This window comes from Arachis stenosperma, chromosome 7 (assembly GCF_014773155.1).
Source record: "Arachis stenosperma cultivar V10309 chromosome 7, arast.V10309.gnm1.PFL2, whole genome shotgun sequence".
Lineage (NCBI taxonomy): Eukaryota > Viridiplantae > Streptophyta > Magnoliopsida > Fabales > Fabaceae > Arachis > Arachis stenosperma.
This window is the reverse complement of record NC_080383.1, coordinates 5796235-5938968: the sequence shown is the minus strand read 5'-3', so window position 1 is coordinate 5938968 and position 142734 is coordinate 5796235. Positions and strand designations below refer to the sequence as shown.

General features: G+C 35.4%; 14 protein-coding genes and 2 pseudogenes across 24 annotated transcripts; 8 read left to right on the top strand and 8 right to left on the bottom strand.

Moving 5' to 3' along the window:
- The first annotated feature begins 277 nt into the window (after positions 1-277).
- LOC130941481 (probable complex I intermediate-associated protein 30) lies at positions 278-3232 on the top strand. The gene is made up of 6 exons (XM_057870006.1): positions 278-492; positions 648-761; positions 877-1022; positions 1315-1395; positions 1512-1610; positions 2850-3232. The coding sequence occupies exons 1-6, from the start codon at positions 441-443 to the stop codon at positions 3042-3044; spliced, it is 687 nt and encodes a 228-aa protein (XP_057725989.1). The 5' UTR covers positions 278-440; the 3' UTR covers positions 3045-3232.
- Positions 3233-3957: 725 nt separating this feature from the next.
- On the bottom strand, positions 3958-7032 carry LOC130941977 (uncharacterized). The gene is made up of 5 exons (XM_057870638.1): positions 6870-7032; positions 6509-6651; positions 5332-5429; positions 4611-4804; positions 3958-4346 (listed from the first exon to the last, which is right to left on the bottom strand). Exons 1-5 carry the CDS (start codon positions 7012-7014, stop codon positions 4057-4059), a joined length of 870 nt encoding a protein of 289 aa, XP_057726621.1. The 5' UTR covers positions 7015-7032; the 3' UTR covers positions 3958-4056.
- A 3163-nt stretch (positions 7033-10195) lies between these two features.
- LOC130942188 (elongation factor 1-beta-like) lies at positions 10196-12221 on the top strand. Its single transcript, XM_057870884.1, has 6 exons — positions 10196-10438; positions 10542-10658; positions 10782-10854; positions 11325-11442; positions 11651-11764; positions 11863-12221. The coding sequence occupies exons 1-6, from the start codon at positions 10353-10355 to the stop codon at positions 12024-12026; spliced, it is 672 nt and encodes a 223-aa protein (XP_057726867.1). The 5' UTR covers positions 10196-10352; the 3' UTR covers positions 12027-12221.
- A 4207-nt stretch (positions 12222-16428) lies between these two features.
- On the top strand, positions 16429-18868 carry LOC130941369 (probable E3 ubiquitin-protein ligase RHC1A). Its single transcript, XM_057869848.1, has 2 exons — positions 16429-16553; positions 17700-18868. The coding sequence occupies exon 2, from the start codon at positions 17748-17750 to the stop codon at positions 18651-18653; it is 906 nt and encodes a 301-aa protein (XP_057725831.1). The 5' UTR covers positions 16429-16553; positions 17700-17747; the 3' UTR covers positions 18654-18868.
- A 30853-nt stretch (positions 18869-49721) lies between these two features.
- On the bottom strand, positions 49722-55053 carry LOC130940903 (uncharacterized). The gene is made up of 14 exons (XM_057869185.1): positions 54222-55053; positions 53788-53828; positions 53404-53496; positions 53109-53183; positions 52756-52805; positions 52323-52412; positions 52120-52176; positions 51823-51892; positions 51480-51581; positions 51358-51410; positions 51011-51149; positions 50814-50898; positions 50324-50452; positions 49722-50108 (listed from the first exon to the last, which is right to left on the bottom strand). Exons 1-14 carry the CDS (start codon positions 54511-54513, stop codon positions 49924-49926), a joined length of 1461 nt encoding a protein of 486 aa, XP_057725168.1. The 5' UTR covers positions 54514-55053; the 3' UTR covers positions 49722-49923.
- A 387-nt stretch (positions 55054-55440) lies between these two features.
- LOC130940901 (uncharacterized) lies at positions 55441-58300 on the bottom strand. The gene is made up of 2 exons (XM_057869184.1): positions 58102-58300; positions 55441-57528 (listed from the first exon to the last, which is right to left on the bottom strand). The coding sequence occupies exon 2, from the start codon at positions 57505-57507 to the stop codon at positions 55564-55566; it is 1944 nt and encodes a 647-aa protein (XP_057725167.1). The 5' UTR covers positions 57508-57528; positions 58102-58300; the 3' UTR covers positions 55441-55563.
- Positions 58301-60572: 2272 nt separating this feature from the next.
- LOC130941470 (uncharacterized) lies at positions 60573-64113 on the bottom strand. The gene is made up of 2 exons (XM_057869992.1): positions 63946-64113; positions 60573-62778 (listed from the first exon to the last, which is right to left on the bottom strand). The coding sequence occupies exon 2, from the start codon at positions 62755-62757 to the stop codon at positions 60805-60807; it is 1953 nt and encodes a 650-aa protein (XP_057725975.1). The 5' UTR covers positions 62758-62778; positions 63946-64113; the 3' UTR covers positions 60573-60804.
- Positions 64114-76223: 12110 nt separating this feature from the next.
- On the top strand, positions 76224-78996 carry LOC130940650 (uncharacterized). Its single transcript, XM_057868854.1, has 6 exons — positions 76224-76491; positions 76785-76857; positions 76950-77043; positions 77613-77729; positions 77816-77873; positions 77992-78996. The coding sequence occupies exons 1-6, from the start codon at positions 76459-76461 to the stop codon at positions 78535-78537; spliced, it is 921 nt and encodes a 306-aa protein (XP_057724837.1). The 5' UTR covers positions 76224-76458; the 3' UTR covers positions 78538-78996.
- Positions 78997-84794: 5798 nt separating this feature from the next.
- LOC130940743 (inositol transporter 1-like) lies at positions 84795-88839 on the top strand. 11 transcript variants are annotated; one of them, XR_009070388.1, is made up of 10 exons: positions 84795-85021; positions 85202-85290; positions 85381-85450; positions 85591-85631; positions 85730-85813; positions 86053-86278; positions 86617-86709; positions 87665-87768; positions 88046-88153; positions 88246-88435. XR_009070388.1 is itself a non-coding variant. In XM_057868976.1 (7 exons), the coding sequence occupies exons 4-7, from the start codon at positions 87715-87717 to the stop codon at positions 88756-88758; spliced, it is 483 nt and encodes a 160-aa protein (XP_057724959.1). In that variant the 5' UTR covers positions 85634-85813; positions 86053-86278; positions 86617-86709; positions 87665-87714; the 3' UTR covers positions 88759-88839. The 11 variants fall into 11 exon arrangements, 2 of the variants coding, with proteins under 2 accessions (XP_057724959.1, XP_057724960.1); XR_009070385.1 differs by lacking the exon at positions 85381-85450; XR_009070389.1 differs by lacking the exon at positions 85381-85450 and having other exon boundaries at positions 86013-86278.
- A 1268-nt stretch (positions 88840-90107) lies between these two features.
- Positions 90108-90957, top strand: LOC130940840 (cysteine proteinase inhibitor-like). Its single transcript, XM_057869103.1, has 2 exons — positions 90108-90291; positions 90603-90957. The coding sequence occupies exons 1-2, from the start codon at positions 90190-90192 to the stop codon at positions 90834-90836; spliced, it is 336 nt and encodes a 111-aa protein (XP_057725086.1). The 5' UTR covers positions 90108-90189; the 3' UTR covers positions 90837-90957.
- Positions 90958-94986: 4029 nt separating this feature from the next.
- On the top strand, positions 94987-96310 carry LOC130939286 (uncharacterized). Its single transcript, XM_057867401.1, has 2 exons — positions 94987-95073; positions 95735-96310. Exons 1-2 carry the CDS (start codon positions 94987-94989, stop codon positions 96308-96310), a joined length of 663 nt encoding a protein of 220 aa, XP_057723384.1.
- Positions 96311-100407: 4097 nt separating this feature from the next.
- LOC130939284 (pentatricopeptide repeat-containing protein At1g77405-like) lies at positions 100408-101464 on the top strand (annotated as a pseudogene).
- Positions 101463-103162, bottom strand: LOC130939283 (pentatricopeptide repeat-containing protein At1g77405-like; annotated as a pseudogene).
- Positions 103163-107778: 4616 nt separating this feature from the next.
- Positions 107779-110067, bottom strand: LOC130939282 (uncharacterized). The gene has a single exon (XM_057867400.1). It carries the CDS (start codon positions 110065-110067, stop codon positions 107779-107781), a length of 2289 nt encoding a protein of 762 aa, XP_057723383.1.
- Positions 110068-117407: 7340 nt separating this feature from the next.
- On the bottom strand, positions 117408-118769 carry LOC130939281 (uncharacterized). Its single transcript, XM_057867399.1, has one exon. It carries the CDS (start codon positions 118767-118769, stop codon positions 117408-117410), a length of 1362 nt encoding a protein of 453 aa, XP_057723382.1.
- A 20118-nt stretch (positions 118770-138887) lies between these two features.
- On the bottom strand, positions 138888-141474 carry LOC130939280 (uncharacterized). Its single transcript, XM_057867398.1, has 3 exons — positions 140728-141474; positions 139027-140574; positions 138888-138926 (listed from the first exon to the last, which is right to left on the bottom strand). Exons 1-3 carry the CDS (start codon positions 141472-141474, stop codon positions 138888-138890), a joined length of 2334 nt encoding a protein of 777 aa, XP_057723381.1.
- Positions 141475-142734: the final 1260 nt, after the last annotated feature.

Below are 142734 nucleotides of genomic sequence, written 5' to 3'. Positions count from 1 at the left end.
CTTAAATTAATACTAGCACACTTTATATATATATATATATATATATATATATATATATACTAAACGTGTTAGTCTTTTAATTATTTTTAAGTGACTAATAAATTATTCTATACATAAAAAATAAAATTCGAATCCTGACACTGGTTAAATGAATAAGGAAGATTAACTTAAATTAGTTTTTTCAAGGGTCAGATTTTCTTTTTTCTATTAGACAGAACTAATGGAACATGGGCTTATAAGCCCAAATAAAGCCCTGTTGTAAAGTTATTATGGCAAAAAATACTTGACATACCAGAGTAGACCGAAGAACATTGAGGCCCATTAGGCCCAATTCACAGACGGTGGAGGCGCCGAGCGAGTGTAGACACTGTCAGCTCCTTCCGCAGCTCCGTGGAGAGAGAGAGAGAGAGAGAGAGAGAGAGAGAGAGAGAGAGAGAGAGATGGCGAGATTGCGAAGACTGTGGGAAGCTTCAGTCACTGCAACTAAGCGAGGTATTTTCTTCCATTTTCACCTTTTTCTCACTGTTCTGATCACTGCTAATTTACTTAGGGTTCAGATGAATATGATTATTTTGATGTTGATGTTGATTATTATTCATTTGCTCTGCTTGTGTTTGCAAAAATGATTTGGAACTAAACCTGAAAAGCGTTGTCTGGTAATTTGGATGAAATGATGCCTCCGCCGGAGAGATTCATCTTCAATTTCGGCTCCAAGAAGGAGTTATCCAAGTGGCATTTGTACTCTGATTCTGAATTCGGAGGTAACAACCGAAAATTTTGTTATTGCTGCTGATTCTGATATGGATGATACAAAGCTGGAGTTTTATTTTTGAATGTTTGATTGATTTGTTTGTTGCTGCTGCTGCTGCTGCATAGGGTTGTCATCTGCTTCTCTCGAGATAGCTGATTCTGAACATGGAGTAGCTACTGGGATCTTCTCTGGTAACCTTTCTTTGGATGTCACTGAGGGTGCTAAATGGAGCATTGCTCGTGGCGGTTTCTGTGGAATGCGCTCCAAAAAGGTTGCTTAATTGGACTTTTGGAATGAATAGTTTAGGAATAGGAATTATTGTTCTATGTAGCTATTGCTGTTCTAGGAATTATTGCTCTTTTATCTTTCATATTTTGTTGCTAATGGGATTTCCAAGTAGAGTGAGCTTTGGGATAACGATAGGGTTGCTGCCTTGTGAGTTGTGACCTGACCGGGAGGGTCATGGATTCAAATAATTGATTTAGTTACATGAACAGCTGCCTAAATATGTGTTTTTAAATGTTAAATAAATTATTTCTCCTTGATTCTTTGTAAATTTGCAGTTTGGTGGCTTCATTGATTTGGAATCATATGATACTATTGCAATGAAACTTAGAGGGGATGGCAGATGTTATATATCTACTGTGAGTGCCTTTTTGTTTTGTCAATTCTCAATGCTGAAACACTGTGGTGTCAATTCTGGAGGATTTAATTTCTGGGTGGTCTTGCAACTATCATAAATAGTTTGGTTTTGGTGCAGATTTACACGGAGAATTGGGTCAATTCACCTGCACAGATGGAAGATAACTCATGGCAAACTTTTGTTTATGTGCCCAAAGGCAATTGGTATGTTTTAAAGGTAAGTTCCATTTGCATCTGACCGCTATAAGTTACAACCTAATGTGCCATATGGTGGACTAGGGTGGGGTAACTACAATATGTAGTAAGTCTTCTCAAATAATTTGAGTGATCTGTGAGGCTCTGACTATTTTTCAGTCATAGGCATGTTTGTTATGCTTAATTAATTTGTAAAAATGACTTATCAGGTGTAGGTTTTAATCTGGGATAGTTTGCTTTTTTGCTTTTTTATACAAATGTAAAATGTCTGAAGCATAGAGTCTGCAAGTTGGAAAGACCCTGAGGCATTCTCGGAGCTAAATTCTTTGCGTAAAAAATTGATGTCAACTCATTTCTTCTGAATCTATCTATAGTCTTAAAACTTCTTTTGTAACTTTTATTTGGATATTCCTTCATGAATTCGGCACCTTTCATGAGTTGATGATTAGAGACCAGAGTGTCACTCATGTTAGCTAGTGAACCAGATCTGATCAATGTTGTTTACTATGGATTATAGAATGACTTGTTGCTAGGTTGGTCCTTGTTGCTTTTCTATGAATGTGAATGCAAAGTGCTGGTAATGTGACTTGTAGGACTGGAAGTGAGTCAAGCCAGCTCATGAGCTAACTCGAGCTCGACTCATCAATAGCTCGATAAGCTGAACTCGTGAGCTGAGTTTGAGCTTGAAATTGAGCTCATAAATTAAATGAGTCGAGCTTGAGCTTGGATAAACTCAACTCATTAGCTCGTGAGCTGACTCAATTATATATATATATATATATATATATATATATATATAATTTTACATATATATATTAATGTTCTTAATTATTTAAAATTTTATAATTATTTTTATATATAATTTTGATGTAGGATATAAATAAAATATTTATAATTGATAGATAAATAATATATAAAATTGATATTTTTTTAAATATTTTAATATATATAAGTTATAATTTATTGATATAAAATTATAGATTATGTTCCTATTATTTGAGCCAGCTTGTGAGTTCGAGCCAGCTCATGAGCTTTCGTTGAACCGAGCTTGAACTTACGAAATAGGCTCGATTGTTAATGAGTCGAGTCATGAGCCAAGCGTAATTTTCGTGAGTCAAGCTTGAGCTTGGTCTAGTTTGGCTCACTTCCAGCCCTAATGACTTGTAACAATATAAATACTTGCACATTTGGTTGTATTTGTTTTCTATTGTGAATTTCAACACCTCAGGTATATGCTTAGGAATTTCATTTGATTGCACAGATTCCTCTAGCTCGGTATTTACCGACTTGGAGAGGCAATGTTATAGATGCGGAAATTGAGATGAATCCGTCTCGTGTTCTTGGCATGTCTTTGTCTGTCAATGCTGAGGGTGGTGCTGGTATAGAAGGCACTATATCTGGACCAGGTGATTTCAGAGTTGAACTTGAATGGATCAAGGCCTTGAGAACACAATGAGGTATATGGGTTATCGTCTTCCAGATAAAGATAGAAAAATTCTGATCTATTAGGATGATGAATTCTGACCTTGTTTCATAATACCAGTGTATCTTTTATGTTTGATAAAGGAAAAAGTTTATTCCGCTGTCAATATTCTTCTAATATTACAGTTTGTCCAATAATGGTTTCATATTCACTTGAAAGCATCTTTAGGGAACAAAATTTGTTGTTTTTATCATATTCATCATATTCTCATTATTTTACCTTTGTTAAATATTATTTCATTATTCTGCCAAACCTGAGATTCTTGGTTCAGTTTCTAGTTGAGTTGCAGCTCAATATATCCCTTGCGAAAATCCTCGATATAAACAAACTAGTTAATTTAGAAAGTCAAACTAAAGAGAGGGGAAAAAAAGGAAGGTTTCATTATGTGGATTTCATGAAAAAAATAAAATAATGCAATACTTCTTATTCTTCGTGCACGAAGTATACCGTATGGAAGAGGGTTGATATGTAAAAGAGAAAAATGGTGTAAGAGAGTGGTTATTAAGGAGGCATATGGTGAGAATGTTTTAACGGGTACTTAGAAGATTGAAATTTTCAAAACCAAAGAGATTTTCTGTTGTCAATTGATTAGAAGGCTAGTTTTGGTGACTGTTTGAAAATTGAAATATAGAAATACTGAGAAACATAAATTTATTTGGAAATTAAGAGTATGCACAATGTATGTTTAGGGACAAAAATATATCCAATTTTATGTTCACCCAAAAACTAAGAACAATGTAGGCAGAAATGTAAGCATAATTTTTCTGTCTAATCTCTGTATAAAAATACAAATATTTAGTAAACAATCTAATTTTATGTTTACTAATTTAAGCAGCATTTCTATAACTGCATATCCTTTTTATGTTGAAATGAAACAATGGCCAGATTTAAATTACATCTTTTCATATCATTTGATATATAGTTTTGCTCCAAATCCACATGATACCGAGGATAGATTGTGACAATACCTGTGCTAAAGTGCTAATTACCAAAAATGGAAAACTTGTTCACATACTTGATATTCTTCAGCCCTTCCATGATAAAAGCTCTTAGCTCCACAATATGATAGGAACTCTGAACTCTCCTGATCCTCCATAGTACTTTTGCTACCACCAAGAGTGGATATCATTTTTAGGTCACCGGCTCTTCTCAATTTGCCTTTCAATGGCTTCTTGGTGATTATGCTAGCAAAGTGCAGTGGAGCACAACTTGTCTCTTCACTATCTTCTCCTCGGTTTGAGCACTCTGCTTCGTCAGGATTGATCTTTGGACGATCTTTTATATGAACCACAAATTAGATTGATACTAGTTGCAGGAATTCATATGCTTAGGAAGGTGAAAATGCAATAAAACAAAATCTTGGAAGAAAGTAGCAAGTGTGATGTTAACTATAGTTAAACAACTTAAATAGGGTTGACTCACTGTTAGGATTTTTTATTTACAAGACTTGAATCAAAACTTTACTTAAAAAGCGAACTCAGTGTTATTAAGAACTAGTATCACGATTCACGAAAGATATAGAACTATCCTAGTACTTACAAAATGGTTCATCTGGTGTACTTTCTGGTACGCTGTCTGGCATGCTGACTGGTATGCTATCATGGGTGTGATCTTGATTATTTTGATGGAGAGCAGGTCGTCCTCTTAAATGCATAATCCTATTGTGACGCCTTATTCTTGATATACCGCAAGAAAGTTTATTGAGGAAATAATCTCCATCATTTTTCATCTTCCTGTGATCCATGTGCATGTGGTAAATTAAGAGCTTGTAATTAGATAGTGGTAAGTTACACTAACCTCTACTATGGTTAGGCTATATTATGCATGAACTCCTCTATTTGTAAGAGCACTTCACTAATCTTCTCTAACAATTAAGTTAAATAATACCTGGTACCTAATATTTTATAAAATTTGACATTAACCTCCATTATAAACATGACACCAACCTTTCTAGAGATAAGATTAGTGTAGGCATCACCTAATCTGATTACACTTGCATGATTTCATCTGACCTACATTCTAAAGTCATTTTATGCTGCTACAGTATAAGAATGCAGCCAATTGTAAGAGTACAATTTAGTAGAAAGATATGCTTGAACATAATGGCACCTGAGTTAGAGGTTTCTAATATTTATTAGAGATGTTGCAACAATATTCAGATGAAATTGATTCAGAAGAAATATATCATTGTTGCACATGAATGTCTTGCCAGGAGAAGGAAGAGAATTCCGATTACAAATCAAATTTAATTTCATCTAACCTGTCTAATATCAACCATGTTGCGTTCATCTTCTTGGAAATTTTCAGAGCAACATCCCTAGGTGAAGTTCCTATAGCTACTTCTATGTTAAACTCAACCTGAAACATTATAAGGTGATGTGTAATAAGCAGTAGAAATTGTATTAAAAGTATGTGACATTACAGATTTATATTTTTCTTATCTACTTCTCTGATGAGATTATCTGTTGCTTTCTGCAATCACTAAATGATTTTCATCCTTCGTTGCTAGTCATGAAATGGTAATTATTGTGGTTGATGTATAATGTTGACGAGTTTATTATGCCTTAAATAGAAGCAACAGAGTGACCCAAATCCTCTGCTTCTTACTATTAAAGATTGTACCTTCTTTTGATTCGATCTGTAAGATTTTGCATGAGCACTCTATTTTTCTGCCGGCAAGCAGTACAAGTGTGCTGTCTAATTTCTATTAGTGCCCAGAACCACAAGTCATTACCATTAATTTGAGAACACTAATGAGTTTGTGCTAATGTCAGAGGTAGAGGAAATCTTTATTACTCCAATCTGTTTCGAAATAACTGTCAATTTGGACAAAAGTGGTACATTAGAAAACGAATGCATTTAGACAACAAAAGATTGTCTAGATACATCAATTGTTGGAATAGTAACATAAATTAGTTGCATAGTGCTAATATTATTTGCCATCTTCTGCTTTGAATTTGAATATTGTTCACAACACATGTTAGGAGGATGAACTTTACTACTGCAAAGAAATTTCTCTATCTCTTGGTTGTACACTCTAAGGAATTGAGCTTGCTAGAAATTGCAACTTCTGTTTTGTAAAGTTATGCCATAGAAAAACCAGAGGAACATGAAAATTGAGACTAAAGTTCTCAAAAATCACTTTCATTGATCATCTCTTTTAGACACTGTACGATATTAGTGGGTAATAATACCATTTGTCATACAAACACTTTGTTGATTCAAACAATTTGTTACTTATTTAGTTTAAGTAAGGTCTCAAGTTCATATTATGAGGATGACAAATAAACTTAGTGTTAGGAGAGTTCTAATGATTCCACCTGACTTGAGTCAAATTAGTTGCAATCTAGTTACTCCAAAATATAGGTGTTGGTGGTTTATACCAAAAGGGAAACCAATATATTTGGGTGGGGACTTTTGATAAGTATTGAAGTTACCTTTTTTGATTGATAAAGGTTGAAAATCTTAATAAGTCCCTCATCTTTTAAATACTTTTTCTTCTTGTTATTAACTTCTTCTTCAATCACCCTTTGATTTGCTCCAATCATATTATTACTGTCCACCCTGCTTTTGTAACCCACTGCCAAAAGAACAAGAAAAATTATGAAAATTCTAACACAATTAACATAACTGATTGATGAAATTAATATGCCGTAAACAAGGTTTACAGTGGTTATTATATACTTCATTTGTTTTCTTTATCTGTTTGAATACATTGATCTAAAGATGTGTAAAGCAGGTGAAATTGATAAAAGTGAATTTCTAAGAAGTTTCTACAATTCATGGAAGATCACTTACTTGGAGTGATAACTTCATGCAAGACTATAGCTAAGGTGAGCTTATCTCTTGCCCTGAGTAAGAAACTATTTAGAGCCCATTCAAAAATTCTCAAATTCACTTCTCTAGTTGAATCTTGGATAACTACTATACTCTGAGGTTCCATGGCAGAAAAAAACTTAGTATACCAAGGAGCACAAACATGAAAAAAAAAAAAGAACCCTACTAAGAATATATATGTCAATAATATGGCAATTATGTGAATCAAGTTTTTGTTTTCTAACATGTTCCAAAAAAGGACATTGACCCTAACGGGTATCCTATGTAGGGAACTTGGTATATCTTCTTCACGTTGCCACTTAATATTTATGATGGGTTTTTCAAGTGTCTTTGTTAAAAAACTCTTGTGTTGACAAATTCTAAGCACCTTTCCCTCTATATCATAGTCATGGTCCCTATTGATTGTCATACAAATTAGACAAGAAATTTTGGTTGAGCCATCGATGCAAACGAATCATTTCTTGGTTAACTAACAAAACTACTAAGCTTTCTTAGTATTTGATGTGTTGCTAAAAAGTTCAGCATCCAATAACGTTTGATTTGGTCCTAAGAAGACAGAAAGGACAAAGACACTGAAATAGTAAAAATGTCTCTCTAGCAATTTTATTAACTTCAACTCTTAGTAATTATTTTTATTTATTATTGTTATCCAACAGAAAAAGTGGTGGTTATAAGATTCTTATTAGCTCAATGAATGTTTGGAGTTGAAAACGCATAATGAATGTATGATTACGATAGGAAGCAGCTAAAGGAAGAATTTTCCTATGCCTTGTTGAGTGTTATCTAGAAACTAAAATGAAAGAAGAGACACTTGGTATATCATTAAAAATTTTTTGAAAGAGAAATCTGGCTACAGTGGAGACATATGTTTGAATGAAATTAATAAATTATACTATAATTAATTAAATAATTGTTTATAAAAGTATCGCTGCCTAAGGCTGAAATACAATTAGAAAAGAACAACTCGAAGTGATGTTTATCTTCTCGAAGAATTTCGCAGGAAATTGAAATGAGATGTAAATAAGTAGGGCTGGCAAAAGGAGGATAATTAGTCACAAAATTATTTTTATTAGTTCTGAATTTAAAATTATGAACAATTTTATTTTTGCTTGTAATTACACTTTGTGATTCAATTTCTTTTAAATGTCCAATATGAACTAGACGGGAACCGAGATATGTAATTTCGAAAACTAATGGAAATGTTTTTAAAAGTTTAAAACAAATTTGAATTATAATTTTAATGTCGAAATTAAACTTTCTTTTGTTTTTACTTTTTAGGTGAACCGAAATTAAAGCTTTTTTTTTTGGGTATTAAACCAAAATTAAAGCTTTACTAGATCAATATTCAATATACTTATTTTCTTTTTTTTTATCAACAAAGTCCATTTTTGAATCCACAAGAAAGTATGCGGGTACTGTGTACCATCTTTGGTTACAAACTTACAACAATGGCCCATTGTATAAGCTAGCATATCAAAGTCAAAGATGATCCAAATCTAGAGTGAAATTCAAACTTTAGAGGATCTAAATCTAAATTAAATTGGGTTGGTCTAGTGGTTAGTTTACTAGTCTGTATAAGCAAGTGTCGGGGTTTAAATTCTGCTTTGGGCATACACCAATTCATTGGCCAACGACAAATCCTTAAATGAAGTTCAGTACTACGACGGATTAGTTTTTGGCTTGTCGGATTGAGGGATAGGGTAGAAACACAAAAAAATATCAAAGGTGTCCAAGCTGGAAAACTGAGTTTAAGGCTCATATGGAGCCCATCTCTCTCCATCGGCCTATTGAGTAATGGCCAAAGTAAAAGATTCATATTGGGCCATTATACTCTCTCAACGGCCCAAAAGGGCATTGACCTTAGGGACGGTATTGGAAAGTTATAAGAATGGGTCGCTCTAAGAACGAGTATTCCCTTATCAAAACGGGTCTACAAAATAGAAGTATCACACCGTTTTAATTAGGCCCAACATTTTTGTTGACACATCAATCCAGATACAAAATCTAAAAAACTTTCATATTCACTCATCAAAATGCATCTATAAAAAAAAAAATATCCATATTCTTGTAAAACATGTTTTATTTCCTCTTTTTATTTGATGTAAAAGTAAGAATATTCCCTTATCAAAATGCGCGTCCACAAAATAGAAGTATCTACATCGTCTTAGTTAGGCCCAACATTTTTGTTGGCACATCGATCTAGATACGAAATCTCAAAAATTCCCATATCACTAGTCAAATGCATCCACAAAAAAAAATCTATATTCTTGTAAAACATGTTTAATTTCCTTCTTTAATTGATGCGAAACTTCATATGTCCTTAATTGAACTTATTCAAATATTGTTCATAACACTATATATTAAAATTAGATGCATGTGTTATAGGATATATCTATTGTTGTATTTGTTATGAAGTATTATTATTTTACATTCTAAAATAAATATAAAATTAAGCAATTAATTAGTGGTTAAAGTAAAATTCTTTGAAAATTTTTCCTTTAGTAATATTAATTATAAATTATAAATGTAAATAAATTTTGAAATTAAAAATTTTTATTTTTATTTTTATTTTTATTTCTATTTCCTTTGAAGTGAGCACTAGTATAGGGATGTTCGCAGTGCGGTTTGGTTCGATTTTAAGAGAAAAAATCATCTGATCCGAATACTTAATTTATGTGCGGTGCGGTTTGGATTGGATGAATTTTTTTTTGGAAATTCAATTACAAGCGGTTTGGATCGGTTTGGATTTGCGGTTTTTTAAATAAAAAATTAAATACATATAACCAATCTCATCATCAAATTTTAAATAACCAACAATGACATAACAAGTCTTAACAATATCTTTTTTTGTTGACAGAAAGTCTTAACAATATCTTAAAAAGCCAACAATAACATAATAATAGAAATAAAATTATAGGTTAGTTAAAATAAAAAAATAAATAATATTTTGAACATAAAATATTTATTAAATAATAATAATACATGAATAATAGAAAAATGTATAACAAATTAAACATGTTATAAGTATAATTGTAAATATAATAATAAAATAATATTATAGCATATTGTGCGGTTTGGATTGAATTGGATCGGTTATGAAAAATAAATTCGAAATCCGATCCGATCCAGCGGTTTGCAAAAAATATAATCTAATCAAATCCAAAATAGTACGGTTTTAATCTGATTTGAATTGAATTGGATTAACGGTTTAGTTTAAATCGGTTTGGATTTGAACATCTAGTATGTAATTTTGAGAGCATAATAGCATATTGAAAGCATATATTTTGAGAAATTGAGCTCACAAGTGGGGACTGATTTAGGGTTTTCTGCGTTCATAATATAAATATCAGCCATTGAATTGAACTACGCCTCTTTTACTCTCACACACCAAGTGATACTCTTGCACTCTTTGCACTTCAATTCGAAGCCTCCCAAATCTTACCAATGGCTGTTACCTTCTCAGATCTGCACACAGAGTCTGGTCTCAAAACCCTAGAGGAGTTCCTCTCTGGGAAGACCTATGTTTCTGGGTACCAATTAATACTTCCTTCAATTACTTAAAAAAGTAATCTTTTTTCATCGATTTTGAAAATTGGGTGATTCAATTTTATTTGGGCCTTTCTCTATTTGCAGGGATCAATTGACAAAAGATGATATCAAAGTGTATGGTTTTGTTTCGGAGAAGCCAGGTAGCTCTTTTCCCAGTGCTGCCAAGTGGTACGATGTTGTCTCTTCCCATCTTGCTGCAAGGTTTGTTCCCTGTTCCCAATTTTTTTTTGTTGCTTCAAATTTGGATTTGTTTATTGTTGTTTATGCTAATTTAGAATTTCTAGATAAGTAATATGAAAAGTTGATTCCCTTTTTAATGAACAGCTTTCCTGGCAAAGCTCAAGGTGTGAAATTTGCTGGCCAAGGTGCTCCAGCTGAAGCTGCACCTGCCAAAGCGGTATGCATGATGCATCTAACTTAATCCCTGTTTTTTTTTTTATTGTTCTATATATGCAATTTTCTATTATACCTACTTGGTTGATGCCTTTTACTTGTTTGAACGTTTGATGCATTCTTCTTGATGTATAATGTAGTGTTCTAGTGATGTCTTCTGAGTTTGAAATCAAATGATTTGTTTTATGTTATGCCCATTTGAGTAAGTTTGGAAATTTTAGAAAGAATGAAGCCTAATTTTGTAGCTATATTCGTATGTTTAGTTCTTTACTTACATAGTTTCCCTGAGTGGGATTGTTAGTTGAGCTATTCGAGTTATGCTTCCTGCAAATCTGCAATGAGTTGTTGGTTTGTACTTTGTATAGATGCTCAACCTTATGTGAACTGTAAACTACAGTTACCATAATTCTACAGAAGCCAATAGGTGAACTAATTAAGCTGATTGGGTCTTTGTGGTTCATTTGGTTTTTGTAGGCGGTGGCTGCTGATGATGATGACGACGATCTTGATCTCTTCGGTGATGAGACAGAGGAGGATAAGAAGGCAGCTGAGGAAAGGGAGGCTGCAAAGAAGACCACAAAGAAGAAAGAAAGTAAGCTTTTTTCTACTATTGATCGAATTGTGCATTTAAATCATTGTGTGTTAATCGTTCATATAAATCTAAGATCAATGAATATACTTATTCAATACACTTCCCTTTCTAGTTGTTGTAATTAGGAATGTGTTTGTTTATATGGTAGAATTATAGGTTGAAAATTTCTCGATGGTCTTTTCGTCATGTTAATTTGACATTTTTGTAGGTGGAAAATCATCCGTTTTGCTTGATGTTAAGCCTTGGGATGACGAAACAGACATGAAAAAGCTGGAAGAGGCTGTTCGTAGCATTCAGATGGAGGGTCTACTCTGGGGAGCATGTATGTGAATATTTTCATCAACTCATTCTTGTCCACAGTTGCTGAATTTATAGTCTATATATTGTTATATTGACAAAATTTTGTTGATATTATTGCAGCCAAACTGGTTCCCGTTGGATACGGCATCAAGAAGCTACAGATCATGATGACGATTGTTGATGACCTTGTGTCTGTCGACTCCCTCATCGAGGAGCATCTCACTGTCGAGCCATGCAACGAGTATATCCAGAGCTGCGACATTGTTGCATTCAACAAAATTTAAGTCATCTTGCCATTTTCAAGCGGCCGATTAGTTTGTTTTTCGTTGATACCCCTTCCCCCCTCACTTTTTCATCTTTTAGTATGTTTGATCTATTTCAGTGATGGTTTTGTTACTAGAATTGTTGGAATTGAAAGAGAGATATATATTTAAGTATCTGTTATTTGGTGCAACTTCTAATTATTAGGTTTCAAACTTTGTGGGAATGAGCATTGAAAAAATTGGTGACAATCATCATGAAAGGAACTTTGGTCCAAGTTTTTGTCTGTTCATGAATAATTGAATAGAGTGCTATATATGTTTGGATTTTCATTTGCAAAATACTAAATTATGGTTTGAATTAAAGTTGGCCTGTAATTTTTGTTTAAACCATGATTTCAGAGTTGATGAAAATTCATACAATGCATTTTGGAAAGTAAAGGAAAGAGTTTTGTATTTTTTAATTTATTTATTTTTTAAATGATCTACTATATTTGGGTATATAATAAAAAAGATTATAGTGGAGAATTAATAATTTTAAGGTGAAAATAACTTGGTGGATATTGTATTATTGTCAAACATACCATTAAAATTAGAAAAATATTATATCTTTAAAGTTACTAGTGTATGTATCCATGTATAATGTACAGGAAATGTTTATTTTTCCGTAATTATGTCTAAAATATGTTTTTAAAATAAGTTATCCATAATATGTTTACTTTATATTAAATAACTTCATATATTTTTTTGTTATTTATACTAATACCAAACAATCTATAAAATAAAGAAATTCATAAAGTATTTATATTTAATAAAAAAAAGGTGTAGCATGCAATAAACAAATAACTCAATGTTTATAAGAAAAAATGAACTAAAATATTTTAAAGCAGATTCATATGTATTTATTAAATGTTATCAAATTAATAATAATAATAATAATAATAATAATAATAATAATAATAATAATAATAATAATAATAATAATAATAAAAACAACTTGAGTAGTAGAAAATATTAATTTAAGTAGTCGAAAATAATAATATATCAATAAAAAATATTAACAATTAGTTCCTAAATATTTAGATAAATTTAATAGACAGAAATAAAAAATATACTATATATTCAAAACATTGTAAAGAAAAAAAATTAAAAGTGATTTAAAAGATATATATAATATTTATAGAGATATAAAAAAAATAAGATAATTATTAAAAAGATATGATATAGAATATTATAATTATTGACAAATTTCATTATAATTAATCAACAAATATTAACAAATTTAATTATCCAATACATAATATTTTTTAAAAATAGAATCAACATGTAGACCAGCACTAAAACGTACTATGTTCAGCATATTTGGCTCTAAAAATTAAGTTCATAAATGATAAAATAAAATAGTATAATAACATTCACAAAATATAAGAGAATCGTGATAAACTTTAGAAGAATATAAGATAAAAATAAAATAAAATTATTGATCCACGAAAATATAAAAAAGAATAATGATAATTATTAAAAAGATATGAAATAGAATATTAAAATTGTTAACGAATCTCAACATGATTAAATATTAAATATTAATTTGTGTACTATTAATTACATAATACTTTCTTAAAAGATGATTGAGAAAAAAAATATATACAAATTGTCACCATAATGTATTATGTCAGCATGTTTGGCGCCATAATACAATCCATTATAGAATAATATAATGATAATTGACAAATTTTATCATAATTTGTTGTAGAATAATATAATATAATAATAATTGATAAATCTCACCATAATTAATCTTTTTTGGTGTCTCTCATTATCATTAATCATTAATCATTAATAAATTTAATTATTTAATACATAATATTTTTTAAAAATAGCATCAATAAGTAGATTGGGATTAGAGTACACCACATGAGCATACTTGACTCTAAAATTTATGTTCATGAATCATAAAACGAAATACTATATAACACCTACAAAAATATAAAAAATAATTGTGATAATTTTTAATAGGATATAGAATAATTTTAGAATTATTAATTCACAAAAATATAAAAAAAATCATAATAATTATTAAAAAAATATGAAATAAAATATTATAAATACTAATAAATATCAACCTAATTAATTATTAAATATTAATATTGTATGACTGATTACATAATAATTGACCAATGAATTTGGATTTAACAGTTTCTATAAATTGGGGTTGGGTCAAGAGAATCACCAAAATTTGCTTTTAATTGTTCGTGCTCTCAATATCCAAAAAAAAAAAAATTGTTTATGCTCTTCACACCAACAAATAAAATAGTTCATGCTCTCAATTATTGCATCATTGCATGCCAAGTATCAAAGTTGATCATTTAATTCCTTTAATCAAGCTTGATTTCATCGCTAATTTTGTTGGCCTTTTTAACCTTTATATCCCCTTCAGAAAAATAAAATAAAAAATTTCGAAATATAAATTTTAATAATAATTTTCCCTAACTTTCGTATTTCTCATGTAAAGTCCATCTTTTCGTTTGAAACTTTATTATTTTAAAATATTTTGTTGAAATTTTGATATTTGAAAGGGCAAGAGAAATGACGCTGACTCTAAAACTCTACTATTTAACAAAAATCAAGAGCTTCACTTTTATAAAATTACCCATTTTTTAAAACTAAACCATTACTCTGATTCGTTTAGTAAAAGAAGCAAAACCTAAATTATTGACCCACCAAAAAAAAAAGAAAAAAGAAAGTGATGTTTCTTTCATGCAATTCAAATCTTACGATAATTATAAAAATTATATAAATGCTATTTAAATTAAAATGATATTTTTTATATTTTAATAATATTTTTTAAATAATATTCTTTTAAAAATATTATTAAATAATAAAAAATATTATTTTTATTTTAATAATATATTTTAAAATATCATAATCATCATAATTATTATAATATGGTCAAACTAAAATGACTCACATACATATATAATATAATCACATATATATAGCTAGTTTAAACACATTGACACATATATAATTTATTTAACTCTTAAATCTTGAATAAGTCCGTTTCATATTTAATTTTAATATATAATGCAAACCTAGTAGCATAGGTTACATGCTAGTGTATAATTTTAATTTAAAAAGAGAATAGGTGGCATAATAATAAAATACAATAATGTTACTTACAACTTAGGAGGCATAAACTCATTTGTGAATTGTGAAAGATAGGACAAACGATTCAATTACAGGACATCATCATTCATCAAACTTCTCGTTGCTTTTTACGGTTTTCCCTTTTCAATTTCGGTACAAGTTGGCTTCATACCTCAATGTTCCACCCCCTATGTTGGGGTAGATTCATTCATACAATTTCTGATAAATTCATGAATTAAAAGGACCACAATTTTTGTAAACTAAATAATTATTGTTAAGTATTTCTTTTTAGTTCAATGTAAGTTTTCTTTTTAAAATTAACTAATTATTGTTAAATATAATATTTATCAATACATACAAATTTAGAAATATTTACGCTTGAGAAATATTAAATTTATTTTATTTATTTAAAAAAATCTAAATTTTTGTTATTAATGTTTAGGATAAAATATACCGTTTATTTCTGAAGTTTAGAAAAAAATTTAAAAATACCATTAAATTTTAATTTATTTTAATTTTATTTCAGAAGTTTTTAATTTATATCAAATATACTCTTTTAATTTCTTAAAAAATTTAGAACCAATTCAACAATAATTTTATAAGAATAACCTTTAACAGAAACAAATCAAACATAATTATTATATATTATTGTTAAATTGATCTTAAATTTTTTAAAAATGAATCTTTTAAAAATATATTTAATACAAATAAAAAATTTTTAGAACAAAATTAAAACAAAATAAAATTTAAAATTATTTTTAAAATTTTTACCAAATTTCAATAACAAAAAATATACTTTCCCTTATTTTTTATTCTTGTTACCATTTTTCAGTTAACTAGGATGCTACTTTATTGTCTTACATAAAATGTTCATACAATATTTAAGATTAAAAAGTTGTTAGATGTTTTTTTCCACCTTAATGTAATAATCACAACAAAATTTACATTAAATTTATTAGAAAATTCATTTTCGTTTTCATTTCATTGCAAGCAACCATATGTTTAGGTACATGTCAAAAAAAGAATAAATATATACAAATATAAATAGAAAAAGTTAGGTAGATTATAATTTCTATTGCATTTGGGAAGTAGTTACTAGGAAAATCCCATCATCAATTTATTTTTTATTTGTTCTTATTTATTATGTACTTAAATAGTATTTTATTGTACGAAAGAATCAAAGTTCTTCTTCAAGCGGTGAAAAAAAAAGTTCAGATTACTAATAAATAAATAAATAAATAAATGAATAAATAAATAAAAGTAAAAAATGAAGACTTTTTCCTTCTCAGTGGATGACCCCAGAAACCATAAAAAAGGGTCTTCTTCTTCGTCTTCTTATTTTCTCTCTCTACTTTCTCTCTCCGAAGCTCAGAAATTTGGCCTTCTAAGCTTCAATTTCCTTTGGTAAGTTATCTCTGACGAATCCTGAAGCTTTGATTCTGCCTTATCTTCCAAAAGTTTCGTACTTTTTGCTTTTTGGGAACCCTTTTTTTCCCCCTTCAGTCAGTGATTTGGTTCCGTGGAATTGAAGTGTATTGATTACTTGGAAACCCAATTGAATTAAAAATTAGTGCTTTGATTATGACAACAGTTTGATTTGAGCTGGGATTTTCTCCTTACTCTTCAATTTTCAGTTTTGGATTTTGGGTCTCTGTATGTGTGTGATGCTTTCTCTCTACTGTTACTGAATTTGATGTTATTATTGAATCGTAATTGCTGTTTATGTGAGAGTAAACTCTGATTTGTGCAAGAATTTTGTTACTCCCTTGTTTATCTTTGGTGATGGATTTAAAAAAAATAATTTTATTAGAAATGACCTATTTTTCAATATGCAGATATTTTTACTTTTTTTTTTTGCCCCTTTTGTGTGACTTGCGTACCTGATTCCCGAACTGAATTTTGTTGTGATGATGGATTGAAGCAAGTTTTTGTCTTACTGCACATGAAATTTTTTATTGGAATTGTTGAATTGGACAATTGTTTGAGGGATACATTCAATATCACAGAGTGGTTTGCATTTAGTTACTTGCATTTTTTTTTTTCAACTTGCTCTTGTGCCTCAGAAATCATGATATGATCCAAAAGAGATACTCAAGTGATTTCTGCACTAGCAGCTCTCTGTTCTTAGTCCTGAGTTACCCTTTACTGGGAATTAGTGTTCTTATGTGCTTTTATATGCTGAATAAAGCCTTAATTGTCTTCTATAACAACAAAAACAACAACAAACTGTATTTGATTTGTATTTTCATTTTCAATCCTAGGTTTATTTTTGCAACAGAATTATGCTGCTGTTATCTGCGTGCAACTCAATCATGCATTTTTTAGAATTATTTTTTAAAGGGAAAATGCTACATTTTCATTTATTTCTTGCATAGTTTTCTGTTTTCTTTTCAATCCCATTGCTGTCTGAAGAAAGCTTCCATTGATGAGGATGTACATATCAACACTATAATAAGCCAATTGAATCCTCAAGGTTGTATTGCTTATTGATTCATTTCGATTTTATAATTAGTTTTGATCTATTAGTTGTTTCTGTATTTTGTACAGAAGGGAAGTGAAATCCGGTGCAGAATTGGAGGCTTTAGTCAAAGAGAAAGAATGTCAAGTGGAGCAACGCACTGGTGTTACGAATGCAGGCAGCCAATCGTGCTCGGAGGGAGAGATGTTGTTTGTCCCTACTGTGATGGAGGGTTCGTTCAAGAACTTAATGAATTGCAAGGATTTGCGCCTCAACATGCCTTTCCATCATCACAGATGGGGGAGTTCCATCAGATGCCTGATTTTTTCGATGCTTTGCATGCTTTTATGGGGCGGAGGGGTCCTGATCCAAGGTTTGGTTTTATAGATGCTGTGGATAATTTCATGAGGCAGAGAATGGCTGGAAGGCACCCCAATTTTGATGTTAGAGGGAGGTCTGGTCCTGCCCCGGGTCCTGAACAGAGTTGGGGTGTTGTTAGTTCTGGTCCTTATTTGATATTTCACGGTCAAGTTCCTGGATTCACCTTGGCTAATGGCGGCAGTCCAAGAGGTGGTCCGAGGGGTGTTGATTTCGGTGACTACTTTATGGGCCCTGGACTTGAAGAACTTATTGAGCAACTCACCATGAATGAACGGCGAGGTCCACCCCCAGCTGCACGTTCTTCAATTGACGCAATGCCTACTATTAAGATCACGAGTGCGCATCTTCGCCAAGATTCACACTGTCCCGTGTGTAAAGAGAAATTTGAACTGGGATCTGAAGCCAGAGAGATGCCATGTAACCATATTTACCACACTGATTGTATTGTTCCTTGGTTGGTTCAGCATAACTCGTGTCCTGTTTGCCGTGTTGAACTTCCACCTCAAGGACATGTTAGTTCTCGTGGTAGTCGGAGTGGGGGTGGAAGGAACGCCAACAGTAGTGGTGACAGCGACAGCAGCTCCAGGAGCAGGGAGAGCAGCCATCAGAGCCAAGGAAGGAGAAATCCTCTATCATTTCTGTGGCCGTTCCGTTCTTCCAGTTAAAACAATAATCATGGAAGTTTCTTCTAGTTCAAATGATAATCATGGATAATAGACTGTCCAATAATGCTTGTATCTTAAAATTCGGGGAGAAAGAGCTTTTTTAAAAATGTTGCATTTTAAACTTTATCTCATGTATGGAAGATGGTAGATAGAAGCTTGTTACAATCTTTGTACATGCAATTTGCTTGCTTAGTTGAATCTCTTTGAAGCTTTTACCTGTCATTGTACAATTTTTATTTTCTCATGCTGCTTAGTTCCTGAGATAGCTGCATTATCAGAGTATTTGGTTGATTGTGTCTGGTTCATTGAAAATATGAAAGCTTCTTGATTATACTTTATATATTTTGAACCTAGTTTTATTCCATGTTTTGAAGCATAAACCTTTAAAGGGGGAAAAAAAGATACTAATGATAGTGCTGAAAATTTATCACTCATCTTGTCCATATAATTGTGATAAGGTTTCATGTGTCTAATTTGATAAGTATGTGTCTTGTCTTGTATCTTGTATTGGTTAAGTGTATAATTAGAGAAGTAAAATATAATCCTTTTTCTAGACTCATCTTCTAAATATTGTGGTAAGAACCTGACTTACATAGTTTCATCTAAAATAAAATGGTAATTATTATCTATAGCAGGAAGATTGAGTCAAAGTAGCTTAGTTCTCTGTACAGTACTTTATGCCTGTTTTTGCATGAATAATCTTAGGATAAGTGCCAATGAAAAAGACAAATCATAATAAAGAAATGGGAAAGTGTCATGTAGTGGGGGCCAACTTTTGATGATAGACAAGCCTTTGTAATTTTGTCATGTCCAAAAAGCAAGAAGAGATGGACCCTTTTGCATTAATTATCATGACAATGTGTCACTCACAAGCAGCATCATTCTCTAGCACTTGTGGTTGTATCACTTGAATGAGATGTGCTATATGCATGTATATGCTTTCAAACATGTTTTAGTACTTTTCTTATTAAAGATTTAAAGTAAGGTTAACATCTTATTTTCATATCTCATTCAATGATAAATAGATTGCAAGTTAACATGAGTGAGTATTGCTAAATCCTACTGCATTTATTGTGTAGACATTGAATTGTGTTAGAATGTTCAAAGGAATATCCTAATCAAGATGAGATTCAGCCACTTAAAAAAACTTTGCTATCAAAGGCAATAAAAAAGCAGTTTAAATATAACTCTATCACTCTTTCTAATAAGTCATTATTTACTCTATCTCTATACCTTCTTCATTTGGTTAGGTGGCTGGCCATTTATATATAGCTACCTGCCATGTTTAAATAACAATGAGATTCAATAATATGACTATTACTCAATTAGATTCTTATATTAAATGTTCAACTAACCAGTTGTGAATTTTTTATTTTTAATATTAGAGTGGTAGTGGTGTTTTTCTTAAATGTGGATTGTTGGGATGTTATACTTAAAGTGGGATCGTTTAATTAGAGAAGCAGAAATCGGACCGTCCGATTTGTTAGAGGTATACAAATCGGACCGTCCGATTTCTAGAGGTACAGAAATCGGACCGTCCGATTTCTGAGAGGTACACAAATCGGATTCAAGAATTTCTGAGAGATACACAAATCGGTCGCAGGGATTTGTGTTAAAAAAATTAAAAAATTTTAAATACAGAAAAAAATTATCATGTTAAAGTATATCACCATTTTTACTTCCATAACAAAAAAAATTAGCCTCCAATTGTTTGCATACTAAAATTAAGTTTATAATAAGATACCTACCACTCATCGGAAATGGTGACAGTAATGGCGATGGTATATTGAAACCTGTATGTTGGGACTGTCTGAAAATCCACACTATTTGCGACATAACATTCATAATTCAGTTAATAATTTAACATAATAAAAAGATTAATGTTTATAATAAGGCACTTACCAATCATGATCGGGAATGGTGTCCAAGAAAAAATATAAATATTGATGGATTGTAATGATTTTATGAATTTCTTGCGAAGTTAATGCACTTTTCTTGTTGCTTGGATTAAGATGATTGGTCCATCTTATGCGACAACTCTTGTCATTGCGATTAAGTTCTGAAATCTTCGGAATCCTATTTTAATTTTTGCCTCCATGATTCTTTATGGATTCTGTAATAATCTCGTCTTTTTCTGTTGTCTTTTATTGCGTTTAAAAGAGAGATAAAGATTAAAAGATGTAAAGATTGAAATAAATTCTAATAGAAAAAGTATGAAGAGCTAATGTAATTAGTGTACAATGAAAATATTTTTTAAATTAATATTAAATAATAATTAAATTAATTAATTATAAAATTATTTTCAATTTTAAATACAAAACAAATAAAGATTTCAAATAGTTAGGAACACTGGTCTCCTTCACTCTCTCTCTCTCCCTCTCCATTCTCTCTCATTGTCAAACCGATGCACGGTCGCTACTCAACATCTACCGCCGTGGCGCCGCGTGACCTAAAGCCTTCATCAACGCCGATCAGAACTGCAGCACCGAACCTCCTTCGCTGGCCTGTCTCCGCGCAGTAACCTGCACGTTGTGTGCATCTGCCTGGCTCTGCCTCCTTCATCAGCCAATTGAAGACGGGATCATTGGACGGCCCCCTCACATCTACCGTCGTCGTCTTCTCCTCATCTGTTCAACCTTTTTTTTTTTCATTTTATAGTTACATCAAATTATAAGATTCACGTGACAAATTATACATTACTTTTCTTTTTTTTTTAATAAAAATTAAATTGTTGGATGATCATAGTTGCTTCTTCTATTTATTCATCTCATTTTTCTTCTATTTTAATGGTCAATTTAGGATGGTCATTTTAATAGGTATGCGGATGGTTATTTTAATTTTTACGCAGATTATTGTTTTGACTGGATTGAGTTTAGTTATATATAATTAAAATATGTTGGATGTTCAATTCATTAGGTAAACGGATGATTATTTTTATTCTTATGTGGATGATTATTTTTACTACGGGTGAGTGGCACACTGGCGTGTGGCAAGTCAAGTAGCGAAGGTGAAGTGGGATGATTATTGATGAAGGTGGGGTGGTCGCCGGTTGAAAAAGAAGAGGATATTGGAGTGAAATGGTTTGGTAAATTAGAATTTTGAATGGTTATTTTTTTGAAATAATTAATTGAATTTTTTTAAAAATTTAAAATTTAAAATTGGGGAATTTGAAATTTGAAATTTGATGTAAAATAATTGAATAAAAGTTTTTGAATTTAGGATAATCTGTGGAGGAATTTTTATTATTTATTCCTATTGAGTTAAATAATTAGTCCATTATACACATTGTCAAGATTTCTCATTGTCTCCCTACCGAGATTCTAATACATAATGTTTATAGATAAATTTCATGTATGATATAAAAGAAGAAAAAAATATTACATGATCAATAAAATTTTATTTTTGTTTCACATTTCAATCAACTCCTTTTTTCGTTTACATAAAAAAATGTTAGTTCTTTAGCATATTTTATGAGTGTGCAAGTTGGTTCAAGTCGGTATTATAACTATTTTATTATCAGAATATCATGCTTAAGTTATAATATTGCTAATAATAAAAGTACTACGTGTATTCACTGTATTACTTATTTACATATTATAAGAGCCTTTATAAATGGGAATGAATCATCTCAATTTTTTTTAATTGAAAAAGTAAAATATAATTTTTTATTTTTTAATATTTTTTTCTTATATTTTCTCTTGGTCTCACATATAAAATATATAATGAGAGATCATATTTTATCCTCTCAAATAATAAAAAAAAATTGAGAAGATTCAATCTCTTTAAAAACAAAGCTTAAAATAAAAAGCTTTATATATATATATATATATATATATATATATATATATATATATATATTCTAATTATAACAAGATAATCAACAATTATTACAACTCAAACAATTACATTCATTCACTGTCATGAATTTAAATATATCTTATATACTTTTATATACTTATTCATATACATACAATATAAAATACATTTTTTCGCCACTCTTAAAAGAATGAATTCTAAAATAACAGTGAGAGAAAAAATAATTAAATTCAAATTGACTCTTAAAAATAAAATAATACACGTTCAATGCTCAGTAAACTTTTTAAGAAGTTTTTATCTGTTTCCTAAAAAATATTAAAATATAGAAAATGAAAATCAAACCACACGATCTTAGGAGAGAGTTTTAAAATTGTCATAAAAAAATATAAAATAAAAATTGTCTTACAGTAATTAATTAATGCTTGTCTTATGAATTTTTATCTTCCAAACTTTTAGAATTTAACTACTATTCTCTCAACTCATATCCCTCAATACTCTTTTCTTATCTAAATTATCCTTTTTTCATAATTAACTAATTTAACTTTACTATTGTTTATTTTTTTATGTCCAATAATGGAAAATATTACTCAATTTTTATCTCTTTTTAAATTTCCCTTTTTTTAAAATCTACTATCACTTCATTAGGATTTCAAACCAACAATTTCAATCACAAACAAGTAAATAATTACATATATTTCAATTATACAAGTATAGATAAACAAACAATTTCAAGCAATATACAAACAAATACAGTATAATGCATGCATGTTCTACTAGTTGTGAGTTCAAGTGTCGGTTACACTGTCAGATCCGACATATCCGATAACTAACCCGGATGTAGTCTTTCTGTCGTGCATTCCCAAAAGAAACATCTCGTACATATCATAAACTGGTCTTGTAGGGAGAGTATCCTGTCACCTTCTCCTGGAGGCTAGTTAATCCGAAAATTGCGTGTCCGGCCACTCTTACAATTAGAAAAAATGTGAACAGGACAAAATTACCATCCGCACATCTCCACCGCAACACTGAGTAAGCAGGACAAAACTATCATTCTTGTCAGGTGCAGGTGTCTCATTAGTGACGCAAGCGGGACAAAACTCATGTCCTTACCAATCAATAATCATATCTCAATTATAATTATACAAGCGAAACAAAATCTCCGTCTTTGCCAATTCAATTTGATGGTTTCAGTGGCTAAGAGAAGGGGGGTTGAATCTTAGCCCCCTTTTTGCTTGCTGACACTTGCTGGACTTAGAGGAAGCTTTTCTGTTTTTAGCTCATCCCTAGTCACGAGACATTTTTATTTTGTCTCGTCACTTGACACGAGACATTTTTTATTTTTCATATGAACAGTAAAAACAGAATTGAAGTAGGAAGAGAGAGAAGATAACACCCAGATATATCCTGGTTCAGCTGCTAAGTGCAGTGCAGCCTACATCCAGTCTCCATCACAACAGTGATGGAATTTCACTATAATCATCCAGATTACAACTTGTAAAGTGCTAACCCAACTTACAAGGGGATTCCCACAAAATCATGAAACACAACACAGATGTACAAAGGAACTCTAAGACATCTATGGCTTTTTCTTTTAATTTTGCACTCTCTGCCTTTTTCCGCTCTATGGCTTTTTCATACAAACATCACTGTTTGCCTTTTTCCATGAGATTCAAGACATGACAAAATTAAACAGAAAAATACTAAACAGAAAACATTGAAGGAGAAGAGAATTGCTAGCTTAGGTAGCTCTGAGAACTCTGTGCCTTGCACTCTCAAATCTTACTCCTTGAATCAAACCATGACTGTTCACCTCTTTTATAGAGAAGTGAAGCCTTCACAGTTGAAACACAAACCCGAGCTCAGCTTCTTTTCCTTCACAACAAAACCGGTTCGGCCACACAGAGAGAAGAGGTAACTCATGCAAAACCCTCTAGTCCTTCCTTGGTCATCACTCTTCATCAATCCGAGCGCTCCATCCTTGGCTTCCTCTCCAAGATGGATTTCTGGCCCTTGATGCTTCATGATGATGATGACTTCATCTGCTTCAATCTCTGCCTCAACCATCACTTCGCCACTCTAGCTACTTCCTGTGGTGGTTGAGCAGAATCAAAGACAAGCCATGCCTCCAAAGATCTTCCTTGCTGGCCGAATCTTCATCCTTCTTTTTGAGTATGAAGGATCCGAGATTACCTCACTAAATCTTACCAGATTAGGTGATAATCTCAGCCACAGCATACTTTTCTTTTTCTTTTTCGTGCCATCAACTTGATGGTCTTTAGACTTGCTTTCCTTTCCTTTTGGTAGCTCCAAGTAGCTTCCATGGCTTCCTGTGTAATAACCGAAGAAGAGAAGCAAAGATAAGAGAGAGGAGAGAGAAGTTTGAACACAAGCTAATGGGTAATAATAAAGTGAAATTAAAGTCCAACTTCCCTAGCTTAGAGTGGCGTGTAGCATTATGATCACCATCATGTCAATCACACTTTCTCTCTCATGTTCCCCATGCTAGTGAATTAAATTTCAAATCCTTCAAAAAAATGAAATGGAATCCGTTGGAAGCATTTAGGCTTTTCATTTGCTTCATGGATTCGGATAAAGCATGGAAGCATTCACCAATATTGGGCTTGGTAGCAATAGATTTCATTTTGACCCAATATCATTTTCCTTTCGGACCATAGCATGCATAAAACACATTGGGCTATTGAATTTGGCCCACTAAAAGCATTTGCTTTCCTGGTAAGTTTGGTTTCGGATCAAGCACAGGAAGCTTTCATCAAAAATAAATATGGGCTCAGTTGCAATTTTATTTTCCGGCCCAATTAAAAAAACTACATCACAAAATTATCAATTAACATATGATTAATGAAGATTGAACTAATAATTTTGTAATTAAATATTTTAATAATGTTTGTTCATCACAAATATTAATTTGGAGTTTTCCAAACTCATCAATCTCCCCCTTGATGACAAACATTATTAAAATTGAAATGGAAAGAAATTTAAAGATTGAGTACGAGTACTCCCTTTGAGGATTGAATTTCTCCCCCTTTCAAATTATCACATGGCTCCCCCTTGATGTATGCTATTTTACCAAGGGAGGCACTAAACCTGTGATATTTAAATCAAGCTACAAGTAACAATGTTATTCAACATATTAATTTTGAAATGTTGAATGCTTGATTTATGAGCAGTTTTAAATTGATAATCAAAACTCTTTTGATATCATAAACTGATTTTCTGCTCAATAACAAAATATCCAAACATTTTCCTGTTTAATGTATTAGAGCAAAACAACATGATGGAAAATATTTGCAGAACAAAATAAGGCAGTTTTTGATACTATATACAATTTGAAGGAACTGCCAAAAATAAATTTTCAATCCAACAAGTTTGTCAATGATGAATCAACAGCCAAGCATCAAAATAAATTAAATATCATTATAGACCAAATGCCAAATAAGCTGATCATGATGAATGAATCAGAAGCCAAATGCAGTTCAATCAGCGATGATCATAGTAAAACAAATGCAATAACAACATGCATTTTTGAACAAGGGTTATCATGAATTTTCAATTTGAAAATTTCAACCCTGTTCTCATCCCCTGTTTTTATTTGTTCCAATTTCAATTTTGGAACCTAAATTTCCTCCCCCTTTTTTCATCCAAGGGGCACCTGCACAAAACATGATTAACAGAGCAAAATATTCATAACAGAGTAACAAGAGTGTATCAAAGTATCACAGAGCAGTGAGTATCAAGTCATGCTTATACAAAAAATAGATTGAGCCTAATGAAGCCAATATCAAATAAAAGTAAACAGCAGCCATCAATCATCAGAAAGATTGAATTCTGAACCAGAATCAGCTTCAAAATTCCCTGTTCCCATTTCATCATCAAAGCTCTTTATCATGAAGCCAACTCTATCATGACATTTCTTCCAAGCCCTTTCCTGTTCATATTCCAATTTTCTGGTAGTCTTGTGGGATTTGAACATCAACTTGGACATGTTGCGCATCTCATTGAGAACCTCCCGGATTGATGCAGTAACATTTGAGGGTTCAGGATGGCTCTCCAGATCACTGAGAGATGGTTCAGAGGGAACATATTTCTTGCCTTTCTTGCCCGAAATTCCTCCTCCTTTAATCATTGAAATCTTGTTCTCAACAGTTTCATTAGTCAAATCAACCTTAAAATACTCAAATATACATGTGAGAAACATGCCATATGGAAGGTTAGCCTTTTTTGTACTTTTCACTGCTTCCCACATATGGCGTATCATAACATAAGCAAATGAAATTTGGGAAGAAGTAAGAAGAGCAAATAAAATGATAGAATCAGAAACTGTTACTCTGTGGTGAGAACCGCCTTGTGGAGTGAGAATGTGAGTGATGATACGGTGCAACAGAGAGTTCTCAGGGCCGAGTGCTCGATGAGTTGGGATTAGTCCATCCAAACCAGAGAGATTTGCACAGATGTGTTGCAAGACTGTTTGTTGTGCAATGCCAACTTGATCATCCCACTTATCAACCATGTAAACTTTTGGCCCTTCTTCTTCATATCCAAGAGCAGCGCCTATGGTTTGAGGATTGAGGGTCATGTAAACACGTTTGACGTAAGAGTGAATTGAGCCATTGATGAGCGGATAATTTATACGCTTTTTGGCATTGTTTTTAGGTAGTTTTTAGTAAGTTCAAGCTACTTTTAGGGATGTTTTCATTAGTTTTTATGTTAAATTCACATTTCTGGACTTTACTATGAGTTTGTGTGTTTTTTTGTAATTTCAGGTAAATTCTGACTGAAATTGAGGAATTTGAGCAAAACTCTGAAAAAGGCTGACAAAAGGACTGTTGATGCTGTTGGAATCTGACCTCCCTGCACTCGAAATGGATTTTCTGGAGCTACAGAACTCCAATTGGCGCGCTCTCAACGGCGTTGGAAAGTAGACATCCAGAGCTTTCCAGCAATATATAATAGTCCATACTTTATTCGGAAATTGACGACGTAACTTGGCGTTGAACGCCAAGTACATGCTGCTGTCTGGAGTTAAACGCCAGAAAAACGTCATGATCCGGAGTTGAACGCCCAAAACACGTCATAACTCAGAGTTCAACTCCAAGAGAAGCCTCAACTCGTGGATTGATCAAGCTCAGCCCAAGCATACACCAAGTGGGCCCCGGAAGTGGATTTATGCATCAATTACTTACTCATGTAAACCCTAGGAGCTAGTTTATTATAAATAGAACATTTAACTATTGTATTAGATGTCTTTTGACCACGTTACATCTTTGGTCTCAGCTTTGTTTTATTCTTCATCCTAAGAGGCTATTGATCATGTTTTAAGGGGCTGGCCATTCGGCCATGCCTGAACCTTCTATTCATGTATTTTCAACGGTGGAGTTTCTGCACACCATAGATTAAGGGTGTGGAGCTCTGCTGTACCTCAAGTATTAATGCAATTCTATTTTCTTTCATTCAATTCTCTCTTATTCTTATTCCAAGATATTCATTCGCACCCAAGAACATGATGAAGGTGATGATTATGTGACGCTCATCATCATTCTCACCAATGAATGCGTGTGATTGACAACCACTTCCGTTCTACATGCAACAGAGCTTGAATGTGTATCTCTTAGATTCCCCAACAGAATCTTCGTGGTATAAGCTAGATAGATGGCGGCATTCATGAGGATCCGGAAAGTCTCACCTTGTCTGTGGTATTCCGAGTAGGATCCTGGGAGTCCGGAAAGTCTAACCTTGTCTGTGGTATTCCGAGTAGGATTCCGGTAATGAATGACTGTGACGTGCTTCAAACTTGCAAGTGCTGGGCGTGATGACAAACGCAAAAGAATCAAGGGATTCTATTCCAGTAGGCACGGGAACCAACCAGTGATTAGCCGTGCTGTGACAGAGCGCATGAGCGTAGTTTTCACTGCGAGGATGGGATGTAGCTTTCGGCCAGGTGATGCCTCCAGACGATTAGCCATGCGAGTGACAGCCGCAGAGGACCATTTTCCCGAGAGGATTAAAAGTAGCCATCGTCGAACGGTGAACCCCTATACACAGCTTGCCATGGAAGGGAATAAGAAGGATTGAGTTGAAGCAGTAGGAGAGCAGGCGTCCTTGAGCCATACAGTATCTCCATATGCTTATCTGAAATTCCCACCAATGAATCTGCATAAGTATTCTATCCCTTTTAATTCTTCTATTTTCTTATTTCTATTTTCGAAACCATAAACCAATTTAATCTGCCTAACTGAGATTTACAAGGTGACCATAGCTTGCTTCATACCAACAATCTCTGTGGGATCGACCCTTACTCGCGTAAGGTTTATTACTTGGACGACCCAGTACACTTGCTGGTTAGTTAAACGGAGTTGTGAAAACAACCGATGCCATAATAATGATTTCATACAAATACAAAGAACATGGATCACAATTTCGTCCACCAAGTTTTTGGCGCCGTTGCCGGGGATTGTTCGAGTATGGACAACTGACGGTTCATCTTGTTGCTCAGATTAGGTAATTTTCTTTTCAAAAATCTTTTTCAAAATTTTTCTTTTACTTTTCGTCTTTCTAAACTTTATTTTCGAAAAAATTAATAAAAATTAAAAAAAAAAAGAAAATCATAAAATAAAAAAAATTTATTTTGTGTTTCTTGTTTGAGTCTTGAGTCAATTTTTAAGTTTGGTGTCAATTGCATGCTTTAAAAATTTTTCTTGCATTTTTCGAAAATCCCATGCATTCATAGTGTTCTTCATGATCTTCAAGTTGTTCTTGATAAGTCCTCTTGTTTGATCTTGATGTTTTCTTATTTTGTGTTGGTTGTTGTTTTTCATATGCATTTTTTGTTTGTTAGAGTCCATGCATTAAAGATTTCTAAGTTTGGTGTCTTGCATATTTTCTTTGCATCAAAAATTTTTCAAAAATATGTTCTTGATGTTCATCATGATCTTCAAAGTGTTCTTGGTGTTCATCTTGACATTCATAGCATTCTTGCATGCATTCATTGTTTTGATTTAAAAATTTCATGCATTGAGTATTTTTGTTGTTTTTCTCTCTCATAATTAAAAATTCAAAAATAAAAAAAATATCTTTTCCTTATTTTCCTCCAAATTTTTGAAATTTTGGGTTGACTTGGTCAAAAATTTTCAAAATTAGTTGTTTCTTACAAGTCAAGTCAAAATTTCAATTTTAAAAATCTTATCTTTTCAAAATCTTTTTCAAAAATCATATCTTTTTCATTTTTTTATTTTTCGAAAAAAATTTCAAAAATATTTTTTTCAAATTATTTTCAAAATCTTTTTCTTATCTTTACATCTAATTTTCGAAAATTCACTAATAATTAATGTGATTGGTTCAAAAATTTGAAGTTTATTACTTTCTTGTTAAGAAAGGTTCAATCTTTAAGTTCTAGAATCTTATCTTGTAGTTTCTTGTTAGTGAAGTAAATAATTTTTAAAATTTTTGAATTAAATCTTTTTATCTTTTATTTTATCTTTTTCAAAAATTTTATCTTTTTCAAAATTTGATTTCAAAAAAATCTTATCTAACTTATTATCTTTTATCTTTTTCAATTTTTATTTCAAATCTTTTTCAATCAACTAACTAACTTTTTGTTTGTTTCTTATCTTTTTCAAAACCACCTAACTACTTTTCCCTCTCTAATTTTCGAAAATATCTCACCCCTTTTTCAAAAGTTCTTTTTAATTAATTAATTGTTTCATGTTTTAAATTTTAATTACATTTTATCTCTAATTTTCGGAAATTACTAATCCCTTTTTCAAAATTTTTTTTCGAAATCTCCCTCCTCTTTTCTTCTTCTATTTAATTATTTAATTACTAACACTTCTCCTCACCTCTCTTCATCCAAAAATCCGAATCTCCTTCTTCATTCTTCTACACTTTTCTTCTTCTACTAACATAAAGGAATCTCTATACTGTGACATAGAGGATTCCTCTTCTTTTCTTGTTTTCTTCTCTTTCATATGAGCAGGAACAAGGATAAAGGCACTCTTGTTGAAATTGATCCAGAACCTGAAAGGACTCTTAAGAGAAAATTAAGAGAAGCTAAATTAAATTATTCTAAAGGTAACCTTTCAGAAACATTAGAACAAGAGAAGGAGATGGCAGCCGAAAATAATAAAAATGCAAGGAGAATGCTTGGTGACTTCACAAAGCCAACGTCCAAGTTTGATGGAAGAACCATCTCCATTCCTGCCATTGGAACCAACAACTTTGAGCTGAAACCTCAGCTAGTTGCCTTAATGCAACAAAACTGCAAGTTTTATGGACTTCCATCTGAAGATCCCTATCAGTTCTTAACTGAGTTCTTGCAGATCTGTGAGACTGTAAAGACGAATGGAGTTGATCCTGAAGTCTACAGACTCATGCTTTTCCCTTTTGCTGTAAGAGACAGAGCTAGAATATGGTTGGATTCACAACCCAAGGATAGCCTGGACTCCTGGGATAAGCTGGTCACTGCCTTCTTGGATAAATTCTTTCCTCCTCAAAAGCTGAGCAAGCTGAGAGTGGATGTTCAAACCTTCAAACAAAAAGATGGTGAATCCCTCTATGAAGCTTGGGAAAGATACAAGCAGCTGACCAAAAGATGTCCATCTGACATGTTTTCAGAATGGACCATATTAGATATATTCTATTATGGTCTATCTGAATTTTTGAAAATGTCATTGGATCATTCTGCAGGTGGATCTATTCACCTGAAGAAAACGCCTGAAGAGGCTCAAGAACTCATTGACATGGTTGCAAATAACCAATTCATGTACACTTCTGAGAGGAATTCCGTGAATAATGGGATACCTCCGAAGAAAGGAGTTCTTGAAATTGATGCTCTGAATGCTATATTGGCTCAGAACAAAGTGTTGACTCAACAGGTCAACATGATCTCTCAAAATCTGAATGGATGGCAACATGCATCCAACAGTACTAGAGAGGCAGCTTCTGAAGAAGCTTATGATCCTGAGAACCCTGCCATGGCAGAGGTTAATTACATGGGTGAACCTTATGGAAACACCTATAACTCATCATGGAGAAATCATCCAAATTTCTCATGGAAGGATCAACAAAAGCCTCAACAAGGCTTTAACAATGGTGGATGCAACAGGCTGGGCAATAGCAAGCCATATCCATCATCTTCTCAGCAACAGACAGAGAATTCTGAACAAAACACCTCTAATTTAGCCAATATAGTCTCTGATCTGTCAAAGGCCACTTTCAGTTTCATGAGTGAAACAAGATCCTCCATCAGAAATCTGGAGGCACAAGTGGGCCAGCTGAGTAAGAAAGTCATTGAAACTCCTCCCAGTATTCTCCCAAGCAATACAGAAGAGAATCCAAAAGGAGAGTGCAAAGCCATTGACATAGTCAATATGGCCGAATGCACAAGGGAGGAGGAGGACGAAAATCCTAGTGAGAAAGACCTCCTGGGACGTCCCTCAAGCAAGAAGGAGTTTCCTATTGAGGATCCAAAGGAATCTGAGGCTCATATAGAGACCATAGAGATTCCATTAAATCTCCTTCTGCCATTCATGAGCTCTGAAGACTATTCTTCCTCTGAAGAGGATGAAGATGTGACTGGAGAGCAAGTTGCTCAATACTTAAGAGCTATCATGAAGCTGAATGCCAAGTTATTTGGTAATGAGACTTGGAAAAGTGAACCTCCCTTGCTCATTAATGAACTGAATACTTGGATTCAGAAAATTCTACCTCAAAAGAAACAAGATCCTGGCAAGTTCTTAATACCCTGTACCATAGGCACCATGATCTTTGAAAAGGCTCTGTGTGATCTGGGGTCAGGGATAAATCTAATGCCACTCTCTGTAATGGAGAAGCTGGGGATCATTGAGGTACAACCTGCCTTGTTCTCATTACAACTGGCAGACAAGTCATTGAGACAAGCCTATGGAATAGTAGAGGACGTGTTAGTAAAGGTTGAAGGCCTTTACATCCCTACTGATTTCATAATCTTAGACACTAGGAAGGAAGAGGATGATTGCATCATCCTTGGAAGACCTTTCCTAGCCACAGCAGGAGTTGTAATAGATGTCAACAGAGGTGAATTAGTCCTTCAATTGAATGGGGACTACCTTGTGTTTAAGGCACATGGCCATCCCTCTGTGACAAAAGAGAGTAAGCATGAAGAGCTTCTCTCAGTTCAGAGTCAAGAAGAGCCCACACAGTCAAACTCTAAGTTTGGTGTTGTGAGGCCACAACCAAACTCTAAGTTTGGTGTTAAGACCCCATATCCAAACTCTAAGTTTGGTGTGGACAACTATACAACATTGACCTGATCACCTTGTGGCTCCATGAGAGCCACTGTCAAGCTATTGACATTAAAGAAGCGCTTGTTGGGAGGCAACCCAATTTTATTTATCTAATTTTTATTTTATTGCTATTTTGTGTTTTATTAGGTACATGATCATGAGGAGTCACGAAAAAATCATAAAAATTAAAAACAGAATCAAAAACAGCAGAAGAAAAAATTCGCACCCTGGAGGACGCACAGGCTGGCGTTCAACGCCAGTAAGGTGCATCTGGCCGGCGTTCAACGCCAGAACAGAGCACCATTCTGGCGTTGAATGCCAGAAACAAGCAACATCCTGGCGCTGAACGCCAGGAATGTGCCCAGAGAGGAAAAACTGGCGCTGAACGCCAGTAACAAGCATGAAACTGGCGTTCAACGCCAGAAACATGCTTTACATGGGCGTTGAACGCCCAGAACATGCACCAATGGGCGTTTAAACGCCAGAATGGTGTGCAAAGGCATTTTACATGCCTAATTGGTGCAGGGATGGAATTCCTTGACACCTCAGGATCTGTGGACCCCACAGGATCACCTCAGGATCTGTGAACCTCACAGGATCCCCACCTACCTCGCCCTCTCTCTCTCCATTCATGGTCATCCCTTCGGTTCTTCATTCACCACTCACATCCTTCCACTCTTCCCCATGAACCCCACCTACCTTCAAAAGTTCAAAACTCTTTCCCACCCAAACCTACCCATATAGCCGATTACACACATCCCTCCATCTCCTCCATCTCTTCTTCTTCATCATCATCTTTTCTTTCTTCTCTTGCTCGAGGGCGAGCAATTTTCTAAGTTTGGTGTGGTAAAAGCATAAGCTTTTTGCCTTTCCATAACCATTAATGGCACCTAAGGCCAGAGACATTCAAAAAAAAAAAAAGAAGAAGAAGACAAAAGCTTCCACCTCTGAATCCTGGGAGATGGAAAGACTCATATAAAGCCGTCATAGCTCAGTGGTAGAACATGTGGCTGCAAATCAAGAGATCCCTGAGATACCTCAGGGGATAAGTTGTCCTCCACACAAATATTGGAAGCAACTAAGGGTGGAACATCATGAGCACTCCATCATTCTCCAAGAAATAAAAGAAGATCAAAGAGCAATGAGGGAGGAGCAACAAAGGCAAGGAAGGGACATAGAAGAGCTAAAGAACATCATTGGTCCTTCAAGAAGAAGACGCCACTAAAGGTGGATTCATTCCTTGTACTTTACTTCTTTCTGTTTTCGGTTTTTAATGTTATGTTTATCTATGTTTTGTGTCTTTATTTCATGATCATTAGTATGTAACCATGCCTTAAAGCTATGAATAAAATCCATTAAGCCTTCACTTCTCTTAAATGAAAAATGTTTTAATTCAAAAGAACAAGAAGTACATAAATTTCGAAAATAGCTCTTGAATTTAGTTTAATTATATTGATGTGGTGACAATACTTTTTGTTTTCTGAATGAATGCTTGAACAGTGCATATGTCTTTTGATCTTGTTGTTTATGAATGTTAAAACTGTTGGCTCTTGAAAGAATGATGAACAAAGAGAAATGTTATTGATGATCTGAAAAATCATGAAATTGATTCTTGAAGCAAGAAAAAGCAGTGAATGGAAAAAAAAAAGAGAAGGAGCAATAGAAAAAGCCACGAGCCCTTAAAACCAAAAGGCAAGGGTAAAAAGGATCCAAGGCTTTGAGCATCAATGGATAGGAGGGCCCAAGGAAATAAAATCCAGGCCTAAGCGGCTAAATCAAGCTGTCCCTAACCATGTGCTTGTGTCATGAAGGTCCAAGTGAAAAAGCTTGAGACTGAGTGGTTAAAGTCGTGATCCAAAGCAAAAGAGTGTGCTTAAGAGCTCTGGACACCACTAACTGGGGACTCTAGCAAAGCTGAGTCACAATCTGAAAAGGTTCACCCAGCTATGTGTCTGTGGCATTTATGTATCCGGTGGTAATACTGGAAAACAAAGTGCTTAGGGCCACGACCAAGACTCATAAGTAGCTGTGTTCAAGAATCAACATGATTAACTAGGAAAGTCAATAACACTATCTGAAATTCTAAGTTCCTAGAGAAGCCAATCATTCTGAACTTCAAAGGAAAAAGTGAGATGCCAAAACTGTTCAGAAGCAAAAAGCTACAAGTCCCGCTCATCTAATTATAATTAATATTCATTGATATTCTGGAATTTATAGTATATTCTCTTCTTTTTATCCTATTTGATTTTCAGTTGCTTGGGGACAAGCAACAATTTAAGTTTGGTGTTGTGATGAGCGGATAATTTATACGCTTTTTGGCATTGTTTTTAGGTAGTTTTTAGTAAGTTCAAGCTACTTTTAGGGATGTTTTCATTAGTTTTTATGTTAAATTCACATTTCTGGACTTTACTATGAGTTTGTGTGTTTTTCTGTAATTTTAGGTAAATTTTGACTGAAATTGAGGGATTTGAGCAAAACTCTGAAAAAGGCTGACAAAAGGACTGTTGATGCTGTTGGAATCTGACCTCCCTGCACTCGAAATGGATTTTCTGGAGCTACAGAACTTCAATTGGCGCGCTCTCAATGGCGTTGGAAAGTAGACATCCAGAGCTTTCCAGCAATATATAATAGTCCATACTTTATTCGGAAATTGACGACGTAACTTGGCGTTGAACGCCAAGTACATGCTGCTGTCTAGAGTTAAACGCCAGAAAAACGTCATGATCCGGAGTTGAACGCCCAAAACACGTCATAACTCGGAGTTCAACTCCAAGAGAAGCCTCAGCTCGTGGATTGATCAAGCTCAGCCCAAGCATACACCAAGTGGGCCCCGGAAGTGGATTTATGCATCAATTACTTACTCATGTAAACCCTAGGAGCTAGTTTATTATAAATAGAACATTTAACTATTGTATTAGATGTCTTTTGACCACGTTACATCTTTGGTCTCAGCTTTGTTTTATTCTTCATCCTAAGAGGCTATTGATCACGTTTTAGGGGGCTGGCCATTCGGCCATGCCTGAACCTTCTACTCATGTATTTTCAACGGTGGAGTTTCTGCACACCATAGATTAAGGGTGTGGAGCTCTGCTGTACCTCAAGTATTAATGCAATTCTATTTTCTTTCATTCAATTCTCTCTTATTCTTATTCCAAGATATTCATTCGCACCCAAGAACATGATGAAGGTGATGATTATGTGACGCTCATCATCATTCTCACCAATGAATGCGTGTGATTGACAACCACTTACGTTCTACATGCAACAGAGCTTGAATGTGTATCTCTTAGATTCCCCAACAGAATCTTTGTGGTATAAGCTAGATAGATGGCGGCATTCATGAGGATCCGGAAAGTCTCACCTTGTCTGTGGTATTCCGAGTAGGATCCTGGGAGTCCGGAAAGTCTAACCTTGTCTGTGGTATTCCGAGTAGGATTCCGGTAATGAATGACTGTGACGTGATTCAGACTTGCAAGTGCTGGGCGTGATGACAAACGCAAAAGAATCAAGGGATTCTATTCCAGTAGGCGCGGGAACCAACCAGTGATTAGCCGTGCTGTGACAGAGCGCGTGAGCGTAGTTTTCACTGCGAGGATGGGATGTAGCTTTCGGCCAGGTGATGCCTCCAGACGATTAGCCATGCGAGTGACAGCCGCAGAGGACCATTTTCCCGAGAGGATTAAAAGTAGCCATCGTCGAACGGTGAACCCCTATACACAGCTTGCCATGGAAGGGAATAAGAAGGATTGAGTTGAAGCAGTAGGAGAGCAGGCGTCCTTGAGCCATACAGTATCTCCATATGCTTATCTGAAATTCCCACCAATGAATCTGCATAAGTATTCTATCCCTTTTAATTCTTCTATTTTCTTATTTCTATTTTCGAAACCATAAACCAATTTAATCTGCCTAACTGAGATTTACAAGGTGACCATAGCTTGCTTCATACCAACAATCTCTGTGGGATCGACCCTTACTCGCGTAAGGTTTATTACTTGGACGACCCAGTACACTTGCTGGTTAGTTGAACGGAGTTGTGAAAACAACCGATGCCATAATAATGATTTCATACAAATACAAAGAACATGGATCACAATTTCGTCCACTAGCCATCAATCAAACGCATGTTTGCATAGAATTCTCAGACCAGCCCCGGGTAAACAAGTTTCTGAATGTGAATCAGTGGAGTCCACTTCAGAGCATCAAACATGGAAGAAAAGTTGATTCCTTTGGCGGCCAGTTTCTCAAGATTTACCAGGTATGAAAGACAGAGAGGACGTTTCAGCAAAACCTCTTTATGAAATTCATAGAAAGCACATGAGTAGAACCGAGAGGGATCAAAATGGGAGTGAGTTTTGTGAAATTTGTTCTTGAAGTCGAGAGACTCCAAATTTGCAGGTTCTCTTGTATCATGCAGAACAAAGCTTTTCGGCTTTTTCTGAGAGCTTTTTGTGGTTGGAGTAGGTCTTTTCGGCGGTGATGATGGTGGAGAAGTATGTGATTCCTCTTCTTCTTCTTGAACGCTAGGCTCCTTGTTCTTTCCTCTCCCTGAAGATTTGTGAGCGATGACTTTGCGACGCATGGTTTCGGTTCTTTTGGAAGGAGGTGATGGAGTAGAAGAGGAGGTAGAATGAAGATGGATATGTGTATGAGTTTGAGGTGATGAGAACGGTGGACTTTTTGGAATGGTGGTTCGGCCACTTCTCTTTTGTGCCGTTTTCTTTTTCATGTTAGGAGGAATGGAGAAGTTGAATATGAAAGGGTGGGAGTGCCGAAAGAGAGTGAGGAGAGAGGAGGTTAGTGGTGCAATTAATGAGGATTGGAGAGAGATGATGGGGAAGTTAATAACCATAATGGTGCGGTTATTAACCAAGGGGTTTTGAAAAAGTGGTTTCCTAGTTTCAAGGGATTAGATGGAGAGAGGGATTTGATTTGACAATAACCACTTCCAATGAGATTTAAAATGACAATCAAAAGATTTGATCATCATAAAATGAGGAACCAGTAAAAATTCAATGAGGGGTCAAACTTGATTATGTGGGGCCCATTAGAAGCAAAGTCTGTGCAGCCTCCCCCTTAATCATAGCTCCTCCAGCATGCCTTGTTTTTATCTCGTCCATTCCTATGAGATAAAACCGGACAGAATCAGAAATTCACAAATTTTTAACATGATTTAAATCAATCATTCCCAAACTTTTCCTTAACAAATAGAATCTATCTTCACATAGGGGTTTTGTAAAAATATCAGCAAGTTGTTCTTCAGATTTTACAAATTGAATATCAATAGTACCCTTTTGCACATGTTCTCTAATAAAATGATATTTGATTTCAATGTGCTTTGTTCTTGAGTGCAGAACAGGATTTTTGGAAATATTTATTGCACTCATGTTGTCACAAAATAAGGGTATGCTATTGATTTTTAATTTGTAATCTTCCAATTGAGTTTTTTAACCAAATTAATTGTGAACAACAAGCAGATGCGGATATATATTCAGCTTCAGCTGTGGATAGAGCCACTGTGGCTTGTTTTTTGCTTGACCACTGATGATTGGATTTTTGATGGTTTAGAATTTCACAAATGAATTTTCGTTGCAAGTATAGTTCCTAAACCAAGCAATAATCTTTTCATACAAAAAGTTGTTTGTCACTAAAATAAACCCCTAAATTTATAAATTGAAGTATTGAAACCTCGGGTCGTTCTCCCTAGGAATTACAATAAAGTGTCTTGTTATTGGTTGTGAGTTATTTTGGAGTTTTGATATGAAGCATGAAAGATAAATGGCAAGAAAGTAAACTAACAACTAAAAAAGGCTCTTGGCAAGGTATGAAAATTAGAAGTCCTATCCTAGTTATCCTTCTCAATTGTGATGAGAATTGTTCATTGCTACCACTTAGTTAACCCTTACTAAATAAAGGAAAGTCAAGTGGATGAATTGACTTGAGCCACAAGTCCTAGCCAACTCCCAAGGAAAGACTAGCTTTAGTGCACTCCAAACCAATTAGCAATCTCTCCAATTACCAATCAACAAAGGAATTAGATAACTCAAGTGTCACTAATTACTCTACCTAGGCCAAGAGGAACAAAATCTATACTATATCTAGAAGAGGCATTTCAACAAACACATAAAAGGCAATAAAAGTAAACAACATAAATTGCAAGAATTAAAGAGAGATCTAACTACAAAGGCAAGAGATCAACAATAGAAAAGCAAAGAAGAACAATTATTATGAATTACCTCTTATTGAATTGAAAGAAAATGGAAGGAACAATAGTAGATCTACAACAAAATACAAGAACAACATAAAAGAAATTACAACAAAAGAATAGAAGGAGAATGAATGTAACTACAAGAAATTGAAAGGTAGAAGTAGATGAGAGCAAAGATTAAAATCTAGATCTAAGAACTAAACCTAATCTTAATCCTAATTCTAGAGAGAAGAGAGAGCTTCTCTCTCTAGGAACTACTTCTAAACTTTAAACTAAACTAATGGTAACTAACTTGTGTTTCCCTCTTCATTCCTTGGGTTAAATAGCATCAGAAATGAGTTGGATTGGGCCCACAAGGCTTCTAAAATCGCTGGCCACGTTTTGCTTTAAGTGAACCAGGTGGCAGCAACGGCGTGTACGTGTACTATGCACGTGCGCGCCACCATACGTGTGGCAACTATGACAAATCTTATATCGTTTCGAAGCCCCAGATGTTAGCTTTCTAACCCAACTAGAACCGCATCATTTGGACCTCTATAGCTCAAGTTATGGTCGTTTAAGTGCGAAGAGGTCGGCTTGACAGCTTTCCGGTTCTTTCATTTCTTCATGAGTTCTCCAACTTTTCATGCTTTCTTTCTTCATTCCCTTGATCCAATCTTTGCCTCCTAAACCTTAAATCACTTAACAAACATATCAAGGCATCTAATGGAATCAAGGAGAATTAGATTTAGCTATTTTAAGACCTAAAAAGCATGTTTTCACTCTTAAGCGCAATTAAAGGAGAAGTTATAAAACCATGCTATTTCAATGGATAAATGTGGGTAAAAGGTTATAAAATCCCCTAAAATCAATACAAGATAAACCCTACAAATGGGGTTTATCAACCACATGTTGAGTGAGCTTCCAAGGAAGCAACACATGCCCGAGGTGCTCCTTCTATCCACTCGATCTCCCGCATAATCTGCATCACAAAATCCTACTGCACAAAAATCATCAGATTTTGGATACCACAAGCCATAATCACATGTTCCCTTAATGTACCTAATGATGCGTTTAACAGCCGTTAAATGGGATTCTTTTGGGTGAGATTGAAATCTTGAACATACACCCACACTTTGAACAATATCCGGTCTAGAGGATGTAAGATACATTAGTGAACCAATCATTCCTCTATATCGTGTCTCATCCACATTTAGGCCATCATCATCCTTTTCAAGTTTAGTATTAGGATGCATTGGTGTTCCCATTGGTTTGGAATTCTCTAAGCCAAATTTCTTTATCAATTCTTTTGCATACTTGCCTTGGTGAATAAAGGTACCACTAGGAGTTTGTTTAATTTGGAGGCCAAGAAAGAAAGTTAGCTCTCCCATTAAACTCATTTCAAACTCACTAGTCATGAGTTTTTCAAACTCTTCACACAAGGTCTCATTGGCTAATCCAAACACAATATCATCCACATAAACTTGAACAAGAAGGATGTCATCATTAGAAACTTTAATGAACAAAGTAGTGTCGGTGGTTCCCCTTTGAAAATGATTTTCTAACAAGAAGGCACTAAGCCTTTCATACCAAGCTCTTGGAGCTTGTCTAAGGCCATAAAGAGCCTTTGAAAGTTTAAACACATGATTAGGAAAATCTTTATGTTCAAAACCGGGGGGTTGAGCCACATACACTTCTCTATCAATAAAGCCATTAAGGAAAGCACATTTAACATCCATTTGAAACATTTTGAAACCTTTATGGGCAGCATAGGCAAGAAGCAACCTAATTGCTTCCATTCTAGCTACCGGAGCAAAAGACTCATCAAAATCTATTCCCTCTTCTTGATCGTAACCTTGGGCCACTAATCTAGCCTTGTTATGAACAACTTGTCCATCCTCACCAAGTTTATTTTTGAATACCCACTTAGTACCCGTTACCTTCTTACCATCCGGATGAGGTACTAAAGTCCAAACCTTATTCTTGTCAAATTGAGCAAGCTCCTCTTGCATGGCCTTGACCCATGATGGGTCTTCAAGAGCTTGTTTGACATTGTTGGGCTCCATTTGTGACAAGAGAGCAAAGTTGCTAGGTTCGGTTTGCCTTTTGGTGGAGGATCTTGTGGTTACACCTTGAGAGGGATCACCAATGATGAAATCATGAGGATAACCCCTCATGGACTTCCATTCTCTAGGCTTTCGGACAGGTGTTGAGCTTTGATGAACTTCTGGTGGTCTCACTGTTTCAGTTTCTCGTGTCTGCTCAGGAGACAAAATGGAAGTTTCTCCTTCAATCTGACGAGATAAAACAAGGCTGACAGATTCTTCATTTTCCACAGTTTTGGAATTTTCTTTACTTGTTCCATCCTCTTCACAATCTGAATCATTATCCTTTACAATACTGGGAATTAATTTAGAATCACAAAAGGTAACATGTATGGATTCCTCTATGGTTCTATGCTCTTTGAGATAAACTCTATAGGCCTTGCTTGTGGTGGAATATCCAACAAACATTCCTTCATAGGATTTTGGATCAAATTTTCTAAGGTTTTCCTTATTGTTAAGTACAAAGCATTTACATCAAAAAACATGAAAGTACTTAAGATTTGGAGGGGTTCCTTTCCATAGCTCATAAGGAGTTTTCTTTAACCCTTTTCTAATTATTGTTCTATTCAAAATATAACATGCTGTGTTCACAGCTTCAGCCCATAAAAATTTGGGAATTTCATTCTCACATAGCATGACCCTAGTCATTTCTTGAAGGCTTCGATTCCTTCTTTCAACCACCCCATTTTGTTGGGGGGTTCTAGGGCATGAAAAATTATGAGAAATCCCTAAGTCATCACAGAATTTTTCAAAGTCTTGATTTTCAAATTCTCTTCCGTGATCACTTTTCAAATGGGCAATTTTCAAATCCTTTTCATTTTGAATTTTCTTGCAAAGGGTAGAGAAGGCATAAAATGCATCATTCTTATGAGCAAGAAAAAGTACCCAACTAAATCTAAAGTAATCATCAACCACCACAAGACCATAATGTTTACCTCCCAAACTTTGAGTTCTAGTGGGACCAAAAAGATCAATATGTAACATCTCCAATGGCCTTTTGGTTGAGATTCCATCTTTTAATTTAAAAGAGGATTTTACTTGTTTGCCCAATTGGCAAGCATCACAAGTAAGATCCTTATCAAACTTGATGTTTGGAATTCCTCTAACCAAATTCCTTTTGACTAGCTTAGAAATTTGGTTCATGCTAGCATGATCCAACTTTCTATGCCAAAGCCATTTTTCAGATTCAAGAGAGGTAAAGCATGTTACATTTTGTTCTTTTAAATCCTCAAGAGTTAATCCATACACATTATTGCATCTTTTAGCTTCAAATAGAACATCCCCAGTTTTCTCACAAACAACTAAGCAAACAAGCTTCTTAAAAATAACTTCAAAACCCAAATCACACAATTGACTAACACTAAGTAAGTTATGTTTCAAGCCATGTACAAGAAGGACATCATTTATACAAGATGAGAGATTTTTACCCATTTTCCCAACAGCCACTATTTTTCCTTTTACATCATCACCGAAAGTGACAAATCCTCCATCATATTCATCAAGCTTTATGAAGAAGGTTGTCTTCCCGGTCATATGCCTAGAGCATCCGCTATCCATGTACCACATATTTTCTTTCTTCTTGGATGCTAGGCATACCTACACAATAAGCTCAAGTGACCTTAGGTATCCAAATTTTCTTGGATCCTTTCACGTTAAACCATCTCTTATGTCCCAAATCATTGTAATCAAAAACAACTTTACAAACTTTATCACCAATCATTCTTTCACCAAAGAAACATTGAATAGGAAAGTGTCCACTTCGATTGCATAGCCTACAAAATCTTGGCGTTGCTGTTTTGTTAAAGTAAGTTGGGTCTTGATACTTTGTATCATTTGAAGATGAAGCAATGTTTTCAAAATGTGATTTTTCAGATTTATAAAAACCCAACCCAGCTTTATCATAAAGAGGTTTTTGACTAGCCAAGATTTGATTCAAATTTTCAGAACTTTGGGTGAACTTGGCTAAGTCTTCCTTAAGTCTTTTAACCTCTTTAAGCAACTCTTCATTTTGCTTAAAACAATTCACATATGCAAGGACAGAATGGTCACTTTCACAGCTTCTAACTTGGGCTTTTAACTGCTTATTCTCTTCCACAAGATCACAAGCAGTTTCGACCTCTCTTAGTTTTTCTTTGAGAAAATCATTTTCAGCTTTAAGAATGATATTTTGTTGTTCAAGATCTTGATTCTCAGTTAGAAAACATCTTATTTTTTCAGAGAGGTGATCTATCATAAGATGAAGGTCTTCAGTGTCAGGGTTTTGAAAGAATACCTGATCTATCTCATTTGCCATGAGACAGGGCTGTGACTTAGTCTCAGATTCTTCATCATCATCTGAGTCATTTTCCAAATCTTCCCATGAAGCCATCAGTCCCTTCTTCTTTCTTTTTTTCGTCTTTTCCTCCTTTTTTAACTTGGGACAATCAGATTTAAAATGCCCCATTTCCTTGCAATTGTAACATATTACTTTGCTAAGATCTTTCTTCATCCTTCTTGAGCTGCTGCCTTTGCATTTAACTCTACCTTCTTCCTATCTTCCTCGGTCCATCTTGCTTCTAGTTTGAGGGTGACCACTCCTTCAGCATTTGTGGTAGTTGGAAATTGAGGTCCTTCCAGGATAATCTTCCAAAGTCTGTAATCTACAGCTTGTACAAATATCTTCATCCTCTCCTTCCAATAGGTATAATTTTTCCCACTGAAAAGAGGAGGTCTGTTGCATGATTGTCCTTCGGTCAGATTATAGGACACCACATTTGCGCCACTGTTTTCTGCCATGAGGATCTTTTCTCCAAGCTGCAAAGCTTGATCTTTTTGAGACCAAGCTCTGATACCAATTGATGGTTTCAGTGGCTAAGAGAAGGGGGAGGTTGAATCTTAGCCCCCTTTTTGCTTGCTGACACTTGCTGGACTTAGAGGAAGCTTTTCTGTTTTTAGCTCGTCCCTAGTCACGAGACATTTTTATTTTGTCTCGTCACTTGACACGAGATATTTTTGATTTTTCATCTGAACAGTAAAAACAGAATTGAAGTAGGAAGAGAGAGAAGATAACACCCAGATATATCCTGGTTCAGCTGCTAAGTGCAGTGCAGCCTACATCCAGTCTCCATCACAACAGTGATGGAATTTCACTATAATCATCCAGATTACAACTTGTAAAGTGCTAACCCAACTTATAAGGGGATTCCCACAGAATCATGAAACACAACACAGATGTACAAAGGAACTCTAAGACATCTATGGCTTTTTCTTTTAATTTTGCACTCTCTGCCTTTTTCCGCTCTATGGCTTTTTCATACAAACCTCACTGTTTGCCTTTTTCCATGAGACTCAAGACATGACAAAATTAAACAGAAAAATACTAAACAGAAAACATTGAAGGAGAAGAGAACTGCTAGCTTAGGTAGCTCTGAGAACTCTGTGCCTTGCACTCTCAAATCTTACTCCTTGAATCAAACCATGACTGTTCACCTCTTTTATAGAGAAGTGAAGCCTTCACAGTTGAAACACAAACCCGAGCTCAGCTTCTTTTTCTTCACAACAAAACCGGTTCGGCCACACAGAGAGAAGAGGTAACTCATGCAAAAACCAACATGCAAATACCTCTAGTCCTTCCTTGGTCATCACTCTTCATCAATCCGAGCGCTCCATCCTTGGCTTCCTCTCCAAGATGGATTTCTGGCCCTTGATGCTTCATGATGATGATGACTTCATCTGCTTCAATCTCTGCCTCAACCATCACTTCGCCACTCTAGCTACTTCCTGTGGTGGTTGAGCAGAATCAAAGACAAGCCATGCCTCCAAAGATCTTCCTTGCTGGCCGAATCTTCATCCTTCTTTTTGAGTATGAAGGATCCGAGATTACCTCACCAAATCTTACCAGATTAGGTGATAATCTCAGCCACAGCATACTTTTCTTTTTCTTTTTCGTGCCATCAACTCGATGGTCTTTAGGCTTGCTTTCCTTTCCTTTTGGTAGCTCCAAGTAGCTTCCATGGCTTCCTGTGTAATAACCGAAGAAGAGAAGCAAAGATAAGAGAGAGGAGAGAGAAGTTTGAACACAAGCTAATGGGTAATAATAAAGTGAAATTAAAGTCCAACTTCCCTAGCTTAGAGTGGTGTGTAGCATTATGATCACCATCATGTCAATCACACTTTCTCTCTCATGTTCCCCATGCTAGTGAATTAAATTTTAAATCCTTCAAAAAAATGAAATGGAATCCGTTGGAAGCATTTAGACTTTTCATTTGCTTCATGGATTTGGATAAAGCATGGAAACATTCACCAATATTGGGCTTGGTAGCAATAGATTTCATTTTGGCCCAATATCATTTTCCTTTCGGACCATAGCATGCATAAAACACATTGGGCTATTGAATTTGGCCCACTAAAAGCATTTGTTTTCCTAGTAAGTTTGGTTTCGGATCAAGCACAGGAAGCTTTTATCAAAAATAAATATGGGCTCAGTTGTAATTTTGTTTTCCGGCCCAATTAAAAAAACTGCATCACAAAATTATCAATTAACATATGATTAATGAAAATTGAACTAATAATTTTACAATTAAATATTTTAATAATGTTTGTTCATCACAAATATTAATTTGGAGTTTTCCAAACTCATCACAATTATTATATCACAATCATAATTTTAATCAAACATAACCATAGTCATAACCAATATTATAATTTTATATAATCTCATTTATCACAAAAATAATTATCATCTTCAAACTGTAAATGAAATAAAACTACCATTTTCACTGTGCACAAAACGAAAACCATCATCTTTATCAAGTGTAAGTGTTTCATCAAAATAACATCACATTACGATTTATATCACATACTTTTTATAATCACATATTGACACCTTTTCTTTTTAAGATCATACTTTAACCTATTTACGTTCAATAATAATATACTTGATACACATCATGTCAAAAATCACATGCATTTCTTATTTATTTATTCTTAAAATTCACAATCGGATTCGCAAACTTTTAAAAAACTCAACGAGACATCATATATTATTGTCAGATGGTAAAATATATCATTTTCTTTTAAACTTTCTCAAACTAACCCAAATAATACTTAGATTAAGTACAGTTTGGATTCTTATACATTTTTAAGTCTTAACTAAAGTCTCATTCTTTTAAATTGCTCTAAACATTTCAATAATAATATATTCAATCTGCAAACTTTCTTTCATTCACTACGGGTCTGAAGTCACACCCCAAACTTTTAATACATTTCTAATTTTTAATTCAAGTCTCTTAACTTCAAATCAATAAAATATTTCAAACCTTAACTCAAGTCTAAGCATTACTTTAAAGTTTAGGTTTATACATAATCATCCACTCACGATGTACAAATTCTATGTCAATATAGTTGATGATTCAAACTCTAATTCTTTTATCCTCTTTTATACAAACTATCACACTAATGTCCCTTAACCAAGGTGCACAAATCTTTAATCCCTTTTTGTCTAACAATTTGTTTGATCACATTAATATAATTAATCAATTATATTAATGATTTGATTTTATTGGAATAAATAAATTGATTTTGTTTTAATTTGCGTTAAATTTTTATGTTATATATTTTGATTAATGATTTGTAAGGATGACATAATTAATCACTTATACAATTTGATTGAGATAAATATCAAATTATTAAAAATTTTATTTGACTGCATTAACTATAACTAATCAATTACATTAATTATTTAATTTGACTGAAATAAATAAATTGATTTTATTTTAATTTGTATTAATTTTTTTGTCTTATGTATTTTGATTAATAATTTTTAAAAGTGTTATAATTTTTATATGATATATTTAAAGATGTTTTTTTATTTATTTAACTTACTTTATTAATCCAAACATTTATAATTGGTTTGTTATATCAATTATTTAATTTAATTAATTCAAATATATGTTATTTGATTCAATTTATTATCGTATTAATGCTTTAGTTGTCATTTACTAAATGTTTTTTTTTTATTTTCTTCCTTAATCTTAGATATTTTGATTTTAAAAATTGTTGTTTTTTGTGCTTATCATTAAAACTTATTTTTTATTTAATTTTCAAATATAAGTACTATAATTTTTAAAAAATTATATTTCAAAAAATCAATTTTAATAAATTATTTTTAAAAAATAAAAATTTTATTAAATTGAATCTAAAATACAATTATCTCTATAAAATATATATTAAAATAAAAAATATATATTTAAAATAAATTAAATAATATATATACATATACAAATATATTAGCAAATTCTATATATGCACGTAGTATTTTTTATTAAACATTTGATTGTATGTGTTTGAATGACTTAAATGCAGGTAAAGCAAAATTAATTTTGTCTCCAAAAATTCTAGTAATTAATTTTGGCATATCATTTTGACCGCATCTTATACATACATATTGGTCAAGATGTACCTGTGCGATATCCATCCTCTAATATGGGAAAATAGTTTTTTTTTTATGGTATTCTCTAATCCGATACATCAAGAACTAATTCACTACTATATTGAGTTTATAATTATTTAAGGGTTTATTTCTGATCAATAGATTGTTATATGTAGGAACGAAGCTTAATATATATGAAGGGGGCATTGGTCCGTCCCAAATAAATAAATTTTATTTATAAAGTTCTCTAATTTTATAATTTGGCTCATTCCTAATTTTATTTTTTTACTTTTTATTTAGTTGTATTTTCCATGTTAGCTCCCTCTTAAAAAGGGTTCGAGCTTCGTCCTGATTATATTCACAAAACAAAATTCGAATCTTCAACATTTATTTAAGTAGACTAGTAAACTAATTATTAGACTAATTTAATTTAATTTAATATAAAAAAATCGTTATACATTTACCAAAGAGAAATTATACGAATTTTTATTAAAACATATTTTCTTTTCCTTAATAATTTTTTTTCCTAAAATTTTTTATTATTACTCCACATACATAATAAAAACTTTTCTTTTTTTTTTTTTAAGTAAAAACTCAACCCAATAAAGTAGAGCAAAGGAAATAACAAAGAGTAACTACTCAAAACACAAATCAATCCCAGTTATTCTCGATATAGCTATCAACAACCAAAGAAATCACTAAAAAAGACCTATTTATAATTTTCACCACACTTGAGTCTTGATTATTGAAGATTCTAGCATTCCCTTAAATTTTTCTTCTTTAACATATATTAAGTTTTATTTCATATAATATATTATAGTAGATTTCGTATAAATCACATTTTTAGTCTTATCTTTTTTTTTCCTTTTGAATATCTTATCCAATATTCTATTAACTAAATCTTAGGCTTAATAGTTACCACCATAGTATAAATACACCACCTAAGTTTAAAAATATTCTTAATTAAACTCATTGTTACGAAAGCTTGATACAGTTACTATCTAATAAAACTCTTTGTAATAAAGCTCAACATAAGTCCAGAAGCTTGATTTTTTCGATGCTTTGCATGCTTTTATGGTTTTGTAGATGCTATGGATAATTTCATGAGGCAGAGAATGGCCGGAAGCCACCCCAATTTTGATGTTCCTGAACAGAGTTGGGGTGTTGTTAGTTCTGGTCCTTATTTGATATTTACCATTCTAATTGTATCACACTATTATTCCTTTGTTGACTCAGCATAATTCATGTCCTCTTTGCTGTGTTGAGGTGGAAATTTAACACGACAAATAAGACACCAGCTATGCTGAACCAACTAAGGAATAATACAATTGGAATGATACATGTAGTTATATGACATCTCTCTGGACAATATTTATTGGTCGTTGCTATTGAAGTCTTTAAAGACTATGGAGATTATGTTTTTAACGATAATTGTGAACAACAATGCTAGGAAACTAACTCTATATAAGCCAAGAATCAGCCAACTGGTAAACCAGAGGTACCGGTGACTTTAACCGGATGTTGCTACTGATAGGCACACGGATGTTTCTTTTTCTTGTAAATTGGATGGTTTTCGATATGATTTCTATGTTTCATGTGTTACGCATAACATAATTAATTATATAGAACCAACTAATGAATGATCAAAGCATCTGTTCCGTAATTCTTTCCTATCACTAGCGTATCTTCCCTCATGTTTTAAACGTGGTCAACAATAATTTAAAAAACAAATTAAATTATAAATTAATAAAACTAATTATAATTAATTATGTTGTTCCATTCTTGGCTAATTATTAGTTGGTTCCATATACTTTTCCTAATTCTAATTGTGAATTGTCAAACCCTTCGCTTATTTCTCAACTGGCATCAACGACAAATATCAAAGTCCTACAAAAGCTAGAGGAAGAAACTAGGCTTATGCATTTAAATTCTTCAAGGAAATTGAAATACTTGCAGACATCATTTGAAAATAAATTACATATCATCCAAGAAATAAAACTGGATTTCTCAACTAAAATTGAGGTCCCAAAAGCGTGATCTTGAGGTCACACGAAAATAACTCAATCATTGCTCCAATGTTCTTCGGTTTTTTTTTTTTAAATAAAACAAATATAAGAAAATCATAACAAGGTTTTATTATTTCCACTTTTCACCCTAAGCTATCAAATTATAAAAGCTAAAGTAACCATGTCAAATTAGTGTCTTCACTTCCATTAATTCATGAGCAAAATCATTAAAAAGAAAAATGATGTTAATGGCTTAAGTGCATACATGCTTTACAATAAACAAGACATTATGATATTGGTATGATCCATATATAAACAAGATATGTTTCTTTATTCTTTTCTTGATCTCCAATCAATTTATACAGCTAGCAGGTTCTCCAAAGTGGAATAATTTATACAGTAACATATATTGTAGTAATAATAGAAAACTTATATAAGAGAGGGGGAAGAACATAGTAGCTACATGACTTTCTTCAAAGGTGCTGAAAGTTCTGAATCAATTCAGAAAGAACCACATATCCTGATCCTCCAAGCACCAGTAGTAGTGTTATCTTCCCTCCAGGAACTAGTTCAGGTATTTTCACAGATGCAGATGATGAATTTGAGTACCTATCAGACCATGACATTGCAGCTGGAATAACTCCAAAAAGCACCAACACTGATAGTGACAATGGAAACAAAAAAAAAAAAGAAATACTTGCTGTGTTAGAATCTGATTTAAATCCAACAAATACATACTAACATGTTTGTGAAATTAAGAAGCATCACCTAAACAAACTCTCACTTGTAAACTCACAAGAGTTCACGAGTTAAAGAGTTTAATTTACATTGATGATCATATATCAACAAATGTGGATGACATTATTTCTATACCTCCATATGTTCCTGCAAAGTCCAAGGCTTTGAAAAATATTTCTGGGTCCAACAATGCTAGTATTAATGGTGGAATTAAAGTCAGTATGTATGGCAGAGGCTTGTTCTGGCCACTTGGGAGTTGCAGCACTGAAAAAATCATCATAATGATGCAATAAAAGATTCATTCAGATATATATTTCTAAGAGGTATAAGTCATTCTCGAAAGATTAGTCTTTTGACAAAATGGTCCCTTGACAATTGATGATGATCCTATGTACCTTAAAGTTGGGTTTTGCTTGACAAGTCCACCGAAAATGGTTACTGTTATGTTTGTAAACAATGGTCTACTCAAGACTAAAATGAAAATTATATTCATTTGGATACCATGATATAATTATGAATCTTTGAGGAGCCATTTTGTCAGCAAACAAATCTTGAGGATTAAAATGGTGGTTTCCTCAAATTAACTATTAAAGATGAGAAAGAAAATGAATATTGCTCCACTTACAGTCTGCAAGAAAGTCTGATAAACCCAAAACAAATCCAATATAAGATGTGGTGATTGCAAGAAATGAGAAGGCTGCAACAATAGGCTGCAGAATTTGGTTAGAGAAGAAGAAAATCAGTAAGAAAAAGAAAAATGTTTCCATCAAATTACTCCTGCATATGCATATCAAAATGCAGTTGAGGCTGTCATATACTTACTCCAACTGCTCCACTCATCGACTGCAATTGTTGTAATGGATCGACACCCATTGAATTGTCAGTAATAGTTCCCAGGATAACAGCATTCCATATGAGAAATAGAGCAAGAACTATCCCAGTTCCAAGGATTATTGCAGTCCTACAAGGGAAAAAAAAAACTGATATTATTAAAGGATAGAAAAGCTATTTGGACTGAATCTCTATATTGCATAAAACAAAGTTTTACAGACATTGAATCATGTATTTCTATTTTGTTACTTCAACAACAGCAAAAGTAGGCGAAAAAGCTCGATTATCATGTTATTGGAATAAATATTGGAGCAAAGAAAGATGATGAAATTTGTCACCTTACTTTTGTCATGTCTCCTTCAAGATTTGTACAAACAACAGGCACCACATTCTGAACAAGCATATGCCAAAAGTGTTACACTTTGTCCATTGTTGAACAGCAGCAAGTTGGTGATGTTACCTGGTAAACAAACGATAGTGCAATAATTGGTATACTCGCAGGAGCAGCTTGGAAGTTGGCTTTCAGAAGAGCATCCAAGTGTACATCTCCACTTGCAACTGCCTAAGATAGGAAAATTAATCTCTATTTTCTGATATGAAACCAAGGCTAATAAATCATGTAACTGTTTGTTATGACATGAATATCATGTACTAGTTTTGTTACTAATGAACTTTTGAATTGAAAAAACAGAAAACAATTCATCTTGATAAAACATTTTAATGGCAATAAGGCTGAAAGGATACAGAATTTAGAGGAATAAGAAAAATAAATAAGAACTTGTTTTTGACATGAGAAACCTTACCACAAGAGCAGCAAAGGAGCCAATGAGACCAATTACTAGAACACCATTAATCGCACCAATAAATCGCTGGCTACATATTAGTTATTACAAGTAAGCCTTGTCAATTTTCTGACCTTACAAAATGAAAAACTAGAGCTAGAAGCTCAATAACTCATTCTAACTATCTTAGTTACAATAAGCATAGCATGATACAAATTTGTCATGAGGTTGTACAGTGAAAAATAATTGTAAATTTAATGTGGGGAACATCAAGCAAGTAAAATCTACATGAAGATGAGGGAAGAAGGCCAAGCTAACCTTCCAAAGAAGCATAAGCCTCCAAATATCAATGAAAACAAGGTTGCACTTTCCCATCTGTGGCCAAAATGCTGGAATCAGCACATAACAAGATTTCAAGGTTTGAATGCAGAGGAATGAAGATGGAGTAGGAAAAATGTTACAACACAACTGCTAGAACCTAGAATCTAGACACAATTTAAGGCAGAGGTAGTGACTTTTACATTGGAATGCCGAGATAATTTGTTAAGATATCTGAAGATCGCGCTATATAGGCAACAAGAAGTGCATAATGGATGAAGATATATGACCAACTGCAAGAAAATGAGGATTCTTGTTAGCTATTTTTTAAAAAAATATTTGAATGAAATTACTTGAGACCATAAAGATTTGATCTTAGAGAAGTAGATGAAAGAAATATATATACATATACAAAAGTCAAAAGAAGTAAAGTTTCAGAAATAACAAGCAAGAAAGGTTTCATGATAATGTAGTCACTTGAGTATGAATTAGTGCATAACTCTTCTCCATTGAATTAATGCCTCTTTAAGTCAATTATATCATATTGATGCAATTGAGAATCTGAGATATATTATGCATGTTGGTTTCCCATAGTTGATGTGAATGAAATTTTACAAAGATGACTTATGAACTTACCTTGAAATTTGAACTCCGGCTGTTCCTAAAGTTCTTTTGGCCATGGATACCTGAACTTTATTAAGATCAAGTTACCAATAATCCAAATAGGCAAAATTTAAAGCTAAAATTTGTTAGAGGATGAAAAACTCCAACACTATAACACAAATCTGTTAACTGTTAAGTTTCAAGCTTTCTAAGATCACTTATCATATCTACATATCCATCTTATATAGAACTTTAGTATGCATAACCAAAATCCTGATAAAAGATATGCAGCATTATTTTTGTTTAAGGATTACAAAACCATTTTATTTTTAGGTAAATAAAATCAAAGAAAATATCAAGCAAGGGGAAGCAGTAGAGAAAGTTACCAGTGATACACCACCAGAACCAAGTTCACACATGGTTTTGACATTTACTTCAGCAATAAGCAACCCTGTTGAAACCTACAAAAGTTTTCACATATTGAGTATGTGCAAAAACTTTCCATGCAAAAATTGAGGTTATGAACAGTTGTGCATTTAAGAAAAAATTACAAGCCTCTGAAAAATAACTAAGCTGGAATAGACTACTACAATGAAAAATCTTGCTAGAACATGTGATTCGTGTCTCCATATCACAATATACTATTTGGAAATGATACATAACACAGATGGTGAAAGTTACCATGAATATCCAACAAACAATGCAAGTAACTGCAGATGCTAAAAATCCTGATTCTTGTGTCACTGCAGGTATTGCAAGGATTCCTGCACCAACCTGTGACATTTCTTTGCTTCAACAAACACAATCAGGCAAAAGCGTATAAAGATATCGAAAATTGTGCCATGATGAATATTTAGCTAACTCAAACTTGTAAGAATTCATGAGTTTGGGTAAACTTGAACTTTACAATTCAAGTCTTTGATAACCTTGATTGAGAGAATAGTAATTCAAATTTTCACATATGATCATATTCAATCATCTTTAATTATGTTCAAAAGAAAGGATATATCTTCATAATTTAGATCACAATATTGTAAGGAAAAAGGTGAAAAAAAAGAGGCTCACAGTGGTGCCTGCAACAAGCAAAATTGCACTGGATAAACTTCCTGCCAAAATTAACACAAGGGGGAAATTTTTGAATATATTAAAGTTTCAATATCTCAGAAGAAATATAACAAATGATAAAACTGAAGGATTTTTCGGCTCAGCAATATTCTCGAGACAAAAATATAAAGACATTGAGAAACACAAATTGGTTCGGAGAAGGAGACAGATATGGAAACTAACATAATTTCTCTATCCGGAACAAAATTTACTAAATTTTCTGTCTGTCCAAAAACTAGAAACAGGGTGTAAGACACAACATCTTTATCTAGATTGTTTTGCCCTTTATGTTTTTTGTCAAAATACTTAGCACAGAGTCTTTTAAGGACACAGAACTTCTTAACAATGGCAAATCTAGACAGAAGAGAAAATAGGAGGGTATGCAGAGTACCAACCAGGTTCCCTTTTCAAAGTCGCTTGATTAAGGTTTGAGAACAGCCTCTCAAACTCAAATTGTTGCTGTTCTTCCTCTTGTGTGGATTGAGACTGCTTCTGTAAGAAGCACTTGTGGAGGTTTCTCTTCAAAGGACAAGGAAGATGAACAGAACTGAATAAGCTTTGTTGAAGATTGGTTTGTTGAATTGGATGATAAGACTTCCATAGTAGCTGTTGATGCTGCTGCTTTCTTGGTTTGTTGAATGGAGTTGGAACTTGGAATGAAGAAGCATGAGAAGAAGAAAACATCATATGTAATATTATATTTAGTAACCCTTTTTTATCTAACTCAATTCAACCATCTTTGTTATTTTGAGTGCTAAGTTTGAACTAAAAAAACAACAGGTTTCATGTTAGTTATGCTTGTGCAACTGAAAGCAATGAAAGGCTATCAATCTCTACTTTTGCACTTTCCTGCAGATAATGTGGGCCATGCTTTCTTTCCATAATTATAATATTCATTTTCAACACACATACAACACACATATATAGTTTATCTTATAGGAATATTTTCACCTTATTTTTATTCAGCAACCAAACATACCTTTAATGTTATTCAACTTCTATAAATTAGCCATATGATCAAATTAAACCCTCCAAAAAGGCATTTTAATAGTAGCCATCAAACAGGTTTATTAATCCATCTACATATTAAAACAAAAAATCATTGTTGTGTATGGTTATTGGTTGCTAATTGCTTGTAGTTGGAAATTGGGTATCCATTCCTGACTCCATTGTTAATATCTTTTATAAGCGGATTGTAAAGTAACATTTTGTTTTTTAGGACTTTGGAGTGCATAATTAGTTGACTAACTGTAAAGTACGCCCAATTCCACCTAAGATTAAATATAGATAAAGAATTAAACCAATTATACGAGGGTGGTTCGGTAATGCAGTTAGCCCACATTTTTAAGTTCATGCAAAAAGGAATACTGCTGCAACCACAAAACTAGGCACAAAATATAAATTAAACAATCCAGAGGCAAAGGTTTTGCACCATAACAGATACCACCACTAGCCCTCTAGAGTTTAATTTGTCATGTTAGTTTTGTGGCCGAAACAAATACTCTAAAATGTCCAAGCTTGTTTAGACATCAGAATATTTAGATCAGTAAAGGGGGAACTGGGAAGTGTGAATGTAAAGTGCATGTGTGACTCTGTATGCTAAAGAAAATGCTCTTGGAATGTTCTTCCCACTGCAACCATTAACTGTATAATCATTAAAACCAACATCAAATCCACACACATTTTCTGGGTCTTTCTTTCATTATTATTCTCATTCAGTTTCTCTCTTCTCTCACTCTACAGAGTAGGGGAAGAAACAAACTGTCTGGGTAAACTAAAAAGATCTTTCCCTTCAAAAGGAGAACTCCACTCCCGAGAACCAGCAGCAGATGATTCACCCGAAGCTACTCCACCTTCTTGAAAACCAGGAATGGGAACAATGCTCCCATTAGAAGGCATCGATCTCATTCCCTGCTGAGCAACAACTCCTGAAGCATTTGAGTCATACCTATGACTAGCACTACTCTTTGAAAAAGGTGAAAGCCCTAGCCATAAAGATTGCGACCTTGGTGAAGTTAAGCCTTTATCCAACGACCAGTCTATGCTTGTATAATCGAACTGCATTGACCCGCCAGTGCTCCAGTCTACCGGAGAAGATGCCCCTGATGTGGCTGCCGATCCTAGTCCAGAAAAGAGACCCAGTGAAGAAGCAACAGGGAGTGATGATGATGGAGCAGTTCTACTCCACATGTTATTCCCTCGATTTATTGCCTGGGGATCTATTGAATTGCTACTGCCTGCAACAAACTGTTGTGGAGGTTGATATTGAAGTTGGTGGTACATTTGATTAGAATTGAGGAAGTTTGGACTAAGGCTTCTACTGGTAGGAGGGTGAGATATAAAGCCATTAGACCTCAAAGCTTCTACACCGTTGGTTGGATACCAACTGGCAGCCATACCAGGGGGAGAGGAACTCATGCTGGTGGCTGGGACCTGCTTTGCATTTACAGTTTGGGATCGCTGCATCACAATAACAGGTTCCCTAGCCGAACCGGTTTGAAGGTTCTTAATATCACCTCCAACAGCCATATAACGAGCTTCAGTCTTGGAAGGTATGGGAGAAGCTTGCAAAGGCGGTGCCAGCGAATAAGAAACAGATGGGTTAGATCCTGCACCTGGCCACCTTTTGTCAGCTAGTATGGTAGCTTGTTGGGACTTTGCCCATTCAGACTTGGGTTGTATTCTCTTTAAAGGTTGAATATTTTTATTACCGGATTCTGATTGTACTCCTATTGTAGCTGCTGCCTTTGTATAGTTAAAATCCTTTTCATTTTTTTTAGGTTGATTTGGCAAGGGAACAGGTTTTGTTTGTAGCACAACTCCCAACTGCTTACCATTGCTAGTAATAGGGGGATCACCAGGTTCTTCTAGCTTTGGTGGAGCAGATGAATGATTTTGCTTCAGCTCTCTTAAGGACTCTGCAGCCTTATCAAGATCACCCTCACAGTTAACAACCACTCTTTCAACCTCCTGTTTTGAACAATCATATCTTGTTTCCAGGTCTGCAAGCCGCGCAAGCTCTTCTGATATGTCAATTTTCAAATTGCCTGTACCTACATTTTTATCCTTCTGACTTTCTGTTTCTTCACCACCTTCAAACAGCCATGCTACTGATTCCTCCACCCTTCCCTCATTCAGTATCAACGCCATTGTTGCCCGCTCGTGAGAAAATCCCATTGCCACAAGCTGTTGAGCAAGCGACTCTAGCTTCCTGGACATAAGATAACCACTACATCGCTCATGCAACTCTTGCGCTCGCCTTTCCTTTTGGCGCTGATGTTTTCTCTCATTCTTCTGGCGGATTTTCTCTCGCTTATCATTATCAGCTCCCGGTACCGTTTCTGGTCGAACAGGAGGATTAGAACCTTTTTCTTTATGGTCTTCAGACTCACCGGACCAACTACCATTATTTGAAACAGAATCATACTCAACTCCCAGAACCATTGAGCCACCAGGATGTTCATCTGTCTCATCTATGTTCCGGAATCGACCATTAGAATGTATTGGTGAGGTAGCTGTTGGTGACGTTTCAAGAGTATGGAACGTTCCTAGTAACGGATTATATGCACTTGCTGGAATACCAGCTACTCCATTACCAGACCCCGAGGGCTTTGCAGAAGGCTTCTGAGATTCCTTGGTTACCTTTTTGTCTTTAGACTTAGATCGGGATGCAGGAGACATTTTCCTCAGAAAGCAACAACCCTAAAATATTTAATGAAACTAAATTAAACCACACATTCTTGCCTCTAATTTGCCACTACATATTAACCAAATAACATTATATTCACATTTACATGTAAGCCTCCTCAAAAAAAAAAAAAGTTCACATCAACATCATACCTAATTGCAAGCGAACAAGTACTTGCAAGGTTAAATCAACTGCTAATTGATAAAGCGAATTACAACGAAAACTAATTCCGAATCCTTAGTTTAGATAATATCAAATTACCAGGGAGAAAAAGAGGATCAGACTAAAAAAAATAGACCACGCAAATTCAAAAGGATTCACTATTTAGTATTTACAACACAATCTGATAACTTTTCACGCAAAACTTCACTGAAGCATACAACACTATTGAGATCTAAAAAGAAGAACAGAGAAATGAAAATTTCAATAATTGCCAGTATTTTCAGAAATGGATCTAAAGTAGCAATTAAACTAATTGCTAACACAATCAACGTGGCAACGATAGATCACATACGATCAATATAGCGAAAATCACACACACACACACACACACACACACACAGGAAGCGGGAGAAGAAGGTAGGTACCTGGATGATTCAGAGAACGAAGCGTTGAGGAAGATTGAGAGATCGATATTGAATTGCAAAATCGTTGAGAGAGAGAGAGAGAGAGAGAGAGAGAGAAAGAGAGAGATAGGTTTTCCGAGGCTGAAACTGAATTTGGTAGAATTAGGGTTTCGACGAAAACAGAGATCTGAAAAGAAATGAGAAAAATACCAAACAGAATATGTCCGAAAATGTTTTTGTGGCTTTTAATTTTATCTTCTTTTTTTTTTCCTTCCTGTAATAATGAGAAATATATATATATATATATATATATATATATATATTTATAGTTTTTACTGTAAGAATATCGTTGGTTATTTTGTCTTATTAAGTAGCATAATATAGATACCCTGTGAAGACCAAAATGACCTTATAATAATAATAATAATAATAATAATAATAATAATAATATCTTTAAAGACGTTAATAAATTATAATTCAAATAACATAATTTTTTATTATTATTTAAAAATTTTGAATTTAAATTTCACTTGTAATTAAATTAAAAATAAGAATTAGAAATTAATTATATAATAAAATAATTATTTGAATAAGTGAATTTATTAACTATATAAAACATTTTATCTTATCAATAAATCATAAAAGTGCCCATAAAAATAAAATAATAAAGGATTATTGGTACACTACTGTGGGGGAAAACTCAAGTGGTAGCATTGGTGGTGGTGGTCTTAATAAAATTATGGAATTACTGTATATTTCTATATAAAAATTGTTTACGTGATACAATTTGAAAAAAATAATAGGAATTACTTAGTAAACTAAATCGAAATAACTACTAAAAAAAAATCATGTTTAATGTGAATTATATAATAATCAAGAAAGAATACCTCATACAAGGCGCACATATTGGTCAACAAAATTTGATTCCCCAATTCCTCTCCATTTTAAAATGAGAGTCAAACCTTAACTAACAACATGCCTAAGAAATTAATTCTCTACCATTTTTTACTTTTATTATAATAACTTTACAAATATTTAAATTATAAAAATATTATAAGTCAACCGTTTTTATTTTTCTTCCTTATTTATGACTGGAAAAAACTTTAACACAAATATTAGAGAATCAATATTTTTCTGTTGTATTTACCTTGCATTTGACTCAACATTAAATAACTCTCAGTTTCTTCTACTAAAAAATAAAAATATTATCCTCAAATTTATTTGTTCCCCAAAATACGCTAAATTTTAACAACCGAAATAAAGCTATTATTATTATTATTATTATTATTATTATTATTATTATTATTATTATTATTATTATTATTATTATTATTATTATTATAATACACTACTACACTAGTGTTTGACTAGATAAAAAATTTTAAAAAAATAACAATAATACCAATTTTAAGAAGCGTATCTCCAATGTACTACATAGAGTCAGAGGCCAAAATTAGCTGGTTGATTTTCCAGAACCCTCCAAGAAAAGATTGTACAGCGCACATTGCTAACCATTCTTAGGTCACTTTGAAAAATTTTAAAAGTAATTTTTTTAATTTGATTTATGAAAAATAATAGTATTAATGTCTGATATAATTTTTAAAATTAAATTATAATTTTTTAAAAAGCTATTTAGGAACTTATAGAGAAGTTAAAAAAATGACTTCTCTCATAATATTTTTATTTTTCATCATATTTCTATAAAATAAACATTTTTAAAGTTAAAAATCTAAACACAAAATAACTTATTTATAAATTACTTTTAATAGAATTATTTATTTTTTAAGTTATTTTATCAAAAAGAACTTAATTAAGTTGGTTACCCAAACTGGATCTTATTTGCATTGAAGTTTATGACCTTTATGTACCAAAATCTGTTGTATAGGCCACCAGATAGGCATTTAATACAAGGCATCAAATTCAATCAGGGTTTATTTTATTTATTATTAACCCATCTAAATCCCAATGAAACCACTTAAGCAGTTGAACCCTTTTTTTCTTATGGTTAATATATTTAATTTTTCTTTGATTTAAATTAGTCTAGTAATTAACTCCATAGTTCAGTTAAACTCTTAATAAAATTTCGATCCGAAATAGATTAATCTTTGTCAAGTCAGACCAAAGAATACCACAAGAAACCAATAGTTGAATACTTATTTTAAATGCAACCACCAATAAAGTGACTGGATTTTTATTGGTTAGCCAAAAAATGCATGCAGTTGGACATTCATTCCTTACTCAGTTCTTTACAATTTTTTAACAGCACATTGTTGACCAACTTTGAAGTTCTCAATATCCTCCTTTATTATATTATATTAGGTTAATCCAGTTATACGAGAGTGGTTCAATAATGCTATTAGACCTATATTCTAAAATTAATGAAAAAACGGGAATACTGCTGGAACCACAAAACTAGCCACAAAAAATACCATATAAACAAGTTCAGAGCCAACAGATTTTGCAACATATCAGTTATCCATTTTCCCTGCACAGTTTAATTTGTCTCATTAGTTTTGTGGCTGCAACAGTACACAGCAATATTAAAATGAGTGAGAAGTGTGAACGCAATGAAAGTGCATGTGTGTGCTAAAGTAAGTACTCTGCAACAGAAAGTTTACCACCAACAATCATCAACTGTATGATCATTAAGAACCAACATCAAATCCATGCACATTTTCAGTCTTTCTTTCATTATTATTCTCATTTGATTTTTCTCTCCTAACACTACAGAGAAGGGGAAGAAACAAACTGTCTGGGTAAACTAAAAAGATCTTTCCCTTCAAAAGGAGAACTCCATTCTCGGCCAGCAGACGATGATTCACCAGAAGCTACTCCGCCTTCATGAAAACCCGGCATAGGAACAATGCTTCCTTTTGATTGCACCGATCTCATTGCCTGTTGAGCAGCCACTCCAGAAGCATTAGAGTCGTACCTATGACTAGCACTACTCTTTGAAAAAGGTGAGAGCCCTAGCCACAAAGAATGCGACCTTGGTGAAGTTAAATTTCTATCCAACGACCAGTCAATGCATGTATAATCAAACTGCATTGATCCGCCAGTGCTCCAGTCTACCGGAGAAGACGCCCCTGATGTGGCTGCTGATCCTAGTCCGGAAAAGAGGCCTAGCGAAGAAGCAACAGCTAGCGATGATGATGGACCTGCTCTATTCCACATGTTATTCCCTCGATTGTTTGCCTGGGGATCTACTGAATTGCTGCTGGCTGCAACAAACTGTTGTGGAGGATGATACTGAAGTTGGTGATACATTTGATTAGAATTGAGGAAGTTTGGACTAAGGCTTCTACTGGTAGGAGGGTGAGATATAAAGCCATTAGACCGCATAGCTTCTACACCATTGCTTGGATACCAACTAGCAGACATACCAGGGGGAGAGGAACTCATGCTTGTGGCTGGAACCTGCTTTGCATTTACAGTTTGGGACCGCTGCATCACAATTACTGGTTCCCTAGCTGCACTGGACTGAAGGTTCTTAAAATCACCTCCAACAGCCATATAACGAGCTTCAGTCTTGGAAAGTGGGGGAGAAGTTTGCAAAGGCGGTTCCGATGAATAAGAAACAGATGGATTAGATCCTGCACCTGGCCACCTTTTATCAGCAGCTGGTATGGTAGCTTGTTGGGGCTTTGCCCATTCAGACTTGGGTTGTATTCTCTTAAGAGGCTGTATATTTCTGTTATTGGATTCTGACGGTACTCCTAATGTAGCTGCTCCCTTTGTATAGTTAAAATCCTTTTCATCTTTTTTAGGTTGATTCGGCAGGGGAACAGGTTTCGTTTGTAGCCTTGGACTCACAACTCCTGACTGCTTACCATTGCTAGTAATAATGGGATCACCAGGTTCTTCTAACTTTGGTGGAGCAGATGGATGATTTTGCTTCATCTCTCTTAAGGACTCTGCAGCCTTATCAAGATCACCCTCACAGTTAACGACCACTCTTTCAACCTCCTGTTTTGAACAATCATATCTTGTTTCCAGGTCCGCAAGCCGGGCAAGCTCTTCTGAGATGTCAATTTTCAAATTGCCTGTACCTACATTTTTATCCTTCTGACTTTCTGTTTCTTCACCACCTTCAAACAGCCATGCTACTGATTCCTCCACCCTTCCCTCATTCAGTATCAATGCCATTGTTGCCCGTTCGTGAGAAAATCCCATTGCCACAAGCTGTTGAGCAAGCGACTCTAGCTTCCTGGACATAAGATAACCACTACATCGCTCATGCAACTCTTGCGCTCGCCTTTCCTTCTGGCGCTGATGTTTTCTCTCATTCTTCTGGCGGATTTTCTCTCGCTTATCATTATCAGCTCCCGGTACTGTTTCTGGTCGAACAGGGGGATTAGAACCTTTTTCTTTATGGTCTTCAGACTCACCGGACCAACTACCATTGTTGGAAACAGAATCATACTCAACACCTGTAACAACAGACCCAATGGGATGTCCCTCTGTCTCATCTATGTTCCGGAATCGACCATTTGAATGTATTGGGGAGGTAGATGCTGCTGAGGTTTCAAGAGTATGAAACGTTCCTAGTAATGGGTTGTATGCACTTGCTGGAATGCCAGCTACTCCATTACCAGACCCTGATGGCTTTGCAGAAGCCTTCTGAGCTTCCTTGGTTGGCTTTTTGTCTTTAGACTTGGATCGGGATGAAGGAGACATTTCCTTAGAAAAGCAACTGGCCTACAATATTTAACGAAACCACATTGTTCTCTTTAATCGGATGCTAAATGGGTAGAGTACTATATATTTACCAAATAATATTCTATTCACAAAGGAGAGAAAAAGAAAACAACAATTACATCAACACCACACCTGTTGGCAAATGACTAAGCACTAGTAAAATGAAATCAACAGATTATTGATAAAACTAATGAGAATGAAAAACTTGTTTTAAAACTTCAATTTGTAGTATATCAAATTATGGGGGAGAAAAAAATATCAGGGCAAAAAAAAAGAGCAACTGAAATTCAGAAGGATGGACTTAATTATAATTCTTTATTTACAACACAGGCCAATAACTTTTCACAAGTATTAAGCTTTACTAAAGCATACATCACTTTACGGATCAAAAGAATATGACAAAAGACAATAGAAATGAGGGAGAAAACCTGTTTTTTTTTCTTATTCAGTGTTTATTCTTCCTGTATCCTAAAAAAAAAACATATTACATCCTCTTCATTCGAGTCATATTGACTGATAAATCTAATGCAAGTAAGAGATTAGACTAATTACAATCATTTTCAGATCCAAAACATAGCAAACAATAAAAAAGATGATGATGATCTTCTGCTAACGGCTCCAATGAACCTTGTCCCTAAAATTCTCAGACGTATCAATCCTCCCTAATCAAAATTCAAAATTTGCGAAGCTACATCGTATAATACCGAGATTCTCCAAAACGTTCGATATGTAAATACGAAAACTACGAAAAGATTCACACTTTTGGCAGAATCAAACATATTGCCAATGAGGAACCCAATACATACATGCATACATCAAATTCAGTATTCAAAAGCATTGATATTGAACAACAATAACCAACGAGTCATGAACAAAAAAAAAAAAAACCAACGAGCCTCACACAATTCACGCAATCAAGGATCGAAACGGAGACCCGATATTGAACCAATTCAATCCAAACCAAAATTCAAAAAAGGCAAATGCGGAATTCTAATAACATAATTCAATTATTCCACGAAACCCTAAATCTAAACACGAGATTCCTCACTCTCCAATCCAATCAACGTGGCAACGTAAGATCATAGAAAATTAAAAGAGGGGAAATCAAAACATGAGAGAGATAGAGAGAGGGAGGTGGATGAAGAAGAAGAAGGATTAGGTAGGCACCTGGGTGTTTCAGAGAAGGAAACGTTAAAGAAGAAGAAGATGAAGATGAAGATGATGATGATGACGACGATGACGATGGAGAGATTGCTATTGAATTGCAAAATCGTTTAGAGAGAGAAATGGAAGAGAGAGAAAGATAGGTTTTTCGAGGCTGAAACTCAATTTGGCAGAATTAGGGTTTTGAAGAAAAAATCAGATCTGAAAAAAAAAATACCAATCGGATTATGTCAGAAAATTAATTTTCTTCCTAATTCTCTCTGTTATTTTTTTAAATAAAAATATAAATTTACGCGTTTAAATATTTCTTTAATTAATCACTTTAATAATATAAAAATATATTATTAGATCTTTGATAAAATTATTTGATGGTATGAATATATAGAAATTAAATTCTTTTATTATGTATTTATTTATAGGCAAATTTTTTGATGTCAAAATTTTTGAATTTATTTTTTATAGTAAATTTTAAATATTTAAAAAATATTTATTTTTATATTTTTAAATTAAATATTAATTTTTATTATTTTTTAATAAATTAGATAAATATATATAAACACCATAGTTTGTATCTTATTTATATGAGAATAAAAATGACCTCTTAAAATTAATATAATAAAAATATCATAATTTGGATATAATAAAAATGTAAAAGAATTTTGTATTGCCATTAATATACGATAAAAATTTATATCATTTGTAATCATTAATCTTAACTATCGTTTAAATAATTATACAAATAGAGTAAGATTTAGTTTGGTAACATTTTTTGAAAAGTGTTTATATTTTATAAAAGTTTAAACTTTTTATTTTATGTTTGGTAAATAAAAAATACTATGTGTTTGCGTTTGTAGTTTTTAAAATATCGAAATACTTTTAAAAACACCTAAGAATTAAGATAGAGCTTTTCAAAATTAATTTATACTTTTCAAAATTTAAAAAGTCTAATATAATTTGATATGTTAACTAATTTTTAAATTTTAATGCTTGTATTTATGTTTATTATAATATTTTAAAATTTTAAAAGCTATTTTAAATCTGATTTACCAAATATAAATACTATAACTTTTAAAATACCATTTTTTAAAAATTAACTTTTATAAACTACTTAAAAAATACTTTACCAAACTAAGCCTAATTTTTGTTGAATAAAAATATCAAATTATTTTACATAATAAACTAAGGAAAAGTATATAGAACCAAAAGGTTACCACCCAAAAACTAAACAAAATCACATTAATTTATATTAATAATTAATTTTAAATTTTTTAAATTCAAAATTTAAAAAATTTAAAATTAATTAAGTAAACCTAATTAAAATCTATAAAAACTTCCTCTTCTCTCTCATATTAATCTATCCACCTCCAACAATCATACATAGAGACCTCTCTCTCATCGTCAGGCTCTCTGCCTTCCTACCGCGACCCACTTCTCCGATCGCTTCCGCTTTCAGTGAGAACTGTCTTCACCAGATCGGAAGCTCGTGATGATATCTCAGTAATGTCTGCACCACTAAATCCATGTGTATAACGAGCAAGAGCCGAAAGATCGACGTCCTTCGAGATTAATGACTTCCTCAAGCACGCTTTGAAGATCTGGAGACGTGATGCCTCATCCGGTAAAGGAATGTATATCAATTGGTCAAGACGTCCTGGGTCGAAGCAATGCAAGGTCTATAATGTTAGGTCTGTTTGTTGCTCCAATGATGAACATTGTTTCCTTACTGCCGGAATCCCCTCCTGAACTTTCTCGCCGCAGATCCAAATGTCAAAGCCTTAGGAAAATAATTAGTGGCAATTTGTGTGAAATATAAAAAAATTATTCATTTAATATAAAAAAAACATCATAATATTTAAAAAAAGAAATATTCAATTATATTTTAGAAAAAATAATTAAATATTTATAAAATTAAAAAAATAAAATTCTTAAAGAAATAGAAGCATTCACATTTGCAATACAAAAAAATTCGAAAAATATATAAAAGAACATTCATTTAGTATGGAAAAGAAACATTCTGATACTTACCAGAAGAAACATCTATATATATTAACTCGTAGAGATTTTAGATTCACTCAAAAATATTTTGGCTAATTTTTGGCTAATACCTTTTGGTTCCTAGCATTACTCATAAACTAATCATAATTGCATACATAAAAAATCAATAAAGTAATACAATTTTACTTTCATCATCAATGATGATAATTTTATATTACTATATTCAAGAATTAAATTATAAAAGTATAATAGTATATTATATCTTTCTTTTTTTAATTTTGATTCCGTGAATGTGAATATATTTAAGTGGTTTAAACATATCATTATTTTTTCATTATTCCTTGTTAATATATTTTTTATTATTTTTCCTCACAATTTTTAAACAAGATTTGAAAGGGTATATATATATATATATATATATATATATATATATATATATATATATATATATATATATATATATATACGGGTGTTTGCATGCGATTTGGATCGATTTTGAATAAAAAACTTATTCGATTCGAATACTAATTTTATTTGTAGTACGGTTTGAATTGGATGATAAAAGAAATCTGATTCGATCTGATCAGATCCAATTTCAAGTGATTTGGATTGGATTATATTTACGATTTTATAAATTAAAAAATTAAATATATATAACAAGTCTCAACATCAAATTTTAAATAACCAACAATAACATAACAAGTCTCTACAATATCTTAAAAACTAACGATAACATAACAATAGAAATAAAATTACAGGTTAGTTAAAATAAATAAATAAATCACATTTTGAATATAAAATATTTATTAAATAATAATAATATATAAATATATAATAAATTGATCATATTATAAGTATAATTATAAATATAATAACAAAATAATAACATTATAGCATATTGTGCAGTTTGAATTAAATTTGATCGATTATAAAAAATAGATTCAAAAAATCGATCCGATCTAATCAGCAGTTTTACAAAAAATAGAATCTAATCAAATCTAAATTAATACAATTTTAATCGATTTTCGATTTGAATTGAATTAGATAAACGGTTTAATCTGGATCGATTTGAATTTAAACACCCTAATTATAAAACATATACCACCTTAAATGAAATTCAAAGTAGACACCTTGTAAAATTTATAAATAGGACATCATTTGAAAGATAACATAAGTTATGGGAGTGGATTCTTTTCAGTGAAAAAAAAATTGAATAGTGTCCAGTGTGTGATCTTATTATTTATTGTTCTCTCTCTTATTAATTTTTAGTCGCACTTATAAAATTAAAAGTGAGAGATCACACTTTATTCTCTCCAATGAAAAAAATAGAGAGGATCTATTTTCCATAAGTTACCTTTTAAGTTATAAATATAGGCAAATTCTTTGATTCCTATAAATGTGGTGCCAAATTTGCCGAAATTACTTTTTAAGGTAAGTTTTAAATATTTAAAAATTATTTATTTTTATATTTTTTAAATTAAATATTACTATTTATTCTTTTTTAGTAAATTAGGCAACTTTCTACAGGCACTTAAGCAAACACCATAAATATATCTTATCATTATCAATAGAGGTGGAAACAAGTCAGGCCAGGTCAGGCTTTATTCTTAACAGGCCAGGCCTGTAATAGAGTATGTTGGCCTTAGCCTGGCCTGTAGCCTGATATAGGCTTTTTAATGAATATCGAGCCTGACCTGTTGTTAAATCTGGTCTGGCCTGAAGCCTATTAATAGACCTTTTTTAAATAATAATTAAATTTAAGATATAATTTAATTTTTAAAATTATAAAATATAAAATAATAAATTTATGAATAATATTGATACAAAATAAAGACAAAATATCAATAAATAACTATTATTAATTAAAAAAAAGATAATATATATGAATATATTCCCACTTGACTACTTCCAAAATATGTAACATATCAAAAGAAAAAGAGTTCATCAATATCAAGAGTTGTAACAAACCAACTAAACATAACATCAAATAAAAACTAATAACTACTTAAATCAAAATACAGTAAAGAAAATGTTGGACAATTAATCGATTAATCCTCCAAGCTTGCAAGTGATTTAATCTTCATGTTCCAACACCTTGAAAGAAAAAAGAAAACATACACATATCATTAGATTTTTAAATAATATAAATGCAACAAATACTTTTTTATTAGTACACAAGAGAATGTTCAAAATAAAATTGTGGTCATAATCTTAGTATAAGTGATATGATACTTCATTTATATATCATGAAAATTAAACTTTATTATTCTAACTACTCACATCATACCAATATCAATGTTTTCACATTTAAAAAGAGAAAATATTTTCTATAACATAGATACTTAGTCAAAAAGAGAAATATTAGAAAGTTAATTTTTACCTTTGATTTTTTCTTCAAACCATACTTGTTCCGAAGCCAATCTCCTCCACAAATGAGAGTTTCAATGGACTCTTGATTTAGTCGAGAACGATATTCATCAATAACTCTTCCTCTAGCACTAAATGAAGACTCTGAAGCCACCGTTGAGACAGGAATTGCTAATATGTCTGCTGTCATTTTAGATAAAACCTTGAATTTCAAGCTATTGTTTTTCCACCACTCCAAAGCACTAAAAGACTTAGAATTGCCTTCAGGAATATAAGCACTCTCATCAAGATAAACTTCTAATTCTGATTTTGTTGGATGAATGACTTCTTTTTCTCGAACCATATTCAACATTTCATCAATTCCACTAATTTCAGAACTAACCACATTAGAAGAAACAACTAGACTATTAGTATTAACTCCACTTATTATTGTCTCACCATGATATTTTTCAGCATATTCATCATACATTTCTTGCAATGTATTCTTCACTTTTTCAATATTTTCAGCAGCCACATGCTCAGGTTTGTAAATTAAAGGAAAACAGAATTTAATAACATGTAATTTGCACCTAGGATCCAAAACACAAGCAAAAGACATTACCATATTGCATTCTCCCCAATATTTGTCAAACTTTTCTTTCATTGAAGTTGCCATTTTCTCATGAAAGAATCTCTATCTTCAATAGCATCATCAATTACTTGTTTCACTCTCCAAACTTCAGGAAGGTACAAGTTTGCAGTAGGATACTCACTACCAGAAATGACATGAATAGCAAGATTAAAAACTTTTAAAAGTTTGCAAATCTTCTCAACTTTTCTCCAATCCTCTGATGATGGTTCGTAATTGTAGTGAGGTTCTCTTTCCTTATACACAGGAAACACAGATTTAAACTTCAAAGCCACATATAACATGTTGTAAGTAGAATTTCATCTTGTGTGACAATCAATGATGAGTTTTTTCTCCTTCAAACGCTTGTTTTCAGCAATCTCAACAAATGTTTTAAATCTTGAATCATTAAAATTGACATACTTGACACTCTCACGAACTTTATGAATAATACCTTTAATTTTACCTAGCCCATCTTGTACCAACAAATTCAGAATGTGTGCACAGCACCTAACATGAAACAAACTACTACCAACAGGTAATGAGTTGTTATCTGAAATAGTATCCTTAAGAGCCATTAGACATGAATCATTATAGGAAGCATTGTCAACAGATACTGAGAAGACTTTATTTTCAATTTCCCAAGTCTTTAAACACTTGAAAATAGCATCCGCAACATCAATGCCACGTCTAGTAGCAGGTACCTGAACAAAACTCAAAACCCTTTTTTGAAGATTCCATCCTGCATCAATAAAGTGACATGTGATAACCATATATTCAAAAATTTGATGGCTTGATCTCCACATGTCAGTTGTCAAACTTATCTTCCTAACACCTTGTAACAAAGCCTTCAATTATTTCTTTTCAGCCTCATATATTGCCAAGCAATCACTTCGCGCAGTTTTACAAAAAATTTTATGAAATTCAGAATTGGCATATTGGAAGCCCCACATCCAAACTTCATCCTCAACAATGCTGAAAGGATGCTCATGAACCATAATTGCTGTAGCAATTATTTGTCTCATCTTCTCTTGAGAATATCTTGCACTTGATGTCACAAAGGAATTAACACTTGAATTGAAAGGTTGAAATGGAATCAATGGTTGCTTCTTTTGTGCAGCAACATGTAATCTCCTTTATAAGCAACTACTAGAATGCCTCCATAAATGTGAAGTACTAGCTCTTTTTCCAGCATAAGAAAATATTGATTTGCAATACTTGCAAATAGCTTTTGTACCTTCAGAACTTTTAACTTGATCAAAATCATCCCAAATTGGTGAAGTCTTCTTCCTTTTTTTTGTAACAACAGTTTCACTACTACCATTTTTATCTATGATTGGTTGATTTGTAATAGTTGTTGTGTGTTGGTACAATGCCAGTGTCGGTTGTTGGTATTGTTGGTACTGACTGATTAATTTCTTCTCCATTTAAAGAAATAGAATTGGCCAATAGATTACTTGGACAGATTCAGCCATTTCTAAAGCTTATTATAATGCCTAAACAAAAATTAATAGACAACATTATCTCATGATTTTTTTTGCTTTCATCATATCAATGGCATAAAGTAAGAACCTTTTAATAAAGAAAAAAATTGATAAAATTTTATGTTCAAAAAAATAGAAATAATATCACAACACAAACAAAAAATCAAACTTAAAAGAAGATCTTTGACAGAATAAAATCCTAATTGATGAAAAATATTTAATATTATAACAACAAATATAAAAAATAACAAAATAAAAAATAATGACATGAGAAAGAAGAAGAAGTACTTATAGTCAAAGGAAGAGAAGATGAAGAGGATGGTAGATTGGTAGCTAGTAGTGGTAGGAGCGTGTAAAGTGGAGAAGAGAAAAGAAAAAGACCGTGTATATGTGTATTTCTTTATTAGTGTGGAGGGAAAGTTTTTAGAAATATTTTATTTGATTGACTTTTGATATTCCAATATCAAAGATTAAAGATATTAAGAAAATAAAAATGCACATATATAATCAAATAGATAAATGGTTGAGTGGATAAAGGTATTTTCATAAGATAAAAGATCCAAGTTCAAATTCTTCCAATAGCATTTTTATTAGTATAATAAAACTCTATATATATATATATATATATTTACAGCTTCAGACCGGCCTGACAGGCTCAACAGACTATTTCAAAACCTAAGCCTTGCCTTTTAAAGAATATAGGCTTTTTTAATAGTGTGAGCCTGGGCCTATTTCCTAACAAGCCAGGCCAGGTCAGGCCAAACACAGGTCAGGCTGCAGACCCCTGACAGGCCGCCTGACCTATTTCCACCCCTAATTGTCAACAATGGGATGCAACCAAATAAAAAAAAAAAAAAACACACATGACAGCAATCCAAATACTTTAATTCAATATTATTAATTTTTTTTAACGGAAATTCAATATTACTAATGATTTAGATAGATTGTTTATATCAAACACACTTATACTTTAGGAAAATTTTCAAGTGTTCCATTTACTTTATTGGAATTTTAATGTTCCATGTAAGATTAAGTTGCAAGTTAATTTTGTCTTGTAGCTATTCATAAAAAGACAAAAATAGCCCTTCAATTATAAAAAAAAAACAAAAGATAACATATGTGACTTGAAAAAACGCTGCACAGTAAAATAATGTATAAAAATTTTATTTTTTTATTTATTATAAATTATATTATTTATGAAGTCTCATAAAAAAAAGAAAATTTTGTTTAGAAAATACTTAAAAATAAAATTATTTCCAATAATGTGAGATAAACTTATAAATATAACAAATTTATTAAAAGAAATAACACTTTTTTATATTTCAAAAATTATATATATCATGTTATTTTATATTGATTAAATAATTATGTATCTATTTTATATATTTTTTCTTAATTTAAGAAGTTATGATTTATAAAATTGGCATATTGATTTTAATTGAAAAAAAAAATTAAAATCATAAACTTTAATCTTATTTTGTACATGATACATGACAAATTATTAAATTTAATATTTGCAAATATGATAATATTATGTTGTTACAATTTATTTTTTCATTGCTCAAATAAAATTATTCAATTTGAGTAATTTATTTTTATTTTTAAAGGTATAAATGGTAATTATTAATTATGATAAATGATATGTCTAGTAAAAAAAATAATTAAAACTTATTTTACTTCTACTTTTTTAAAATTAGAGTATTATTGATTTTTTAAAAAATCAAATAATTTAATTTTTTAGTAAAAATTTTTGTTTTAAATACATCTAAATATGTTTAAAATTTAATAAAAATACTTTATTATTTTAAAAAGTGTTTTTCACCAAAAAAAAAAATTAATCCAAATAAATACTTTTTTGAGTAATACTACACATCTAAATCTTTTTATGAACCAACTCTAACCAAATTAAATTATAAGAATTGGAATATATTAGCTAGAACTGATTTTTGTTACGTTAAACTAACTTGGTTATACTTGATTAATAAAAATATTTGGATGTATAGTATTATTTTATTTTTTTCTTTAGGTTATTCAATGTATTTAATGTTAATATTATTTCTCTTTAATAAGTATAGATAAACTAAAAAAACAATCTTACTTGCCTTACATATAATAATTTTTTTAGTTTTTTCTTATATAATAGTATTTAAATACAACATGAATATTTCGTTTTAAAAATATTTTTATAATATATGATTGAAATTTGTCTTTTACTATATTATTTTATTTAAAAAAACAAAGAAAAATAAAAGAAAAAAAATTGGTGATAAATATTAAATATATCTCTATAATTAAAAATATTTTTTTCTTTTTATTTTTTTTATTCTTTTTAAATTTTCTGTTTCTTTGCATTTGTTTATCTACTTATTTATAATATATTAAAGGTGAAACTAAATATTATCTATTCTATATTAAAAATAAAACTAAATATTATTATCTTAAAAAATTAACACATAATATAAGTAAAAAATATTGCACATGCATCTTAATAGTGAAGTTGACATATTTTTTCTATTCAATATTTTCTTCATCCTACTAATATTAAAATCTTTTTTGTTTCGTTTACTTTTCTTAATCATCATACGGTATGAAAAAAATATTAATAATAATATTTATTAAAATCTAAATTAAAAGATGATTATTCTAAATAGATTCTAAAAAATCACAACAAAAAAGTTCATATATTCTCATTTATTTCTTTGATAAAAATTATCATTATTTTTTAAAATGTTAAACTAAATTTTATCATAAAACAAATAGGAGAAAAGACTTAAACAAAATAATATTAATTTAGCACAATTATGATTCTAAAATTTTTTATTTAATCAATTATAAATAGTATAAGTAGATATCTTTAACTTTTAACTTATAAGTGTAAGCAATTAGTTAATATAATTTAACAAAAATAGATTTAATATTTTTTCATATCCTGACCCAACACTATGACCTAGGTCCAAACACATGCTAAAAGGCCCATTCCAAAGAATGACCTTCGCCACCCACCGACCTCCCAAAGAAGTCGGGCTCGATGGATATCTGTCAGATAACACTTATTCAAATAAGTAACTGTCTCTGAAATCTCTCAATCTACTTCCAAGAGCCATATCCCAACTACCCTAAGATAAAGGGACGGTTATCCACCTTCAAAAGTGGAACTACTCCAACGGTGGTTATTGGATCACCATTATAAATACACTGACACCCCTCAGGTATCTCTAAGTTCCAATACTCTCTAAACCTGCTTACCCCCTTGCTAACTTAAGCATCGGAGTGTCTTTGCAGGTACCACCCCCCATTCTTTCACACATACAACTCAGACGGCGGCTCTCAGACGTGAACCAAGTTGGAGACCACCTTCCATTGACGTTTGGGCTAATCTTTCAAGCCCAATCCACCTATTTCAGATTATCCACGTAACAATATTAATTTTAAATTTTTTTTTATTAAATAGTTTCTTATATACAAAAAAAATTAATTCATTATAGCTTGACAAAATTCACGAGTCTATAATTCTAGCTTTTTTTTTTAATTTGACTATAGATGTCTTTCACTTAAAGATGTTCATTAATGACTTAATATTTTAATTTTTTAATAAATATTTTTCACCAATAATATTAATGATGCACAAAATTTATTATTTATTTTTTCTATCAATCCCTTATTACTTTTTTATTGTTAATTTTTAAGTTATTTTTTGCCAAGTCTTACCCATAAAACTATCCATACCACTATCTTATATCATAATTTAATTAACAAGAATGATGAGATTAGTTTTTTTTCTAAGGCTTATAATTAATTAATTAATTAAAAATATTTTAATAAATTTATTTCTTTAATTAACGAATATCAGATAAAATTAATTTATTGTGAAATTCTATATTATCCTTAAAAATTTAGCACAATAAATTTAATACTTATACTTTAAAATGAGTTTAGTTGATAAAATTAAAATATAAGTAATATTATTCTTGCACAAATTTTTACTAATATTATTATAATAATACTTACTTGAGCAATTAAATTTAACTTATACTAATATTAAAATGGTCATTTTACCCTTTTTTTATTTTTTCTCTTTTTTAAATAACTTAATAAAAATAGATTAATATTTAAAACAATTCATATTTAAAATTTTGAAAAATAATATGCATTTAATAAAATAATATGTATTTAATATAATAGAGAAATTTGAATTAAGTAAGTACTATATATGTAGAAGAGAAACAAACTAAATTACAAAATAGTATTATCTCATATAATAATAATAATATCCTTGTAAAATAAATAGATAAATAAAATAAAGTATACCGTGCCAAAGGAAGTCATTTGTTTTAAAGGAATGAACAGAAGGAAAAAAAACTAACAGAGAGATAAAATGATCAATGAAAATTGGTTAGGAAAAAGAAAAGAAAAGTAAAAAGTGTATCAAAAGGAAACAACACAACACAAGTACAAGATAGTAATTTCTTCATTCTTTTCTGTGGGCTAAGGGAACAACTTGTCTTTGTTGTATGGTGCTCTTTAAAAAAACAAAACTACTCAATATATATCTATTCAATCTTAGCCTTCTAATTATTTTATTATATATTTTAATGCTAAAAAAGATTGAAATATCAATGTACCAAAAAAGTACTGTGGTACATGTGAAAACTTTCCTATACTTTAATAGGGGAAATTGTATTAATAAAATAACTATAAATATACAAATAATATATAATATAAGATAACTTATTTTTGGCATGTATAAAGTATAAAGTATATTTTATCCAAAGTATATCCACAATGATGTCAAGATATTCATTATTATTATTATTTCTATGGCAGGCAATATATTACATATTCAAGACATAATTGCACACTAACCGATAAAATACTAAACATAGATCAAATAGAAGGGCACCAAAAGAATAGGTTGGATACTTATCTCGATTAAGATTCAGTGTCAAATTTGTTACATGATTTTTGGTAATATTTTACTAAGACTATATTTCAAATTTGATACTTATCTCATTGATCATGTTTTTTTTTTTAAAAAGCTTATCATAAGATCTTAACCATTGATTATATGAGATATAAATGATTTTCCGAATGATTTAACTGAATTAACTGAAAACCATTTGCCAACAAATTAGTCAAAATCCAGTAAATTAATAGAGATTTTTTAGTAAAAAGTTAGTTCAAAAAAATTATTTTTAAAAATATATTTTATATGTAAATAAATTATTTTATTATATCTAGTTCAATTTGTCTAAATTTGAATTGAATATATAAATTTTAATTTTTAATTTTATTATTCTTGTTCAATTTGTCTAAATTTAAATTTAATATATAAATTTTGATTTTTTAATTTTTTCTAATATCTTTTATTTAATAGGCCATAAACTAATTTATTGTTACTTGTTAGTCAATAAATTAATCACTTCAAATTTTAAATTTTAAACTTTATCGATCCAACAATAAATATTTTAAAAATACAGAAATAACAATATCATAACAAATAAGATTTTTTAAAAATAAATAAAAAAATATTTTATTTTTATCATAACATTATATATATTTTATTTACATTGTAAACAAGATAAGATAGAGTGCAAATCGATAAAAATGTTATAAATTATATATTTTTATAAATAATTTTTTTATTTATTTAACAAAAAATCCTAACAAATCTCAAACATTATATATAAATTTTAAAAATATTTATTTTACCAATTTTTTATTTATCTTCCGAATATCTTTTTTCGCCCTTATATATATTGACCTTTATTTTCTTTTTATTTTATCTTAATTAGTTAGGAGCTTGAAAACTGAAAAGAAAGGAGTGGTCAACGTGATAAGTTTCAAAAATCAAAAGACAAAAAAGGTTTACACCGTAGGAGTCTCCTAGAATACCGCTTTGTGGAACCTCCATTCTCAAAATCCATAACAAACAAAACTTTTCCCCTTTTCACTTCTTCTTCTTCTTCTTCTTCGTTTGATACTCTTATCTCTTCCTTCTTCTTCATATAAACCACTCGAGAAGGGTTTTTCTTTTCTTCACAAGAAAAACTGCAAAAGAGAAACATGAGGAAGAAACTGGATACACGTTTCCCTGCTGTAAGTTCTGGCCTTTTCCTCGTTTTCTTATACCCTTTTGCTGAAAGTTTGTAACTTAATCTTTTGCATTTGTAATCATTGTGATTCTTTTATGGGGGTTTTGTTTCCATTGTATTGGTTCATGTTTGGTTTTGGAATTTCCTTTATTCATGTTTTAATGTGTAAACTTGTTTTCTATTTATTGTTATTGTTATATATTATGATATATTCTCAAATGGGTATAAATTATGTGTGGGAATTGTTGACCTTTGTTGATGAATTGGTGGTTGTGCTATTTTGTTGATTATTGACAGGCTAGGATTAAGAAAATCATGCAAGCCGATGAGGATGTAGGGAAGATTGCTATGGCTGTGCCTCTTCTAGTTTGTAAGTAGTCTATTATTAGTGTATTTATTTTTTCTTGTTATATGTTTTGAGGAATTTGTATCAATTTATCTCTTGTTTGTGTATAATGGCAGCTAAAGCATTAGAGCTATTCCTGCAAGATTTGTGTAATAGGACATATGATATAACTCTTAGGAGAGGGGCAAAGACCATGACTGCTTTGCATTTGTAAGTGATATTCTTTTGGCTTCAATTTTTGATTTTGTGTTAAGGATATATTGACATGTAGGTTCCTTTTTTGTTTGGTTGGTGATAGCAATGATGTTCATAAGAATAGGAGATCTTCGAGGTTGTTTTGGTAAGTGTCTCAGGACAAAAATACTGATAAGACAGAAAAGTTGTGTCTTTGTCTCTGTCCCCATCGTTCGTAGCTTTTTCTTTGTGGACAGAAATTTCGGCAAATTTTCCTTGTGTATGTATGCATCTGTCTTCAAAACATGTTTTTGTATTTTTGTCCTGAGATAGTTACCGAACGAGGCCTAATTCTATTGATAGTTTGCTTAGTCACATTATCCTTTCATGTTCTTCTTTTGGGTTGATATCCAAAGATGTTTAAGATTAAATTCCCCTTTATAATCTTCCATTTATCGAGTACATACATATAATTAGACCAATGGAAAAGGTCGAAGGCATATAAAATTTTGGGATGGCGTTGCTTTCTGAATGTTTTGCTCAAGTGTTATGCTCCTCTTTCTAGTATCTAATAGCTTCAATTACTTGAATCCTTGCCTTTGCAGAAAGCATTGTGTCCAGACATTTAATGTGTTTGATTTTCTGAAAGATATTCTCAACAAGGTTCCTGATTTAGGTGGTTCTGGTGCGACGGGTGATGATCGTTCTATCCCTAAGAGGAGGTTTGTGCTTTGCTTGATTCTGTTGTTTGTTATTTTGAAAATGTTCTATTCTCGCTGAATTTTGTTTATCTTGTATCTTACATCAGGAAAGTTGCGGAAGGTGATGATAATGACAGCGATGAGGAGCAAAAGAGAAATAAGATGGTAATGTATCAAATGTTTTAAGTTACTTCAAATTAGAAGTTATATGACTTCTCCTTTTTCTTGTATGAATCCGCAGTAATATATCAGTTTTTTTTATGTTATCTTATAATTTGCGCAGCTAGAGGCCAGAAATACTAGTGGCAGAGGAAGGGGTAGGGGGAGAGGTAGAGGTCGTGGCCGAGGACATAGAACAGCAGATCATGATCATGAAATGATTTCACCTGTCAAGTTTGAAGATGAATCTGATGTATTGAAGCAAAATGGCAAGCACACACATAGCAGTGAAAGCCCGGAAAATGTGTTGGAACATGAAGAAGTTAAGCCGAGTTTGTCGGTTAGCAGGCCAGCCGAAGCGTGTGTAAGGAATATCGACTTAAATATGGCTCCAGTTGATGAGGATATGGATTCGTTCGACACACAAGCTCCAGTCCCAGTAATGGATTCATCGGACACACAAGCTCCAGTCCCAGTAATAGATTCATCAGACGCACCAACTCCTGTTCCGGTTACTTCTTCTGCAAAACAAACAGTAGAAGAGAAGCACGAGGAATACCCTGGATGGTCCTTCTCGGACATGGAAAAAATGAGCATCGACACCATTCAGTTGGCGAACATAAACGGAAGGATAGATGAAGACGACGAAGATTATGATGAAGAAACATAGGTGAGTCACTCAGCATTAGTTTAACTATGAAATAGTGTGATTTGTAAGTTCTGATTGGAGAACTAGAGTTAGATCTTTTAGGACTAGAGAGTTATGACAGATCCTTAGTGTTTAGGAAGGTTAGGATGGAGATTGCATTTGATGATTACCCTCCTTACTACCTTAGTTTAGAGTTAAAAAAAAATGTAGAGATGGTTTCTTCTTAGAAATGTTTCACCTTAATGTAATTTGATAAGTTATTAGTTTATCATCTGATGGAGGGATTGCTTATGGTAGGCATTGTATTAGATTTTATGGTTCAAAATCTAATGAAGGTGCCTCCCTTAAGCAATCCCTTTCCAATTCACTATATTTGTATGTGTGCGACCCCAACATTCCCTACTTGTTTGATTGTTGCTGAGCAGTTTTTGGATTTCAAACTCCTCCCCAGAACGTAATTTTAATGTGGCCGATTTCCCTTCTTTGCAATCACTTTCGTTATAGCACCTGACGCCCTAGCTAATCGTCCTCCGTTTCCGAGTATGATTTTTATGTTATGTATGATGGTGCCTAAGAATATATCAGTTAAAGTGGATTCTTCTTTTTGATCAATCAAAATCCTTTTTCAAACTCTACAAGTTTCTTCTGAAACATAGGACTCAACATTATTCAACTTTCTTTATAATATTCACTAGCTATGTATTAAAAAAGATGAGTGATTTCTTTTATGATTGTCCATTTAATTCTCCAAGCTCTTGCAAGATAGTTAAACTACTTATTCTCACTTGGTTTTAGGACTATGAACCATAAAATAACTGTTTGATAATAATAGTATATTATAAAATAAAAATTTACATGTGATTGTCTGTTAATAGAATTTTATCTTGCTATGAAGATTTCACAATGGAAATCCAATATAGTTTGGCATATTCTCTTTGGAATGATTCATGGATAAACATAAACGGTGAAAGGCAAGTGAGACCCGTCATTGTGCAGATTTAGACATAATCATCATCCTAGAAAAAGTTGGCAGATCCTCATAAAATAAAGATAAGGTATAAAATAAGTAATATACGTGATACTCTAGCTAGAGTATAATAGATAAAGCAATTTTATCTATTTGAATGTTATCTCATGATTTTTCTTCTTGAAAAAGAAACAATTGAATAATCTCTATCTACATCAAACCACAAAATTTGATCCCAATTCACACACAGATTAGAGATGCAAAATGGATGTATGCTTGGTTTTAGATATAGTGTAAACTACAAAATGGAGTTTCATAAACATATTTAAAGGGTTTATAAACATGTAAACACATGTTTTAATCCAAAAATTGTTTTCCATATCATTAATAAGATAAAAGTAAATGTATGATTTGAGATCAAATCAATTTGGTTCTCAAATTTTTATTTGCTAATTAATTCAGTTCCATTTTACGGTATGTGACACTTCAGGCCATTTAGTATTTTAGGATTTTACTAATTTCGTCAAAGAGATAATCTACATAAGAGACTAAGTTAATTTACCATATTATCAAACTCATGACTAAATTAATTATTGAGTAACAATTAAAATAAAGATTATCGATATATGTTGGTGAAGAAAATTCATAAGCTATTGGACCATATTGGCACGACGTTGTTATTGTCATTTTATTAACAATGTCAAAGTAGATAATTATAAAACTCGACCTAATTAATCAATTTTAAAAATTTTAAGGATTAGATTGATTAAATTTAATTTAATTTGTTTGATTCTTAAATATTTTTTAAAAAAAAAAATTACAGATGAAAAAAATTATTGAACAGTTGTTAAAAAAAAGTATTCCATCGTTTAATAGTTGTGCAAAAGAGAATATATAAACGAAAAAGATTGTTTAATTGTCAAAAAAAATTCAATTATAATATACATCTAAAGTTTTTTTTTAAAAAAAATAATTAAAAAAGAAAAAATGATGGTTTATGAGCAAAACATACCAGGCCATGTGGGCCGAAAGTGCAGCAACCTATTAACCCTTTGTCCTTTAGCCTACGCTCAAGTACGATGCCCAACTCTTAACTTGAAGATGACAGAACAACATGTTACAAAACCATTTAACCCATCAAGAATGTCCAAGCCCATGTTCTATCACAATAATGCCCAACGCAGGTCATAAGCTCCCGTTATCAAGTTTGGAAAATATTACACCTTCTCATAAGTTTTATAAACCTGTGTGCTCTAATATATATGACCCAGCTGAAACTTGTCAAGTGAAGAACTTAGAACAATGTTATAAATATTTGAATAAAAAAATTAATCTCTAAAATTTATTTTTAAAAAATATATATCTAATTCTTTTCGTCTCATTTTTAAATTTTTTAGAGGCTTATTTGTTGTTAATATTTTTTGTGAATTTTTTTGTCAACAATATAAATTTTCGAGTACCATTTTAGTAGTTTATTTTAGATAATTATAAAACTCGACCTAATTAATGAAATTTAAAAGTTATAAGGAGGCTTATTTGTTGTTAACATTTTTTATGGATTTTTTTGTCAACGATATAAATTTTAGGGTACCATTTTACTAATTTATTCTAGATAATTATAAAATTTGACTTAATTAATGAATTTTAAAAGTTATAAGGATTAAATTTATTAGCTATAAATTTTATTAGTGTAGAATTTAATTTTTATTTGACTTTAAATATTGTTTTCCAAAAAAATATGAATAGAAAAGATTATTTAATGGTTGTACAAAAGAAAATATATGAACGGAAGATTTTTTAATTGTTATTAAAAAAAATTCAATTATAAAAAAAATATATGAAAGTCCCACTAAGTCGTGTGGGCTGGTGCAGTGACCTATTATCCCTCTTTATTGTCATCACAAGTCCCACTAGCCCGCACGGCCTAGTGGATCTTTTATATTTTTTTTCACAATTGAATTTTTTTAATAATAATTAAAAAAAACTCATCCGTTCATATATTTTCTTTTGCACAACCATTAAATAATCTTTTCTATTCATATTTTTTTAGAAAACAAAATATTAAAATCAAATAAAAATTAAATTCTACACTAATAAAATTTATAGCTAATCAATTTAATCCTTATAACTTTTAAAATTTATTAATTAAGTCAAAATTTATAACTATCTAGAATAAAGTAGTAAAATGGTACCCCAAAATTTATATCATTGACAAAAAAAAATTCACAAAAAATGTTAACAACAAATAAACCTCCTTATAACTTTTAATTTCAATAATTAGGTCGAGTTTTATAATTATCTAAAATAAACTACTAAAATGGTACTCGAAAATTTATATTATTGTTGAAAAAAATTATAAAAAATATTAACAACAAATAAGCCTCTAAAAAATTTAAAAATGAGACGAAAAGAATTAGATATATATATTTTAAAAAGTATATTTTAGAGATCAAATTTTTTATTCAAATATTTATAAAATTGTTCTAAGTTCTTCGCTTGACAAATCTCACCTCGGTCATATATATTAGGGCACACGGGTTTATAAAACTTATGAGAAGGTGTAACATTTTTCGAATTTGATAAAGCGAGCTTGTGACTTGAGTGGGGGCATTATTGTAATGGAACATGGACTTGGATATTCTTAGTTGGGCTAAATGGATTTGCAATATGCTGTCCTGTCCTCTCCAAGTTGAGAGTTGGGCCTCGAGACTTCGGCGTAGGCTAGAGGGCAAAGGGTTAATGCACCCTCGGCCCACATGGGTTGGTATGTCTTGTTCGTAAACCATCACTTTTTTTAACTAAATTTTTTTAAATAAAAACTTTAGAATGTTACAATATGGATGACCATTGACCATGTATTATTTGGTTGACTTAACTTTTCAATAGTGAAGTGCCATATTATCAAGAAAATTACATCTAATGAAAGAGAAAAAAGAGGACTCTTGTACATGTATAAATCGGAGGTTAAGCCTCCCTTGATTACACACAGCAACAATAAAATACTCTTCCTCTTTTCATATACAATTCTCTATTTCTCTCTTTTAAGTTCTTAAGTTGCAAATATATAATACTAGTGAATAGATAAGTTACTTCTATTATTATAGTGAGATAATTATATTAGTAAATACTAATACTAGAATCTTCTATTTACACTTCTTTATTTTATCTTCTTTATTTATTTATTTCACAACATATTATCAGTACGAGACTCTGATCAAATTTTAGGAAGACTCAGGTGACAAATTTTCATTATGTCGAAATTCTCTCATCTTGAATTTAATGCTCTTGATATATCAGGGAATAATTATTTATCATGGATACTAGATGCTAAAATCCATCTTAATTCAATGGATCTTGGAGATACCATTAAGGCTGAAAATAATACATCCAAGAAGGATAAAGCCAAAGTCATGATTTTTCTTCGTCGTCATCTTGATGTAAGATTGAAAAATGAATATCTCACATTAAAAGAATCTGCAGATCTGTGGAAAGACCTTGAAAAAATGTACAATCATGTGATACTTCCTCAAGTCTGATATGTTAGAGAAAACTTTCTCGACCTTCCATGTTTCGAATGTGTTCCTATAGCAGCAGTATCGAAAAAAAGATTTAAAAATATTTTGAACTAATTTCTTGCATTCTTGTTGTTGAGCGCAACAACGAGTTATTCTTAAAAAATCATGAAGCGCGCCTAACTGGCGCCGCCTCATTTTTTAAAGCAAATATGTTTTTAAAATAAGTTATTCATAATATGTTTACTTTATATTAAATAACTTCATATATTTTTTGTTATTTATACTAATACCAAACAATCTATAAAATAAAAAATTTCACAAAGTATTTATATTTAATAAAGAAAAGGTGTAAGCATGCAATAAACAAATAACTCAATGTTTATAAAAAAAAATGAACTAAAATATTTTAAAGCAGATTTATATGTATTTATTAAACGTTATCAAATTAATAATAATAATAATAATAATAATAATAATAATAATAATAATAATAATAATAATGATAATAACTTAGGTAGTAGAATATATTAATTTAAGTAGTAGAAAATAATAATATATTATTAAAAAATATTAACAATTAGTTCTCTAAATATTTAGATAAATTTAATAGACAGATATAAAAAATATACTATATATTCAAAACATTGTAAAGAAAAAATTAAAAATTATTTAAAAAATATATAATATTTATAGAGATATAAAAAAAATAAGATAATTATTAAAAGGATATGATATAGAATATTATAATTATTGACAAATTTTATTGTAATTAATCAATAAATATTAACAAATTTAATTATTTAATACATAATATTTTTTAAAAATAGAATCAAGTTCCAAGACCCAACTCTCAACTTGTAATAGAAATTGATTATGTAATAGTTGTACAAAAAAAATATATGAACGGATAATTTTTTTTAATTGTTAAAAAATTCGATTATAATATTAAAAGTTACAAGGATTAAATTGATCAGCTATAACTTTTTAATGTGAAATTTATTTTTTATTTAATGCTAAATTTTTTTTCCAAAAAAATTATGTAATAGTTGTGCAAAAAAAATATGAATGGGGAATTAAAAAAATTATGAATAGAAAAGATTATGTAATAGTTGTGTAAAAAAAAAATATATGAAAAGAAATTTTTTTTTAATTGTTAAAAAAATTGTGCAAAGTATGTACAAAAAAAAAATATGAACGCATATTTTTTTTAATTGTTAAAGAAATTTGATTATAATATTAAAGATTATAAGGATTAAATTGATCAGCTATAAATTTAGTGTGAAATTTAGTTATTTGATGGTAAATTTTTTTTTCAAAAAAACTATGAATAAAAAAATTTATGTAATAGTTGTAAAAAAACAATATATGAACGGAGAATTAAAGAAAAATTATGAATAGAAAAGATTATGTAATAGTTGTGCAAAGAAAGATATATGAAGGAGAAAAATTTTTTTAATTGTTGTTAAAAAGTTGTGCAAAGTATGAACGGTGAGGATTTTTTTTTAAAAACAACGATGGTTAGAAAGGCCCACATGACCTCGTGGGCTGAGGACGCAGTATCTTATTATCCCCTCTATTGTCATGAATCGAGCATGCTCGCTGCTGTATGAGTACAGTCTCGTGCGTTGCCACGTGGGCCATCGCCCCAGCAACGAGGCCCAACTCTATACTTAGAGAAACAAGTCCGACACTGCCATCCATTCAAGCCCACATCCAACCAATAATGCCCCTACTTAGGTCACAAGCTCGCGTTACCAAGCTCAGCAATTACCACTTTTCACACTAAATATATAAACTTGTGTTCAGAATAATACTTACCCGATGTGCGACTTTACTCCCACCATATGTATATAAATTAGTCTCCTCTAATAAACATGCCCGGTGTGAGACTTTTTTCTAAGATAGATCCGATGTGTGACTTTACTCCCACCATAAACCCCTAACCCTCTTCTCGGCGGTGACTCTGACTTCCCTCGCAAGTCCTCCGTGGATTCTCCCTCCGTCGCTGCAAACCCCTGACCTGGTAATTGAAAAGGAAAAAAAAGTCAATAATTAACTTGATTCTATATTTTCCTCTCTGTTATCAACTTCATCTCGACTTTCCTCTCTGCAAATTCTTTTCGCCTTAATTTTGTCCCTATTGCTCCAGTAACGTTTATTTCAAATACTGACTCTCCACTAATTTTGAGAAGCTTATTTGCAGGACTTCATTTTCAATTGTGGAGGTTTGTCTGTAGCATTTGTTTTTGTGACTAACTGGGATTGCAACAACGTGTCTCTGATCTTCAGCAGGTAACTGAGCTGTTGGTTTTCAAGTCTTTAGTTGGGACTTTTTTATCTATTTCATAAAGAGATTTTCGAGATTCAATTCTTCTCATACAGAGTTCAGAAATTGAGAACACAATTTGCACGTTTTTATGTTATCATCACGCTCTATTCAGTCATACTTCAAGTGAGTTAAATACGTTGCTTTTATTTTGTTCTGATTCATCATTTGCCATGTATAATTCATTTGGAGGTGAAAACTGAAACTTATTACCAACTTTGATGTGTTGTTCCAATTGACATTTCTTATATTAAAAATAATTACAGTATACAAGCAGCAGAAAATTGGAGAGAAACTGAAAGCTGAGGTCAGTTGTGCGAAGTGCATACAATAATTAGCTTTCTGGACTTAAGAATTAAACTTAAATATTGATTTAATGCATGAACTTTTATTATGGTTATAAAGAAGCAGCAATCGGTGCAAGGAATGAACTTTTACCTTAAAGTGGTTACTTCCATTCCAGGCATTGACAATCACGATGCAAATGCGGTAAATCATTTTATTATGAAGCATCTTCTCATTTTAGTTTTCGTGATTTTTCATGCCTAAACCTAACAGTGCTAAAGCTCAGGATTCTTGATTATATAGATGTATAAACTCTGGAGTATCTTCTTTCTCTAACAATAGCTATATCACCTAATATTTGACTTAAATGTGAAATGAAACCATGATAAGCATATGCATATAGGCATCGCTTGAGTTATTCTCATTCTGGTCGCTCAATTCAGCTTAGTCAAGCTATTGGTTCTGTCCAAGCAATTCCCAAGGCATCAAAAGACCAAATTCTGGAGAACACAGACCTTTCTGCTGAGAAGGCAGAGATGATTTCAAGGTTTCTGAGGGACCCCAAGTTTTACTCTTCTCCCAAGATCACCTGATGGCGCAATAACAATGGAATCCGGCAGGTCGGGATCTTTTGTTTTCTCCCACAACAACAATAAATAATAATGTAAAGTGAGCATCTCCTTCTAATTCCTTTATCTGGTTAGCTTCACTTAGAATAGTTCTCATATTCATAGTTTCAAATTAGACCGAGATATAGATAACGACTTGGAAACCTTCCAGTTAAACAGTATTCAAATCTCATCGTACTAATTTAAGTCCTGACAAACAAATTTCCAATCAGGGGAAAATATTTGTCAGAGTTGGCCTGCCATTAACTTTTGTTATTGAATATCAGGAATTAACATCACACTGACAGGACTGTATTTCATGCAATCAACTAATATTTTACATTAACATATTTCAGAAGTCCTCGGAGATTTATCTTTTCAGGCTTTAAAACTTTTCAGGATAAGCTCGATGAGTCAGCACACAAGGTATTAACTGATTATCAAGCTGCTGCAGTGACTCTCTTAGCGCTATTATCAGCTGCACCTGGTGATGTGAGTATTACTTATCATGCTTGCTTGCTTGTTGCATTTTGTTCATCTATTGGTTAAGCTTGATTTTAGAAGAAATTATTTATTAGTTATATGCACTTAATGCTAAAATTGTGTTTCTGCCTTTTCCACTATTTGATGTTTATGCTGAACTTATTATTATTGCCATATAGTAACTTAAATTTGATTCTTTATTTGTTTTTCGAGTTTATAATTTTAGAAGAGAGATAAATTGAAATTCTTTAAAAATATTTGACGTAAAATTAAAACTTTCGTCAAGTACTGAAGACATTTAATATGGTTTTGCTTGTTTCCTTTTCTTTTATTCTTTAATCTTCTTTTAAAGTTGTTTTACAAGATAACACGTGTTAGTTTGAGACTTTGAGTGATAGGCTAAAAGAAGTAGTGAAATTTGTGATTTTAACCACCTTGTTCAGTTTTTGCTGAAGTTGTGACTTACACTGAGCTCTTATTGAAATGTTAACACAGACATATATATTATATTGGCTCACTGATTCTTGCTTGATTCACTTGTCAACTTGATTTTATGTATCAAGATAGTTGATTAAGTAATAATTTTCATTTGATAATTTTTAAGCCATCTGGTCAAATATTTTTATTTTTATGTTTGGATAGTGTTCATATTTTTATGAATTTTGAAATTCAATTTTGCACGTGGAATTTTAAATATTATAAGAGCGGGGTACCTCACAGATAGGTTTAGGTGATTTGCACTACCTGCGAATAGGGATGGAATTTATATGGAATCTATATAGCACTTGATGGTAAAATTGTGTATCTGCCTTTGCCACTATTTGATGTTTATGCTGAACTTATTGGTATTGCCATATAGTAACTCAAATTTGAGTCTTTGTCTGTTTTTCGATTTTATAAATTGTAATTTTTGTTGGCTTGGGTGTTGGTGTTGCTTCTGTCACTGCTCCTGTCTACATTGCAGAAGCATCGCCATCTGAAATAAGAGGATCTTTGGTAAGCACAAATGTGCTTATGATCACTGCTGGACAGTTTCTTTTCTCCCTTGTCAACCTTGCTTTTACAGAGGTATCATAATTTACTTACCTGATTCCAAATGAAATGTAAATGCAATTCAAATGCCAAATTAGGAAGTTTGTTAATTAGTTATTCAGTTCAGTTAGACAGCTGGCAGCTGAGCTGTTAGTTAGTTATTTAACTAACTTGCTGATCATCAGTGTAAAGTCTAACATGTAATTAGTGTGATTTTGCCGTTATCTTTTAATCAATGAGAACCAATCAGTGATGCTATTTTACAAATGCTATGTTTACTTTTGGCTATTAATTCACATTCTTCATTGATCAGGTTCCAGGAACATGGCGATGGATGTTCGGAGTATCAGGTGTGCCAACAGTTGTTCAGTTTGTTTGCATGCTCTTTCTTCCCGAATCCCCAAGATGGCTATTTATAAAGGTACACAATTGCTTTGAGAGTTGTGTCAAAAATGCTACTTTCGAAAGCTACTTGTTTAGGAAAGCATCTTTAGATTTTGCTTTCATGTACAGAATAGGAAAATGAAGCAGTTGATGTGCTTTCTAAGATCTATATATGATCTTGCTCGCTTAGAGGATGAAGTTGATTTCCTCACCGCTCAATCGGAGCAAGACCGCCAGAAAAGGAATAATGTCAAATTCTGGCATGTTTTTCAATCAAAGGAAATCAGATTGGCTTTCCTTGTTGGAGGAGGACTTCTGGTAATAATGCTTGTTTCCTTTTCTTTTATTCTTTAATCTTCTTTTAAAGTTTTTTTTTACAAGATAACACATGTTTTGGTTTGCGACTTTGAGTAATAGGCTAAAAGAAAATAAAGCTAGTGTTGCCTAGAATGGAAAGTGAAGCTTCAAAATAATTTATCAATTTTGTATCTGTTTTTGCCATCTTTTGCAGGTAAAAAGTTCACAAATGTTCCGGAAACAATTATGTATGATCTAAGGGAAGGAAGTTTAAGAGAGCTAGAGGAAGGAGGAACAGCAAAGGATTTGAGTTGTATTGTTTCTGTATTTTTCTTCAGTTTTTAGTTTTGGAATTTAAATTCGAGATTTATTTTGTATTTGAGTATTAGTTTTTTAATGTATAAAACAATTATAACAAAAATTATATGTCACTAATTATTGTTTGATTTGTCTTGTAATAAAAATTGCATATTATATTTATAGGTTTGGTAATAAAAAAAGGACTGAAAATTTATATTTTGCAACGAGGATGGTAAAAATCAGAAAAAAAAATCTTTTTTTAATTTTACATGATTATTGCTACGCTTTTAAAGTGTGGTCGTATCTCTGGTTATTGCCACACTTTAAAAGTGTGGCCATATATCTTTCTATTGCCACGCTTCAAAAATGTGGCCATATCTCTCACATACAGCCACTCTTTTAAGTGTGGCCAATTGTAAAAAGCGTAGCAATAGAGTAACCGCTAGACTGGCAGACGTGGCCCTTTCAAAAGCGTGGTAGTAGTTCAAAAAACATGGCAAAAAACTATCACCACGTTTTTCAGCTTTTCGCCATGCTTTAAAAGTATGGCAATAGAGCTGTTGGAAGGATTATTAGATATTTAGATAATTCACTTTGTTGGATGATTATTTTGTGATGGCGCTATTTCCTAGGATTAATTGCATTTGTAAATGCTGATAAAGTAATCAACAAATCACAAAGCTCGATTAAACAAAAAATACAAGTAACAGTATTGATATAGAATAGTATGTGTAAATTATATAGTAATGTGTGATTGCAGTGTATAACAAAAAATTGAATAAAACAAAAGTTGATGGTTCAATGGCTAGGCACACCCAGCATTTTGGATTAGTGGTGCAGCAGCTTGTGATCCCTCCACTGTTGGGAACCAGAGGTATTCGCTGCTCTGTTAAACCAGCCTGACGCGGTGCCCTCTAGCCTACGAGCCAGGACACTCGAGCCTTCGCTCAGGAGCCATGGCCCAACTCTCAACTTGGAGCGGGCAAGCCAGCATGGTGCAAGCTTCTAATCCCACCAAGCGTAGCCTAAACCATGTTCCATCACCTTGGTGCCCTCACTTGAGTCACAAGTTGGCGTTACTCAACTCGGCGGAGTTAACTAACTCTCTTAGACATTAAAAATATTTATAAAACTTTTTTATTACCTGATGTGGGACAAATTTGGTGTTACCTAAGCATGAACGTGAGATTTTCTAATTATCGTTAACTCTTAACTTCAACTACTTTTATGAATGGAATTGTAAATTACAAGTATTAATCCTTTCTATCAAATCATTGTAAGACTATGCACCAATAAAAACACGTGCGGATAATAACATGAGATTTAGATATTAGTATTTAGATATGCTTGGAGGGTGCCATTATTAACCACTCGAAAGGGACATAGGTATTTAACAAACCAAGATTACAATTCATGTAACAACTAACAAATTATAAAGGGTGAAGAAAAAAGAAAAGAAATCAGAGATAAGAGAAAATGGCTACACTAGGTGGCAATCGTGTGGTTGAAGGAAGCCAGAACAGCATTGAGATCCAGAACCTTGCTCGCTTTGCTCTTCAAGAACATAATAAAAAATCGGTTCTTCTTCTTCTTCGTCTTCTACTTCTATATTTCTAATTTTTTTTTTTAGATAACATATATAATTCATTTTAATTTGGATTATTTTTGTCACTTAATTAAAGTCTTGTGCTTTATGTTAGTATGTTAGTGGGGTTATTATTCAAAATTGGGTTATTTTCTATGTGTAATAATAAGGGAGATTCTTATTTAAGAATTAATACTTGTATGATTTGAAGTATTATTTTTAGTTCAAATGAATTGAGAAAATATAAGTGATTAATATTTTTGTATTTGAATAATATGTTTATAATTTCTAATTTATGCTGCAGAATTCAAGCTTGGAGCTTGTGAGGGTGATAAGTGCAAAGGAGCAAGTAGTTGCTGGAAGCATATATGAAATAACTATGGTGGCAAAAGATGGTGATGAGAAGAAACAAGTTTATGAAGCCAAAGTGTTGGTGAAGCCATGGTTGAACTTCAAGGAGCTGCAAGAGTTCAAGCTTATTACTGATGATGATAATGAAAATGATAATGCTGCTTCAGTGTCTAGAGCACTTATCTAGCTATGTATTTAATTTTCACTAATATATGTGTGGAATAAATGTAGCTATGCTCTGAAATACTCTAAATGGGTGTAATATATCATCAATAGAATGTATAAAAAATTAAAAATTACTTATTGAATGATGGAAGTTATAATTGAGAGTAGGGTGACATTTACTTGCTGATTTGCATTATTGCATGCACAACGAAATTTTTTATATTTGAGTTTCTTTATGACCTTAAAACATGCTAACTAAAGTACTATAGTGTAAAGAAAATAAAACCTACTAATAAAAGTTGCTATTTTTTGTCAATATTTTTAGTTATTAATCTAATTTCTTTAGTTTTGTAACCTAATAATATACTTTTAATTTGTACTTTTAAACATTATTCGCTAACTGTTGGTCAAAAATAAAAAAAAATTTTATAACTAAAGAGAAAACACAGAAATCACCTAAGTTAGAGAGGATATCTCTTTCTTAATAATCTCTTCAACAACAATATAAAAAAAGAAATTCAATATAAGACTGATTATGTTTAGCTGTTGTCTTTGCTAAAAGATTACTGGTTAAATTCACTGTTCTTTGAATCAAATGAACGTGGACAATTAGTTTTACTACAACATCTCACGAATCTTGTAGAAAATGTCATTGTTATTCCTTCGCATCACAGTAGATTCTTTGTTTATAATAAGATGAGAGAGAGAGAGAGAGACTGAGTAGGGTCCTAAGATTTGGAATTGAAAAGAGTATCATCGATTGGAATACAAGTCTTTCTCTGTTTTTATCAATAATTTGCCAGAAGATATTTTGAAGAAGGAATTATTTCATTTATTCCATTGGACGGGACGAATCAATGATATCTATCTAGCCCGGAAGCTGAAAAATAAAAAGGCTCACCTGTTTGCGTTTGTACGATATACGACAAAAAGAGGGGTGATAAAAGCTATAACAGAAATGCATCATATGATCTTAAGGGGGAAGAGAATCTCTGTAGGTGAGGCCAAGTATAGAAGAGTTAGGCAGGGGAGGGATGCAGAGATGTGTAAGGGAGACTTGGTAAAGACTGACGTGGAGAACGGACAACATCGACAAGGCAGAGATCCAGCAAGAGGGGGTGTAACAAAAAAGGATACATCTGTCAAAGACCCGATGGGAATGGTTGGACAAAGAATGTCGAAGTGCCAGTAGCCAAAGGGAATTTTGATTGGCTTTTGAGAAGTTTAGTAGGTGGTACGACATCGACTATTGATTTCAAATCGTTACAGAGAGTGATTAGTAAAAATTTTCCTCAAATTGTTGAAGTCAGAGAGTTCGGAGCGTACAAATCTCTATTAGTTTTTGATACTATGAAGAATGCGGAGGAAATATTTACTTTCAGAATGAATAGTCTCTTAAAATTCTTTCATAATGTATGGAGATGGGAGAAATCCGAATGTAGTGAGACTAGAAGAGTATGATTAGAATGCTATGGAGTTCCTTTACATGTGTGGTCAGGGGAGACGTTCAACATGATATGCGGTCTATAAGGAAAAGTAGTCAAGTGTGATGAAGTGACAAAGTCCGTCTTATCGTTCAGTGCTGGCCGAGTGTTAATTGATACATGTGTTTTTGACGTTATTCATGAATGGGTTCATATCATAGTAGGCACTAGTGGCTTTGATGTTTTTGTAAAAGAGGTGGGACGTGAAGTATATAGAGAGGAATGTTTGTTGGAAGGTATACGTGATAGGTCAGCGTGTGAAAGCTCTAGTTCAGTTGCCGGTGGAATTGTGTTGAATGCGGCGTCTTGGGATCCGGCGGCCGAGCTAGTCACACCGTGGGCAAAAGACAGTGTTGATGACAAGGGTAGAATGGTAATACAAAATTTGTTTTTGAATGAGTGCAATCAAAATAATTTAATGCCGTATCATGTCCAACGGAAAGTTTCCTCGGTCAAATAAAAGGAGTTAATGGGGGAGTTGATTGTGGGGGATTTGATGAGGGTGGAGAGTTTGAATAAAAATGAACAATTATTGAAGATCTTTTGAAGAAGGAAGGTGGGCCCAACCTTTTGGAGAAAAATTCACAAGTTCGGAAATATATGGGCCACGGTTTGAGCATTGGAGAGGGAGACAAACAGTGCCATATGGCTAATTTCACTTTGGGTCAAGAAGATTGTGGGGGACCCAAACTTTGCTATAAGGTTATGCCCACTTTGGGCCAAGAAGTTGATAGGCCTAAGACAGATTGGGAACTTGAGGGGTTGATGAGAGGAGACGGGCCAGTGGATGGGAAGCAGAAACTCGTTGAACGCGCTAGGGATACCATGCCGGGTCAGGATCCTTCTGACGGGGCCATGTCAAAATAGGTAAGTCCATGCTGGATCAGTGAAGGGCTGGGCAGATCAAGCCACACACTCCCAGGTGCAAATGTGCGCGAACAGATGGAAGTTGTGCCTAGGGATTATGATGCGCGCTCCCAAGTTCGGTGGAGAGGCGTGGCAGATCGTGCAGCTGTGGGAGCACCGAACACAGGCCAACCTCGAGAGGAGTGTGACGCAGAGAGCCTTCCTAGGCAGGCAGTGGTGGCGGAGGCTGACGGTGCACAAGAACTGGAGAGACAGAGTGGGAATGCAGGGATTATGGCTACACAAGAGGTCCAACAAATGCAAGGCCATGAAAAGGAGATCAATGTGCTAGGGGTAAGAGGGGTAGACGAAGTTGTGGCATATGAAAATCCTACACAACAAGTTGTCGAATATGCTAGTTCAGAAACTAAAACAGAGGTTTTAAATCGAGGTCATGATCGGAGGATAACGAGAGAAGAGCAGTTAAATGGAAATAAAAAAATATGACAGTTGGCAAAGGAGTCTGCTGCGGTTTTGTATGATGAAGATGCAGACATTATGGCCATTTTGTAAAGTCAAAATGAAGTTATTGTGGCTAAAAGAAGAATGGCGAAAAAGAAGGAGAAAGCCAGTAGGAGCAGACCCAAGAAACATAACAAGGTGTGTAAAACTTTATTAAAATGATTAGGAGAGACTGGGAAGATGAGTATGGTGAAAGAGTTGAAGAAAAAGTATAGGTTAAATATGTTAGGACTTATTGAAACGAAGCGAGAGGTTGTGACTAAGTTTGATGTAGTACGATTGTGGGGTTGTGCACGTGGGCTGGGATTATCTAGAATCTGTGGGTGCCTCCAGAGGTTTATTATTAATGTGGGATGATTTGTTGTTTAAACGTTCGAATTGTTATAAGGGGGACGGTTGGCTTTGCGTTGAAGGTTTGCTGACAAAAAATAATTTTAACTGTGCTTTCTGCTTAGTGTATGGAGCCCATGTGCAGAATGAGAAGCTGGTGATGTGGGAAGAGTTAAGCTATATTGTGGGCTTATGTCAGGTTCCGGTTTGCTTAATGGGTGACTTTAATGTGATATTACGATTGGAGGAAAGGAAGGACCCTACTAGTTTACCAGCTTCTGCAGAGGACTTTAAGGATTGGGTGCAAGACTTACAGCTAGTAGATTTACCGCTATCAGATCGGAAGTTCACATGGTTCCGAGGTCAATCTTGTAGCCGCATTGATAGAATCCTTGTCAGTTTAGAGTGGCTAGAGGAGTTTCCGGATACTCGGATGAAAGGGGGACCTAGAGGCCTATCAGATCATTGTTCGTTGATTTTAGAAGATACAAGGGTTAGTATGGGCCTTAGACCTTTTCGAAGCCTGGATTCTTGGTTTACTCATGGAGGGTTTTTGAGGATGGTGAAGGATGAGTGGAGAAATTTGGGGGATGATCAGTTCACTAATAAGCTGAAGGCCTTGTCTGTACCGCTGAGAAGATGGCATAAGGACAACTTTAGGGACATGGACAACAGAATCAAGAAATTGGAGGAAGAGATTAAGAATGTCGATGATATGGTTAGTACTGGTAATTATGACAAGATGGTGGAGGCTAGACGGAAGGCTCTTGTGACTTGCTGTGCGAAGTGGTACACCAGAAAAGGGATTCTTTGGAAATAGATGTCTCGATCTCAATATGCTAAAGATATGGACAAGAACACGAGGTACTTTCATAACTTTGCATTGGCTAGAAGGAGAAATAACAGAATCGACTCCCTGCTAATTAATGGAAGGTTGGTACAGAATCAGGCCGGAATAAAGATTGCAATCAGAGGGCTTTATAAGGAGAGATGTATCAGCAGAAATATGCTCCTATGATTGAGTTTCGTGATGGGTTGGTTAGGCAAATTGGTGAGGAAGAGGTAGCAGGGTTAGAGGTGATGCCATCGCCTGAGAAAATATGACAAGCAGTCTGGGACTGTGAATCTAGTAGGTCGCCAGGTAGTGATGGATATAACATAAACTTCATAAAGAAATGTTGGGGTGAGATTGGCCAGGAATTTACAGAAGTTGTGATGGAGTTTTTCCAAAGTGCGAGGTTACCTACGGACGCTAATATAACATGGGTGGCGTTAGCTGCAAAATTTATGGGAGCAAAGGAAATAAAAGACCTTCGGCCGATTAGTATGTTGGTTGTGTGTATAAGGTGATATCGAAAGTTTTGGTGAGAAGAATATGGGTAGTGATGCCAGGTTTAGTGTTGAGAGACTCAATTTGCGTTTGTACATGGCCGCAAAATACATGATGGTGCACTTATTGCTTGTGAGACGGTCCAATGGCTGAAATTGTGCAATAAGAAGGCGGCAATTATTAAGTTATACTTTCAAAAAGCGTACGACAAGGTGAGATGGAGCTTTGTGGATATCGTGTTATAGAAGATGGGCTTTGGTCTTAGATGGAGGTCATGGGTAAAGGAATGTGTAACTACAGCGTCTATGTTGGTGTTGTTTAATGGGTCACCATCCAAGCCGTTTAGAATGGAGAGAGGTCTTAGACAAGGAGACCATCTATCACCCTTTCTGTTTGTTCTTGTCGTAGAGGGCTTGCATAGGATGGTGGGTGAGGCAGATAGGAATGGACGCCTCTCAACTGCTAGTTGGAAGGGATAACATAGAGCTATCGTATCTCCAGTTTGCAGATGATACAATTTTATTTTGCCCCCAGGAAACGAAGACAGTCATGAATTATAAGAGGCTTTTGCGTTATTTTGATTTGATGTCAGGTTTGAGTATTAACTTTGATAAGTCCAATTTGATTTCGGTTAACTATGAACAAGATTGGGTGACAGATATGTGTGGTCTGTTGGGATGTGTGGAAGTTGCTTTACCTGTCAGGTACTTAGGTATTCCTCTAGGTGCGAACCCTCGGTTGGCAAAAACTTGGAAACCAATCATAGATAAGGTGGAAGATAAGCTCAACTTATGGAAAGTGAAGTCTCTCAACAAGGCTGGCAAGCTAGTTCTCATAAAATCTGTTCTTAATAGCTTGTCGGTTTACTACCTTAACTTGTATAAGATGCCAAAGTCGGTAGCAGAAAAACTTATTGGGTTACAGAGGAGGTTCTTGTGGAGTAAAGAAGATGGAAACAGCGGTATACCACTAGTAAAATGGTAGATCCTGCAAGCTCCGAAAAAACTAGTGGGCTTGGGGGGTGGGAGATGCGTTGATCAGAAATGTGTCGCTTCTGTTCAAGTGGTGGTGGCGTCTTCGAAGGAGGACTACCCACTGTAGAAAAAGGTTGTATGTTCTTGTAATCAGTTGAACCCGAATGTAATGTTATCGAAACAGCCATTATCGACAAGAGGTAGTCCATGGAAAGATATCTGCTAGCTTAATATTCAGGATCAACAGGTAAGAGATAAGATTATCAGTGGTCTGTCTATAGAGGTGGGAAATGGAAGACATGTTCGGTTTTGTGAGGATAATTGGTTACAAGGTGGAACTTTGAAAGTAAGTTTTTCCGAGGCTCTTCCCTGTTTCAAATCAACAAGGATATGTTATAAGGGACTGGGATTCTGGGATGGGTTAGAGTGGGTATGAAATTTCCAGTGGAGGAGAAGGTTATTCCAATGGGAGTTAGAGCTTCTCAATCAACTCCATGACCGGTTAAGGCTAGTTAGATTATCGACTAGTAGAGAGGATACAGTTATATGAAAACTGGACAGAACAAGTATTTTTTCTACTAACAGTTTTGTGCAAATATTGCAGAAAGAGACTATCTCAGAGGACATCACTAGCTACAGTTTCACTAGCACCATATGGAGAGGATTGGTTCCTCCAAGAGTGGAACTTTTTTCATAGTTTGTTTTAATAGGAAGTGTTAACACGAAAGAAAGGTTGAGTAGGCTAGGGATTATTCATCAGAATGATAATATTTGTGTTTTGTGCAAAAAGAATATAGAATTTGTGCATCACCTTTTTCTTGGCTGTGAGTTTACGTAGCAGGTGTGGTGCACTTGGTTGATGTGTGCTGATAGAGCTTGGGTTATTCCGGGGACTGTCAAAGAGCTTTTGAGAGTTGGATCGGAGTACCTGATCGTAGTTCTGAGCATAAAAAGTGGTTTGGAGGTTTCTTTGCAATTATTTGAAACATTTGGACGGAAAGAAATAGCGGAACTTTTCAGAAATCAAAGATGGGTGTTGTTGGAGTTATAAATAGGTCGTTTTTTAACTATAGAAAATGGTGTGGTGTTGATCTGTTTGGTTGTTAATGGCTCTGTCGGAGATGACAACGGATTATACCTTTCAATGTGTTCATTGTCTTGTGCTTTGAGTTGTGTTTTGTTCCTTTTCATACTCCACTTTATTGTGTTAAACTTTTTTTATTCAAAAAAAAAGAAAAGAAAATAAGCCTCCAAACAATTTGTTTTACGTATAGCCTTCTTATTCCTAGTTTTTCAGGCCTAGCAAAAACTCATCCAAATTGCATAAAGTTCACTATTTTATGGGTCTTATCGGAATACTTACAACACAATCCGTCAACTACTTACCAGTGCTATTCCTAAAAACACACCTAAAGCTAGCCAAATGGTATTGCTCAAAAAGACTAACATCACAATTTAGCTTAATTACATTGATAGGAGGAAGGCACCAAAAATCAATTAAAGAGGATATGATTAGTTATCTAATTAGTGCTCTTAACAATACCATATTCAGTCGCAGAATATATAATAAGCATGAGAATCTTATTCTTGTTCCAACTAATATTTTAATTAAAAATATTATTGTTCTTATCTCTTCAAATCTATCAAAGTCTTGCAGCAAAGATCACTTCTCTGACCTAAAGATTAATACGAAGACGACAACAAAAATCTAAAGATACGTCACCATTTTTTATTTTTACCCTCAACCTCTTTCAAATAAGCTTAACTTTATTATGAGATTTTAGATAATATTTTACGGTTTCATACGCTTCATTACACCTAAGAATAAAGATCGGTAATTATCAAGCATCTGCGAAAATAATAGCTAACAGTAGAAATAATACCATAAAAATAGAGTCAAATCAGCCCTTTAACCTTTTTCAGGATACTCATAGGCTAGAATCACAACTAATTTTCATTGGAATCTTATGCAAAAATCTCTTAAAGTATTATATGTCTAGAAACAAAATATCAAATAAATTTTGGAGTAAAACCAAAAGTAATTTTTGAAATTTGCTGTACTCTAAAAAGATTTTCAAAATCTCCATTATACTAGTTTAATTCTTGATATTAAAAAAATACATTATATTAGTTTCGCATTCGTTTTCTGTAAAGTTAGTAATATGTACAAGATTAACTTAGGACAATTTTTTAAATCCTAAAAATTAAATTAATATAATTAAAATCCTAAAATTTTTTTAGCGTAAATCTCGCGTGCCACTTTTAAATTTAACTTATTGGTTATTACTAAAAAATATTTAAAACTTAGAGTTATTAGTTCAGCGAAGAGTTTCAAGTGTATTGGGAACACTAATATTTCAGTCATTTTAACCGTTGATCTGAATTATAAAAAATATATAATACATATTAATTAAAATCAACAGTTAAAATAATTGGAATACTGATGTTCTCGGTATATTTAAAATTTTTCCATTAGTTATCTCATGATTTTTCTTCTTGAAAAAGAAACAATTGAATAATCTCTATCTAGATCAAACCACAAAATTTGATCCCAATTCACACACAGATTAGAGATGCAAAATGAATGTATGCGTGGTTTTAGATATAGTGCAAACTACAAAATTGAGTTTCATAAACATATTTAAAGGGTTTATAAACATGTAAACACATGTTTTAATCCGAAAATTGTTTTCCATAGCATTAATAGGATAAAGTAAATGTATGATTTGAGATTAAATCAATTTGGTTCTTAAATTTTTATTTGCTAATTAATTCAGTCTCATTTTACAGTATGTGACACTTCATTCAGGCCATTTAGTATTTTAGGATTTTACTAATTTTGTCAAAGAGATAATCTACATAAGAGACTAAGTTAATTTATCATATTATAAAACTCTTGACTAAATTAATTATTGACTAACAATTAAAATAAATTTTATCGATATATGTTGGATTGTTGGTGAAGAAAATTCAAAAGCTATTGGACCATATTGACACGACATTGTTATGGTCATTTTATTAACAATGTCAAAGTAGATCATTATAAAACTTGATCTAATTAATCAATTTTAAAAATTTTAAGGATTAAATTGATTAGCTAGATAATTTATTAGTGTTAAATTTAATTTTTGTTTGATTCTAAAGTAATTTTTAAAAAAATTACAAATGAAAAAAATTATTGAACAGTTGTTAAGAAAAAGTATTATATCGTTTAATAGTTGTGCAAAAGAAAATATATGAACAAAAAAGATTGTTTAATTGTTAAAAAAAATTCAACTGTAATCTACCTATAAAGTTTTTATTAAAAAAAAAAGAGAAAAGGACAAATAAGTCTTCGACTTTTTGTCCTGTGGACATTTTTGTCCCTGACCATTAGAAAATACTTTTAAATTTCTGACCTCCTTAAGGTGGCATTTGTTTTGAGGTACTGGGATAGAGACTGAAAGACTGAGACTCAGACTAATATTAAAATTTCTGTCTCTGTCCCCAAAATTTCAGTATTTCAATACCTCCAGAAAGTGGGGACACAGGAGACTGAAATTTTTAAAGATAAAGACCGAAACTTTAATAACATTTTATACCTAAAATACCCTCATTTCAATTAATTAATTTCAATTTTACTCTTTGTGCAAATTAAATTAGAGTTTCATTTTTGTTTCAATTTCTGTCTCCCACTTTGCACCAAATAGAATACTGAAATTTATTTCAGTCTCCGTCTCTTAGTCTCTGTCTCTCAGTCTCGTCTCTCAGTCTCAATCTTTCAGTCTCTGTCTCTCCTCCAAACACTACCTAAAAGTTTGACGTATCAGTCCCTCTGTCCAAATACCTACATCATACTCAACCAAAAAGTCTGACGTGGCTCCCATTCTAATGACCTAGCATTACGGCTGTCCATATGGCACATTAGTGGAAGGCCAATTTCAAAATCTGGACAAAAAAGTCCCTCTCCCTTTTGTGGCATTTTGTATTCTTGTGCATGTCATCATCTAAGACTAGAGTTCTTGGATGATGGTAGCAAAGCCTCTATGGCATTCTCACATACACCTCGTTAAACAAACACTCGCCAGTATAATCAAAGACCTTCCCTTACATGCTCATTGACCTCCTTCCCCTTCTCCCTCATGGACAGAAGATGTCGTTTCACAAGTGATTCGGTTAATCCCCTCATGCTTCTTTAGGTCTCCTCGCTCCATTGGCTGCCAAACCGGTTTCCGGCACCGCACTCCTCTCCAATAGCGCAACCTCAATAAAGAACAACAAAAGTTCCACCACAACCTCCTTGTGCTTGGCCCTGCTGCACACAGGGACCCTGGCAGGGTCAACCTTGGTCTTCACAAAGCCCTCCAGTTCTTCTGGTGGGTCGAGGCTCGCTTTGGGTTCCACCATACTGAGGTCACGTGTAGTGAGATGGCAATTGTGTTGGCCAAAGCAGATAGATTCACTGCTCCTTGGGATTTCTTAAAAGAGATGTCTAGAAAACAGTGTTCCAAGCTTGTGACAACAGAGACCGTTACGTGTTTGATAAAAGTCCAAGGAGAAAGTAGGGCTGGCTAATGAAGCACTGTTTGCTTTTTATAGGATGAGGCAGTTTCACTGCAGATCGGACATTTATGCTTACAATACATTAATCAATGCGCTTTGTAGGGTTGGGAATTTCAGAAAGGCTAGGTTCTTTCTTGAGCAGATGGAGTTGTCGGGGTTCCAGTGCCCACCGAATACATTTACTTATACCATTTTGATAAGCTCTTATTGTAGGCATGCTATACAAACCGGGTGCAAGAATGCCACAAGGAGGAGGTTGTGGGAAGCAAATCACCTTTTCCGGATCATGCTCTTCAAGGGATTTGTTCCTGATGTTGTGACTTACAATGCCTTAATAGATGGTTGCTGCAAGACCTATTGCATTGCGAGAGCATTGGAGTTGTTTAATGACATGAAGAAGAAAGGATGTGTCCCTAATAGAGTTACTTATAATTCTTTAATAAGATACTTCAATGCAGTGAATGAGATTGATAGAGCTATTGAGATGTTACGAGATATGCAGAGGTCGAATCATGGAGTACCTGGTTTGAGTTCATACACACCTATCATTCATGCCCTTTGTGAAGTTAGCAAGGTTCTTGATGCTTGGAATTTAAATGACAAAAGGGAGAGGTACTGCATTAGTGGAAGGTCAATTTTAAAAACTGGACAAAAAAGCCACTCTCCCTTTTGTTATTTAGATTCGAAGCATCAAGAACCTTGCCAACTTCACAAAGGGAATGAATAATAGGTGTGTATGAACTCAAACCGGGTACTCCATGATTCAACCTCTGCATATCTCTTGACATCTCAATAGCTCTATCTATCTCACTCACTGCACTTAAGTATCTTATTAAAGAATTATAAGTAATTCTATTAGGGACACATCCTTTCTTCTTCATGTCATCAAACAACTCCAATGCCCTCGCAATGCGATAGATCTTGTAGCATCCATCTATTAAGGCATTGTAAGTCACAACATCAGGAACAAATCCCTTGAAGAGCATGAGCCGAAAAAGGTGATCCGCTTCCTACAACCTCCTCCTTGTGGCATTCTTGCACCATGTTTGTATAGCATGCCTACAATAAGAGCTTATCAAAATGGTATAAGTAAATGTATCCGGCGGGCACTGAAACCCCAGCAACTCCATCTGCTCAAGAAAGAACCTAGCCTTCTTGAAATTTCCAACCCTACAAAGCTCATTGATTAATGTATTGTAAGCATAAATGTTCGATCTGCAGCGAAACTGTCTTATCCTATAAAATGCAAACAATGCTTCATTAGCCAGCCCAACTTCTCCTAGGACTTTTATCAAACACATAACGGTCTCTGTTGTCACAAGCTTGGAACTCTGTTTTCTAGACATCTCTTTCAAGAAATCCCAAAGAGCAGTGAATCTATCCGCTTTGGCCAACACAATTGCTATCTCACTACACGTGACCTCAGTGTGGTGGAACTCAAAGCGAGCCTCGACCCACCGAAAGAACTAGAGGGCTTTGTGAAGACCAAGGTTGACCCTGCCAGGGTCCCTATGTGCAGCAGGGGCCAAGCACAAGGAGTTTGTGGCGGAACTTTCGTTGTTCTTCATTGAGGTTGCGCTGTCGGAGAGGAGTGCGGTGTCAAAAACTGATTTGGCAGCCAATGGGGCGAGGAGACCTAAAGAAGCACGAGGGGATGAACCGAATCAATTGTGAAACAACATCTTCTGTCCATAAGGGAGAGGGGGAAGGAGGTTGATGAGCATGTAAGGAAAGGTCTTTGATTATAGCGGCGAGTGTTTGCTATGATGAGGCTGGATCGTCCCGTGGGCACCCTACTGACACTCAGGTTGGTGGCACCACGGAGGCTAGTATGGGTGGTACACCTTTTACTCACGTATCTAGCTCTCAGGTACTGCATGAGTGTAGCACGCAGATGTTAGCTGATCTTGTTACCACATCCTTCACCATGGATTTGGACGATCAGTTGGCTGGACCCCAGTTCTATGCAGATTTTGTTGAGATCATACAGGGTGATGACGTTCATTAGTACCAGAGCCCAATTTCAGGCAGCCCGTCTAACCCTCTAGAGTATAGGCCACAGCCAGCGGATGTGCCGTCCCAGGTTCCTGAGACCCAGCTCCCGGTCGACCTGAATGAGCTCGCAGGCAGCCCGTACGATACTTGGTTCGGCATGGGGGGACGCCACCATATGTATTTGGAGTTGGCTTACAGGAGGCTCCACCAGGAGATCGGCGAACGGCCAGGGTTAGGTGTCTGACTCGATGTGGCACAAGCTCGCACCTACTTGGTCCATTTGGGGGCGACCATGATGTTGATGGTGACCAGCAGTAGCGCCCATTGTCTTATTTCCGACCGTTTTCCTTGTACGAATTATGACTTATTTATTTTCTGTTAGGGTTATTGACTTGTGACAGTTATATCTGTATGAGTTATGTAGTTAACTTATTTTGTGTTATTGTTAATGCCTGGTGGCTATTATTTCCGTACGACTTATTACAAATGACGATTACATTTTGTATCAATTCGTACATTTTGCATCATGGGTTGTTACTATAACAGCGGTATATATAATCACCCACTCTACTCATAATTCGCTACAGGGCGTAGCGGATTATGCACACATGCCATTTGGTCATAAACCGCTACAGGATGTAGTGATTTATGAGTAATGTAGCCCTCAACGTAATCCGCGACAGCCTGTAGCAAATTACGTGTAATTGGGTTCCGCTGCAGGGTATAGTGGATTACATATAATTGCGTTTGTTGTATTTGCGTCTGGAAATTGCCGATGTATTTACGTAAAGATTTTGTTCATTCATTTTATTTACGTAAATTGCCCAAATATATATATATTTATATATATATAAAGAAGTTAGCTAACTTGTACTTTAAAAAAATATGTTAAGAGAATAATAATAATGACATATATTTTTATATTTTTAATATATTTAATACATTAAAAATATAAAAAAAATTATAATTTTTTGTCAAACCTTCCTTTTGTTGGTGTTTTTAAAAGTGCCCTTATGGCATAGGTTAGTAAAATTTTGAAAATATTTTAACAAAAATTTTAATAGATATTTTTTTTAATATGAAAATAAATATAATTTTTCAATGAGGATACATATATATCAAATTTAAACTAATTTCGGTTCATTTGTGTGTTAATTGAGGTTCACTTGATGCTGCTGATAAGTATTGATCAATTTTTTAGCAAAGAAGAATGAAATTATTTATTATCACTTTATTCAATTACATTAGATTCCACTCCATTCGATTTATTTACTTCAGTTTTGAACAAACAATTAAAAAGACTCAATCATCAATAAAAACACATCGAATTCATTTTTGGATCCAAATGAACTTTAAATAAACTAAAAAAAGAACCGAAATTACTTAAGGAATAAAAACTTGGTCAATACTCAGCAGCATCAAGTGAACCTCAATTAGCACACAAATGAATCGAAATTAGTTCAGATTTGAATAAGCAGTCAAAAAGACTCAATCATCAATAAAAATACATCGAATTCATTTCTGGATCCAAATAAACCTTAATTAAACTAATTAATGAACTAAAATTACTTAAGGAATAAAAAAATTATGTCAATACTTATTAGCAGCATCAAGTGAACTTCAATTAGCACACAAATGAACCAAAATAAACTAAGAAATTAACCAATATTATTTAACGATGGTACCAGAGAAAATCAAAACCAATAAAGATGTTAGCAAAATGTTGGTGTTGTTGGTAATGACGATTGTTCGGTTGTCGGGTGCCGGACAAGTCGGGTGATCAATGGTGGGTGAGACAGCGCGTCGACCTGCGAAGTGTTGGGCTAGGAGCTGCCGAGTAGCCGAGCTCTCGTCACAGGAGGAGATGGGAAAAAGGGGGGTGCCACCTGCAAAGACACTCCGACGCTCAAGTCAGTTGGTGTGCAGGTGAGAGATGTGACAGGTGTAAAGGTGACATACCATGGGGGAAGGGCAGGTCCTTCCCTATTTATAACGTGTCAGAGGTGGGCCCCGCAAGGATAGGCCCAGCTTCCTCGAAACCTCCTCATGACTGCCGCGAGGAGCTGGCAGGGACGCGTGTCCAGGTTACGCGGTGAGGCGCACGTGCCCGATCACTCGGGTCGGGTTGTTTCTCCTTTTGTCGTCGTGAACTTACTCGTCCGTGTGGGGGACGCGCTACTCGTATCCGTTCGCGATTCGGGGCGTTCTTTGGTCGCCTCGTTTCTCGCGAGGGGCATTAAATGCCCATTAAGGGTTGAAAAAAACCCACGCGTGCAAAGACTATTCTGCCCCCAGCCTTTCGCGCTTCTACTAAAGCGGTTTTAAACAGTTTACGTTTTGTTTTCCTTCTACTTGTTCTTCTGATCATACTGCCCATTCCTTCTCCCTGCATTTTTACTATCAGAAGTTGTTTTCATCGTTGCGCTTTCGCTCTTATCCGAACTTTCTCGATCACCCAGGTAACCATCCTTTTTTGCTTCAATGGTAGCTTGCATGTCTGTTTATGCTTGTTGTGGGCATCTTTTCTGTGCTTGTTTTTTCTTTGTTGTTCATGGATGCATTTTCTTTGCGTTTTATTTGTACCATCTGTGGTGTGTCATGGGGGTTTTGCGCCATTGTTCTGGCCTTGGTTTTGTTTAGTCCTTCTTGTGGTCATGGCACGTGGGGTTTCTTTATGTTTTCCCTGGCTTCCGACCTCACGGACTAACCGCGCGGTGCCCCCACTGTAGGTATGCCTCGTGTTGTTAGCCGAGCGTCTAGCTCCGCCGCAGGTTACGACCCGTATGCGTGGGTGGTTTCCGACCTCAAGAACTCTCCCAATCAGATGGGTGAGGAGGAGCTCACGGAATTTCGTCAGGCCGAGTACCTCTGTGGGGGTACCGACGAGGAGGCGAACTATGACGTATATGTCCCTGCCCCTCACGAGCGCCTTTATGAGATTAACTTTAATGCCCCCCGGGTTCCCGATTGGATCTGGTTTTACAAGGCCATGTTCACTCAGGTGGGGGTTCGCATTCCCCTTTCCTCCTTCCAGATGGACCTCCTGAACCGAATTTCGGTGGCTCCGTCTCAATTACATCCGAACAGCTGGGCTTCCGTTCGCTGCTTCGAGATGGTGTGCGAGTACTTGGAGCTGCCGACCGCTGTCGACGTCTTCCTCTTTTTCTTTAGTCTAACAAACCCTTCGAAGGAGGGGAAACACAAGAAAGGTTTTATGTCCTTTCGGTCCGCCCAAGGCCGGAGGATCTTTGGTTTGTTCGAGGACTCCTACCACGGATTCAAGGACAAGTACTTTAAGGTCCGCCCGGTCAAGGGTCGTCACCCCTTCTGGTTGTCTCTGGAAAAGCAGCGCCTCATCCCGACGTATTGGAGTTTCGGGGCGGGGTCTAATCCTTTTATTAAAGTCTCTTATAACAAGATGTCGGCCGTGGACCGGCGGGTGGCCGACATCTTGTGGGCGGTTCTCGGGAGGAACAATGTGAATCCACACCTCCTTATGGGTAATCGGGAGGCCGCTCGAGATTATATCTGTGAGTTTTTTTTGTCGTGTTGATGTCTGCTTAAATGTTCCATTGTTGTTTCTACTAATTCGTTTCTTACTTGTCTGCAGTGGGACTTTCTGCCGAGGTAACCGGCATGGACAACCTGTTTGAAACTTTCCTTAAGGACGACGCGGGTGAGGAGACTGGAGGACAGGAGGCGACGGCTCCTCCAGAAGCTCCTTCGGATGCGCATCCTCCCGAGGTTGAAACGTCTGCGAAGGTCGCCACTCCGACTTCCGCAACCCCGATTCCTCCCGAGGTTCCCGTTCCCGGGCACTTGTCTTCGTCACGTCGCGAGGAGGAGGAGGAGTTGTCCATCATCCCTACTCCCAAGAGGCAGAGGTCACAGTCCAGTCCCGAGGAGGTTTTGACTGTCATGGAGAGGAACTTTGACGCTGGGACGTTCATAGATACCCAGCTGCTTCCGGGTACGGAGGATCACTTCCATGGCGCCGACCTCTCGGGGCAGGCTCGGTGGATGTACCGTACTCTCCTCCGCGGCGCGGCCATAGCCCGGAAGGCTGAATCTGAGCTTTCTGGTATGGCCTCGCTTCGTCGGAAGCTTGAATCTGCTGTTGATGCCAACAACAAGTACAAAACCCAAGTTAAAACACTTCAGGATCGGTTGGTTGAAGCGGGGGGTAAGCTCGACACCGCTCAGAAAAAGGCTACTTCGGCAGAGGAGAAATTGAAGACTGCCGACGCTTCCGTGTCCCGTTTGATGGAGCAGGAAATGACTTTGAAAAACCAATTGAGTGCCGCGCAAGGTCGGGTGTCCGCTTTGGAGAAAGAGCGGGACGAAGCGATGGCGACCGCTAAGGCTGCTCGGGAGGAGGCCGAATTGTTCAAGCGGAAGCACAAAGAGGTCCGGGAGCAGGGGAAGAACGCGATTTTCATGACCGAAGATGCCCTCAAAGCTCAAGTGAAAATTATTTCTCCTGACTTCGATGTGTCGGCAATTGGTGTTTTCAAGACCATCAAGGATGGGAAGGTCGTTGATATGCCGAAGAAATAATGTTTGTACTATTGAACTCTTCTTTTGTTGAACCTTGTACTTACAACTTTTAGCACCCGTTATGGGTTTATGGGATCGTTTACCCGTTTGCTTAATTCCTAGTTTTACTTGCTGTCGTTTCGTTTCCGTTTACTCGCGCTCGCCGTTTGTGGCGTTCTTTTTGTTAAGGTCGTTTATCGCGTTTTTGACCTGAGGGGCTCCCGGGGTGATCAGTCCCGGGGCTGTGTACCCATGTTTTCATAGTGGTCGCTTGAAAAGTTAGTAATAACATAGGCAAAAATTCGCTCAAAAGGTTAGCAATAACACAGGCAAAAATGGCATGTGAAAATCGAGCAAGTTTAATCATTATAATCAAGGACGTCGGAGCACTATTACAGAAATGGCTTAGGAATAAAACCTTCTCAAGTTATCTGCATTCCATGTCCTCGGGACCTCTTTGCCGTTGAGTTTTTCTAGCTTGTATGCTCCTCTTTCGATTACCTCTTTGATTCGGTATGGTCCTTCCCAATTTGCTGCCAGCTTGCCTTCCCCAGGGGTTGGCGGGCCGATGTCGTTACGCCTCAAAACGAGGTCGTTTTCTTCGAACTTTCTTTTGAGCGCTTTGGCATTGTAACGTAAGGCCATTCTTTGTTTTAATGCCGCTTCGGCCAAGTGGGCCATTTCCCTGGTTTCCTCTATCAGGTCCTTTTCGACAGTTTCCTCTACTCCCTTCAGGAGTAGTCGTGGGCTCGGCTCCCCGATCTCTACTGGTATCACAGCATCTGTCCCGTATGTTAGTCGAAAGGGTGTTTCTTTAGTGGAGGACTGCTCTGTTGTTCGGTAGGACCATAGGACTGAGGGGAGCTCGTCGGCCCAAGCGCCTTTTTTGCTGTCCAACCGTTTGTCTGGGGATGCTCCACCGAGGAGAATTTCTGCCTTATGCCCAGGCCGGCGAGGAATTCTGTAAATTTTTTGTCGGTGAACTGCGTCCCATTGTCCGAGATGATGACTTCCGGAATACCAAATCGTGTTATGACTTGCCTCCATACGAATTTCCTGCAATTGGACGAGGATATACTGGCCAGCGGTTCGGCTTCTATCCATTTCGTGTAGTAGTCGATACCGACTATAAGGTATTTGACTTGCCCTGGGCCTACGGGAAAGGGTCCTAAGTTCAGAGGCCGGCGCACGATGGAAGTTGGCGTTTTCTTGACACTTGACGCACTTCCGGACAAATTCCACTGAGTCGGCCATCATCGATGGCCAATAGTATCCGGCTCGGATTAGCTTCCTTGCTAGTGCTTTGCCTCCTATGTGGTGGCCGCAACACCCCTCATGGACTTCCCTGAGAACGTAGTCCGTCTGGTCGGGGTGCAAACACTTCAGTAGGGGGTGGTTGAACCCTTTTCTGAATAGCTGACCCTGGATGATGGCATATCTGGCAGCTTCCCTTCTTAGCTTCTTGGCGTCGTTTTCGCTGTCGGGGAGCTTGCCGTTTTCTAAGAAATCGGTGATGGGGTCCAGCCAGGAGGGGCTTAGCTTTGAGAGGTGTAGTGTGACCGCCGGCTCTTTCATCTTCCCCTGGATGAGAGATCGGTTGCCCTCTCCCGGTTTAGTGCTGGCCAATTTCGACAGGAGATCTGCCCGTGTGTTCCTTTCTCTCGGAACGTGCTGGATCGTGACTTCTTCAAACTTCCGGCTCAAGTCTCGGACTTTTTCCAGGTATTTCTGCAGCAGGGGGTCCCTAGCTTGGTAGCTCCCGTTTACTTGGAAAGTGACGATCTGTGAGTCGCTGCATATCTCTAACCTCGTTGCCCCAACTTCTGTTGCTAAGGCCAAACCTCCTATAAGGGCTTCATATTCTGCTTGGTTATTTGAGACGGGGAACTCGAACTTAATTGATTGTTCATACACGACCCCGGCTGGGCTCTCCAAGATGATCCCGGCGCCCCCGAACGCTTGGTTGGAGGCTCCGTCAACATGGAGCTTCCACCGTGTGTTCGTGTCTTCGGCCGGATCCCCCGCTACTTCTACCAAAAAATCCGCCATCGCCTGCGCCTTGATGGCTTGCCGGGGTTCGTATCGTATGTCGTATTGGGAAAGTTCGATGGACCAGGTCATCATTCTTCCCGCCAAGTCGGGTTTTTGGAGCACTTGTCGGATTCCTTGGTCCGTTCTTACGACAATCTGGTGACTTTGGAAGTACTGCTTTAGCCTCCGCGAAGAGGTCAGGAGTGCCAGAGCTAGCTTTTCCAGTTTGTTATACCTCAATTCTGCCCCTTGTAGGGTCCTGCTGACAAAGTAGACTGGTTGCTGCCTCCTCCCTTCTTCTAACACCAAAACCGCGGCCAAAGCTTCCCCTGTTATAGCGAGATAAAGGTATAACGGTTCCCCATCTTTTGGCTTCCCGAGGACCGGGGGTGCCGCCAGAATTTCCTTAAAGTGCTGAAAGGCTTCCTCGCATGCGGGTGTCCATTCGAACGCTATTCCTTTCTTCATGAGGTTGAAGAACGGCAGGGCCTTTGTTGCCGATGCTCCGAGGAACCGTGACAGCGAGGCCAGCCGTCCTGCTAACCTTTGGACGTCCTTTATATCGCCCGGGCTCTTCATCTGGAGTATCGCTTGGCACTTCTCCGGGTCGGCTTCCACCCCTCTCTGAGTTATCATGAATCCGAGGAATTTCCCTGCTTCCATGGCGAAAGCACACTTGAGGGGGTTTAGCCTCATGCCGTGTCGTCGGAGGGACGCAAAGACACTTGCCAGATCGTTTAAAAGATCATCAGGTCGTGTCGTCTTCGCAAGGATGTCGTCCACGTAGACTTCGACTGTCTTCCCTATGAGGTCGTGGAATATCCTATTCATCAGCCTTTGGTACGTTGCCCCTGCATTTTTCAGGCCGAATGGCATTACCTTATAGCAGAAAGTTCCTCCCGGCGTTATGAACGCCGTCTTGTCTTCGTCAGGACGGTGCATCGGTATTTGGTTGTAGCCGGAGTAGGCGTCCATGAAGCTTAAATACCGGTATCCCGCCGCGGCATCGACGAGTGCGTCTATGTTAGGGAGGGGGAAGCAATCCTTCGGACAAGCTTTATTGAGGTCGGAGTAGTCTACGCACATTCTCCACTTGCCGTTGTGCTTTTTTACCAGAACTACATTCGAGAGCCATGTCGAGTAGTCTACTTCTCGTATGAAGCCTGCCTCGAGGAGGCCGGCCGTCTGCTTGGCCACCTCCTCTGCCCTCTCCGCTGACATTTTTCTCCTGCGCTGGGCTACTGGCCGTGCTTCCACCTTAACGGCTAAATGATGCGACATAACTTTTGGGTCTATGCCCGGCATGTCGGCCGGTGTCCAGGCAAACAAGTCTCTGTTGGCTCTTATCATTTCGACCAAGGGCTCCTTTAGTTCGCGCGGGAGGTTCTTGTTAACGAACGTGAATTTTTCCTCCTCGTCGCCGAACATGAACTTCTCCAGATCTCCTTCTGGTTCCGGTCTGGGTTTGTCGTCTACCCTGGCATCCAGGTCGGCCAGGAACACGCCGGACGCCTCCTTGGACTTCTTCCTTAAGGAGAGGCTGGCATTGTCGCAAGCGACCGCCGTCTCAAGGTCCCCTCTTATGGACCCTATAGATCCGTCATCGGTAACAAACTTCATGACTAGTAACTTGGTGTTAATTATGGCCTCGAAGTCATTGATCGTCTTCCTCCCCAGGATGATGTTGTAGGCGGTCGAGTCTCGGAGGATCACGAACTCGGCCATTGCTGACCTCCGACCCTGAGGTGGTCCCAATGAGATTGGCAGGGATATTACTCCATCTGGCTTAATGAAATGATCTCCTAATCCAATGACCCCGTGTTGGTGAGTCGTCAGATCGGCGTCTTTCAGTCCCAATGCGTCGAATACATTCCGGAACATGATGTTCGAGTCCGCCCCTGTATCAACAAGGATGCGTTTGACGAGGCCGGTTCCCACCCGGGCCGTGATGACCATAGGTGGGTTTTCCGGGGCGTCGTCGAACCATTGGTCTTCTGGGCCGAAGGAGACGATCGGAGGCTTCTTGGAGTTTCGTACTGATGAGGAGGAAATCGACAGTACCTTTGCATCTTTCTTGTGTGCGGACCTGGATCTAGGTGCGGCGTTTTTGGCCGTCACCACGTTTATCACAGTGAGGCCGTGATCGGCACCTTCTGGCTCCGGTCGCCGTTTTGTCGAACGGGTTTTGCCTTCTTCCTCTTCGTCGCGATAACGCCTCCTCGGCTCCCTGATGAGGTGGGAGAATGCTGCTAGTTTGCCTTCCCTTATCGCTTGTTCTAGCGCGTCCTTTAGGTCAAAACAGTCCTACGTTAGGTGACCGTAACCTTTGTGGTAGTCGCAATAGAGGTTTTTGTTCCCCCCAGTGCAGTCCTTGAGTGGTCGGGCCTTCGGCAGGATTCCCTTCTCTGCTATTTGTTGGTATACCTCTATTATGGGAAGCGTGAGTGGGGTGTAGTTGGTAAATTTCCCGACCCGGGGAAATACCCTCGGCGTTTTGCTTGGCGCCTCTTCCCTGGCCCGTTCCTTCGGCCTATCCCCGTTCCCGTGCTGCCGTGGTTGACTGTATCCGAACTGCCGTTTGTTGGCAGCCACAACTCGGCTAACTTCCTCATCATTTATGTACTCCTTGGCTACCGTCTGGATCTCGTGCATCGTCCAGACCGGTTTCGTGGTAAGGTGTTTCCGGAAGTTCTCGTTGAGGAGGCCGTTCGTCAAGCAAAGACTGGCCACCAAATCGGTCAAACCGTCGATTTCGAGGCATTCGTCGTTGAACCGGTCCAGGTACCTTCTAGTCGGCTCTCCCTGTCTCTGGGTTACCCCCAGAAGGTTGATTGGGTGTTTGGCCTTTGCTATTCGCGTTGTAAACTGGGCCAGGAACGCGCGACTGATATCCGAGAAGCTGTGGATGGACCCCTGTGGAAGGCCGTTAAACCACCTGATCGCGGGTCCCGCTAAGGTTACTGGGAAGGCGCGACATCTTACCTCGTCCCCTACCCCCTCCAGATTCATCCTGGCCTCGAAGGCCGTGAGGTGTTCTAGAGGGTCTTGGGTTCCGTCGTACCTCATGTCCGTTGGTTTGTCGAAGTGTTTCGGCAACCGGACTTCGAGGATAGATCGGTGGAATGGGGTGGCACCCATTATCACGGGTTGTCGTGTTCTCCCTTCCCCGTCTTCGCGATCACGCGCGGCTCGGCGAGTTGATCTTCCCCTGGAATAGATGACCGTGTCATTTCGTCTTCTCGGGATGGGTGATTCCTCGCGCGTGCTCTCCGCTTCCGTTCGGGATGCGGGGGTACGCCGCGAGCGGCTTCGGTGGGAGTCTTCTTCTTCTCTTTCGGGGGATGGGGTGTAGCTGGGATCGGTGGTTCGTCCGTCCTGCTCCCGATCGGCCAACTGGCGTTCTAGATTCTGGACTCTGTGGCGTAGCTCTTGCATTATTATGGCACTGTCGCTGCCCGTTCCCCCGAAAGGTCGTGTCCTCGTGTGCTGTTCTGTGTGCTGTCGGGGGGACTTCCGCTGCCCCCTCAACGAGGCGACGGAGGCTGCCCCCTCCGCTCCAGCTCCTCGAGCTTGGTCTCCGTGACCCAGCGCGACTTCCATTCGAGCGTTGTCCCCACAGACGGCGCTAATGTTCGGTTGTCGGGTGTCGGACAAGTCGGGTGATCAATGGTGGGTGAGACAGCGCGTCGACCTGCGAAGTGTTGGGCTAGGAGCTGCCGAGTAGCCGAGCTCTCGTCACAGGAGGAGATGGGGAAAAGGGGGGTGCCACCTGCAAAGACACTCCGACGCTCAAGTCAGTTGGTGTGCAGGTGAGAGATGTGACAGGTGTAAAGGTAACATACCATGGGGGAAGGGCAGGTCCTTCCCTATTTATAACGTGTCAGAGGTGGGCCCCGCAAGGACAGGCCCAACTTCCTCGAAACCTCCTCATGACTGCCGCGAGGAGCTGGCAGGGACGCGTGTCCGGGTTACGCGGTGAGGCGCACGTGCCCGATCACTCGGGTCGGGTACTCCTCGGGTCGGCCCAACCCGGGCAGGTTGGGCCAGGCCGTTACAACGATAACGAAAGAAGAAGAAAAAGAAGGAGGAGGAGGAGGAGGAGGAGGAGAAAGAGAAGAAGGAAATGGAAAAGGAGAAGGAGAAAAAAACGGAGAAAGAAAAAACGCATGATTTGAAAAACGGTTATAACAACTTAGTTAGAAATTTTACTTAGATATAAAATTTTATTCTAATAATTAATAATTATTCAATTAGTTTTTATATAACAATAATATTCTTGAACCACATGTAATATTCTTGAAGTTAGTTACTATGTTTTCCAATCTTCTCTATTAAAGTGTGTATGAGACATATTTTTAGCAATAATTTTCTCCTTACATAAAATAAGAAAAACTTTGATAGTATAATAATTTCATCTAACTTTTTCAGTCATTTGCATTTCAGTTGAATTTTTTCATTAGCTAATTTAGAAATTAGTTTTGGAGGCATGTTATTTTGTGTAATTATAAAATAAAACAATATCAAAATTATATGTAATGTTTACTAGTATTTTTAATAATACAAAACAAAACAGTAAGAATTAATTAATCAATAAAATCAGTGTCATAAAAATCAAACTTATTAGAATACTAATAAATACTAATCAAATAAAGAAATTCAAAAAAAATTAAAATTATAAAAGCAACGTAATTTTGTAAAAATAGAAAACAAAAAATTAGAAAATAAATTTATAATTGACCACAAATAAATAATTAAAAAAATAAAACTTTAAAATTATTTTAAATTAATTAATACTTTTAAAGTTTCACGTTAATTCTTGTAAGTCAAACTTAAATTAACTTGTGTGTATATCTTATACGATTAATTGAATGTGTAACTAAAATTAATAATCAAATACAATAAGGTATGGCGGCTTAAAGAGTCCATCTAACGGAATAATGAGAATTAGAGAGTGGTACTAATAATAAAGGTTAAATTACACAGTTAGTCCCTATACTTTCAGTGAAATTGTAAATTGGTCCCTACAGTTTAAAAGTTTGTAATTGGGTCCCTGAAGTAAATAAAAATTTGTAATTGGGTCCCCACTAACGTTTAGCGTGAATAGAGACGTTAAATGTTGTTATTTTACCAGAATGCCCTTATCTCATAACGTTCTTAAGAGTCAGAGTGAAAGAGAAGATGACGATCTCTCACAGCATTCCTCCAGTATCTGTATCCCTTTGTTAGGGGTGAAGAAGGGTTTCTTCGAGCTGTGATGGAGTCAACCCAGTTGTCCGAAGGAAGCTCAACATCTAGGAGTATGAACAAGAGAAGACATCGATGCTTCTGTGGGGAAGAGATGGTGGTGCTCTCGTCGTCGTCAATGAACAGCCCAGGTAGGAGATTTGTTGCTTGTTGTAAATTACCAAAGTGTAATTTTTTTGAGTGGATTGATAGAGAGGAAGAGGTGATGGGAAAGGGGAGAAGGACTCACTGCTTTTGTGGAGATCTGCTGAAACTCCGAACCTCCAGTACTGTGATGAACCCAAATAGAAGATTTATATCCTGTCCCACTAGAAGATGCAAGTTTTTTGAATGGATTGATGAAGAAGACATGGCTGGGGCTCAATCTCAATGCACCCAACACAGATCTCAAACGGAGGGATGCTCAAAGCATGGTGGAGATTTTATAAGGTTGGATGAATCTATGAATGCTGCACTACTAAAGGCACAAGAAAGAAAGATAGATAGATTACATATAGAGATAGGACGCATGGAAGCAAGTCTAGGAAGATTGCGTTCTGATTTTACATTGCTACAATAACAAAATGGCAGAGTAGAGAGTGACATGAAGAAGCAGAAACAATTGCAGAAGATGATATTGAGTTGTGTGTTGGTTGTAATATTTGCAGTGTATTGGTTTAATTAAGTTTGATGAGATAGGAGAAAAAGTGTATCTGCAGTGTGTTGGTTGTAATATTTGCAGTGTATTGGTTTAACTAAGTTTGATGAGATAGGAGAAAAATTGTGCTTGCAGTGCATTTGAATAGTGTTTAGTGTTGAATGTAATCATCTATTTTTGTTTAGTGGAGAAAAATTATTTGCATTCATTTGGTCCCATAGCAGAAAGCTCTAGTAGACATAATATAGAGTAAAGTAGTTAACATTCATATTAATTAATAGTCAATGTGGTCCCTCCAAAACAGCTAGCCACATGCCCAATATAACAAAAGCAACAAAACAAAACAAAAGTGGTTCATAATCCACTGACAGTACATGGACATAGGATACAATAAAGTTCACAGTCACAGCCAAAAAACTAATACCACCAAGTCCTAATTACTTAAAAAAACTAATCTTCTGTGAGGTCTACGGTTTCAGTTGGTCCAGATTTTGCCTTCCTCACACCTATCTTAAGTCTCCCACTGCGCCTCACACCGAAAATTTTTGTCTTAGGCAGTGGTGGAGCTGTGGACCTTGTTGGAGCTGGTGCAGGTTGTGGTGGATCTGCTGGAAGAGGCACTGGTGGAGCTGTGAAAGTTGTTGGGTCTGGTGGAGGTAATGGTGGAGCTGGTGCAGTCACTGGTGGAGGCAGTGGTGGAGCTGGTGCAGTCACTGGTGGAGGTAGTGGTGGATCTAGTGCATTCACTAGTGGAGGCAGTGGTGGAGCCGGAGCAGTCACTGGTGGTGCAGAAGGAGTAGCATCTCTAGATTTTCCAGGCCTGGATCCTCCTCTACCACGTCCCCTTCCCCTTCCTCTTTGGCTAACACTAGCAGATCTAGTGGTGGAGGTTGCAACAGTAGCAGGAGCAGGGACACTACCATGAGGAGCAGGGGCACTACCCTGAGGAGCAGCAGTTTCAGATCCAGGGTTATTTCCTGAAGAGAAGAACACACATGATTAGTGATAGAGTACAAGACTACCAAACTATGAGGAAGCCAAGAAATAAAGACAGATACCTGTTATGTCTGGATTGGGACAATGTCTCCTATTGTGTCCATATTGGCCACAGTTGCTGCAGGTAACTGATGTTCCACTCCTTCTTAGTTTTGTTTGTGATCTATCCTCATCGTGCTCTCTAATTCTTACTCTCCTAGGTCTTCCAGGCTTGACTCTGAAGATTGGAGGTCTAATTGTCTCAAGTTCGACCTTTGGCCACATATTTTCACCATTAATTGGATTGAGTGTTGTCCCATAGCATGCCATATATGCTGCTGGTGTGTAATAGTTACTGCAGTAGTCCTCAGGGTTGTCTCCTTTCATGAATATTGCAGAACAAGCATGCATACAAGGCATGCCAGCCAACCCCCAGAACCTACAACTACATGAACCGGCCAGTAAATCCACCACAAACCTCTCTTGAATCATCCTATTTTTATGTGAAACCTCATACTTTAAATCCCCAGCCCACCTAGGTTGCCATTCCATGGACCTTCTACATATGATGTCTAACCTCTTTCTAGGCTTAGGCAGTATTTTTCCCATGAACTTAGCTCCCTTTTTCTTCTCAGCAAACCTCCCCATCCAATAACATCTAATCCATTCAAACATTGTCAAAATGGGCTTGTCACGAGCTTCCAGAATTCGTCCATTAAAGGCCTCAGATATGTTGTTCATTAGCATATCACTCTTGGCATATGGAGTGAAGTGAGATTTAGTCCATACCTTAGGATCCAGGGCTGCCAACTTGTCATAACACTCTTTATTTACCTCTTTCAAACGATCCATCTTTCTATTCCACTCCTCCACATAAGTTGCCTTAGCAGTAGAAAGTATCAAGTCCCTTAAAACTGTTCCCCCACCAAAAGCCTTCTTACAGTTGGCATAGAGATGTCGGAGGCAAAATCGCTGCTCCACTCCCGGAAGCATTTCATGAAATACTTGAAGCAGCCCCTGCCAAGTGGTCAATGGTCAGCTGAAGTAAGATTATAATTCACAGAAATTAATAAAACTGAGTTCATAGAAAACTACAATTAATATCTTGCCTTTTGCTGGTCTGACATAAAGACCCATTTCTTATTTGTCAAGCAGCCAGGAATCCTTTCTTCACAGCATCAAGACACATGTACATTCGTACAAACCTTGGTAGGATTGTTGGAGAGGGTCTATCCAACTTCAGCTTCAATGTCGATCCTGGGTTTGCTCTTAAGACCTCTGCACAATAGTCTCTGATCCTCCCATATTGCTGCACTGCCTTCCCATGCACCACTTCCCTTGCCTTTCTTCTTGCCCAGTAAGCTTTCCACACAGATATATTTGCCATGTATTTTTCTTGAATAGTTTGAATTACAGTCCCCAGCTTCATATCTTCTCCTCTACTTATGTTATTAGTAATTTTTTTAGCAATCCAATTGCTGGACGCAAGACGGCCACTGTAGTTCCTCCCACAAGTGTGCTTACTGTTCAATGTCTTCAGCCTAACACATCCAGATTTTCCTACTTTACTTGCAAATGCCATCCATGGACACTCTCCGCCTAAACCCTTGCATTTGACTCTGCATCTAACCTGATCGTTCTTGACATATCTAATGTCCCGTCCATTCAACAATGCATGTTCCTTGATAGCCTCCTTAAACTCAGCAATAGATTTAAACTCAGTCCCCAGCCGAAACTCATAATCAACACTCATGTCAGCTTCATTATATCTAGGATACCTCTTTCTTCTTACGGGCTCATCAGAATCTCCATCATAGTTGTCCAATGACTCTGTATCATAACCGGAAGAAATATCACCAACATCAATTTCTGCTCCATCTTCAGTCACCCCTCCTGTGTTATTTTCAACACCAACTCCCACATCAACATTATTAGCATCTGTTCCTAATGAGCCACTGTTACCTCCGAAGGCATTTGGATGCTGACCTTGTTGGTTTTCTTTTTCAACATTAAAGCCAAAATGATCCTCATGATCACCATCGTCCGCACTGTCATCAAATCTGTTATCTTCGCTTGAAGACTCTGATTGACTTACCACTTCTATTTCAACTAAATCATTAGCACTGTACTCACCATCAGAGGGTATATAGTCTTCATCAGTTGAGGTTATCTCAACCCCATTTCCTTGTCTACATCCACTAACTGCATACACATGGCAGTGTTTAATCTCTTGTTCCACTACATACTTACCCATTCTCATTGCATCTCCATCAGACTTCAACTCCCTAAGACCATCCTTCAATGCAACTCCAGGTTCGTTCCACCAGATTTTAGCATTGCCTGTGTATCCAACTTCTTTCAGCGCTGCAACAATTTCTTGTAACGACCACTCATCTAACTCAAACTGCAACCCTTCCACTACCATCCCACCAAGGTATTCTTTCCCTCCTTTCCTGCTAACCATCTGACCACCATGGTAGAGATCGAGAGTAAACACAGAATCTCCCATCACTACCAACAAAAATAAAAAAATAGATTCATCAGAGAAACCCTAACTACATTAGATACTCTAGCATCCACTGAAAAAAAAAAATAACCAAATCAAACCATAACATTCAACTCACACCTGTGAAGGGACTGGGGGTTACGAACCCTTACCTGATTTAGTGTTGCTCTCTTGCACACTTCACTCTTCAGCTGCCAACAATGTCAACCATAAAGTAACTCCACACAGTCCGAACCACACACTCGACGATCAACTCCAACAATGGAAGGGAAGCCTGAGCAGAGAGAAATTCTACTGGAGATGAAGCGTAACGATAATGAAGGGTCTCAGTGGGGTTTTTGGTCATTACAAAAATTTGGAAGTAAGAAATAACGAGTATTTTCTCAGTCAAGCTTCTACATGTGCAACTCACATGCTCAAGGGCGAATATGCTGTAGAATATTCCGTTAAATCAAACGGAATTTGAACGGTAGGGACCCAATTACAAATTTTTATTTACTTCAGGGACCCAATTACAAACTTTTAAACTGTAGGGACCAATTTGCAATTTCACTGAAAGTGTAGGGACTAACTGTGTAATTTAACCAATAATAAAATATCAATAAAACTCTATTCTTTTAAATACCAATGTTTAATTTGAAATGAATAGAATGAAGATGATATATCTATAGATTAAAAGGTGTAAAATTAGTAAAGAACAATTTTAAAATGTGTTTTGTTCTAAATTAAAATGAGAATAAGTGTAGAAAATATTAAAGGAATATATAAATGTAAATGTGAAGGGGATTAGGATATGAGATTTAGAATTTAGAAAAAAAATTAAGATTTAAAAAGAAATTAAAGATTTGGAGAGAAAAATAGAATTAAAAATATAAATTATAGTTATTAATTATAATAAAAGATATTTTTAATAAATAAAATATTTGAAAGTTGCTTTTGCTTTCATGTATTTCGGAAATCAACTAGCCATCGATCTTTGTTCTTAAGCTAGTCATTTACGTTAATTCATTATCAAACTCAAAAATTTTTCTAACATTTCGTACTTTACTACACGACAATAATAAGCTCGACAACTTGTTTGTACCTACCATACCATGTTTCTCTCTTTTCGACTGCTACATGAATAATTTTCCATTTATTATATGTATCATTACATTCATTTGACGGAAAGCCATATCATATGCTATTATTATTATTAAGTAAAGTTCCTTAGTTCCATATAAATTGGCCGAAGCCATTAGAGAATCAAGGAAAAGAAAATTAAACGTGTCATGTATATATATAGCTTACTCCTTATCCATTCATTTTCCACCGAAAGGAAGATGGTAAAGAAAGAGAGAAACACCGTGAGAGAGAAGAGAACGGAACTATGAAACCGTTATTTTTTAGCTTTGATTTTTCGCGATATGTAACTTTAATAAAAAATTTAATCTAATAAAAATGTTTGTATCTTTCTATTTTACGTGTTAGTATTATTTTTGTCTGATAAAAATTGATGTAACTCTCCTTTCCCTTAAGTTCGGTCAATTAGAGTTTTAAAAAGTACAGACAATTTCAAACGTTTTCTTCTTCAGCAGTTTAGTAAAAAAAAAATTATATTTTCGTTGATTTTGATTTCGTACGAATGTAGGGAGTTTGTTTTTAAAGTTAAAAGTTTTAATTTAAAAATACCTAAAAAACTTATTGAATAATTGAAAATAATTTACGAGAGTCTAGTATTACTAATTGATGTAAATTTGCTGAATTGTGGTTGTAAATGGTGTTTAATTGGTATTGTTTGTTAAACTGAGATATGAATTGAGTTTGGATTGAGGCTGTAAATGTTGCTCAAATTTCTAGTCATATGTTAATTTCTTAGTTTGATTGATAATTTGAGATTTGTTTGATAATAGTAAGTACTGTTGTAATAATTTGGAAATTGTTGAGAGAATGAAAGATCCCGTAAAGGTGGTAAATTTGAATATTAAGGGAGGTCCTGTCCAAATTTTTATAAAGATATACAAAAAGGTGATTTTGATTTGAAAATCCAACTTATAAGCTTATTTTGAGAAATATTTCTATCTTAAGAAAAGAATAGGTTTACATATTTATACATATCAAAAAATAGTTTTATATTAAAAAGTTTGATTTATATTTCTAAAGTAAGGAATGATTTGGATTTAAAACTGTTGGAAAGAATTTGAGAAAGCGTTGATTGATTTATTGGTAACAAATGGAGAGTTGAAAATAATTTGATATTGAAACTAATTAGCTTTTAGATTTATAAATGCTTTGATAATGGATATAGTTTGTTAGATTTAACAATAATTTTTTGAGAATTGAAAATGATTTGGTAGGGACTCAGGAAGGGTGGCATAGTCCGAATTTTAGAGAAATGCTGTCGAAATTTTATAAAATCCAAGGTTTTTTATTTGAAAAGTTATTTTAAAATATTTGGTTTTGAAAAATTAAATTATTTGAGATTTATTTAGTTGAGAAAAGGTGTATTCTATTTTTAAACTCGATTTATTAAGAAAAACATAATGTTTTAAATCCAATTTTGTAAGGAGAGATTTTGTTTTAAGTGTTGTTTTGAACTCGATTTTTTTAAGAAAAGGAATCTCTGCCACAGAAGAGCAGAGAACATGTAACAACCTCCCTTCACCCCTTCTAGAAACAAAATCAAATTCGAATTTGAAAATCAGTTAGGAGATAAGTTTAGAATTTTGAATTTATGGATAGGAACCTAGTAACCACCCTCCATTTGAAATTTAAAATATCCCAACCACCCTATCCCCAGATGTATATAAATAGGGGAGCACCCATAGATAGAAAATCACTCCTCTCAAATACTAATCCTCTCCCTTCTCTCTCTACAAAGAAATAATATTCTGTGGGCAAACACAAGAGGCAAGCTCGAAGAAGCGTTAGGAAAAAGTGTAGGAAATTATGCCTTTCTTACTTATGTTGGCATGTAGTATGCTCTGTTTTATTTTCTTCCATCCATGCATGGCTATCATCTTTCATGTATTTTATGACATGAATTATTCTTTACTTATCTCTCATCTACATTGAGCATGATTATCTATTATGTCAATTATACCCTCTTGAATCCATTAATATGTATCCCATATCTTTTCTATGTTCATTTACATGACCTTTTAATTATTATTCCTTTCATGTTGAGAGTACATGCCCCTTTAAAACGTTTTATTAAATTATTTAACATTCCCTAATTTTACTATGTGTCCTTACATGACATTTGATACCGTTACATTATTATTATTCCTTTAATGTTGAGAGTACATGCTCTTTTTTGTGTCTTGTTCAAGGAACCCTATTTTATTATATGCAACTAAATGACCCCTTATATCATTATGTTATTATTGCTCCTTTATTTTAAAGATCGAGGGTACATGCTTCTTATAATATCTAATCCAAGTATTTCAAGTACCCATTTTCTTACAATATGCACTTAGATTATATTTTATACATTATATCATTAATATCTTCTTAGGGTCAAGAGTACATGTTTCCTTATAATTGTTTTATTCAACTAATTAATATCTCCCATTTTATTACATGAAATTATATTGACTTTTATACCATTAGATTAATATTAATATATTTCCTTGAGTTAAAAAGTACATGCTCTCTTATAACTATTTTATTCAACTATTTAAAATATCCTATTTTTATAATGTACATTTATTTTATATTATTAATACCCCTCTAGGGATGAGAGTACCTACTTTTGTATAAAATCTTATTCAAACATGCTTATTTTATCAGGATATATGCCTCTCCTCTTGCATGATCCATTCTTGTATATGCCTAAATAACCCTACTTGTTAAAGAACTGAGGGAATGATCCTTCGGTAAGGGAAGGTGACCCCCAAAGACAAGATAATCGAGATGATCATTCGGTAAGGGAAGGTGATCGAATCGAGGTGATCCTTCGGTAAGGAAAGGTGATCGGTAAACTTTTGGGAGCCTTCGGTAAGGGAAGGAGATTCCCATCAATTTCATATAATAAGATATCTTTGTTGATATAATTATTTTCTTGTGTATGTCTAAATAACCTTGATTGTAAATTAAACTGAGGGAATGACCCTTTGGTAAGGGAAGGTGACCCCCAAAGACAAGATATCGAGATGATTCTTCGGTAAGGGAGGATGGTCGATCGAGATGATCCTTCGGTAAGGGAAGGTGATCGCCAAGACATTCGAGATAAGAACTTTCGGTAAGGAAAGGGGACTTTCGTTTTATACCGGTTTGAGCTCAATACCTTCCATAAAAGTTATAAGTTAAGAAAGAAGAAAGCATGAATGAAAGTTTGATTTTTAGTTTTTTTTAAGAGTTATGTATGATTATGTTGATGTTACTTACGATGTTATCCTTAGATTTTCCCTATATGCTTTCTCTTTTTGCACACATGTTCTACAAGAAAGATGCATATTACATGCCGTATTATACGACTCTTTTTAAAAATTCCACACGAGGGCTGGAGATGGATATGGAGGTGTTGCATAGCACTCCTACTGAGACGTTAGGTTCTCACTCCCTTTCTTTTCCCATACTGTCTCCAGAGGAACATGGCACAGTGGATAGAGGCGATGCAGTGCCCCCGAAGGTAACTTCTAAGTATGACCCATCGAAACACGCGTGGGTAGTTGCAACCACTACTACCGTGCTCCAAACTATCTACTTAGGTCGAGAGTTCATGGAAGTAGAACCCCAGCTGCCCGTCGTAACCTTCATAGATAGGAACGCTTCAGCATCTAAGAAGCAGTCATTTAAGGTGGTACACCTCGAGTCCGACTCCGAAACCGAGGAAGAGGAAATTCGACAACCATAGCCAAAAGGAAGACACCATGGAGGAGGATCCAGAGGAGGAGTTGGACCCTTGCGGAATTCCAAAGGTGGAATACGTGCCCTCTTCCCCACTTCGGCACCCCGTCGAGTTTTGGTTCACCCCACCCAACGGAACCGGATCTTCACTGCGCGAAAAGGTGTTGGAGGGAGGCCCCTGGTACCTCGATTCGTGAATAACTGAAGGGTCCTGATCAAGGATAGGATAGGATACAAGTATGGGAGCTTCTTCGACGAGATTAGTTTAGGACATAATTAGTTTCTTTTCTGGTTATAATTTCCTCTAAGTGTTTCATTTTGAACCGTACTCATGGTTAAGATATTATTTCATATTCAAACGTTTTAGTGCTACTCATTTTCCCCTTCACGCGTACCTCCTCCTCCCTTGCATAACTTAGGGTGTTACAGAACAAGGATTTAAAGAATATATTAACTTAAAGAGATTGTCTGCTACAGGAGAGCAGATGTGACATTGTTTGGGCCGTAGCGCCAAATGTAAAGTGGAAACGCCTATACACTGAGAACTGTTTTTCAGATGTACGCTTATTGATTTGGAAAGTCACACTGTATGCGGCCTAATCCAACGACTTATAAGCACATTGTATGCATCTGGAATGCCATATCTGAGACTTGTACCCGGATAATGTCGGGAGCGGATAGACAACTGTTAGAATTTGGTTGAATTAGTCCCACATTGCTTAGGATAGCAAATGGAGTGGGTGGCCTAGGCTATAAATATGAGGCTAAGTTCTCCATTTGTTTTTGCACCAATCAGAAACACTTTAAGCTTGTATCTGATTTTTCTTTTCCTCTGTACTCTTTGATTAGAGAGTGTTGTGAGGTGTAGTTAGATATTTGCTTTGAGAGAGTGTGAGTGTACTGGGGTGCCGGTGTTAGAGAGAAAGAAGTCTATGTGTTGTAACAATTTTCACATAGTGATATTCTCTAGTTGTCATTTGACAACGGCCGTGGTTTTTTCTCTGGTAATTGGAGTTTCCACGTTAAATTTTTGTGTTATGATTGTGTCTATTTTATTTCTCTGTCAAAGGTGTTTTCTCAAGGGGGAATTGTGTCTTATTCCCAACAAGTGGTATCAGAGCTTCGGTTCGGTGGGATTTATTCTTAGTATGCTCTGTGGTTGCAGCCTAGTCTGACCTTCCACATCAGAAAAGAATTTTGTCCTGTAGCTTGAGGTTGATCTTTGGTTGCTGTTGTTGTTGCTGGAAGACAGTGTGACACTGTGAGAGTGCAGTTTGGAAAGGTTCTGGCTAAGGAAAGACTTGGTATTTAAGTGTATCCATTGTGACCCACCTCTCTTTCTTGGGGACCCTTCCTAGTGTACGGTCTACAGTTGAGTTATACTATTCCAGTATACGGTTGCAACAATGTCAGGATATTCAAGTGCTGTGAAGCTTGAAATAGAGAAATTTGATAGAAGAATCAATTTTGGCTTGTGGCAAATACAAGTCAAGGATGTGTTGATACAATCAGGTTTGCACAAGGCGTTGAAGGAGAAGATCTCTGGTATGAAAGATGATGTTCTCTAGAAGACAAGAAGAATCCTCATGGTATTACCGCACTGCCATGGATAAGGATAAGTTGTGGCAATCGGGTCCACAATTGCACACGGGCATTGGTTGGCGTTGAGATGCAAGGTGTGTGGCGGAGTTAGGTCGATGGCTGAAGAACTTCCAGGAAAAGCCAATTTGAAAGTTGCACCATGAATTTTCAGCAAGGTTTCGATCTGTACCAAGGCAAAATGCTTGGAGTGGTCTAATTCCAAGTGAGTATACTTTCATGGTGGAGTATGATAGTTCTCTGAACTATGATTGTCGGTATAGACAATGGCAGCAAAGAATTGTCGGTGTTGACAATGGAAGCTGAAGATGTGTGACTATTTCAATCAAGGTGGAGATTGTTAGAATTTGGTTGAATTAGTCCCACATTGCTTAGGATAGCAAATGGAGTGGGTGGCCTAGGCTATAAATATGAGGCTAAGTTCTCCATTTGTTTTTGCACCAGTCAGAAACACTTTAAGCTTGTATCTGATTTTTCTTTTCCTCTGTACTCTTTGATTAGAGAGTGTTGTGAGGTGTAGTTAGATATTTGCTTTGAGAGAGTGTGGGTGTACTGGGGTGCCGGTGTTAGAGAGAAAGAAGTCTATGTGTTGTAACAATTTTCACATAGTGATATTCTATGGTTGTCATTTGACAACGGCCGTGGTTTTTTCTCCGGTAATTGGAGTTTCCACGTTAAATTCTTGTGTTGTGATTGTGTCTATTTTATTTCTCTGTCAAAGGTGTTTTCTCAAGGGGGAATGGTGTCTTATTCCCAACAGCAACCGACACATGAGCTCATGGCCTGCGTTAGGGATAGACATACATCATGTTGTTTGTACATTTGCATTTGATTGTGCTTGCTTGTCTTATTTCTTTGTAATTGTGCTGTTTGTCTTGTTGTAACTTGCTTGTACATTGAATTGAATCTCTTGCTTGTACTATTTGTTTGTGAATGTATTAAAGTGATTACGAATTGACATTTGATTGAGGATTAACTATGTGGCTGAGAGACGGGTAATGTGACTAGTTTTATATTTAAAATTTGTTTTGAGTTTAGAAATTTTAATAAAGAGGTAATTAGTTAGCTAAAGTAGAACCAAGAGTATTTTCAAAGGGTTTGATAAAAATATAGTTTTATTGAGTAAAGTTAATTATTTACACTTTAATTCATTACTTTTACGGCATTTTTATTCCCTACTGAAAACGTGCGGTTTGTTCTCACCCCAAAATCTTCCACCCTTTCAGTGACAAAGGTTCGAAGACTCAGCTTGAAGTTGCGGACGGTTATTAGTTTTATTTGAGTTAAGTTATGAGTTGAGATGCTTTCATAGAATTCCCTCGCCTTTGTTATTTTAGATTTTATTTTATACAGAGGGATAGGAATTGTATTCGAATTTTATATGAATTGATTTGTATAGTGCTTATTATTATTAGTAATTATGTGAATATTAGTGTTTGAAGATCTCTTGATATGTGATTTTAGTTAGTAAAAACAAGATTTTTTTTTCTAGAATTTTCTCAAAAACTGAAACGCGATATTGACGTAAAGGCTCAATATTAAATTTATAATAAAGAAAATCAGGTCCGTAATGCCTTACTTTTGATACGATCATGACGTGCTAAAAGTTAGGGTGTTACACAATATAAACAAATGTATAAAAGTAGAAGTAAAATCTTCAAACTCAATCAATATTATAATAAATGAAAATTTTGGTATTTATCTACTATATGCGGTAATAAATACTGAACAAAATAAAATCATATTTTTTATGAATATATTTACAGATAACTAAAAAATTAAAAACAAACACACTAAACAACATAGAACATCAATAGTCAAATATAACCTAAAAAATCACTTAAATTCAAAAAGAGCATGCATGTAATGAAAAAATTAAAAATAAAATAAAGAGAACAATTAAAAAAAGTAAAAGAAGGTAAAACAAATAATGTGTGGAATAAATAAAAAATGTGTTGTAATGGAAGACTAATATAATTAATGAATATAAAAGATAAAAGTAAAAAATTAAAATACGATCTTATTAAACAAATTTCAAGAAAAAATTTTTGAAGAAGAACCTATTAATAAAATTTTATAAAAGTATTGTAAAAAATTTAAAATGTCTTTAAATAAAATAATTCTATTAATTAAAATACATAAAAAAATAATTGATATAAAACAAAGTTATAAAAAAATTTAGCAAAATTAAGATAGAAAAAACAAAAATAAAAAAATTACAAACATTACACTTGAGGCACAAAATAGAGAGGAAAAAGGGATAGAAAGCATATTCTAATTATATATAATTAAAATATGTTATTAAATTATTAATTTAAAAAATTAAATTAATGACTAAAAATAATAAATTTTGATGACTAAAAATAATAAATTAAACTAAAAAAAATTTGAAAATATATTATCTGGAAATATAGGAATCATAAAATATATAATATAGGAGTATATATATATTAATAACAAAATAAAATCGTAGCATATAGAATTGAAATTTTTTAAAATTTTAAATGAATTAAATGAATTTATTTAAAAATAATAAATATTCATTCACTACATTAATTAATACCCATTTTATTTACTGGACCGTACTAATAAGAGATCAATTAAAAAATATATGTGTCCAGTTTAAATAATTTATTTAAGTATCAATTAATTAATACTCATTATTATATATATATAAAATAAGATAATAAATTAAATTAAATGAATTCATTTATTTCATTACCTTATATATTATTTATTAAATTATTTAATATTTATGTGGTTTAATGAATCAAACAAAATTTAAAATAATTTAATATCTATTCTAATTAAATTAAATGTTTGATTAGTTATGATTGATGTAATTTAATGAATCAAATAAAATATTAAATGATGGAATATTATTTATTCTAATAAAATTAAATTATATATAATTAATATAGTTGAATGAATCAAACATATTAAATTAAAAAATAATTTAGTTCATTTGTCTCTTAAAGACACATTTTAAAAATATTTATTTTTAATAATTTTTATAAAATATTTTTTTTATAATGTTTCTAGCCTATGCTTTAAGGGCACAGTTAGCAGACCTATTAAAAAATACTTAATTAGTTAATATAAATAATTAGTACACTTGATTTGGTTCAATAAATTAAAAGAAACAAATGTGAAAGAAAGAAATAAAAGAAAAGTAAATGGATAAAAATGTGTAACTATCAAAAGACCAAAAAAAAAAGTCTTTTTTAATTTTTTTTATTAATTAACTTATTATAATTAATCTCACAATATTTATTATATGTTATTCATCTTACAAATTAAAACAATCAAATAGTTTAATTATAGATAATTAATTATAATTGATATAACTCATTTTACTATACTTTCTAAAAATATAATTAAAAAGACACGTTTTAATTTTCTATTAAAGTAAAATAAAATAAAATACATAAATTGAATATATATAAATCTGAAAATTATAAAATTTTATTAACAATTCAAATAAATTAGTACCATAAAATTAAATTTAATGTTTATTTAAAATAATTATCGACCTTCTATTCTTCTAATTATTAATAATTTAAATAAAATAATACCCTATAACTTATTTTTTATTTATTTTAAGTAATTACTAACATTTTATTTTTCTAATTATTTCTTGTCTTATTTATCATTCATGCTTTCGATCAAATATATTAATAAACAAACAAACTAAATTAACTATCTCAATTATACTTGGATTATTCAACAATTTAACATAATCTTTTCAATTGGGATTAACTACTAACCATATAAAATAGAAAATTTAGAGTAATTTAGTATTATGAACATTAATTATGTATTGTGAAATAACCTAAAATCATAATGTAATTTATTTTTAAAGAAATAATGAAGCATTATTGTTAATTATGAAATAACCTAAAATTATAATACATTTTATTTTAAAGAAACAATTAACCATTAACATCAATAAATAGAATCTATCGTCAAAATACTTTAATTAAAAATATGAGGGGTTAATTACTATTTATTATTAATAATATATCGATTATATCAAAAAATAAAAATATAATTGTAAATCCCGCTAAAATTAGTAAATAATTAATCAATAAATCAAATTTTAATTAGAAAAATTAAAATGTAAATCTAATATTAAAATAGGGTAGAGCTCTTCAAAACGAGAATTTTAACACTAATTTCAAAAAATTTTACCCAAAATTGGGCTGGATGGGCCGAACCGGTTGAACAAGACCCAATCACTTAAAGGGGACAGAAGCCATCTCCTTCTCTATTCAGCAACAAAACACGCTGAACATCAAGGGGGAAGAGGAGAGCTTCCTAACCCTCACCATCACCATAAACCACCGTAACTCCTTCGTCCGAGCTCCGATCGCTGCACCGTTTGCGGCCACGTATCCAGCGCATCGAACTCTACGTTTCTATCGGGTCAATTTCATGGATAAGCCACAATCCTATCTCGGATTTTCTACCCCTTTTTGATTTTTGAAATTGAGCCCTTGTAATGAGATTTTGTCAAATTTGGTATTCTAGGTTCGATTTAGGTTGCGAAGCTTGTCGGGCTTGAGTTGTTTTGTTCGTGAGGATGGTAAGGATCACAAACCTTAACCAATTCTTGATTTTATTATATGAATTCCGAATTTTGAGGTATACATGTGTAATAGGTATGAACTATATATATATATATATATATATGCATTGGAATTGAATTATGGACATTTGGAGGTTTGGTGGAGGATTGGCGCTGAGGTTTTGGTGATTTTAGAAACTTGTGAGGCTGTGTGTATGGCTTGAGTGGCTTCCTTGGACCAAATGTGGTGATCGGCCAATGTATGGTTTAGGTTTCGCATATTTAATATGTAATGCTTTGTGAAAACTTAGGCTAGATGACCGTAGGATAGGAATGAATGTTTGAATATGTGAATGGCTTAGTGCTTTATTGATACATCTTGAACAAGGTAGGGTTTTGGTTTGATGTGGATGTTGGTGTTGGAATTAATGATGATGAGTTAATGATGTTGCTAATGTATGATGATGAATATGAGTTTATTGGAATTAATGATGATGAGTTAATGATGTTGCTAATGTATGATGATGAATTATTGTGGTTTGTTGCTTGTTGGTTGGTTAATGATGATTGATGTATTGTTGTTAATGAATTGAGGATATAAGCAAATAAATTTTAAAGTTGTGACTTATAGTTTGAATGGTGGATTTTGAGGAAATGTATGAGCATTATTGTTGGTACGGAACATAATTGTTATGGTGGTTGATGTGTTAATGAAGAAGTGTTGGAAAGTGTAGGTTTGGTAATTATTGGCATAGGCTTTGTTATGGTTGAAAAATGAGGTTTTAAAAGTTTGCAAAAAGTTAATTTTTGGCCAAACTTTGGTAAGGCATAACTTGATTTTCGGATCCTCAATTTGTTTCAAACTTATTTTCAATGAAAATTGGGTTTGTAAAGTTTACGTCGTTTGAAGAACGGAAGAAAAACGATTTAAAACGATTAAGTTATGCACGTCGGAAGTTTTGGTGTGAAATATGTATTATGCAGGTGGATATTATAGGTTTATGCAGTTTTCTGGGTGATCTGGTGTTTTTTTTTAAACTTACGTCCACGCATACGCGTGGCATGGGATTTTAAACAGTGCATGCGCGGGTAGCCCCATACGTACGCGAGACATGATGTTCTCACCTACGCGTACGCATGGTAAGGGAATGCGCAGGCGAGCTGCCTTTTTATACTCCCACGCGTACGCGTGGCCCCTGTTTCCTACAAAACTGTATTTTTGTGTTTTAAACCAGATTTTAGACTTTTAAACCTCTATTTTCATCCTTTTAGTCTTAAAGTATAATACTAAGTATAGTAGCTAGTTGATGCTAGGGAAATAAGGTTACTTGGGGATGAAGAAAGGGGTAAGCATGATGAGTTATAAGAAAAAGATGTAGATGTTAAATGAAGTTATGATGTGGCTATGATGAATGATTATATTATGATTACGAATATTAAACGGCTTATGAATTAATGATATCTGATATACGAGTTTTCTTGGGTAACAGAACCGTGGCTTGCCACAACATGTTCCAGGTTGAAACTCGATACTCTGTTGACCCTACGTCATAAGAGTGACCGAGTACGTATAAATTTCCAGGAATGGATATCCCCCATTGAGTGATATATAAACAAATTAATGATTGTATAAATGATGAATGAATGAGAAATCTATGCATAGACTCATGGAGATGCGCAATGAGGGACAGTCTAAGGTTTTCGGACTTGTCGAGTTGGCTGGATAACTGACAGATGAGCCTCATCAGCCATAGGACAGGCATACATCATGTGAATTTATTTTTTTGATTTACTATGCATTACTTGGGATTGCCTAACTAAATATATTATATGCTACCTGTTATACTTGCTACTTGCACTATCTGTTTCCTACTTGTGCATGAAATTATTTGATTGTTTGTCTCTGCTGAATCATTGGTGATGGAGGAGCGGAGGAAGGATGGACCGATTTGGAGTTAATGTTAGGATTAGAGTAGGTAAGTTTAGAACCTTTTAGGTCACGTACCCCCTTTTATGGCTTCTGCTTAGAGTTTAAGTTTTATAACTGTATGTTGGAGTTCCAGGATTGCTTCTGCATTCCCAAGACATTATATATTATATGTGTGACACATTTACCATGCTGAAAACCTCCGGTTCTCCGTTCTCACCCCATACTGTGTTATTGTTTTCAGATGCAGGTCGAGAGGCTCCTCGCTAGACATCTAAATTCTTGAAGCAGAGTAGTCCCTGGGTTCTTTTGGAATTATCAGTTTATGTATATATGTACTTAGCTTTCTCTCCAAGAAACTTGATTATTTTGTCCCTCACAGATGTTACAGGAGAGTTAGGATCTTATTTTTGTATTTTGGGTATTTTGGGATACTTGTATATGCATGTATATATTCTCCGGCCAGCTTTGGCTTCGCAGACTGAGTCAGGAGCTAGCTATACTGTATTCTCGGCTCTCTATTCACTCTTGCGTTTATTCATGTCTATGATCTTTAGGTTTCTTAGCACACAAGTTATTTCGTTTCCCGAGTGTTGCGTTTTAAATTTTACGATTTTGTTTTAACTGTTTTTCAAGGCTCATAGTATATTATATTTCTCCACTATTATACATATGTATTTTCTGATTAGAGGTCCGTAACACTACACTACCTCTGTTCTACAACTTAAGCGTAAAGCTCTGTGTAGTAGGGTGTTACAATAATTATCGACATTTACATCATTAAAAGAATTAGCATTATTTTATCCCAAAAAAGAAGTAAAATTGTATATATATATATATATATATATATATATATATATATATATATATATATATATATATATATCTTTATAAACTATAGATTGTTAAGTAATTATGACTTTTTTGAAATAAATAGTAAAAAAAATAAATATTATAAACTATATTCTTTCATAAGTAATCCTTTTAAGTTGTATGTTATATTTGGCATGATTTATTTGTAGATCATTTAAATTGGCATTGTTTTTATAACTGTTCGTTGGTCGGGTTCCGAACAGATCGGGTGGACGGAAGATGCAAGGGTGAGGGCGCCTTGACTTGGGTCGCACTGTCTTACGGGTAGTCGAGTAGCCGAACACTTGTCTTGGAGAAATGATGGGGGGGTGCCACCTGCAAAGACACTCCGACGCTCAAGTCAGCAATGTGCAGGCGAGCAGAGTAAGGGGTTGAAAAGATATGACGTACCTCGGGGGAAGAGCCAATCTTCCCCTTATATATATGTCAGTAGTGGGCCCCTTATGGGACAGGCCCATATTCCCAAGGACGCTGTCCTGCAGCCGTGTGTGAGCCGTACAGGACGCGTGTCCGGGTCGGTTGGAGACCTCATGTCCGGGTCGGGTATTGCTGGGGTCGGGTCGACCCGCGCTGACTTTGGGCCGGACCGTAACAGTGCCCCCACGCGCCAATGGTAGTCGTGGGAGCTACCAAGGGCGTGTCGTGTCGCATCTCGTCTGGCCGGCCGCTCGTGGGAAAGGTGTGCCCCCAACGCGCGTCTCTTGGTTGCTTAAGCAACCGTTTCATCGCTTCGTTTCCTGCGCCGAGCATTGAATGCTCATAATGGGGTGAAAAACCCCGTTTGAAAAGACCATTCTGCCCCCAGGCGTTTCGCGCTTTGGGAGCAGTTTTTAAACGGTTGGTTTCGGTGCTTTTACACCTTTTCACACTCCCCATTTTTTCCCTTCTTCCTCCTTGCTGCAAGATTTCAAGGTGTTGCTGTGGTGCCTCTGTTCGTCCTTCTTGCTTCTTCCCAGATTCGCAACTTCTTCCTCTTTTAATCAATTCAGGTATCTTTCGAATCACTCCCCCTTTTATGCATTATTTTTGTATGCTTGTTGCTTGGTTCTTTGAAGTTACTGTGTAGCCTTTTAGTTGCGAGTAGACGTGTTAGGGGGAAAAGTACCATTCCAGGGTAGGTTTTTTCTCGTTCCTTTTTTGCCATTTAGTCTTGATTGGCCTTAGTCGGGAAGTCGCGGGGGTAGTGTTTGTGTTCGGCCTGAGCAACCGATCGCTTAGACTAACTGGATGGTACCCCCATGTAGGTATGGCTCGCACGGTCTCCCGGGCATCCGTTAACCCTGCGGCGTACGACCAATATGCTTGGGTCGTCTCTGATGTAAGGGATTCACCCAATCAAATGGGCGAGGAGGAGCTCACCGAGTTCCGACAAGCCGGGTATTTGTGCGGCGGGACCGACGAGGAGGCCAATTACGACGTTTTCGTCCCGGCTCCTCACGAGCGATTGTACGAAATCAACTTCCAACCCCGCCAGGTCGCCGACTGGATTTGGTTCTACAAAGCCATGTTCACTCAAGTCGGAGTTCGCATTCCGTTTTCAGCCTTTCAAATGGCGCTTTTAAACCGAATTTCCGTGTCACCGTCGCAGTTGCATCCGAATAGTTGGACTTCGATCCGCTGTTTCGAGATGGTCTGTGAATATCTCGAACTGCCGGTGTCTGTGGATGTTTTCCTATTTTTCTTCACCCTCACAAACCCTTCCAAGGAGGGGAAACATAGAAAAAGGGTTCATGTCCTTCCGGGCTGCCCAGGGTCGGAAGATTTTCGGTTTGTTCGAAGATTCTTACCATGGGTTTAAGGACAAGTATTTTAAGGTCCGCCCGGCCAAAGATCGTCACCCCTTTTGGTTGTCATTGGAGGGGGTACGGCTCATCCCGACTTATTGGAGCTTCGGGGCAGGGGCCAATAGTTTTATTAAGGTAAATTATAGAAGCATGTCGGCAGTAGATAAGCAGGTTGCCGAGGTGCTAAACGCAGTTTTTGGGAAGAACCCAGTAAATCCCCATCTCCTCATGGGTGACCGGGAGTCCGGCCGTAATTATATTTGTGAGGAGCTTTTCACTTTGCCCTTTGTCTTTCTTCCTTTTATTGATATTGTGTGGCGACTAACCGACCTTCTTCGTTTTCCTGCAGTGGATATGTCTGCGTCGGTGACGGGCCTTGCCGACTTGTTTCAAACCTTTCTTGCCGGTGGTGATGACGAGGAGGGTGACGAGCAGCCTGCCCCCGAGGGGCCTGATGCTCCTCCGGAGGGCCAGGATGTTCCCGAGCAGAGGGCTGCAACCGACGAGATCGGGACCTCGGCTCAGGGCGCCACGGTTGAAGGTGGCAAGGCGGTCCACGTTTCCCCTATCCGTGAGGTGATCGGGATTGGGGGTTCGGTGCCCAATCCGGATGATGAGGAGGAGGTGGTAGAAGTCTCCAGCCTGAAGAGAAAGAGGAAGAAGACATCCACGACGTCGTCTAGTCCTGAGGGTGTCCTTACCGTTATGGAAAGGAATTTCGACGCTTCAAATTTTATAGACACCCAGCTGATCCCCGGTACCGAGGAGCATTTCCATGAGTCATCCCTTGCCGGGCAGGCGAGGTGGATGTACCGCACTCTTCTGCGCGGTGCGGTCATAGCTCGGAAGGCCGAGTTCGAACTGTCCGGGATGGAGTCTCTCCGTCGGAGGTTGGATTCCGCTGGGAAGGCCAATAATGAGTTAAAAAGTGAAGTTGAGACCTTTCGGGAGCAGCTGACTCAATCTTCAGAAAAATTGGATGCCGCCGAGAAGAGGGCCACCGCTGCCGAACAGAAAGCCGCTGCCGCCGAAAAGAAGGCCACAACTGCTGAGGCAAAACAAAAGGAATCGGACGCGACGGTTGCACGTTTAGTCGAGCGCGATATGGCTTTGGAGAGTCAAGTCGGCGCGGCGCAGAAGTGTGCGGCCGAAGTCGAGAAGGAGAAGCAGGCCGTGGAGGCCGAACTGGCAACATGGAAAGCTAAGTACAAAGATGTCGTCAAACAGGGCAAAGGCGCGATTTTGGGCACCGAGGAAGCCCTGAAAGCTCAAATTAAAATCGTTGCCCCTGAGTTCGATACGTCGGCAATCGGTGTTTTCAAGATTATTAAGGATGGCCAAGTTGTCGATGCCCCCAAGAAATGAACTCTTTGTTTCATCGTTTTTTGTTTAGCCGTTTTGTTTTGGCTTGTAAACAGTTGATTTTGGCCGTTTTGGCTTATGAACAATTTAATCTTAGCCGTTTTTATTTTGGCTTGTGAACAATGACTTTTTGGTCGCTTGCTCGTGTTGTCGCGATAAAGTTTTTCTTACTCGTGTGATTGCGTTATCGTTTCTATTAACCGTTTTTGGTTTATAGTCGTTTACTCTGGTGGCCCGTGGCCTCTCGTGTAGTTATTCGTTAGAATGGTAGTTGATGATCTCCCGGGGTGATCAGTCCCGGGTCAGGTGTCGTCGTTAGTCATGACGGGATGGTTTATCTGAAAAACGGAGATAGAATAGGGTGGAGAATTTGCACAAGTATATCTTATTCGGTAACCACATAAAGGACTCGAAAGTTACTATAAATGACAAATTTACTACTTAGCTAGATTAGCCGGCATGTCGCTCCGTCCTCTAGGAGTAGAATCTTCTAAGGTTGTCCGCGTTCCACGTCCTCGGGACCTCCTTGCCATCGAGCCTTTCTAACTTAAAGGCTCCTTTTCCCATCACCTTTTTGACTCTGTAGGGACCTTCCCAGTTTGCCGCTAGCTTGCCTTCTCCGGGGGTCGGCGGGCCGATATCATTCCGCCTTAGGACGAGGTCGTCAGGCTCAAATTCCCTCTTGAGCACTTTGGTGTTGTATCGCAGAGCTATTCTTTGTTTTAGCGCCGTTTCCGTCAAATGGGCCATTTCCCGGGCTTCATCTATGAGGTCCTTTTCTACAGTTTCCTCCACTCCTTTCAAAAGCAATCGCGGACTCGGTTCACCGATCTCTACGGGTATTACCGCATCCACCCCGTATGTTAATCGGAAAGGAGTTTCCTTGGTGGAGGACTGCTCGGTTGTTCGATAAGACCAGAGGACCGACGCTAGCTCGTCGGCCCAAGCACCCTTCTTATTGTCCAACCTCTTTTTCAACCCTGAAAGGATAACCTTGTTGGCGGACTCCACTTGTCCATTCGTCTGGGGGTGTTCTACCGAAGAGAATCTTTGCCTTATACCCAGGCCGCCGAGAAATTCCGTGAACTTCTTGTCAGTAAACTGCGTGCCATTGTCCGAGATGACGGCTTCCGGTATCCCGAATCGTGTTATCACCTGCCTCCACATGAATCTTCTGCAATTGGCCGAGGATATGCTAGCCAGTGGTTCGGCTTCTATCCATTTGGTGTAGTAATCAATCGCTACTATGAGATATTTGACCTGCCCAGGGCCGACTGGGAAGGGCCCTAAGAGGTCGACTCCCCACTGAGCGAACGGCCGGGAGGTCGTTAGCAAGCTTAACTCGGAGGCCGGTGCCTTGGCAAAGTTGGCGTTCTGTTGGCACTTTATGCATTTTTTGACAAACTCTTTGGAATCTGCCATCATCGTCGGCCAGTAGTACCCAGCTCGGATTAACTTCCTTGCTAGGGCTTTGCCTCCGATGTGGTGCCCACAGCAGCCCTCGTGGACTTCCCTGAGGACATAGTCCGTCTGGTCGGGGTGTAGGCACTTCAGTAGGGGTTGGCTAAGCCCTTTTCTGAACAGCTGTCCTTGGATGACGGCGTATTTTGCCGCTTCTTTTCTTAGTTTTGCCGCATCCTTTTCATCACCAGGGACTTGGCCGTGTTCTAGGAAGTTGGTGATGGGGTCCAGCCATGAAGAACTTAGGGTGGTTATGTGTAGTGCAATTGCTGGTTCCCTTGTCATGCCTTGGATGAGAGACCGGTTCCCCTCCCCTGGCTTCGTGCTGGCCAATTTTGATAGGAGGTCTGCCCGTGTGTTCCTTTCTCTGGGTACATGCTGGACCGTGACTTCTTCGAACTTTTGGCTCAAGCTTTTAACCTTTTCCAAGTACTTCTGTAGCAGGGGGTCCTTGGCTTGGTAGCTGCCGTTTACTTGGGAAGTGATGACTTGGGAATCGCTGCATACTTTCAGTCTTCTTGCGCCGACCTCTGCTGCTAAGGCCAAGCCTCCTATGAGAGCTTCGTATTCTGCTTGGTTGTTCGAGATGGGAAACTCGAATCTAACCGACTGTTCGTATACGACCCCCGTCGGGCTTTCCAGGATGATCCCGGCACCTCCGAAGGTCTGGTTGGAGGCTCCGTCCACATGGAGCTTCCACCGTGTACCTATGTCTTCGCCTGGGTCTCCTGTTACTTCAACCAAAAAATCCGCCATGGCCTGCGCCTTGATGGCTTGCCGGGGCTCGTACCGTATGTCATATTGAGAGAGCTCGATGGACCAAGTCATCATTCTTCCCGCCAGGTCGGGTTTCTGGAGAACTTGTCGGATCCCTTGGTCCGTTCTGACGACAACTTGGTGACTTTGGAAGTACTGTTTCAATCTTCTTGAGGAAGTTAGGAGTGCTAAGGCTAGCTTTTCCAACTTGCTATATCTTAATTCTGCTCCTTGCAGGGCCCTGCTTATGAAGTAGACTGGCTGTTGGGCTTTCCCGTCCTCCCGTACCAGTACTGCGGCCAGGGCTTCGCTTGTTATAGCGAGGTATAGGTATAGTGGTTCCCCGTCCCTTGGCTTCCCGAGAACGGGAGGTGCCGCCAGGATTTCTTTGAAGTGTTGAAAGGCTTCTTCGCAAGCGGGTGTCCACTCAAACGCCATCCCTTTCTTCATGAGGTTAAAAAATGGTAGGGCCTTCGTCGCCGAGGCTCCGAGGAACCGGGAAAGTGAGGTCAACCGTCCTGCCAACCTCTGGACGTCCTTAATACAGCCCGGGCTCTTCATCTGGAGTATTGCCTGGCATTTCTCCGGGTTAGCTTCTACCCCTCTCTGAGTTATCATAAACCCCAGGAACTTGCCGGCTTCCATGGCGAAGGCGCACTTGAGGGGGTTCAGCCTCATACCGTGTTGACGGAGGGACGCAAATACACTTGCCAGGTCGTTTAAGAGGTCGTCGGGTCGTGTTGTTTTTGCCAGGATGTCGTCCACGTAAACTTCAACTGTTTTCCCTATGAGGTCGTGGAATATCCTGTTCATCAGCCTTTGATATGTCGCCCCCGCATTTTTCAAGCCGAATGGCATTACCTTGTAGCAGAAGGTTCCTCCTGGCGTTATGAACGCCGTCTTGTCTTCATCTGGTCGGTGCATCGGTATCTGATTGTAGCCGGAGTAGGCGTCCATGAAACTCAAATACCGATATCCTGCCGCGGCGTCGACGAGTGCATCTATGTTGGGGAGGGGGAAGCAATCTTTGGGGCATGCTTTGTTAAGGTCAGAGTAGTCCACGCACATTCTCCATCTGCCATTGTGTTTTTTCACTAGTACCACATTTGAGAGCCACGTCGAGTAGTCCACTTCCCGTATGAAGCCTGCTTCTAAGAGGCCGGCCGTTTGCTTGGCTACCTCCTCTGCTCTTTCCGCCGACATCTTTCTCCTCCGTTGAGCCACTGGGCGTGCTTCCGGCTTGACGGCTAGATGGTGTGAGATGATTTTTGGATCTATGCCCGGCATGTCGGCCGGAGTCCAGGCAAACAAGTCACTATTGGCTCTTATCATTTCGATTAAGGGCTCCTTCAACTCATGTGGGAGGTTCTTGTTAACGAATGTGAATTTCTCCACTTCGTCACCAATTCTAAACTTCTCCAGATCCCCTTCCGGTTCCGGCCTCGGCTTGTCGTCTACTCGAGCATCAAGGTCGGCTAGGAACACGCCGGATGCTTCCTTGGACTTCTTTCTAAGGGAGAGACTGGCGTTGTCGCAAGCGACCGCCGTCTCGAGGTCTCCCCTTATGGTCCCTACGGATCCCTCATCGGTAACGAACTTCATAACTAGCAGCTTGGTGTTGATTATGGCCTCAAAATCATTGATTGTTTTTCTTCCCAAGATGATGTTGTAGGCTGTGGAATCTCGGAGAATTACGAACTCGGCCATTGCCGATCTCCGGCCTTGGATCTGCCCCACCGAGATTGGTAGGGAAATGGCTCCGTCTGGTTTGATGAAGTGGTCGCCTAACCCGATAACCCCGTGCTGGTGAGTCGTCAGGTCGGCATCTTTCAGGCCGAGTGCGTCGAACACGTTGCGGAACATGATATTTGAATCAGCTCCTGTGTCGACAAGGATTCGTTTGACGAGGCCGGTCCCCACCCTGGCCGTTATGACCATGGGGGGGTTTTCCGGGGCGTCGCTGAACCATTGGTCTTCCGGGCCGAAGGAAATGGATGGAGGTCTCTTGGAGCTCTGCACCGGCGGGGATGAGATCGCCAGTACCTTGGCGTCTTTCTTGTGTGCCGACCGTGATTTTGGTGCAGCGTTTTTTGCCGTTACCACGTTTATCACAGTGAGGCCGTGGTCTCTGTCTTCGGGTTCTTGTCGCCGTTTGGACGAGCGGGCTTTGCATTCCTCGTCTTGATCGCGATAACGTCTCCTCGGCTCCCTGATGAGATGGGAGAACGCTGCTAGCTTTCCTTCCCTTATCGCTTGTTCCAGCGCATCCTTCAGGTCAAAATAGTCCTGCGTTTGATGGCCATAACCCTTGTGGTAATCACAATAAAGGTTCTTATTTCCTCCCGTTCGGTCCTTAAGTGGTCGGGGCTTCGGAAGAATTCCCTTCTCCGCTATCTGCTGGTAGACCTCCACAATAGGGAGAGTGAGTGGAGTGTAGTTATTGAATTTCCCGACCCGGAGGAACGGCCTAGGTGCTTTGTTTGATGCCTCCTCCCTGGCCTTTTCTTTTGCTCTCTCACCGTCTCCACCGGACTGCCGAGCCTGGCCATAACCGGACTGCCGCTTATTGGCAGCCACGACTCGGCTGACTTCCTCGTCGTTTATGTACTCCTTGGCCATCGTTTGGATTTCATGCATTGTCCAAACCGGCTTCGTGGTAAGGTGTTTCCGGAAGTTCTCGTTGAGGAGGCCGTTCGTCAGGCAGAGACTGGCCACCGAGTCGGTTAAGCCGTCGATTTCCAAGCATTCGTCGTTGAACCGATCTAAGTACCTCCTGGTCGGCTCTCCCTGTCTCTGGGTTACCCCGAGAAGGTTGATAGGATGCTTGGCCTTTGCTATTCGCGTTGTAAATTGAGCCAGGAATGCGCGGCTGATGTCTGAGAAATTGTAGATGGAACCTTGAGGGAGGCCGTTAAACCATCTGATCGCTGGTCCTGCTAGGGTTACCGGGAAGGCGCGGCATCTTACTTCGTCGCCTACTCCCTCTAGATTCATCCTGGCCTCGAAGGCCGTGAAGTGTTCTAGAGGGTCTTGAGTTCCGTCGTACCTCATGTCCGTTGGCTTGTCGAAGTGTTTCGGCAGCCGGACCTCGAGGATAGATCGGTGGAATGGGGTGGCGCCCATTATCACAGGTTGTCGTGTTCTTTCGTCTTCGCGACCTCTTGTCGCTCGATGGGTCGGTCTGCCGCGGGAGTAGATGATCGTGTCATTTCGTCTCCTCATTATGGGTGACTCCTCCCGCGAGCTCTCCGCTTCCGTCCGCGGGCGGCTTCGGTGAGAGTCTTCCTCCTCGCTCCCGCGAGACGGGGTATAGCTCGGATCGGTAGACCGTCCGTCCCGCTCCCGGTCGGCAAGCTGCCGCTCCAGGTTCTGGACTCTGTGGCGTAGCTCTTGCATTATTATGGCGCTATCGCCGCCCGTTCCTCCAAATGGTCGTGTCCTCGTGTGTCGATGGGGGGACCTCCGCCGCCCCCCTTGCGAGGCGACGGAGGCTGCCCCCTCCACTGCGGCAGCCCGGCCTTGGTCGCCGGGACCCAGTACGACTTCCATTTAGACGCTCCCCACAGACGGCGCCAATGTTCGTTGGTCGGGTTCCGAACAGATCGGGTGGACGGAAGATGCAAGGGTGAGGGCGCCTTGACTTGGGTCGCACTGTCTTACGGGTAGTCGAGTAGCCGAACACTTGTCTTGGAGAAATGATGGGGGGGTGCCACCTGCAAAGACACTCCGACGCTCAAGTCAGCAATGTGCAGGCGAGCAGAGTAAGGGGTTGAAAAGATATGACGTACCTCGGGGGAAGAGCCAATCTTCCCCTTATATATATGTCAGTAGTGGGCCCCTTATGGGACAGGCCCATATTCCCAAGGACGCTGTCCTGCAGCCGTGTGTGAGCCGTACAGGACGCGTGTCCGGGTCGGTTGGAGACCTCATGTCCGGGTCGGGTATTGCTGGGGTCGGGTCGACCCGCGCTGACTTTGGGCCGGACCGTAACAATAACGATCATTTATTCTTAATAATTGTTAGAGTTTTTGATGCCTTACAATAATTATCTACAAAGGAAAAATATATATATTCTGAAAAATTTATTAAATAAATTTATTTTTTTGTCCTATTTTTACATTAAAAATTTTTTTGTTCTATCTTTTTTTAACTATTATTATGTTATTATAATTGTTAAATAATATTAAAAAATCTTTAAAAATAGAAATAGCGATGACACTTCGAATAATTAATTCAATAGAATTAAACTTAAACAAATAAAATGATTCAAAATTAATTATATACAGGTAATAGTATATTTATAAATATTAATAATAAAAATAGTCTCACTAATATAAATGACCAATACAATAATTATATGAAAAAATAAATAATTATATAATTGCATAATTTTTAAGATTCTATATGATTGAATTTAATGAACAAATTCAAAAATATGTATACGATAATATCCTAATATTTCAGTATATTGTAAATCATACTATAATTTTATATATCATATTATAGTTTTAAGTAAACTCCTTAAACACATGAAGTACACATGACAAAAGAAAATATTACACAACAAAATTATAATAAGATTATTTAAAAACATCGTAAAAAAGATACATCTTTTTTGTTAATCAAAAGCTAGAAGAAAAAAAATATGCACCTAATAATGAGCAACTAAAATAGATAAAAAATTTTAAAAAATATAAAAAAAATGAAATGTATAAGTAGAGATAAAAGAAATAAAATTAAATAAATTACAAAAATTGTACTCTACACACAAAAGAGAGAGAGAGAGAAAGAGAGAAAAGAGAGAAAAGA

What these genes read in the sequence shown, in the direction of transcription:
- LOC130941481 (XM_057870006.1), top strand. Translation starts at nt 441, where the DNA reads ATGGCGAGATTGCGAAGACTGTGGGAAGCTTCAGTCACTGCAACTAAG. An exon ending in AGTCACTGCAACTAAGCGAG is followed by an intron (nt 493 to 647) that starts GTATTTTCTTCC and finishes AAACCTGAAAAG; the next exon opens with CGTTGTCTGGTAATTTGGAT. An exon ending in GCAATTGGTATGTTTTAAAG is followed by an intron (nt 1,611 to 2,849) that starts GTAAGTTCCATT and finishes TTGATTGCACAG; the next exon opens with ATTCCTCTAGCTCGGTATTT.
- LOC130941977 (XM_057870638.1), bottom strand. Translation starts at nt 7,014, where the DNA reads ATGGAACCTCAGAGTATAGTAGTTATCCAAGATTCAACTAGAGAAGTG. An exon ending in GCATGAAGTTATCACTCCAA is followed by an intron (nt 6,652 to 6,869) that starts GTAAGTGATCTT and finishes TTCTTTTGGCAG; the next exon opens with TGGGTTACAAAAGCAGGGTG. An exon ending in TACACCAGATGAACCATTTT is followed by an intron (nt 4,347 to 4,610) that starts GTAAGTACTAGG and finishes TTCATATAAAAG; the next exon opens with ATCGTCCAAAGATCAATCCT.
- LOC130942188 (XM_057870884.1), top strand. Translation starts at nt 10,353, where the DNA reads ATGGCTGTTACCTTCTCAGATCTGCACACAGAGTCTGGTCTCAAAACC. An exon ending in TCTTCCCATCTTGCTGCAAG is followed by an intron (nt 10,659 to 10,781) that starts GTTTGTTCCCTG and finishes TTTAATGAACAG; the next exon opens with CTTTCCTGGCAAAGCTCAAG. An exon ending in GACCACAAAGAAGAAAGAAA is followed by an intron (nt 11,443 to 11,650) that starts GTAAGCTTTTTT and finishes ACATTTTTGTAG; the next exon opens with GTGGAAAATCATCCGTTTTG.
- LOC130941369 (XM_057869848.1), top strand. Translation starts at nt 17,748, where the DNA reads ATGTCAAGTGGAGCAACGCACTGGTGTTACGAATGCAGGCAGCCAATC.
- LOC130940903 (XM_057869185.1), bottom strand. Translation starts at nt 54,513, where the DNA reads ATGATGTTTTCTTCTTCTCATGCTTCTTCATTCCAAGTTCCAACTCCA. An exon ending in GCTCCTTTGCTGCTCTTGTG is followed by an intron (nt 51,582 to 51,822) that starts GTAAGGTTTCTC and finishes TTCCTATCTTAG; the next exon opens with GCAGTTGCAAGTGGAGATGT. An exon ending in ATCAGACTTTCTTGCAGACT is followed by an intron (nt 50,453 to 50,813) that starts GTAAGTGGAGCA and finishes TGATTTTTTCAG; the next exon opens with TGCTGCAACTCCCAAGTGGC.
- LOC130940901 (XM_057869184.1), bottom strand. Translation starts at nt 57,507, where the DNA reads ATGTCTCCTGCATCCCGATCTAAGTCTAAAGACAAAAAGGTAACCAAG.
- LOC130941470 (XM_057869992.1), bottom strand. Translation starts at nt 62,757, where the DNA reads ATGTCTCCTTCATCCCGATCCAAGTCTAAAGACAAAAAGCCAACCAAG.
- LOC130940650 (XM_057868854.1), top strand. Translation starts at nt 76,459, where the DNA reads ATGAGGAAGAAACTGGATACACGTTTCCCTGCT. An exon ending in TGGATACACGTTTCCCTGCT is followed by an intron (nt 76,492 to 76,784) that starts GTAAGTTCTGGC and finishes GATTATTGACAG; the next exon opens with GCTAGGATTAAGAAAATCAT. An exon ending in ACCATGACTGCTTTGCATTT is followed by an intron (nt 77,044 to 77,612) that starts GTAAGTGATATT and finishes TTGCCTTTGCAG; the next exon opens with AAAGCATTGTGTCCAGACAT.
- LOC130940743 (XM_057868976.1), top strand. Translation starts at nt 87,715, where the DNA reads ATGATCACTGCTGGACAGTTTCTTTTCTCCCTTGTCAACCTTGCTTTT. An exon ending in TCAACCTTGCTTTTACAGAG is followed by an intron (nt 87,769 to 88,045) that starts GTATCATAATTT and finishes TTCATTGATCAG; the next exon opens with GTTCCAGGAACATGGCGATG. An exon ending in TGGAGGAGGACTTCTGGTAA is followed by an intron (nt 88,439 to 88,630) that starts TAATGCTTGTTT and finishes CTTTTGCAGGTA; the next exon opens with AAAAGTTCACAAATGTTCCG.
- LOC130940840 (XM_057869103.1), top strand. Translation starts at nt 90,190, where the DNA reads ATGGCTACACTAGGTGGCAATCGTGTGGTTGAAGGAAGCCAGAACAGC. An exon ending in AAGAACATAATAAAAAATCG is followed by an intron (nt 90,292 to 90,602) that starts GTTCTTCTTCTT and finishes TTTATGCTGCAG; the next exon opens with AATTCAAGCTTGGAGCTTGT.
- LOC130939286 (XM_057867401.1), top strand. Translation starts at nt 94,987, where the DNA reads ATGTATCAGCAGAAATATGCTCCTATGATTGAGTTTCGTGATGGGTTG. An exon ending in AAGAGGTAGCAGGGTTAGAG is followed by an intron (nt 95,074 to 95,734) that starts GTGATGCCATCG and finishes TTCTTGTCGTAG; the next exon opens with AGGGCTTGCATAGGATGGTG.
- LOC130939282 (XM_057867400.1), bottom strand. Translation starts at nt 110,067, where the DNA reads ATGGAAGCAGGGAAATTCCTCGGATTCATGATAACTCAGAGAGGGGTG.
- LOC130939281 (XM_057867399.1), bottom strand. Translation starts at nt 118,769, where the DNA reads ATGGGAGATTCTGTGTTTACTCTCGATCTCTACCATGGTGGTCAGATG.
- LOC130939280 (XM_057867398.1), bottom strand. Translation starts at nt 141,474, where the DNA reads ATGGAAGTCGTACTGGGTCCCGGCGACCAAGGCCGGGCTGCCGCAGTG. An exon ending in ATCCTATCAACCTTCTCGGG is followed by an intron (nt 140,575 to 140,727) that starts GTAACCCAGAGA and finishes CTTACCACGAAG; the next exon opens with CCGGTTTGGACAATGCATGA. An exon ending in CGACGTGGCTCTCAAATGTG is followed by an intron (nt 138,927 to 139,026) that starts GTACTAGTGAAA and finishes TCCCCAACATAG; the next exon opens with ATGCACTCGTCGACGCCGCG.